Genomic DNA, 144,179 nt, shown 5'->3' on the forward strand with positions numbered 1-144,179 from the left:
CGAAGGAATGACGACGGCGGTGGCACGAGACGGTGGCTGGACGGAGTTGAGCTCGATGAGATTGAGGAGCCCTCCCCCTGACTGAGTGTGTGTGCGAGACTGAGAGGACTGAGGAGCTCGATTAGGGCTTGGCTGTGCGATGGAGTAATAGTTAGGGATTTTTGGGGATTGAAACGGCAACGTTTAGTTGCCTTCTCTAAAAACTGGTCGGGTCATGGTTCGGTTCGACCGACCGGTTTCCGTCCGGTTCACCAGTTCGATGGCGGTTTCAGAAATTTGCAGCTTTTCTTATTGCCCGAACCACTTTTCTCAACGGTTCACGGTTCAACCGGTTTTCAGAACCATGGTTATTTTCTTTCTAATTTGGATGTTTATTTCGTTTGGATTGAATTTAATATAATTTTGCCTGATTAGAAGAATTTGTTAAAAAATATTGTGAGTATGGTGCCTATTATAAACTGAAATTTTACTAACATGCTTTATCCTGTTTAAGTTAGTCATTTTCTTAGTGGTTTATATTGTTGATATTTATGTCATAGTACCATATGTCACTTAATTCCTTTGGTTAGTTTTTTTGTTTGTGTTCATTCGCAGGTCGTGGAAGTGACAGACATGACTGAGCTAGAAATTGATGAGACGGAACTTAGTCATATTGTAGAATTGAATTTAGTGTACCATTCACTGAATTCAAGTATGCTTGGAGTTGTTACACTTAAATATAAGTGATTAAGTTATAACAGGATTATGTGACATTTAGATTTGTAAAACAAATACTAAATTGTTTTTTTCTTTAGCCATTTAAACTATGTTCATTTTATTATAATTGCATATGATTCTTTCCATTCTAAAGTAGATGATTATTTTGGGTATATTATTTATCTTTTACTTGATTTCCTGCATTTTTTTTGCACATGTCCCACAAGTTTTTTTTATTATGTGGGTTGAATTAGATTTAGTTTAATTTGATTGAATTCAAGCTGTGTTTTAGTTATGACATTTAAACATGATGCACGAGTGATATTTTTGGTCAATTGCTTAGTTGTTTCTTATCAACTAATGTGGATATTCATTTTACTGTGTATGCGAATTGTTCCTTTCTTTTTAGAATGGATGTTTATTTTGGGTATACCGTTTGTCCTTTACTTAATTTTCTGGTTTTTGCATCTGCATGCTCCACGTGTTTCTTTTATTTTATGGTTTGGGAATTATAGATTAAAATACGATTCTTGAAAACATTGATATTAACTTGAAAAATAAATAAAGTATTATTTTGAAATTAAAAGAATTTTTTTATTACATAACATTTACACGAGTTATATAATTTATAGTTTAGAGAAATACTAGAAAGCTAACAGTTAGTCATCAATATTTAAAAGTTTGTTAACATAAGAAGTTAACATAAGAAAAATCTTCAAGAAATACTGCATCATGATGACAGTATTAAGCTCTCCAAGGCTAAGTTAAGGAAGCTTGTCAGGAGCACTCTGCTTGTAATTTTTCTCCAACATTTTGGCTGCTAGAGATTGTACCTGTGATCCTTCTTTCTCTTCCTTACTCTTCAATTTTGTAACCCTTGCGATAGTTGATGTGCACTAGAAAACAGGAATACAGCTCAATTTTCAGGCATATCAATTACTAGTGTGTAACAAGAACTCATTAACCGCAAGCTTTAGAAGATAATCAACAATCTATGGAAAAAAATCTTAACCTCAAAAAAGCATAACTAAATGATTAACTGAATAATTGCTTTCACTATAACCAATAAAATAGAGTCAAACTCAATTCTAACACAAAATAAAATGAACATATGCATACATAGTTAAATGAACATCCGCTTTAGTTGATAATAAACATCTGACAAATTAACCAAAATTTCATCCGTGCACCATGTTTAAATAGCCTAACTCAAATCCAACTTCAATTCAAGAAAATATAAACTAAGTCTAATCCAATTTTTCTCCATTACTCCGAAACCACTTAACAAAAGAAACTAGTGGAGCATGTACATGCAGAATTCAGCAAATCAAGCAAAAGATCAATACTATAAGTAAAATAAACATCCACTTTTCGAATAAATGAACCATCTGCATACATAGTAAAATGAAAATCCACTTTAGTTGATAATAAACATCTAACAAATTAAAAACTTTTATTCAAGGGTTAAGTTCGATTTTGGTCCCTAACGTAGAGGCCAAAGATTTGCTTCGTCCCCAAGTTTTTTTTCAAACAAAATTGTCCCCAAAGTTCATACTTCTTTTAAAATGGTCCTGTGGACAATTATGCCCCTGAGTTCGTTACTATATGTTATTGTTTTTAATGGAATAATAATAATAATAATAATAATAAAAGGGAACATTGTGGAAGAGGGAGGAGAGGATCGTGTTGTTGTCAAGGCTCAGAGGAACGAAGCTACACTAGGGTTCGACGAAGTGGAAGAAGGGGACGGAAACGCCGGTTCGATGGCTTCTTAGAGTTCCAGATTGGGTCGAATTCGATCACTTGCGAAGGAGTTGGTATGTGGGCATGGAGAGAGGCCGATTCTGCAAACCTCATTGACGAAGGACAACCCATGTTGACGATTTTGGGGTTGCATCTACTATGAGGTATTTTGTTGGGCTCTATTTTGTGTGATTGAGTTTCTCCATCTGGGTTTCCTTCATCTTATGAATTCTGGGTTGTGATAGGTTCAGGATGCCTGTGATTTCTTTAGGTGGGCAGACCCAGAAGCTGGAGGAGCGCAACATGATTCTGAAATTGCAAGAAGCAGGAAGAAAATTACAACGTTGAAGACAAGGTTGAAGGATGTCGAATGGAAGCTGAGGATTGTAGCAAGTATAGGGGTAGTCGGGTGGATTGGGTTTTTGTATTTGTTGCTGCATAATCCACACAAATTAAGGCAACCATATGGAATGCACTTAAATTGCAGATGATTAGAACATTAATTTTTTGGATTTTATTGTGTTCCTTTGGTTATTTGCAGATGATTAGAGCATTAATCTTTTGGTTAATGTTACAGTGATCTTTTGTGATGTATACTTTGTGAACAGGTTTGAATTTTGTCTCTATGAATGAAAGTGTTGTGCTGATTTCCAAGCATAAAGCAGAGGATATGTGTTGCAATACTCTAAAGTAGATATATGTGCACCTGGTAAGGACATAAAACACAGAACAATGAACCTTAAAAAACTGACATTTTATGTCATTCATAACACAATCCATAAGCCAAGAAGGTTAATTACAGAACTAAAGATGTCACTTAAACAAAAAACACAGACCAACAGTGTTCATAAACAAATGCAAAACCAGTTAACCACATACAACAAAATAACAAAATAACATTGTTTGAGGCCTAGTGAAATAGCCATAACAAAAAAATACAGACCAACAGTGTTCATAACTAATGATTTCTAAAGATTGCCCCATGCACTGGGAAGTAATTTAGCCATTAACTTCAGCTTCTGCAGTGGGATATGAGGTGCACCAGTCTGGATGACCGAAAAATGCCTCTTTCTGTCAGTTGGTTGACTGTGTGACTCCTTCCTGCTAGTGGAGGATGCTACTGTAACATTCCAGACCACCCGCTAGTACGATATTGTCCGCTTCGGCACACAAGGCCTCACGGTTTTACCTTTGACGATAGGGATGATAGCCGAAGCCCCCCACACTCACTCGTCAAAACGCGTCATGCTAGGGAGAGGTATCCGCACCCTTATAAGGCATGCTTCGTTCCCCTCCCCAACCGATGTGGGCCTTACAATCCACCCACCTAAGGGAGCCCAGCGCCCTCGCTGGCACATTGATCCGGGCTCCGGCTCTGATACCATCTGTAACAGCCCAGACCACCTGCTAGCACGATATTGTCCGCTTCGGCACACAAGGCCTCACGATTTTGCCTTTGACGATAGGGATGATAGCCGAAGCCCCCCACACTCACTCATCAAAATGCGTCATGCTAGGGAGAGGTATTCACACCCTTATAAGGCATGCTTCGTTCCCCTCCCCAACCGATGTGGGCCTTACAGCTGCTGCACTGTTCTTCTTAGGCAATGGTTGAGATGAAGGAGCTTTAGGGTTGGACTGAGGTGGTACAGGCCCTAGTTTTTTGGGCTGGTTCTTGGGCTGGGCTGGTACATCTCCTTAAAACATTAGTAACATTTTTAGGCCAATTTAATATATATAAAACTGAACCCTATAACAGTGAAGTACATACCTTCTTCTTAGGCTTTGTGCAACCTGACTTCTTGTGACCTAAAGCACCACAATTAGAGCATCTATGTATCTGGCCCTTACGGGAGATGTGAGTTTGGCTTCTGTTATTCTCATCCCCAGGTCCTCGCTTCCTCTTCTTAACTGGCCGGTGACTTGGCCTCCTATATGATGGTGGCATCACATCATCGTACTGGGATCTCTCCCACAGATCTGGCCCGTTCAGAGGATGTATCACTTCCTGGTAGCACCTCAGGTAAGCATCCTTTTTGTAATGGTCATCCATAAACAGCTCCAAGTCCAATCCCTTGAAGGTTATGCAGCTAATGGCGTGAGGACAGGGTAGTGCGCTCATCTGCCACCTCCTGCAGGAACACTCACCAGTAGACAGATCCACAACAAATTTGTCTAACCCACACATCACCTCATACTTACTAGCAGCTGACCAAAATGGCCTCCAATCCCTAGCATACTTAGCCCTTTTCTCTAACTTCTTCCTAATTGTTGGCATGATGTTACCCTGGTACAGTTGAATCCTGTCTCTATTGGCAGCCCATCTAGTAATTATATAGATCCTAATTTCCTCTAACATAGTGACAATTGGTTTTTCTCTAGCATCAACTATGACAGCATTAAAACTCTCACTCATGTTAACAAGAGAGTCACATTTTGAATGAAATGAAAAGCGAGAATGGGACCAGAACCTGGGTGGAATGCTGTTCAAGTGCTGAAATGCACCCTCACTCTTGAATCTCAGTGACTTCATCTCCTTCTCCTAATCTTTCCAGTGCGTTGACTTTGCACATCTCCACATTTGATTCTTCAGCTCCAATCCCGGGAATTTCTTCCTGAAATTGTTATAGAGATGCCTCACGCAGTATCGGTTGTCAACCCCTGGAATGATACATCATCCGCATTCTTTATGAACTGGAAACCTTTAACCCCCATGATCTGATACATCATTCGCATCATTCTCGGCATCATCATCATCCCCTTATCTCCACCAATCATATGGTCTATCTCCAACTCATCACTATCTGCTCCATCCTCATCACTAAACTGACTTATCCCACTCCCTTTTCCCTTGCCAGCAGTAGCTTCCTTAGGCTCAGAATTATCCTCGTCAAATCCACTATCACCCTTATACTCCTCCTCACTATCAGTGAAGTGAACATCTCCTACACTGTTCCCCTCCTCATCAGATGGCATATACTCAGGATTCACACTGTCTTCATCACTGGTTTCACTTCCATCTCCTCGCCCCTCATCCCCCTCATCAGCCCCCTCGGTTCCCTTATTAGGTTTCCCACTTGCCTCTGCTTCCTCTGCCCCGTGTCCTTCGAAAACAACCAAGCCAAACCCATCATCTGTTCCCTCTTCAGCAACACCCCCAACGTCAACGTAACCCACTTCTGGAAAGAGCTCCGCATCGCCCACATTGTGAACGACATACAACTCTACCAAGCCCCTTAACCCAGCAATATTGCACATTTCGATTGCGTCTGGGTCACCCTTCAGCATCTTCAAGCTTGTCTTCAAATCATCCAAGCTTGGATCTTTATACCACAATGCTGCAATGTTGGCCTGCAAGTACCCTAACTGCCTTAGCTCTTCATAGGCCTCAAACACAGACCAACGATCGCCGTCAATATCCTTGATAATTGTACTTTGACCATTCAAGTACTTAAATACCCCCTCTTCATATCCGAATGCACCCCATGATGCACCCTCATGTTTATGTACACCATCTTTTGCGCATTCAACCCTGTTATACAATAGAATACATTACTAAAACACATATATACAAACCTTAGCTATAGCAGCAGACTCAGAAACCTGCATTCAACCCCGAACTACTCAAACAGAGCAACATGGTGCTGAAATGCAAACCCCCAACATGCTGTAATCAGTTGACGTGATTGCTGGAGGGATGGAAAGTAATCGTACCTGGTCAATCACTTGTTGCAGCGATGAAGATCAGTCACTAATGTCAATGCACACCGATTTTGAAGCTTAAACCCTCCAAATGGCGACAACTCTTTCAGTACACTCTATTTGCAGCTATGTATGAGGGTTTCACACCAACGTTTCAGCTTTCAAGCCTCATAAGGAACATTAGGAGTTACTTGATGAGCAAGAGTACACTTCGCGGGAATGAAAATTAAGGGACACAAATTGCAAGGGAAAACTTGTCATTAAATTTTATTTTTGGTGCGAAAGGTTCATTTTAATAAAAGTATGAACTTCAGGGACGATTTTGCTTGAAAAAAAAACTTAGGGACGAAACAAATTTTTGGCCTCTATGTTAGGGACCAAAATTGAACTTAACCCTTTATTCAATTATTACATTGTTAATTAAAATTCAATGCCACCACCAACAGCACACATAGACAGCATATATGCTACTACATAAGGTCTTCTTTTGTTATTATATGCATGATATGTTGCTAGTAATTAGAAAGAAGCTAAGTCATAGTTGGATGCATGCTAAAAGACATGCAGAATACCACTTCTATGTTATGCCGCTTATTTTTTGTAAAAGTCTCTTCCCTCCTTGTTTTATTAATTAAAAAAAATATTTAAATTTCCAATATATGTAACTAATGCTGTATTTGTTCTAATTAGGAATTGAATCATACCCTCTCTATAAGATCATCAAACAAAAGCTCATAATATATATCAAGGTGAAAACAAAGTAAGGCCATAGCAATGTGTGACTTTTAAACTTTGAAAAACTGAAACAAAAGCTTGAAATAAAAATCAAAGCAAACTTGCAGCTATCCTACAAAAAATGGCGTATATTAAACAAATTATAGAAAACATGGCTTGCTGTTAATTGACTTGTTCCAATGGCCAGATCAACTTTCAGTTTTGTTTTTGAATAAAACTATATTTTACACGTGTTCTATAATTAGATAAACTAATTTAACACCAAATATAAGAAAATTAATCTCTTCATGTGATATGTTCATGATAAAATTAAACTAAGTCGTATGTGTGATAGTAAACATCTAACTTGAACTTCTTCAAACTAAATAAACAACTAATATAATTAGCATCATATATACATTGTGTTACCTAAAAAAAGAAGAGACCTATCAAACAATAACTCGTTCAAACAAGCTGACAATATTCTAAAATAAAAAAATCACAACAAATAGCACGATAAATAAGATTTACACAGCTCAAGAACATGGTATCCCCTCAAATCAACGTTTACAGCAACAAATAATTCAAACAAGTTGACAATATTCTGAAAACCACAACAAATAGCACGGTAAATTAGATTCACACAGCTCAAGAACATGGTATCCCCTCAAATCAACGTTTACAGCAACAAATAACCATCCCACTATATATTAAATTAATCAACTACAAAAAAAATTAAGTCAAGGAAGTAAAAGAACTACCATCAAAATCAAACATCTGATACCCTGCTAAAGTAACCATCCAATTAGGGTCAACTAAAGATCGAAATGGTCAGCTTGTTTACGTCACATTGCATGCAAAGGTCAACCAGGCGAGGAAAAAATATTCTGCTATTTAAACCAGATTACCTAATTTTTGCGATCTTTCCCGCACTATCGTTAAATCAATTCCAACCATCTCAGCCAACATCTTACTCAACATGTTCCAACATACTAAAATTGCATCTATTCAGTTTTTCACCATGTACAATCAAACATCTCAGCAGGATAAACTGTATCTAGAACAAGAAGAAATAGAAAGATGTATCGTGAAAAGAAGAAATTAACCCACTAACCTTAGATGGTTGATGACGGTCAGAGATGGGGGCCCTTAACACCAACGAGATCCTGGCCCGTCCAATGGTCACGGCATGAACTATCTGACGCAGGAGGCAGGATCGTTGCCGCAGGCTGACGCACAGATGACGCGCGGGAAGCAGGTTTGGGTGCTGCTGTTCGAGTCGGCGCCGATGACTGGTCCACGTCACGAGGCGACGCAAGGCTGGGATGTTCAGCCCAAAACGGTGCGACACAGTTGCTGCCAGTGACCGGGTACGGGTGCGGATGCTAGGCGCTGCAGAAGGGGTGGGTGGTGACGGATGTGGTAGCTCACGCGATAACACACCGGTCGGATGTTCAGCGCCGACGGTGCGAATCTGATGCTGCCAGCGAAAGAGGATGATTGCACAGACTAGTGGGCGATGCAATTCTCGTCGGAGGTGTGGCAGGTTGCGGGTGCAGGCAACGGCGTGATGGTGGGGGGAGGTTGAACAGCGACAGTCGGGAATTTTGGGGGTAGGGTTACCGACGGTCAATAAAGGTAAATGGGAGATAATTTGAAATTGGGGGTTTGAATTAAGGTAAATGAGGGTTTATTTTATTTTTTATTGTAAATGGGCCAAATAAACAGCCTACTGTACATATTGTATATTTTTTTTTATTTGATTCGTAAATGCTTAATTATAATAGGTATTACAAATATTACTATGACAAAATTAGAAAATACTTAGACCTAGTACTATACAATAGTTATATTTGAATTATTTGAGATTATATATGTTTTTTTATTCTAGTACTCATGGTTGGTACTAAAATTTTTAATCATACCAACTTTAAATTTATATATATAAAAAAGAACTTCATTCAAATTCAAGGGGCTATAATTAACCTCTTAAAATTAATTTCACCTACTCCTTAAACATATTAAATCACAACCATACTAAATAAAGAGATTAGATAGATTATATTCAATTAGATAGGTGTTCAATTGAAAAAAATAATTTATTGCTCTTTAATCAAGTATAAATATTAAATTAGAGTATATAGTCTATTACTCCTTAGTTCAATATTCTCTTTGTGAATTAATATATTTTTTAAAATATAATACAAGACTAGATCATATCTTTGCTAATATAGGATGCATTCATCAAACACTAGTTGAGTTTAAATAAGAATACAAAGAGTACATCATATCTTTAAATGTTGAGGTTAAATGTATATACAGTTCAATTAATGTGGTTCTTTTGAAAAAAATATCTCTAGTTTTATAATAGAATTAAATCTCATACAATTATCTATTATATTTAATTGGGTATTTGTATGGACAACACAAACAACATAAATTTTTAGATATTGTTCATATTAAATCAACACTTACTACAATTATATTTTACAAATTATTTATATAAAAAAAAACATAACTCAATAATTCAATACTTGCAGGATAAAGATACTAATTTTATCTATAATGACTTAAATATGAGAAGTAACGGCAATCTAATCAATCTCTGTGTTGATTCTAGATAAAAATATGAACAATAAAACTCTCAAAATTGTTGTCCAACATCTAATAAATTTCATCTTGAACATTAAATGATTTGATGACATGAACAGTTACGTATTTATTAAATAATTTTCATCATTTTTTTTGAAAGAGGAGCTCGACACATAGAGTGGAGCATAGAGAAAACACAACGGTAAGACAACTCAGACAAAGAGACAAACCCTGTAACCTACAATAATACATATCCTTTTGTTATCTCCGGCATTGCCATCAACAACAAAAGGGATCCACACCTAACCACTCCTTGTAGCTCAGAAAGAACATGTTGATAATCTCCTCAACTCCTTTTCCTTTGTTTTGGAATATCCTCCTGTTCCTTTCCAGCCATATGTTCCAGGTGATCGCACAAAAGCATACCATCAATTTCTTGCACTCCGCCTTCCTTTGTGATATCTCTGTCCAGCTTAAGAAATGCTCATTCAACATACCTGGGCAAGACCATTGTCTACCAACATATGATAACCATGCACACCAAACCTGGCAAGCAAAACTACAGCTAAGGAACAAGTGGTGACCAGACTCAATACTTTCGTTACATAAAACACACAATGTATCTTGTTGGTTAATAGCCCCAAACTGACTCAGTCTCTCCTTTGTACTGATCCTTCCAGTCAAAGCAAACCAAACAAACAACTCCACTCGTGGCGAGAGTAGTCCTTTCTAAATAGTTTTAGTAAAGCTGTAGCTTGTGATATCCTCTGGGACCATTTTCGCCTGCATTACCTGCACAAAGGAGTTAGTTGAATACATTCCATGTTTATCATATTTCCACACAATCCTATCCTCTCTGTCATGTGCAAGCCTGACCAACCTTAATGCATCGTGTAGCTGGTTCACTAGATCTATCTCCCATTGGAACAGTTGTTGTCTCTATTGGAAGTTCCATATCCACTCTAACCCATCCCAAAACCCAAAATCCCCTATCACTGATCCCTTTTGGTTTGAAACAGAGAAGAGTCTTGGAAAGTGATCTTTCAACGAACCTCCAAAAATCCAAGCATCTTCCCAAAAGCGAGTACCTCTCCCATCCCCCAACTCTATTGACAACCCAGTGATCATCTTTTGTCTCACTTCTGGATTCGTGCACTGTAACTGACAAATATCCCTCCACGGCCCCCCTCGAGCAGGTATTTCTTGGTTGGCCAGGGGCACATTTGGATCCCGGTTATTGCAGGAACAAACCACCTTCTTCCACAACGGACACTCCTCCTTCGAAAAGTGCCACCACCATTTAAACAGAAGAGCTGTGTTGCGGATCACAACATCTCCAACTCCCAATCCGCCTAGTCTTTTAGGAGCCTGTACCACTTCCCACTTAACCATATCCATACCATTCCTCCCATCCTCCTTACTCCAAAGAAATCTTCTCTGCAAGAAAATCAACTTCTCTGCAACAGCCTTGGGCATCTTATATAAGCTCAACTAATAAACTGGAAGGCTATTCAACACAGATTTGATAAGCACCAACTTGCCGGCTTTATTAAGGGTCTTGGCCTTCCAAAGGCTGAGCTTTTCCTCCACTTTGTCTATTTTTGGCTTCCAAGTCTTAACCAACCTCGGGTTAGCTCCAAGCAGGATACCCAGGTATTTTACTAGAAGAGTGGTATCCTTACAGTCCAGCACCCTACACATACGTTGTACCCACTGCTCGTTACAATTAATAGGAATCAAGCTAGACTTATCAAAATTAATACTTAAGCCTAACATCAACTCAAAGCATCGAAGCAGCCTCCTGTAATTCTTGACGGTCTCTTCCTCAGGTTGGCAGAACAACATCGTATCATCTGCAAACTGAAGGTGCGACAACTCTATATGATCTCTCCCTACCAATAACGGAGATATACGACCGTTCCTGATAGCCTCTCCAATCATCCTATGTAGCACGTCAACCACAAGTACAAATAAGAAAGGAGACAAAGGATCACCTTGTCGCAGTCCTCTTTCCATCTTGAAAGGCTTAGAAGGCGAGCCGTTAACCAACACTGACATAGAACACGTACTGACACATTCCATTATCCAACCCCTCCATCTATTTCCAAAACCCATCTTTTATAGTACAAGGTCCACAAAACTCCACTTAACTCTATCATATGCTTTCTGGAAATCCAATTTTATAATTGCCGCTTCCTTCTTCGTCAGCTTGAACCACTGGACAATTTCGCACGCGATAAAGGCCCCATCATGAATCTTTCGACCTTTGACAAAAGCACTCTGTGTCTCACCTACTAGCCCTGGCATAATTGCTCGCATTCTCCTCACCAGCAACTTCGAGATCACCTTATACACACACCCCACTGACAAATGAATTTTTGTCGGTATAGAAATTATCAAATGATCAATCGTAGTATAGTCTAAACCGACGCAAAATCCTTTATCAAACAAATCTACAATCTATATCCGAGAGTACTAGTCTCCCGAGTCGTTCTCCCTTGGAATTGCCAAAGTGTACATCTTATTGATTTAGTAAGCGTTGTTGGAATTCTTTGAAGGTTTTAGCAAGGTAATGAGAAACGAACAATCAATTATCAAAAGACTTGGCTTAGGGTTGGCATTGGAAATTCTATCCTTATAGTCCATTCAATGTTGATAACAATTAGGCCTTGCTTCATTTAGTTATCCCCTAGGTATAGAGGGAGGTCAAATGAAAGTAATCAACTTGAGTCACAAGTCCTAGCTTCTCCTTATGGGAATCTAGCTTTAGTGCACTCCAAGCCAACTAGCAATCCCTAATTCCAAATCAACTATTGACACAACTATTCAACTTCTTCCCAAGACCAAACCCTATGCCAAGTGTGAGAATTCTACTCCATAGCTAGTGTTGTCATTTTATCAAACATGTGATGAGCAAGAAGGAAAGTCATAGTAAAATGAGAAGAAAAGTCAAACTGAAAGTATTGCAACACAAAGATCTAATAACAAGTCTCAAGGAGTAGCAATGAAAATCCAAAATAGAGATGAAATCCAAAATTACAAAGTTGAATTCTAGATCTATGAGAATTGATCAATTGTATCTACTACTTGAAATTGGAGAAGAAAATCTATGACATGAACAAAGTGGAGTGAGAATTGTAATGGATCTCACCAAAAAGTCATTGAAAATTCAGAAATTTGATGAGGATGAACCCTAGTGAAGCTTGGAATCTCCCTCTTCTTCTCCCAAAAAGTGTAACTAACTCCCTCTTCTCCCAAAAAAAAAAAAAAAGAAAATATCTAGATCTAGAAGAAATGAACTCAAAGTGTCCCTAACCCTTGTTCCTTTGGTCTTCTTAAGCTTTTCCCGCCAAGGTGTTTCTCCAAGAGTGGGATCCTTAACTGCCTCCACGCCTAAGTCACGTGACTTCTTAAAAAATCATATTCGCAAATCGGCGCGCACGCGCAAGGCACGCGCACGCGCCGTTGAGACGTCTTGTAATGTGCGCGGAGGCGTGATGTACGCGTGCGCGCCCATGAAGCTCCTGGCTTAGCCGCTTCTCAAGCCGGCTCTTGGCTGTGGCTCCACGTTGCCCTATCCGCGCGGGCGCGCAAGGTGCGCGCACGCGCCCATGTGGAAATCTCCAAAGCTTAATCCTCATGCTTCCTTCCTTTGTACCCGTCTTCCTTCTTCTTTTTCGGTCCATTCCTACTCTATATCCTGAAACCACTTAACACACAAGTCACGGCATCGAATGGCATCAAGAGAAGATTAGAAATGTATCTATTTTAGTGCGAAATAAGCATGTTTTCATTCATGAGGCGCAACTAGGAAAGGAATGCAAAATCTTGTATTTCCCTATAGAAAGTGTGTGGAATCATTGATAAAATCCCTGAAATCAGCACAAGATAAATCCTCAAATTGGGGTTTGTCAACCTCCCCACACTTGGATTCTAGCATGTCCTCATGCTTAGAGAAATACAAAGAAACACAGAAGACCGAGGGATTGCAAAAGTATAAGACTCATGAAGTGCAACCTACTTATATGCATGCAACTATGACTAGTGCCACTATCCACTTGGTTGGGAACAAATTAGCCTTCTTAGGACATGTGCGAACACATGGGGTACAATGATGGTCAAAGCATAGGACTTGCCACTTTCTAAGCATCAAATGCAATATGTGCAACCTTGCATGAGGAATGCTCGCGAGAGCCGGGAATCAAAGGATTGAGCATCGAACCCTCGTCGGAAGTGTTTGCACTCTAATCACTCGGTGTTTGGGGTTTATTCTCTCAATTCTCCCCTAATCATGCTTTCCAAGATTTGTTTTTCATCTAACAATCAACAATTATTCAGTGCGTGCATACAATTATCATGAGGTCTTTTCCTAGGTTGTAATGGGGTTAGGGTCAAGGTAGGGTCGTATATGGCTAGTGGACTTAGGATTTGAATCTTTGATTAACTTGAACTTTTCCCACCTAACCTATATAATGACCTATACAATTAAGTGCTAACCTAACTACCCATTCCTCACTTTTCCACATACTCATGCATTTTCTTTTCGTTTCACTAAACTTATGCATTGATTCCTCTTGAGCTTCACTTTGGGGCATTTTGTCCCCTTTTCATTATTTTTCCTCTTTCTTTTTTTTTTCTTTCTTTTTTTTTCTATATTTTATTATTTTTTTTCATATTGTTTTTTCTCAATTTTTTTTTCTATATACAAGAACGTCAATGCATGAAGTTTTACATTTGATCAATACATGAGTATGTACCCAATTCCCAATAATTTCAATAATAATACAAAATACCCTCTTATTCACCCAATGTCCCAAGGTTCCTACACTTGAATGATACTCACACACACTAGCCTAAGCTAATCAAAGATCCAAATAAGGACTTTTATTGTTTTCTGCTTAAAGGCTTGTAATGTGCTAAATTAAGAACAAAGTGGGTTGATCGTAGGCTCAAGTTTGGCTAACAAAGGAAGATAGAAGGTAAGGCCGTTTGGGTGAGTGAGCTAATGAAATGATGGCCTCAATCATATAAATGCATGAATACACCAAATAATGGACATAAAGAGTCAAACAAATCAAATATCACAATCATAGAAGGAGAATAATGCACACAAGAAGGAAAAATAAGTGGTTATAAGATGTAACCACACCATTAGGCTCAAATCTCACAAGCTTGTGTTCTTAGCTCAACCATGTTCCAAAATATAATTCTTCATGCAACTTTGGCATCAAAGCATTTAAAATTTGCAATGCCATGGTTGCCCCAAAGTGTTGGTTTCCTAAGAGAGAATTTCATTGTTCCAACCAAGCAGACTTATCATGCGAATGGTGCCAACTAAGACCTAATCATGCAACCTATCCTACTAAAACCTAATCATGCAACCTATCCTAATTTCTTCAGATTTATTCAGATGTTACCTACGGAGATCGGTCGGCCGACCTCCCCACACTTAAAACTTAGCACGGTCCTCCGTGCTAGAGGTTAGGCGCGCTGGATGATTGAGCTCCGAGTGTGCCACATCTCCAATGCCATTGCTATCTCCGCTTGAAGTTGCGGTGGAGGTGGAGATATCGGGTTCCTCCATTGGTGGGGTGATCATGCTTAGAAGCCTCTTCACATGAGCATAGCGGCGTTGGTTACGCCTCTCATAACGGTCTAATTTGTTGTGAAGGTCTTCAAGGCGTTGGGCGGCCGATTTTTGTGATGTAGATGAAGTGGTAGCGTGGCCAGTTGGTGTGGGTAGTTCAATGTCCTTGGTGACTTCCGGAGGCTTGAGGCATCTCTTGGTCGGAATGATATCACCATCGACCGGTATTGAGGTTCACCTATCTTTAGTCTCCCGGTTGACGCCGGCTTTCGCAACTAATGCCGTCACTAAAGCGGGGAATGGTAGATTTCCCTTGGCATGAATGCGCCCCATGGATTGGCGGATGGCATGCGGAACGTTGACCGGTTTCTCGGTCAAGATGCACCATATCAATAAGGCAAGCTCGGCGGTGATGGATGACCCATGTGTGCTCGGGAGCACGTAGTGAGCTAGAATTTGGGCCCAAGCCGTGGCTTCTTGAGTGAGGTGGCGAACATCTAAACCCTTGGGTCTTCGCTATATGGTCCCCCGAATCCAAAATACGTCGGGTAAAGCAATGACGCGGAGGATCGCGCTCCAATCGAATGCGCGGTCAACGCATGTAGCCAAGACTTCTTGGTAGGCGTCATATGCATCCGTTGACGGTTCAATCCCAAGGACTTCTCGGATGGTTTCCACGGTGACCGACACTTGTTTCTGGCGCACAAATATTGATGTGAGATGGGGTGAGTGGAAGTTGGAGTAGAATTCCACCACCCATGAGAGATTGGCCTCCGTTGGTTGCCTCAAGAGGAATCTCCAATGCCTCCGGTCAATGTGTGGCATCACAATCGAACTGAGGTGAGCCGGTAAGACTAGGAGAGGTTCCGGATGGTAATTCCTTTCAATCATTCTGGAGTAAACAAGTTCGCAGTAACGGTTGGGAAACTTGTTTGAATCCTTAGGAGGGTTGTCCTTCTCTAGAACGTCAACGGGGCCCTTGGTCTTCTTCAGGAGGGGCCTGGCCGTTAGTTCTTGGCGCGCTTTATTGGAAGCTGGCTTCTTGGGGCCTTTCCCGTTGTCCTTTTTGATGACCATCCTGTGGAAGCAAGAAAGGAAAAATATCAAACCCAAAGAAGTGGAGATACATGAGCTCTATGTGATGAAAAGTAATGCCATAAAATATGGGTATCTTTGTTACATGACAGCTGCAACATGTAACTAGGATAATGTGTGAAGAGCAAGGCAAATAATTTTCATGTGGTGCAAGGGTAGTTTAAGCATGCAAGGAAGAGGCATGAGAAGCACACACCCTTAGGGACCATAAATGGGATGAATGGTTTGTGGAAAGTGGGGATGCACTCAAAAGTGATTGGTTGAGAGGCAAGGTAGTCACAATAAGTCCAAAATTTAAGTGTGCCTTTCATCGAACACTTGGTGTGCATCCCTCAAGTAATATGTGATTATGTGAAAATGAGAGCAATGTAACTTTCCACAATCCATTATTAATGATTATAATGCATATTGAGTGCAAGAAAAGTAAGCAACACTATTCATCTACTCATGTAAGTGAGTTTGGGGCCTAGATGCCCATGAAGAATGGGATTGAAAGAGAGGGGAGAGCAAAGACATCCCAAGGAAGTAACTAGAGAAAGAAGGAAGAAAGAAGAAAAAGAAGAAAGAAGCTACCTAAAAGGTGGTGCAAGTAAATGAGAGATTAATGGACTAAGAGGGGGCCTAGTATAATACCTTGGGAGATGGAGAAGGATATGGAAGAAGAAGAGAAGTGGAATGAGAATGAAGGGGTAAGTGTGGCCTTCTTAAAGGTGGCGTCGATCACCGGCGCGTGCGCGCGCGGTGCGCGCTCGCGCAGGGAGCAAGGTGACTAGGGGCGCACGCGCGCGCACATGTCGCGTGCGCGTCCATGCGCTTGAGCTGGGGGCACAGGAGAGGCACAGGGGTGGCATAACTCTCTGGACGAAGTACCAGAGATTGCTTTAGCGTGTGTTGGCGCGCGCGCGCACAGTGCGCGTACGCGTCCACGTGGTTGTGCCCCTGGCACGAGAGGGGCCTGGAGGGGGCTCAACTCTCTGTGAAATGGCCCAGAGAGGAGTGCAGAGTGAAAGGGCGCGTGCGCGGCTCTGGCGCGCGCGCGCATTCCGTGCTCGCGTTGTATGGACGCGTGCGCGCCAGGTGCGCGCACGCGGCAAAGGTGCTGGGCTGGTGGCTTAGTGTAGGCTTGAGAGAGGCTTAACTCTCTGTAGAATGTACTAGGGGGCAGCAAGGCAATCGGCGTGGACGCGCACAGTGCGCTTGCGCGCCGATTGGCAGATTTCGCCCATGTGCGCGGACGCGCCATGTGCGCGCACGCGCAGAGGGGTGGGTTTTTTCTAAATTTACAAGTGGTTACACCCTTTTTTTTTTTTTTGACATTTCAAACCCCCCCTCCATACAGCCACTTAAGCACTATAGCAAATGAAGTCAACAATTGAAGGGGAGTTGTCATTAAAATCTAGCTAACAATCATGAAGTCAAGTGTCTATGTACAAGTCTCAAAGGAAGATCTTACCATGGTGGGGTGTCTCCCACCTAGCACTTTTGTTTAACGTCCTTAAGTTGGACTTTCAGTAGCTTATAGTGTTTATTCAAGAGTTGCATCCCTCAAGAGGAACACTTCAAATTCCTTGGCGTTCTTTCTTTGCTCACCATGATACAATTTGAGACGGTGTCCGTTTACCTTGAAGATGTCCGGGCTTGATGGGTGGCGCAAGTGGTAGACTCCATAAGGTTCTACTTTCTCCACTTGGTAGGGCCCATCCCACCTTGATCTAAGCTTTCCGGGTAGTAATCTCAACCTTGAATTGTAGAGAAGGACTAGGTCACTGGGTCCGAATTCTCTTCTCCTAATGTTCTTGTCATGGATGGCTTTCAACTTTTCCTTATAAAGTCTAGAGTTGTCGTAAGCTTCCAATCTCAAACATTCTAATTCTGCCAATTGAAGCTTTCTCTCTACTCCGGCCCCACCCAAGCTCATATTACACTCCTTTACGGCCCAATAAGCTTTGTGTTCAATCTCTACCGGTAAGTGACATGCTTTACCATATACAAGCCGGAAGGGGCTCATGCCAATGGGTGTCTTGTAAGCCGTTCGATAGGCCCACAGTGCATCGGAGAGTTTAATGCTCCAATCTTTCCTATTCAGCTTTACAATCCTTTCTAACACATGCTTGATTTCCCGGTTAGAGACTTCGGCTTGGCCGTTTGTCTGAGGGTGGTAAGCCGTGGCAACTTTGTGGATGATGCCATATTTTCTCATGAGGCCGTCTATTCTTTTGTTGCAAAAGTGGGATCCTTGGTCACTTATGATTGCTCTTGGGGCGCCAAAGCGACAAATGATATTGTTCCTCACAAAAGAATACACAACATTAGCGTCATCCGTTCGGGTGGGGATTGCCTCCACCCATTTTGACACATAATCGACGGCTAACAAGATGTAGAGAAAGCCATTGGAATTTGGAAATGTCCCATGAAGTCGATTCCCCATACGTCAAAGATTTCGCAAAAAAGCATATTTTGTTGGGGAATTTTGTCCTTCTTGGAAATGTCTCCAAACCTAATACATTGGGGGACAAGATTTGCAATAGAGAGAGGCATCTTTGAGAAGAGTTGGCCACCAAAATCCGCAATCAAGGATTTTTCTTGCCGTTCTTTGGGGTCCGTAGTGACCACATCCTTCGGAAGCATGGCAAGCGTCCAAGATTGCTTGGAATTCGGTTTGAGGTATGCACCGTCGCACTATTTGGTCCGCTCCACACCTCCACAAATAGGGATCATCCCAAATATAGTATTTGGATTCGCTTCTCAGCTTATCCTTTTTGTGTTTGTTGAGATTGGGAGGAAAAGTGCGTGAAGCCAAATATTTTGCTATTGAGCCATACCAAGGAACCACTTCCGAGATTGCATGCAAAGCATCTAAAGGAAAGGAATCATTGATAGGAGTGGTGTCGCCTTTTGTGTGTTCGAGGCGACTTAAATGGTCCGCCACTAGGTTTTGGGCACCGCTCCTATCTTTGATTTCCAAGTCAAATTCTTGTAATAAGAGCACCCAACGAATTAATCTCGGCTTTGATTCCTTTTTTGCCAACAAGTACTTTAGTGCCGCGTGATCCGAATACACTACTACCTTGGAACCAAGAAGATAGGCTCGGAACTTGTCCAAAGCAAAAACAATAGCCAAGAGTTCCTTTTCGGTAGTAGTGTAGTTGGATTGGGCTCCGTCTAATGTTTTGGAAGCATAAGCTATGACATAGGGAGTCTTACCCTCGCGTTGGGCTAACGCGGCTCCTATCGCATAATTCGAAGCATCACACATGATTTCAAAGGGTTGAGTCCAATTGGGTCCTCGTACAATAGGGGCTTGTGTCAATGCTACCTTGAGTTTGTCATATGCTTCCATACACTCCTTGCTCATCTCAAATTCAATGTCTTTTTGTAGTAATCGAGAGAGAGGTAAGGCCACCTTGCTAAAGTCCTTGATGAATCTCCGGTAGAATCCTGCATGTCCAAGAAAAGAACGGACTTCCCTCTTGGAGGAGGGGTAGGGTAAACTAGATATGACATTTATCTTTGCCGGATCTACGGAGATGCCTTCCTTTGATACTATGTGTCCCAAAACAATGCCTTGTTTGACCATGAAATGACATTTTTCAAAATTTAGGACAAGGTTTGTTTTGGTGCATCTTTCTAAGACTTTTTCAAGGTTTCCTAAGCAATGCTCAAATGACTCACCATATACACTAAAATCGTCCATGAAAACTTCCATCGATTGCTCTAGAAAGTCCGCAAATAGACTCATCATGCATCTTTGAAACGTTGCCGGTGCATTGCATAGGCCAAATGGCATACGCTTGTAAGCATACGTTCCAAAGGGGCAAGTAAATGTGGTTTTTTCTTGGTCTTCTAGAGCAATATGAATTTGGAAGTATCCGGAGTAGCCATCAAGAAAACAATAATATGATTTACAGGCTAACCGATCAAGCATTTGATCGATAAATGGTAGTGGAAAGTGATCTTTTCTTGTGGCCGCATTCAATCTTCGGTAGTCTATGCATACTCTCCAAGAATTCTGCACTCTTGTTGCTATAAGTTCACCACTTTCGTTTTTGATTGTTGTCACTCCGGACTTCTTTGGCACTACTTGGACCGGGCTTACCCATTCACTATCCGAGATAGGATAGATGATGTCCGCTTCAAGTAGCTTAGTGACTTCTTTCTTCACCACCTCAAGAATGGTTGGGTTAAGTCTCCTTTGAGGTTGTCGGACCGGTCTTGCTCCTTCTTCAAGAAAGATGCGGTGCTCGCATACTTGGGGGCTTATTCCCACTAGATCCGCCAAACTCCACCCAATTGCCCTTTTGTTTTTCCTCAATACATTCAGCAATTTTTCTTCTTGTTGAGGAGTTAACTCTTGTGCAATTATCACGGGTAGCTTTTGGGCTTCATCAAGGTATGAATACCTTAAGTGAGGTGGTAGTGGCTTCAATTCCATCTTCTTGTCATTCCTTGAAGTTTGAGTTTCCGGATGGTTTGTATGGTGTGTGGTATTTAGTTCGCTCGACTCTTCATTTGCTTCTTTGACCATGCACTTCTCATCTAATTTTGCAAGATGCACTTCGGCTACTATGTTATCGATTGGGTCACACCGAAATAGAGAGTGGTTCTCCGGTGGATGCTTCATTGCTTCTTCTAGGCTAAAGCTTACAATTCTCCCATCTATTTCAAATGAGTAGTTCCCCGAGTAAGCATCAAGCTTAAATCTAGAAGTTCTCAAGAAGGGCCTTCCAAGTAGGATAGATGATGCTCTCTCGGTTTCGCTTGACGGCATTTCAAGGACATAGAAGTCAATCGGAAACACCAACCCTTTTATATTCACCAATACATCTTCCGCAACACCCGCTACTGTTATTATGCTTTTATCCGCTAGGACAAATCTTGCCGTCGACCTTTTTAGTGGGGGCAAGTTCAATACCCGATAAACGGAGAGCGGCATGATGCTAACACATGCTCCGAGGTCACACATACAATCTCTAAATTGAACTCCATTGACGGTGCAAGTGACCATACAAGGGCCCGGGTCATCACACTTCTCCGGTAATGTTCCCATCAAAGCGGAAATAGAACTCCCCAATGGGATGGTTTCCAATTCAAGAATTCTATCCTTGTTTATGCATAAATCCTTGAGGAATTTGGCATATCTAGGGACTTGATGGATGGCATCAAAGAGGGGGATGGTTACCTCAACTTTCTTGAACATTTCTACCATTTTGGGGTCGAGTTCCATGCGCTTTTTAGCTTTCTTTGCAAGTGTTGGAAAGGGAAGTGGTTGAGCAATTTCTTCTTCCAAGGTTCTTTTGGCCTTGGTTGTCTCCCTTGTTGGTTGGGCTTCATCCTCAACTATGGCTTGTGGTGTCTCCTCTTCCACTACCTCTTCTATCTCTATTCTCTCTTCCTCTTGGGCGGTTGTGATAGGACTTGGGTCCTTTGCTCCCTTTTCTTTTAGTTGTGTACCGGATCTAAGGGTGATGGCATTGATGCCCCCTTTTGGATTTGGTTGAGGTTGAGAGGGAATGACACTTTGGATTGGGGGTTGAGGAGTGGGGGTCGATGGTGTGTCCATACGTGCAAGAAGAGCTTGTAATGTAGAGGTGAGGCCGGTGAGGCCGGAAGCAAGTGTGTTTTGTAATTCCTTTTGGCCTTGGATAATGGTCCGGAGTGTTTCGTCTTGGTTGGAGGGGGTGGTTGCATATGTGAGTTGAGGAGTTTGTGATTGGTTGGGTGGTGGTCTTTGATGTGGTGGTTGATATGTTTGGTAGTTTCTTTGTGGGTTTTGTTGATTGTATGGTTGATTTTGTGAGTTGTATGGTCGATTTTGTGAGAAATTTTGCGAGTTGTTATTCCATCTTTGACCTCCTCCATTGTTGTTGTTGTCCCTATTCCCTTGTTGGTGATTGTCTTTCCAATTTTGATTATTGTGTCCACTTCCTTGGTTGTAGCCTCCTCCTTGATAAGGGTGTCCTTGGTTAGGATTACCTCCTTGGTAGTACCCTTGATTAGGGCGGTCATAGAAATTATGGGTGGCCGCCAAAGTGTTGTCTTCTTGGAGGTTTGGGCACTCATCCGTGTAGTGAGAGTAGCAAGAGCAAATGCCACATACTCTTTGAGGGACCAATTGTTGGTTGTGTTGTTGAGGTGGTGGAGGGTGTTGTTGATATGATTGAGGTTGTTGTGGTTGTTGTTGGTTCAATTGGAGTTGCCTCAAGACGGATGTCATTTCATTCAAGGATTGAGTTAGAGCGGTGGCTTCACTACTAGTTGATACTTTGTTCACGGTCCTTGGACGGTTGACTCTTCGCCTCATATGTTGATTGGATTCGGCTAAGTCAATAATAAGTTGCCATGCCTCCTCCGCGGTTTTATATTTGGACAAAGAACCATTGCTAGAAGTGTCCAAGAGGGTTCTATCTTGCTCTCGCATCCCTTGACATATGTATCCAAGCAATACTTGAGTGTCGAGCATGTGATTAGGGCATGCATCTAGTAGTTTGCGAAACCGTTCCCAATACTCATAGAGTGGTTCCGTCTCACCTTGCACAATACAAGACATTTCCTTCCTTAGCCTATCCATCTTTTCCGGGGGTAAGAATTTATCCAAGAACCCCCTTCTAAGTAGGTCCCAGTCGGAGGTAACTTCACTAGAGAGAAAGGGAAAGCAAACAACCATATAGCAACTTCATCGGACCCTTCCCGTCTAGTAGTCGAGCATATGCGATGGAAGTCCTTGAGATGTCGAATAGGGTCTTGTGCGGGAAGTCCGTGAAACTTGGGTAGGAGGTTGATCAAAGCGGTCTTCAATTCAAAGTTCGCATTCAAATTAGGGTGAGTTACATGAAGGGGTTGAAGGACATAATCCGGTGCACCCGCTTCCTTGATGGTAACTCTCCTTGGAGCGTCCATGGTATTAGTACCTAAAACAAAAGAAGAATTGTTAGTGAGTTTGGTAGGAGTATGATTAATGCCTTCTTTGAGTGACGGTTCAATGTTCACTTGTAGTAAGGTGGTTGAGGTGGTGAAAACCTCTTCACCTTTTCCAAATTAGCCGCCTCCGAGCTTGTCTAATATGAAACAAGGTTCGTTCTATTTCCGGATCAAAAGGGGCTAAGCTCGGATTCGGTTGTGAACGCGTCATGCAATGAAGGAGAAATGGAATTCATTGTAACGACGAGGAGTTAGTCAATTGAGCAATTTACAATGAAGTGCAACTATGTACATATATACATGCTTAATCCAAAACAATAACATGGCACACTAAGCAACTTCCCCGGCAACGGCGCCATTTTGACAAATGAATTTTTTTCGGTATAGAAATTATCAAATGATCAATCGTAGTATAGTCTAAACCGACGCAAAATCCTTTATCAAACAAATCTACAATCTATATCCGAGAGTACTAGTCTCCCGAGTCGTTCTCCCTTGGAATTGCCAAAGTGTACATCTTATTGATTTAGTAAGCGTTGTTGGAATTCTTTGAAGGTTTTAGCAAGGTAATGAGAAACGAACAATCAATTATCAAAAGACTTGGCTTAGGGTTGGCATTGGAAATTCTATCCTTATAGTCCATTCAATGTTGATAACAATTAGGCCTTGCTTCATTTAGTTATCCCCTAGGTATAGAGGGAGGTCAAATGAAAGTAATCAACTTGAGTCACAAGTCCTAGCTTCTCCTTATGGGAATCTAGCTTTAGTGCACTCCAAGCCAACTAGCAATCCCTAATTCCAAATCAACTATTGACACAACTATTCAACTTCTTCCCAAGACCAAACCCTATGCCAAGTGTGAGAATTCTACTCCATAGCTAGTGTTGTCATTTTATCAAACATGTGATGAGCAAGAAGGAAAGTCATAGTAAAATGAGAAGAAAAGTCAAATTGAAAGTATTGCAACACAAAGATCTAACAACAAGTCTCAAAGAGTAGCAATGAAAATCCAAAATAGAGATGAAATCCAAAATTACAAAGTTGAATTCTAGATCTATGAGAATTGATCAATTGTATCTACTACTTGAAATTGGAGAAGAAAATCTATGACATGAACAAAGTGGAGTGAGAATTGTAATGGATCTCACCAAAAAGTCATTGAAAATTCAGAAATTTGATGAGGATGAACCCTAGTGAAGCTTGGAATCTCCCTCTTCTTCTCCCAAAAAGTGTAACTAACTCCCTCTTCTCCCCAAAAAAAAAAAAAGAAAATATCTAGATCTAGAAGAAATGAACTCAAAGTGTCCCTAACCCTTGTTCCTTTGGTCTTCTTAAGCTTTTCCCGCCAAGGTGTTTCTCCAAGAGTGGGATCCTTAACTGCCTCCACGCCTAAGTCACGTGACTTCTTAAAAAATCATATTCGCAAATCGGCGCGCACGCGCCGTTGAGACGTCTTGTAATGTGCGCGGAGGCGTGATGTACGCGTGCGCGCCCATGAAGCTCCTGGCTTAGCCGCTTCTCAAGCCGGCTCTTGGCTGTGGCTCCACGTTGCCCTATTCGCGCGGGCACGCAAGGTGCGCGCACGCGCCCATGTGGAAATCTCCAAAGCTTAATCCTCATGCTTCCTTCCTTTGTACCCGTCTTCCTTCTTCTTTTTCGGTCCATTCCTACTCTATATCCTGAAACCACTTAACACACAAGTCACGGCATCGAATGGCATCAAGAGAAGATTAGAAATGTATCTATTTTAGTGCGAAATAAGCATGTTTTCATTCATGAGGCGCAACTAGGAAAGGAATGCAAAATCTTGTATTTTCCTATAGAAAGTGTGTGGAATCATTGATAAAACCCCTGAAATCAGCACAAGATAAATCCTCAAATTGGGGTTTGTCACCCACCATGCTAATTGGTCGCAGGTCTTTGATTTCCTTAGCACCAGTAAACTTGGGAGCTAGCGCCACCCACGTAACATTAGCATCTGCCGGTAGCTTTAAATGTTGGAAGAAATTCAATACTGCTGCCCTAAATTCATTGCCAATTTTACCCCAGCACTTCTTTATGAAGTTCATGTTGTAGCCATCGCATCCTGGAACCTTGGATGATTCACAATCCCACACTGCCTCTCTAACCTCCTGAGCTGTCAGTAGTACCTCTAAAGCCTTAGCATCCTCCTCACTGATCACATCCACCAGACCATCCCTGAATCCCACCAAAGGAGACTTCTCTTGATGATATAAATTTTTGTAGAACTCGTTGATGGCTATCTTGATCCTAACTTGATTCTTTATCAAACGTCCATTAATGACCAGAGCATTAATCCTATTATTCCTCCTTCTTGCAGAAGCTAAATTGTGGAAGTATCTTGTATTTTTATCCATGTCCCTCGCATGCCTAAACCTCGACATCTGCTTCCAATGTAAGTCTTTCCTCACATACCATTTCTCACAGCACACAACTAATGCTTTTCTTCTTGCCTCCACCGTTCCATCATAAACTCCGTTACCCACCATGTCATCTAACTTCTTGATCTCTTTCTCAAACTTCATAATTTTCTTGTCCATGTCCCCAAAATTAGCTCTATGCCATCTTCCCAAAAGACCCGTCAATGCCTTCAATTTCTCAGTGAATTGTATCTCTCCCAGTTTTCTCCATTCCTCTTTGACCATCCTCAGAAATCCTTCATGCGTGAACCGTGAATCTAGACTTCGAAACGGTCTCGAACCGTCCCTTGGCCTCTTATCCTCCAATATAATAGGACAGTGATCTGACAAGCCCGTGGCCCCCCTCTTAAGCGAGACTCAGGGAACGCCTCAAGCCATTCCAGACTAACCAGAGCTCTATCAATACGGCTACAAGATCGCCCTCTAAGCCATGTAAACCTACAGTCAGTCAGCGGCAGGTCCACCAGGCCTATGTCATGTATCCAATCCTTGAAGTCTTCTGCCGATAGAGGTAGCCTATCATTGCCTCGCCTTTCCTCCATCTGTAGAATCTCGTTAAAGTCCCCCAAGAAGCAACAGGGACCCTGACACGAACCGGCTATGTAGCTCAATTCCTCCCACACAATAAGTTTTTCATCACTTGAATGCGAGCCATAAACCAAGAAGAAAGCACAGTTAACACTATTTTCCAACAATATCCCTTCAACGCACAACCACCTCTCCCCTTTATAACCATTTCTCATATTAAAGAACCCATCATCCTATACTAACAACAATCCACCAGACGCACCATCAGACCCCACATATTCCCACCCCGCACCAATCTCCCAAATTTTTAAGACATCAAATCTGGTCACTATTTGTTTTTTAGTCTCTACCAGGCCTAACACATTCAACCTATATTTTCTCTTTAAGTCCTTCACCATCTTCAACTTCCCATCGCCCCTTAATCCCCTAACATTCCAAAAACTCAAAATCATTTCAAAATATTATTACACACCTTTTTGTGAATTTTGGGCCTACTCTGTCTTGCTTTAGCCTTCTGTTTTTTCAGTCTTCTCTTTTGAGCAGTTTCTTCATTCTGTTCTTGGAGGATAGCCATAATGTCATCTTCTTCATTATACAGCATGGCTTCTGATTCTTTGGCTAATTCCCATCCAGTCTTGGATACTCTGTGCTACTGCCGTCGTCATAATGGTCACGCTCTTCTTGTCGTCGGTGGTCCTGTCCGTCCCCAGCACCCTGACCATCATACTGATCCGAGGGCTTTCTGTCCCCCAAGGAGCCGATTCCAAGACCTTTATTAGCTAATTCTTCCTTATCTCCACAACGAATTCCAGAATTAGTACCATTATCTAGTTCGGTGTCCACCCCTTCATTCACAGCCTCAACCCTTAGTAGTCCTTCATCCCACATCTCAGGCCCAGCAGCCCTTGCTGCTTGTTTTTTACTTATTTTGTCTCCCGCTACCATCGCTTGGCTTCTGCTGTCATGTTTCCTGTCACCGACAGCTCCGATTTCCCACCGCCCACCAACAACCGACCGATGAATGGCTTCGTTAATAATTAAAGGCCGCTTCGAGCTGCCTCCATCGGCATGCGCAGGTCGAGCTTCTCCATGGGCTGCACGTACTCCCCGCGTCGAGACAGCATCCACCAAGCAGAGCCCCTGATGCGAGTCATCACTATTCAGTTGATCGTGTTGGCTGCCTCCAACGCAGAGGACCTCGCAAGCCGTAGCGCCATCGCCCCCCAATGCGCAAGGAATCCCTGGCAGCCGCGAGTCATTGCCAGACCCGGTTCCTTCCCTATATTGTCCGCTGACTCGACCCAGCACACGCAGATCCAACCCAGGAAAGACCTCAACAGCGCGCTCCTTCACCTTAGAACCAGTTCGAAGGCCCTCTTGGCCCATAGCACACCTACTATAGTTGTTAGCATTGCTGGCCCAACCCGCCTTATTATATATATCACATTTTAGCACCTTTCCCATCCCATTATGGTTACCATTATAGCTCCAAGGAATGGTAGTCTCTGAATCCACTTCGTTGCTGTAATCATATCTCGCCAAATCTGCCAAGTAATTATTATTACCATCATCAATTGGGTGATACGTTATCAGTTTCTGTTGATAGCGGCTTGAATTGTCATAACTCCACTCGTTCAAAATCGAGTCTGAATTTACGAATCTACCATCATCTTCAACCACCTCCCGTCGCACTTATGTAGCAATTATCGCTGCCTGATCACCATAGTCTACCAACTTTGTTGGCCCTGTAGACGTTGTAGCTTCACCGTCACATACCTTTGTAGTTTGATTCTTCAAGTGATTCCGTATAGCAATACCATCTGTCACATTATCCACATTACATTGCAAACTATAAACTTCTCGTCCCTCCTCTTTTACTAATACGTCAAATCCACTGGTACCTATAGTGATATGAACTCATTCATTGATCACATCCATAGCACAGGTATCAATAAGAACACGGCCTACACTGAACGAGGAGCACGATTCCGTCACTTTATCGCACCCAATCACCTCCCCCCATAGACCTCCTAACCTCTTGAACGTATCTACTGACCAAGCATGTAGCGGCACCCCAAAACACTCTAACCACACCCTGCGCGATTCACTTCTCTCTGATTCATCCCACCTCCATACACTGTGGAATATCTAGAGTAGGCTATTCATTTTAAACGTGTATGTCTCTTCAGCGTTTAACAAACTGTCGAACGTCAGAATAAAAACATTAATTAAAAAATACATTTGAAATAATAAATTTGATTAAGAAATATAAATAAGACGAACATACACACTTGAAAGTTTGATATCAGTTCTAAAAAATTAGAAGAGAACGAATTTTAAGAACAAAATGAAAAAGAAGAAGAGAGTAAAAGTAACTATTTGGTCTAATTTAAATTGATTTTTTTAATTAAACTATTTGTATAAAATAAACCAATCTTTTTCAAACCAAATGATAATACGTGTCAGCAATCCAAAAACAACTTCATATGAAGTCGACTGCAGGTGAATTTATGCTTTAAGGGAGTAAAGTGTTATTTTTAACTCTTCAATATTTTCTTTTTCATATTTTCTGTAAATCTCACTTATAAAACTAATAGTAAAAGATCATACTTTACTCCATTACTTATTAAAAAAAATTGAAAGAATTCATTCTATTGTCTATAAAGCCCATTACAGACACAATTACACCATATTCTCAATGCAAATGCATATTCTCAATGACACTATCAAAAACTCTACGTAGATGGCTTAGACTGCAAACTCATAGCAGTTACAAGAATTTAGGTAACTAAACATGATGAAAGCATAGAACTTGTGTTGCTAGTATCATCAAACCAGGCAACTTCATTTTTCAAAACAGCTGCAACCAGATTAGTAAAGGGAAGTTAAACAAAGTTTTAACCAATTATAACTAAAAAATATGGTTGATCTTTTTATATCTCAAGAGGAAAAATGTGTAGCACCTATATAAAGTAAACTGATCGCAATGCATCGTTTTAACTTAAAAAAAAAAAAAAAACTCAACAGTGACCCATCAATTTATAAACAATATTAATTACAGACTTTAATTTGAGCCTTAAAAATATGTTTGAGATTTACAGATTGGGCATGTATAACAAATTTCAGACCAGTCAGAAGATTAAAAGGAAACATTTCATCGAAGTATATATTGAATGAGAACATACAAGAAGTTGATCACAATAAGTACCAGAAAACATTGTTTCTCTGACACGCACGGAAGGTATAAAAACATGTTTCGAAAGAGATATTGAAGCAAAGACTTTTTACTAAATGTAAAAGATTCTTAGTCAATAAAAAAAATTATTAATTAATAATTTAATATATATTTTTTTACATAAAAGTCAGTTCTATTTTAAATTATCAAGTTATATAATAATATTGCATCTTTTTTATAATCCACTGGTAGGGTCGAATATCCACGGATTAAGAACGGATAGGTTAGGGTTGGGATATTCTCAATCCACGGATAAGATTAGAGTTGGCTCCAAACTTTACCCTACGTTCCTATCATACCCGCCCACCCCTGATAACATGATCATGTCGATTATGTTGTCTTTTTTATTTTTTAAGATATTAATATAATTATTAGATTAAAGTATTAAAATTGTTATTATATAAAGTGTAAAATTTGTTTTTATATATGATGATAATAATAATACTAATAAATACAAAAGCAACTACTATTTTTAATGTGACAATCGAAGAAAAATTATATACTCTATTATTTTTACTAATTTACTTAATTTAAATATTATCTTTTAAAATGTTTTTTTAACGAAGTAGTTCTATAATTAATAATTATAAATAAAATATTTGAGGTATTTTTCGAAAATTTATTTCACAATATTTTATTTTTAAAATCTGATGATATGTTAATCTCATCATGGAAATTTGTTACCATTTACCGTTAAACATTAAATAATTTATAATAAGAATGTATTCAAGAAAATTATTATCTTCTCTTTTTTTTTTTTTTTTGGGGTTAACAAAAATATTGGTCTAACATATAGAAAAATAAAAAAAGGAAATGGATTCTCATTTTCGCTCCGGTCAGTTTGGACCAATTCAAGAAAATTGGGCTGTTTCGGTCAGACCCAATGACAAAAAGAAAAAAAAATCCGGTTAGTGTAATCAATTCCTCACATGATTTTGAAAATCGGATTGGATCGTCGGTCAAATCGGTCCAACAGCGAACTGACAACATTAACGGTTTGGTTAGGTATGTAAAACTGTTAATAAAAAATTGGTGAAAACCGTTGAATCGGTTGAAAACCGGACGGTCGAACCCGGACCCGCCGGTTTACACATAAACGGAAGCTCCTTCATTTCTTTCTCCCTTTCTCCCTTCCTTTCTTTCATAACTCAGCCCAAAAACCATAGCACTGTAAGCCTACGCCACCGCTGCAAGGAGTGGCATACTGCCGCCGTCCGTCGCACTCAAAGTTCGCCGTCCGTCCGTCTATCTAGCTTCCCTCGTGCTCCAAGTCTTCAACCCCTGTTCGCTGTAACCGATCGCAGCTGCTTCCTCCAGCTCGGCGTCCGTCGTCTTTGTCTGCTCAACCGCGCTTCCGCCGCCATTTGTTTACCGTTCACGTTCGCGTCTTTGTTCAGCCGTCGTCTTCGTTCGCGTTCTTCGCCGTTCACGTTCGCTCGGCGTTCACCGTTCGCGTTCACTCGCCGTTCACCGTTCGGGATCGCATTCGCGTTCGTCTGGAAGCCACGTTGCTCTGCTTCAAACTCTGTGACCAACCCGCGCACTCCACCTAGCCGTTGAACTGCTCTCTTTTGTCGCCGTCGTGAGTTCCCTAAACTCGCCACCAGACAATACACTCACACAACACCAATACTCTGCTTCAAACTCTGCAACTTCTGATTTCTATTACAATAAGTAACTATTTGATTTGGTAGTGGTTTGGATTTTTTTTCAGACTGAATTAAAGTATACAATAGTTATGTTCTCTTCTCTATCACATTGATGTTAAATTTTGAATTCTCTTATTTCGTTTTAATTTTACGGCACTCAACATGTTTGATGAAATGCTTTAACCATATTTATGGTTGGTTTTATAATTTCTAGCTTTTAGAAACTTTGTAAGTTGATTGCATGTGAAATTAGAATAATTGGATCTTAGTAATTAGGAAATTTTAGCTGCACAAATAGCATCTTTGCAGAAAACTATTAGCATGATGATTCCACTTGCATTAGTGTTCTTCTAGTAAATTTTAACTGTTATTGTGAACTTGTTAATTTGCTAATTGTTCTTATGTTGTTGTTCAGTTGTTCTTCTGTTATTTTTATTTTTTTTTTTGTTTTTGTTGTGATTTTCTGTTCTTGAACTTGTTAAGTTGATAATTTGCTAAATTGTTGGGCTGCTGTTGTTTTAATTTGCTAAATTGTTAGGTTGCTAGGATTTAATTTGTTGGATTTTCTATTTAGGTCTTGTTCTTGTTTATTTGCTAAATTGTTGTTGTGTATTTAACTATTTATTGTTGTCTTTGAGATTATTGCTGGATATTGGTGATCATTGATTTATTATATGCTTCATGTTTTCATTGTTTTCTTCTTCTGAAGGAAAAAAATGTGTTTTCATTGTTTTCTTGATTGTTTGTTTTGTTTCAGAAATCAATTTTTTGGTGATCAATGCTCAAACTCTGAATGCTGTTCTGCTGGTTTTACTGTGTTTGTTTTGTTTTAGAAATCAATTTTTTGTGATCAATGTTCAAACTCTGAATGTTGTTCTGCTGTTTTTGTTTTGTTTCATTTCAGAAATCAATTTTTTGTGATCAATGCTCATACTCTAAATGTTGTTTTGTTTTGTTTTAAGGCTGTGTTTGGAAGAGGTGATTGACTTCTGAGTGCTGTTTTGTTTTTATTTTAAGGCTTTGTGTTGTGTTCAATTTGTAGGAAATTCTGAGGTATATAAGAATTAAGAAGGAGGACTATTTTAACGGTATTACTCTGTTGATTCTGGTCTGCTACAAGCTTGAACATAGAATTGAAGAGAGAAACCCTTTATTATTTCATCATTGGCCTATTTTTGGCATTGCATATCATTGTAGTTTGTTTATTCATAGAACTAGTTGTTTATGATCCCCTTTTGAAGTAACAAAATGCAGTAGAAGAGTGTTTAGAACTAGTTGCTTTATTCATTGAATTTTTATAGAATCAAGTGTTTATTATAAAACGGTTTTTTCGGTTGAACCAGGGTTGAACTGATTGAACCAGTGAACCAATAAATAAAGCGGTTCGATGAATTCCTCATCTTCTTCACTCTCCCATCTTCTTCCAAGGTACATGAAATTGGGATTTATGGATCTCAACTTCTTGCTTTGCTGCTTCTGCCCCTTCATTCGCCGATTTTGAGCAGCACTTCGTGACATCACTCTACAGCTCTGCTCTTGGCCCGTCGCTGCTTCGTGTACGTCTCCACTCTCCTTCTCCATCACATCTTTTTCAGTTCTCACAATTGAGTTACCCTGTTAGTCTGTTTGAATTGTTTATGGTTGTTACCAAGTTTGTTGTTAGTAACTTGATATTGTTGATGATTTTGGCTGTTAAATTAAGAATTTTAATTGTGGATGATTAGAGTTAAGTTAAGGATTTGAATGCATTTGTTGTAACCTGTACTACTATTTTAATTTACTATGTGCTTTGTGGTGAAATTGTTGATTTAGAATGCTTATATTCGACTAAATTTACTTAGACTTGTGACTATGACAAATGACAATATTACTAGAGAAAGTCATAGGTCCTTAAATCATGATTTCCTCCTCCTGAATTGCAATTATCAGAGACGTCTGTGGTGTGCCTCATTTTTCTTTGGACCTGCAAGTTGCCGTGCAGACTAGAGATGCTGCTTTGATGAACTTGAAATTGATGTGAGCATGTTGTCTCAGTTGTGGCCTCCCCATATTCACACAGCCTCCTTTCTCTTGCCTGAGCTTCACCTGCCTCATCATTTTCTTCTGCTGTCGAGCAATGCATGTAGACGTACACCTACTTTTCACTTTCGATTAGAAAGGAGAAGACGACCAGGGTCAAGACGAGGCAGCAGCATTTGTTGTTGTTGTGGTTCTGCCTCTGAGTGGGAACTTAAGGAAGCAGGTATAGCCGTGTCAACTTTCCTTCAAGGATTAGGGGTGTCAGAGGAGGAGTCCTTATCCATCGCATCCAAGTCACCCTCTTACTCCAACATGTTGGTGGAGAGTGTCAGAGATTTGGACCAACACTCCATGTGGAATTCTGATTCGGCCTCCTTGGGCTTCAAGGAAAAGCTTCTTCACATTGCCTCCCTCAAAGGTGACAATGGAAAACTCCCTTACTTTGAGAGTCTCGGCTTCACTCTTTCTTCATCTATCACTCTTGCTAGATATCTCTCCTCTCAGAACCTCCCATCCCTCATGCACAAGGTTGCATCCATCAAGGATCTCTTCTTTTCTCATCAAGCTGATCACCTCCTCATCAACAACATTCGTCGCATGATGCTCCACCTGTCCATTCCAATCGACGATGATCTACAGCATACTCTCTCCTTCTTTGAGAAGCTTGAAGCCAGGCGTGGAGGCTTAAATGTCTTGCTCTCTGACAAAGACACTGCCTTCCGCCATTTGATTGATTCCTTTCCTCGTTTACTTTCACTCTCACTTGATAACCACATCGTTCCTATCATCGATTTTCTCCACAATATTGGAGTCCCCAGAGTTCATATCACAACCATAATACTCTCTTTTCCGCCTATTCTGTTCTGGAATATTCAACTCCTTAAAGCTAGACTCCTCGCCTTGAAACAGGTATCCTCCCATCCATGTTGTTTATTCGTTCTTTCTCGAGTCTATTCCTTTCCTTCCATCCTCTTTTGGCACCATGACTACTTTCCACCAAGTTTTAATTGCTATAATATATGCTTTTACAGATTCATGTGGTGGATAAAGATTATATCAAGTTGTTGATCAGATATCCTTGGGTTCTATCTACAAGCATTCAAGAGAACTATGAGGAGGTTCATGGATTTTTTCTTTCTGAGAAGGTATCATTTTGTAACGCCAATGCTTCTCTGCCTATTGATATTATATGCATTGTGACTTTATCTTTTTGTAAGTTGAGCTAATATTACTCAAATCAAATAGGACTTTAGTTTGAAGTGGCGTTTCCCTAAACATACTCTATAGTCTATAGCGAGACAAAAAAATTTAAATTGAGTAAGATACCAAACTGAAATAAACCCGTTGCATTGTACTTTACAAGTTAAATATCCTTTCTTAGCATCATAAATCACAACCATGTCAATGCTGTCAAAATTCCTAGTTGGCATACACTCTAGTATGATGTGCTATTGGAGTGTTTTAGGTGAAAGTTTTAGGCATCAAGTTAACTAATATCTGACCTTTTAGGATTTTACAAGTTGCTGGTGGTATGATTAATTCAAGTAAATATGGTAAGAACTTTTTCAAAAACTAATTATAAAATTAATTAGTACTTACCAGATTTAATTTTGTGTAGTTGTTTCTTTAGGATCTTCATAATTATATCAGATTGTGTGGAGTTTTTTAGCAGTATGTCATATCCACATGATTTTGGCTGGTGCTTGATCCTTTTCATGCCTTACTATGAATTGAATTTGTTGAATGCCTATGTGCTTGTATCCATGGATGCTGGTGATACTTGTTTTATGGATGAGTTAGTAGGTACTTGAGGTGGATATATTTGATTAGAATGACTAGAAAAGTTATTTGTTGAAATACTAGACTAGTAACAAAAAGAATGCTTCACTAAAGGTTAGAAAGATATGTATTGACTCTTCAATCAGAGGCCAACCATACCTGTTGGGTTGTTCAACTGGCAAGCTGAAGTCGATGCTGGATCAGTTGGCTGATCTTGGAGTTAAGGGAAATAAGTTAGATAGGGTTATTGCTAGAAGCCCGCAGCTACTATTGCAGAAGCCCAGAGATTTTCTACAGGTATTTCTCTTTTTTCTACAGTCACGCATGCTATATGCATGTCACTGTTCTTTAGTTTTGTTTCTTACTGATTCAAAATGCTTCATTTTTTTTCCAGTTAAGAAGCTTGTGTTCCATGTTGTTTGCAGGTTGTTCTGTTCTTTGAAAATATGGGCTTGGATAGAGAAATTGTTGGGAGAATTCTTTCTCGCTGCCCAGAAATTTTCGCTGCCAGCATCAATAAAACTCTTAAGAAGAAGATTGAATTCCTTTCTGGGGTTGGCGTTTCGGAAGCATATCTTCCTGGGGTAATTAGAAAGTATCCGGAATTACTTGTAACGGACACTGATAAAACCATACTACATCGGTATTGTCCTCATCAATTTAGTCTTTTGTCGATTGTTGTTCCATTTTATGATCCGCATATAGTTGATCCTACCTAGTTGAAAAAAAATTAGTTGTTGCTCTCATTGTTTAATGTTGTTCTATAGTATCATAATTATATACCTCCCACATTCTCTATATTTTCATAAGTTCATCTGTGATGTTCTGCAGGCTGATGTACCTGATGAAGTTAGGACTTTCGGAGAAAGAGATTGGGTTTATGGTGCGCACGTTTTCTCCGCTCTTCGGGTACAGTATAGAGGAGGTTCTTAGGCCAAAAATAGAATTCTTAGTGAAGTCGATGGAGAGGCCGGTACGAGAAGTTGTTGATTACCCTCGGTATTTTAGCTATTCATTAGAAAAGAAGATAAAGCCAAGATACTTTGTACTCAAAGGAAAGCATATTGAATGTAGCTTAAAGGATATGCTGGGAAAAAATGATGAGGAATTCGCTGCAGAATTTATGGGTGTGGGTCTTGGAGGGATGCTTGACCCTCCTCTCTCTTCTGAGAATGTGTTGTAAGACCATCTCCAGGGAACTCATCTCAGTCCCTATTTATGGCCCACCTGTCATAAAAAGTAACTCCACATCAGCTTTTGCGTCATAAACGGTAAATAGGAACTCAAAGCATCTCTCTCTTCTCCATTAAGAGGAACTAACTTTAATCTCTGTTGTGGTCTCACTTAATTAATTAATTAAAATACTTAAAATTAATGTAATTAATTTTTTAATAATATTATTTAAATTTATAAATTTAAAAATAATTCACTATTAAAAGATATTAATATTAAATAAATTCATATATAATAATAATACACAATATATAATTCGGGATTACAGTAATTTATAGTTTTGTGTTTACAATTGCTAATTTTAATAATATCGTTAGTATTTTAAATTTTAAAAATAAAAATAACTCACTCAACTAAGAATTATTTTGTAAGGTGTAAAAATTAAATTTATTTTTTTTATAAGTAAATTTAATTAATTATAATTTAATATAATAATATAAATAATATTTAATATTAATTATGAAATAAATAATTAATATAAATCATTAATTAAATAAAAATTTAATTATTTAATCTAATTAATTATTTTTTAAATAATTAATATAAATTATTAATTAAATAAAATTATAATTATTTAATATAATTTTTATTATAATTATTACTAATTTAATTATTATTTCATTATTTAATATAATTATTTAATTATTTCAGATTTTATATTATTATTTTTTTAAAATAACTTGCCAAATGGCAAGTTATTATTGGTTAACTTGAGTCCCTGTTTAGAGGGACTCCCTCACCTTGAGACCCGTGCGGGAACTCATTTCTTCTCTCCTCCAATGGTTAGAGTTCCTATGTGTCAGAAAAAAGTGAAAGAGGAACTCACCATTGTAGGTGCTCTAAGTATCATACATCCTTCCCTAGTATTTTTTTTGGGAAATTCATCTCATTACAAATAGATTCTTTAAGGGGCATAAAATGTATATTCCACTAATTTTCAATTGCATAAAATATCACATTTGAGATTTTTAGAAGCAAAAAGTCTTAAGTTAGATATCAAAATTTGGTCGTCTTATATAATATCATGTTTAATTCAATGAAAGCAATATAGGTATAGAATCCACTGCTATGGTGCTTTTGCATTTGATCAAATATATTGGAATTAGTATTTTTTGCAACATCGGGTTTTTGTGGCGGTTTTGGTTGTGAACCTCTGTTTGGGCACAACGGTCAACATTCTTCTGCTTTGGCTGTGGCACCAAGCAGCAGCAGCAGCAATAATAACAATAACTATTTGAAGTTTCCTAGTATTTTTCTTTTGGAAGTACACAGAAGACTAATGTTTTGGTCTTTTGGATGGTGATGAATCAATATCATTAAGATAAAGGTTAAGTACTGAAATCGTCCCTAAGGTCTGGGGTGAAAATCAAAATCGTCCCCAACCTTTTTTTGTTATTAAAATCATCCCCAACGTTACAAAACGTTATAAAATCGTCCTTTTGTCCATAAATAAAATTTTTCGGACAATTTTACCCTTATACAAAAATTAAAAAATTTTTCCCCCTTCACCACTACCCTCTGTATTATCATCAACCCTCTTCATTATCATCATCATCACCATTGCTACACCATAACCACCAACAATCCACCAACACCAACAGCAACAATCAAAATCAAATCAACAAAAATTTCAAATTAAACAATTCATCAATCATTAACTATAATTTCAGATCCAAAATTAACAACAACATAAATTAAAAAATTTTAAAAAAGAAGTACAGGATGAACAAGAACCCACCACCACCACCACCACCATTATCATCATGGTCATCATCATCATCATCATCATCATCATCATCATCATCAGAACAACAAGAAACCAGAAACCACAAGAAACCACAAGAAATCAGAAACCAGAAACCACAAGAAACCAGAAACCAGAAACCGGCGAGGAGCAGCGGTGGCGGCGGCAGCGAAGAGCGGCGGCGTCCGTACGTGAAACCCTTCGCGTTCCCGAAACCTTTCCCCCTCTTCTTCCCGAAACCCTCCCTCCCCCCTCTTCTCCCTTCGCGTTCCCTTCCCCCTTTCCCCGAGGAGCAGAGCGGCGGCGGCAGCGAAGAGCGGCGGCGGTAATGAAGACCAGTGGCGGTGGCGAGGAGAGTTCCCCTTCCCCCTCTTCTTCCCGAAACCCTCCCTCCCCCCTCTTCTCCCTTCGCGTTCCCTTCCCCCTTTCTCCGAGAAGCAGAGCGGCGGCGGTAATGAAGACCGGTGGCGGCGGCGAGGAGATGATTATTCATCTGCTTCTCACGTTCCATGAATAGAAGAAGAAGAAGAAGAAGAAGAAGAAGAAGAAAGTGGTGGTGCAGGGCGGCAAGGCGGCGACAAGGCGGTGCGATGGTGCGGTGGTGGTGCGGTGGTGCCCTTCCCTTCCCCCTCCCCCCTGCTCCCTTTTTCTCCCCGCCCCCCCCCCCTTTTTTCTTTCTCTTCCCACCCCCAACCCCCCGTTCTCTGTGTCTCTATTCCTTTCTTTACTTTCTTTCTTTTTTATTTATTTTATTTTATAATTATATTTATTTTATTTTATAATTTTTTTAATGAGGGGTAGTTTGGTAATAAAAAAATAAAATTGGTAAAAAGAATGATTTTAAAGCGTTTTTGAACGTTGAGGATGATTTTAATAACGAAAAAAGGTCGGGGACGATTTTGATTTTGACCCCAGACCTTAGGGACGATTTCAGTACTTAACCCTTAAGATAATAAAGGTATTTATAGGTGAGCTATGTTAGGATACTATTAATAGAAATCTATTTTATTTAAAATTTATAAATTAAACCTATTTAATTTATAGTTGATATTTTTTTTATTTCTCAAGATGGGCTGCTTCCACCTTTTCAAAAGAAGAAAAATATGTTACTATCAAAAGCTTAAAATTATTTTCGAAAAATTATTTTTTTCATATAATTTTTTTATTTAAATTTCATGATATTTTAATTTGATGGATATTTCAGGTTGTTTACTCTTAAAAATGAGTAAACTATCATTTCTACCATAAAAGTTGAAAACGCTGACATATCTACCCATAGAAAATAAAAATTACCATTTGTACCCATAAAAATTGACTTTCGCAAGCAAAATTACCCAAACCCTAAATAATTACATAAAATTCCTAAACTACCCCCTTCTCTTCCCTCACGCACGCACCCATCTTCATTCATTATCTGCAGCACCTAAACCACCACTGCCGTAGCATCATCTCCCTTCCTACTCTCTCTTTCTCTCACTCTCACTCTCTCTCTCTCTCTCTCTCACTTTTCCTCTCTCACCCCTTGAACATCAACATAGCTCAGCCACTATCCTCTTCAAAATCACAAAAAAGAATAAACTCAGATCAAATTGAAGAATAGAACATGCATAGATTCAAAATAAAACCCTAATTTCTTAGAACCTTCACAAAAAATTGTCAATTTCTCATATTTAAGATCAAAACCTGTAATGAAGAACAAAGCAAAAGGAAATCAGGGGAGAGGTAGATATAACAACGGCAGGGATCAGGCATCGACGGTGGTGGTTCTACGACGCAGAAAGAGGTGAAGATGGTTGGCTACGGCGGCGATAAGGTAGCATGAAGAGGAGGGTTTCTGATGTAGTAGGCTCTGGTTCGAGGCCGATGGTGATGGTGACGAGGAGAAGCTGGCGCGGTGCTCCTGGGCTCGGCGTAGGTCTGCAACGTTGCTGGCGGAGAAGGGGATAAACAGTGATGAGGAGGGTGATACGGTGGTATGTGGTTGATGTTGGAATTGGGTAGCTGAGAACATTGAGAGAGAGAGAGAGAGAGAGAAAGGGGGAGGAGATGATAGTGGTGGAGAAAAGGGTAATTTAGGAATTTTATTTAATTTTTTAGGGATTGGATAATTTTGCTTGCAAAAGTCAATTTTTATGGGTACAAATGGTAATTTTTATCTTCTATAAATAGATATGTCAGCGTTTTCAACTTTCGTGGATAGAAATGGTAGTTTACTCCTTAAAAATTAAATAGTTTACAATAAGAATATCTTCTTCAACATATTAAATGATTTGATAGGTTTAATTGAATTATCTAACATTCATGATATTATCTTTACTTAAAAATATTTTCAATAGAAGTAATCAACGTAAAACCAACACATTTCAAAGTGACAACTCACAAGACATTGAGACTCGTGACTCAAAAATCTTTGTTCATTTCTGGATAAAGGGTAATAAAAGGGATTTCTAAGTACGATCAATAAGAAAAAATTTTTACATGAATAATTATTTTTTATATTATTACAAAATAACTAAAGAAAAAGAGAGAGTATATAATGAACTTTTTAAAAAATAATCGTAGAATGACTTAGAGAAAGGTTTTTTTTTTTTTTTTTGTGGGTAAATTATTAGAGAAAGGATTTTATTATGCTCTAAAATTAAAATAAAATCTCTCAGTGGTCAGAGCCCATTAAAGTATTAAACCCTTAACCCCTATTGGGGCGTTGACCAAATATCATTTGCTTTATTTCTTCCTATTAAATAAGAGTGATTATATGTTTACGAATTAAATATTACAAGGATTATCAAATCGATCGACGAATAAACAGATGTGTTTATCTCAAGTTCTGAAAATCGAACCAGTTATCGAATCGTTTTAACTATTGGTTTATTGGTTTATAGGTTCAATCGGTTCGACTGTAGTTGAACCGAAAAAATAATAAATAAAATATAAATAAACACATTAAAACATAATTATAGTCTAATATAAATCTTAAAATATCATCTCAATTAAAAGTGTTACATAAATCAGAATGTTATAATCTCATTTAAATACAAACTCAAAAGTCAAATAACAAAAACAACCAATCAAACATAAACATGTCAACATCCAACTGATTCAAGTTTGATAAAAATTTTCACTTACAATAGAAAGCATCAAAACTGTTGATGGTAATACAGCAGTTCCTCCAAGAACAGAAAGACCCACAGAATTAATACTTCTTGCAACTCGCTTGCATTGAACTCCCTGATATTTTCAGAAGACTCAAAATAAAAATATTGGTGTAACACCCCAAGAATGAACAAACACATAAGCATAATTACAAAATCAAAGGACTTGGCACAAACATAATGGTGAAAATCCATAAATCAGGGGCAGTAATGCACATCTGACTAGAACCAAAATAAATCTTCCACGTATTTTGTATTTAATCTTTCTAGGAATATCTAGCCTTTTTCAAATAAAGTTGGCAAGCAACAATTGTCATAAAAGAACACCACTTAACATATCGTTAAATAATTTATTTTCAACTGTTTAAAAAATTGACTTAATAAAACATGGATGATCCAAAGTAAGAATAAGAATTGGGATGACATACATACTTTCATGTTCTCAACAATTCTCTCAGGTGTCTTCTGAGCAGCATGGAATGCATATATATTGTTGTAGGCCACATCAAAAGCTTCCTTAATAGCTCCATCAAGCTGTACTCCCATAAAACAACATAAAGTTAAATAGCAGAAAAAGCTGACTCTTACTCAAACCAGAAAATTAGTTGCAGAATTTCAATTTCAATTCAAGAGAAATAAACAAACAAAACCTACCTATCAATTAGTTGCAGAATTTCAATTTCAATTTCAATTATTCAGTTGAAAAATCAGTTAAAACAGGCAAACAATTATTCAATCAATTATTCAATCACTATATTAGTTCACACTTCACAGTTCATAGAAAAACAATTATTCAATCACTATATCACCATATCAGTTTACAGTTGAATGACTTGAATCAGAGTTCACAAAACTTCACTATATCAGTAAACCACATAGAATCAAGCAATTATTCAATCATAAATTCATAGTTAAAAAAAATTACCAAGAGAATACACAAGAGAGAAGAGTGGTTGCAGAAGGGGACAGAGACACCGAGAGACAGAAACAAAGACACCGAGTGACCAAGAGAGACAGAGACACCGAGGGAGACAGAGCAGCAAACGGTGGCTTCGAAGGTCGCGATGGCTGCTGCCCGATGGAGGCTTCGAAGGTTGCGCTGACTGCTGCGCGATGGAGGCGAAGTGAGCGAGCACGAGGCGGTGGCTGTTCGAAGGAACGATGACGGCGGCAGCACGAGACGGTGGCTGGACGGAGGTGAGCTCGATGAGATTGAGGAGCCCTCCCCCTGCCTGAGTGTGTGTGCGAGACTGAGAGGACTGAGGAGCTCGATTAGGGCTTGGCTGTGCGATGGAGTAATAGTTAGGGATTTTTGGGGATTGAAACGGCAACGTTTAGTTGCCTTCTCTAAAAACCGGTCGGGTCACAGTTCGGTTCGACCGACCGATTCCTAATCAGTTCACTGGTTTGATAGCGGTTTCTAAAATTTGTGGTTTTATTTATTGTTCAAATCGCTTTTCTCAACGGTTTACGGTTCGACCGGTCCGACTGGCCGGTTCAAACCGGTTTTCAGAACCATGATTTTTCTATATGATAAATTAGTCATACAGTCCAAATTAGGGGCGGCTCCTCTTGATTAAGGGGTGTCATCACCTGATTATTATTGCTATTATTATTTTTTTATTTTTTATTTTTTACTTAACTAAATAGTGAAATACTACAAATAGTCAAATATTAATATGTTGAACATGTATATGTATGACTTTGGTAGTTTGGTATTTTGACTTTTGACTTTTGACTGTGCATGTTCGTTTTCTTGTAAATTTTATATCTTTATATGTATTTTTAAATAAAATTCAAAATTAAAATTTATTTTTTTAGCTGTTAAGCTTGGCTGCCCCCTTGAAACAGGAAAAATAATTTAAAGAAGCATAAAGTATTGTTTTTGTCCCACATGTTTGGGGTAAGTCTTGAAATTGTCCCTAACTTTAAATCGTTCTATTTAAGTTTCTAACGTTTTAAAATTGGCTCAATGTTGTCTATCATTAGGGATTTGTTAACAGAATTGACGGCGAGACAAAATTGAGACGATTTTGAAACGTTAGCGACTTAAATAAGACAAAAACATTGGGGACAAAAACGATACATAGAAATAAATTTTAATTTTATCCTTCAATAATATCAATTTTCTACGGTACATATTTATTCAATTATTTTTTAATTGCATCTAAGTAAATTACACTTAATCACATTACTTTTATTCTAAATAATTTATTTTTTTATAATTTTATTTTTAAAGATGTTTTATCATCATGAAATGTTTGTAGAATGACTAGTACATAAACTTGCGGAAAAGAAAAAAAATGATACATATACAATAAAGTATGAATTGTACCTTTTTGTTTCTAATGTATCGAAATTGTTTAATGTTTAATTTAGTTAAACTTTATTTTTAATTTTATTCTTCAATATATCAAATTTTTACGGTAGATAATTATTCAATTATTTTTTTAATTTTATTCTTAATCACATTATTTTTTTAAGTGAATTTATTTTTGATTAAGTGCAAAATTAAAAAATAAATTAAGTAATTATTTGTGGTAAAAAATTAAAATTATTGAAAAAAAGATTAAAATTATTAAAAATAAAGTTTAACTAAATTAAACATTAAAGAATTTCGATACATTAGAAATAAAAGGTACAATTTATACTTTATTATATATATATATATATATATATATATATATATATATATATCATTTTTTTCTTTTTCGCAAGTTTATGTACTAATCATTTATAAACATTTCATGATGAGTAAAAATTTGTAAGAGTAAAATTATAAAAAAATAAATTTATTTAGAATGAAAATAATGTGATTAAGTGTAATTTACTTAGATGTGATTAAAAAATAATTGAATAACTATATACCGTAAAAAATTAATATTATTAAAAGATAAAATTAAAGTATATTTCTATATATCGTTTTTGTCCCCAATATTTTTGTCTTATTTAAGTCCCTAACATTTTAAAATCCTCTCAATTTTGTCTTGTCGTTAATTTTGTTAACAAATTCCTAACGGTAAGATAACATTGAGCCAATTTTAAAATTTAGATACTTAAATAGGACGATTTAATCGTTAAAAATAACTTTGGGACTTACCCAAACATTAGAAATAAAAATAATACTTTACTCTAAAAAAACTATTTTTTTTTCTATTGGGTTAGTTGAGTGGGCTAAAATGTAGTCCCTGTATACCTTAGTTTAACTTTAAGCAAAAATAATAAAGCTAATACAGTTTTATACTCACTAGAATATTTGTGTCACCATTAATATTCATTGTATTTCAGGATATAATGGAATGAAAGTAAAACACAAAACCCTACATTATATTCATTAATAATTTAATTTTGATATATGGTCAATATAAAACTATTTTACACATATATCTAATCACATAACAGTTATATTAATAAAAATAATTATTTTTTATATTCATCATGTAAATAATCATTTAAAAAAATAGTTATAATTACACAAATGTATAAAATGTTTTACATTATTACTACATCAAAATTAAACTTATTTATTAATTCAAATATACAGAGAAAAGTTACAACTGCTCTACATATAGTTCTTAATTAATTAAATAAATGTAGGAATAACTGAGATTCTCGAACTTAATCAAATTTACACTTTAGCCCTCGTTGTTGATATGTGATTTGCTGTCTACGTAGTATTATTATGGGTTGTTATCTGTGTCATGTGTGTGGATATTATTAGTTTATTACAAACATATATAATATAGGAAGAATTTTAAGTATATCGAAAATATTAGTGTTTCAGTTATTTTAATTGTTGATCTAAATTATAAAAAGTATATATAATATATATTAATTAAATCAATAGTTAAAATAATTAGAACACCAGTATTTTCGGTACACTTGAAATTTTTCTTATAATATAATATACTTTAATAAAAAATCTAGGAATCAGTAATTTTATTAAATTCTGGCCAGCATGTAACTAACAAAGAAAAATAAATCATTAAATAAAATTTTACACCAATCTCACACTATTAAAATTATTATTAATGACTATTTAATGACTATAAATCATAAAAGAAGCTAGTCCTGGTATTTCTAGTACTTTAATTTGATAACTTTCTATATATAAAGTAACGTATTTCAATGTCAATTAACACATCTCTCACCTTATACTAAAGTCAACACCGTTTGACAACGAAAATGTCAGGTTCAAAACGTTGTGACTCAGTTTCACTAACTCCTTCTGAACTTCAAGGAAGAAGAAGAAGGACAACGTTCTTTGTCATCGTCCTTCTTCTTCCTGTGGTTATCGCTGCGGTTTTATTCCGGCTCGACCCGTTTGAGCCGGTTCTGTTACCAGCACACGAGATAAGCCGGCCCAACTTGGTGGCTGGCACGCTGGCTCGCAACGACAACATGCGACGAGGGTCTGAGGTTGTCGGAAATGGACGCGTGGCGGGGCCGGAAGATTTAGTTTACGACGTGGCAACGAACGTGGTTTACACGGGGTGTAGGGATGGTTGGATCAAGCGAGTCAAGTTGAGTGATGACTCAGTGAGTGGCTCGGAGGTGGTGGAAGATTGGGTCAACACCGGTGGAAGACCGCTTGGGGTAGCTTTGGATCACGGCGGTGCACTCATTGTTGGCGATGCCAATAAGGTACCCGTGTTAGATATTATAAAACTACAAAAATGTTATTTGTATATTAAAATTAGGCACTAAAATCAGCTACTAATATATCTGTGTATAAATACATGTGTGATTTAATTATTTTTAACGTGTATTTATATTTTAGCATATATTTTACACTAATAACTGACTTTGATGACTAATTTTAATATACACCTAGTATAACTCATAAAACTATTTATATTTTTATGGTGAAAATTTAGTCGTTATTTTTGTACGAAGATGCTAACCGAAAAATGTTAGATAATAATTTAATCAAATATATTAAATTATATTTAATAATTATCAACAAATAATTTTACATAAAAACAACTATTCGACAGTTCTACCTATTTTTATTTATGTGTTTTGGAAAGAATCTTTCTATTTAAAAATGAAGATGATATGATGGTTTTGTATATATAATTAGATCAAAGTTAGGTTTGATAAGGTATTTTGAAGAAGTGTAAGTATTTTTTAAAAGTATAAATATTTTTTTATTTGAAAATAAAAAATATAATTATATTATGCGTGAAAAAGGATAAATTTATTGAATTAGTTATTCATAAATAATACATATTAAAATAATATATATATATATATATATTAAAAATAAGTTAAATAATATATATATAATAATTATTTGGTGATTGATTTTTTGTAGGTATATAGTATTTTTTATATATTTACATTTATTATTAAAGTCTTTTAAAATTTTAAAAATTAAAATACTTTTATTTATTGAAAATAATTTTTAGTTTTATTTACTAAATATTTTTAGTTTATGTCTGTCATTGTTGTCTATTATATTATGGTGTTTTAGAAACTCATCTTTCTAAAGTTAAACTAGCTGTTATTAGATAATTAAATTAATATAGTAGGTATTTGAGTATGACAAAATTAAATCCTCTTCTTTTAATCTGTAATGATGAGTTTCATTTATTTATTTTGTATTATTGATGAATTAATATGGCATGAAAATTAACTCAACTAAATGAATGAATATATAAGTCCAGTTATGGATACAAAGATACTCAGACACCAGCTAGCAATATTTTTTGTTCTACAATATATATATATATATATAGTGCAGTAATATGTTTAGAAATTAAGATACAAATGAAACTTACTTTCTATTCTTATAAATAAATTATAACTAAGATACAACTTATTAGTAGCTAATATATATGTCAGATACATAATTTGCATAGAGAAATTATATTTGCATATAATATTGTCACTTGTTTCTTCTTTCCCTTACTTTACTAATGATAATTGACAAATTGGTGTAGAAGCTAACTACGGATTATTAATTATTAGTACTAATTAAGATATGACTATATATGACAAAAGGACGAATATAATACAGTTAAGCTTACATAAGATATGAACAAGCTGCCTGACATGAAGTAAGTATATTAATTAATTATATATCAGTAAGATAATATATAATACAAATTTTAAATTAAAAGAGCGAAACAATAACATGTAGTATACAAATCATTTTATTTTTAACTAAAAGTTAATATCCAATTAAGGATTATAAAATTTTAATTTATAAAAGCACAATAATAAAAAAATTAACGTGACGAATTTAACATACAATTAAGTTTAACTAAATATATATATAAAAAATCAATTATATAGTTAATTTTTCATTAAAATGTTAATTATATTAATATTGAAGTAAGAATATTCCTAAAAAATTATATAAAAAAAAGAAGCTATACATTATTATAAGACAAGATGAATCAATTAATAATAATTAAAATTGAGAAATAATGTAGTATGGCAATAATATGCACTTTCTAATCTATATTTTTTAAACACTGATCTGTACACTCGGAATTCAACTTAATTAATTTAATGATGTAGGGGTTGTTGAGAATTACAAAGGATAAGAAGGTAGAGCTTCTTACCGATGAGGTTGATGGATTGAAATTCAAATTAACGGATGGTGTTGATGTAGCAAAAGATGGTACCATTTATTTCACAGATGCTTCATACAAATACTCATTAAAGGAACACTTCTTAGACTTGTTGGAGGGTAAGCCTCATGGTAGATTCATGAGTTATGATCCAAAAACAAAGAAAACAAAAGTGCTTGTCCATAATCTCTACTTCCCCAATGGTGTTGCTGTCTCACCAGATCAGCAATTTATCATCTTCTGTGAAAGTGTTCTGTAAGTGTTACATTCTGTTAGAACATTCTATTATTAAAATGCTTAAGTAAAGGTATATAAAAATTATGATTTAATTTTGATATGTTAATTATTAATATAAAATAATTTTATACGTGCACTTAATTACATAGATATGTCAATAAAAATGACTAGTTTTATCATTGATCACATGAATAATCATTTAAAAAATTGAATATAATTGGATAACCGTATAAAATGTTTATTAAAATTAAACTCTTTAATTATTTTAGTTAAGTTTAGGTTTTTGTTTTTTTTTGTTTTTTTATGAAAAAGTATACAGAAACAAAAATAAGAAAATAGCGATGGATACCTTAGGTGTTTATGCCTTAATAACTTGCAATTATAATAGAATGAAAGAATTTTTTATTAGAATGAAAGAATTTTTTATTTTTAAGACAAATAATTTTTGTATTTAGATAAAGAATATTGATTATGTTACATATACATTAAAATCAGTCATCAAAGTCAATCATCAGTTATCAAAGTCAATTATCAGTATAAAATACATGTTAAAATATAAATATATATTAAAAATAAATTATATATATATATATATATATATATATATATTATACACAAATACATTAATAAATAATTTTAGTAACTAATTTTAATATACGAATAGTATTATTTTTGAAAGAATATTCATAGAGAGTTTTTGTATTGCACCATTATTGGCATTTGTTTATAGACTAAGTATATCCTTAATTGATTGTTAATAATCTTATAATGATCCTAATAATAATCTTAATGGGCTAATGGACTTTAGAGTGTATTATAAAGTTAGTTATTGACTCTAATACCAAAAAAAAAAAAAAAAAATCATATATATACACATCATTTAGAATTTTTTCCCTTCAAATTATAATTTCTAATTAAAACAATTATTAATCATACGCGTCAATTTCTTTTAATTTGAAGCTATAATCTCATGTAATATTATCTAAATCTCTCACTGTTAGACCACTTCTAGTAATTTAAATAAATGCATGAAAGGTACATTTTCAAAAGAAAATTGTGTAATTAATATTAGCGATGGGCAAATTAATAAGGCTTGTGCTCCATTGAAATTATATTGTATTAACCGTATATTGAGCATATATTTGAAGGTTCTATGATTATCTATCCAGGATGAAATGCAAGAAATATTACATAGAAGGCCCTAAGAAAGGAAGTGTTGAAAAATTTTGTGATAACCTACCTGGCTACCCTGATAACATTCATTATGATGAACAAGGCCAATATTGGATTGGATTAGGCTCGGTAAAACAATTCTCATCAATTTCAATAAAATTACTTTTACTTTTTATTATTAATTATATTTACCTTCAATAATTATAATTATAATTATATTATGTATGGTGTTTTTATTGGTAATGAGTAAGTTGGTAAAGTAAAAGAAAATAAAGATCTAGTAATCATATTTAAAATAATAAAACTCGTACATAATAAAAATTATAAATTTAATAGTAATTATCATCTTATTTTATTATTTTATTAATCTTTTATTTTAAAAAATATTTTTTCTATATAAATATATATCATTTGTATGGTAAATAATGGAACTTCTATATATTTATGTAAATAAGGGGGAAATCTCCTTCTATGCTAATAATTTTTATTCATACCAAAAAGAGTAGTATCCCGCCAACCTTTTCCTTGACCTCCATGTTTTATGGTTTAATTAATCTGAAATTTCTTATAATTTTAATTATCATTATTAGCTTCTAATGATTTAAAATTTTATAACTAAATTTTCGTATCATATATATAATAAGTTTAATTTTGACTATATATTTTGTTAGAATATAATTACGATCAATTAAAATAAGTTAGCATCATTTATATTTATATAACATATCTATATATTTATTGTAGGATTCTACGTTTTTATTGTTTTAATTCTTCTAACACATATATATACCCTTGTATATTGTATCTTTAGCGACTTACTCAATAATACATCATACTTTTTTCAATTTACTCCCTTATTTTTAACATGGTATCAAGAACTTAGGTTTTTTTTTTTTTCCGATGAAAAATAGTTCAGAGCCTTTCATGTTTTCTTTTTTCGACAGTCTCTTTTCCTCTGTTTTCGATCACATTTTCGACGTTTTTCTCTGTCAGTGACCACATCATCCTCTTCGTCTCGTCGTTCTGAATCCAACGAGCCAAACCACGTCGCCAGAAACGCTCTGACGTGCCGCTGCAAGCTCTCTGCTGCCATAATCTTTTCTTCCTTCCAGAACGCTTCAGAACCATCGATGTGTCGCGAACCCGCGGCTTCCTTCGACCCGTGTTCAGCCCGCGTGCAGGCGCAATCCGACCCGTGGCCGGATGCCCCCGGATCTGCAAACCAGGTCATTGACGCGTCATCGTTGACGTGGCTTCATCCTCCGCTCCTGCAACAACACGTGTCTTCCATCCGTTGATGTGGCACTGACATAGCATACTGTGGGACTCATCCTAAGATTTTTTGGTGAACTCTTTCCAATTTTGCACCCCGTTTTCTCAATTTCTGTCCTGCAGTTTCTTCTCTCTTTCACCTTTGTTTTTACTATTATGAAAAAATCGGATGTCTTTGCTACCATAGACAGAAAGGATAAATTCTGTCGAAATTGTAATTGTTTTGGGCACCTCTTCTTATCCTTGTATTGATTGTCAGAAACGCAGGCAGAAAGGTCACATTAGCTACAATTGTCCAACAATGTTCCACCATTATTGCAAGCTTTTAGGACACTTGATTACTGCCTGTCCTACTCGCGCACCACATCCTAATCAGACCAAGTATTATTGCTGTCCCAACTTCTACAAGAATGTTGCCTGCTTTTGCTGCTGCTACTGAATCTACCAACTCCGTTTCTCTATACCCGTCTCCTGTTTCTCTATCCGATATTGAGTCCCTTCTTAAGCAACTTCTTTCTTTTTTTGGTAATACTCCTGCTGCTTTTTCAATTCCTCCCGTTAATTCTGAATGGTATTTTGATTCCGGTTGCCTTCATCACATGTCTCCTTTGCGTCATCTTTTCTCGTCTTTATCTCCCACTACAAATGCACCTTCTGTCAATACTGTTGATGATTCTCTCTTGCATGCAACACATAAGGATTTTATTTCACAATCAAATTTTAATCTTCCTGATACTTATTATATTCCAAAATTAAACTTTAATCTTATTTTTGTTGGTCAACTTGTTGATCTTGATTTTGATGTCAATTTTTCTATTTCTAGTTGTCGTGTACAGGATCGTCGGACGGAATAAATCATCAGGACTAGACGTAAGGTCAGAAGGTTATTTGAACTCGAGAATCTTCATATTCCTCCTGTGTCAAATCTCTGTATTGTTTCTTCTCCATCTATCCTTTACTTGTGGCATCACTGTCTTGCCCACAGCTCATTAGAAAAATTGCGTCCTCTTGTGTCTAAGGGTGTTTTGGATCAGGTTAATAATGAGTCTTTTGATTGCATTTCTTATCAAACTGATAAACAATCTGCTTTATCTTTTCACAATAATTCATCTTTTACTTGCTCTCCTTTTGATCTTTTCCACTCTGATGTTTGGGCCCCGTCCCACTGCTTCTATGCGAGGGGCTCGATACTTTATAGTTTTCATTGATGATTATTCACACTTTACTTGGGTTTATTTGATGACTAATCACCATGAGTTATCTCATATTTATATTAATTTTTCCACTATCATTAAAACTCATTTTTCAAAGTCATTAAAGATTTTCAACACGATAATACTATGGAATACTGTGACTTCAAACTTTTAAATTTTCTTGCTGAATAGGGTACCTTCTCTGAGATTTTTTACCCTGGTACGTCTCAACAAAATGGACGAACTAAACACAAACACTGTCACATTCTTGACTCTGTTCGTGCAATGCGTATTTCTTCTTCGTGTCTTGAGCGTACTTGGGGTGAAGCCATTCTTACTACTGTCCATATTATCAATAGACTTCCTTCTTTTGTCCTTGGTAACATTACTCCCTTTGAGCGTCTTTATCTTACTTCTTTAGATTACAGTTCTCTTCGAGTTTTTGCTTATGTCTGTTTTGTTCTTATTCAGCCTCATGAACATAGTAAGCTTGAACATCGAGCTCGCATATGTTATTTTCTTGGTTATGACACTGAACACAAGGATTATCGTTGTTAGGATCCTCTTTCTAGATGTATCTGTATATCTCATCATGTTGTATTATGAGAGCATCACATGTTTTCTAAGTTCTCCCCATTTGAGTTTATTCCTTCTCAATCACCATTTTTTACTAACCCCAATATTTATCTTTTTCCTAGTGATGATTCTACAGGTTCTACCTCCAGTCAACCTCTCGAGCTTCCTACTCTTCTGCCTTCTTCATCTCCTGATGATTCCAGACCGCACGATGATCCTGCTCCTGCTGTCATACCTCTTCCCTCTAATCGTTCTTCTAAGGTAAAAAATCCACCTCTTTTGCTCTTGTTGCTCGTCTCACATCTGTTCACGCTCTCCTGGCCATTACTGCCGTAAAAAAATGATCTCTCAGTCAGATGGATGTGAATAATGCATTTCTTAATGGGGAATTGAAAAAGAGGGTTTGTATGAAACCACCCCAGGATATCCTTGTCCTCCTAGCAAAGTCTGTCTCTTCGTAAGGCTTTTTATGGTCTTAAGCAAGCTCTTTGTGAATGGTTTGAAAAGTTCAGAACCACTATATGCAATCTCGGTTTCACTTGCAGCCCTCATGAGAATGCTCTCTTTATTCGTAAAAGTGAACATGGGGTTGTTCTTTTACTCTTATATGTTGATGACATGATCATTACTGGAAATGATGTTGATGGTATCTCTGATCTTAAAGCATCTCTTCACCACACTTTTGAGATGAAAGATCTTGGTTCTCTCAGTTATTTTCTTGGCCTATAAGTCATATCCATAGATGACGGTATCTATCTCTCTCAAGCTAAGTATGCTTCAAATCTTCTTTCTTGAGCTATAATTACAGATTGTCGCACTGAGTCTACTCCTCTTGAGCCTAATGTTCGATTTACTCCTATGGATGACACTGTTTTGGATAATCCTACCCTTTATCGACAGTTAATTGGAGGTATTATCTACTTGACTGTCACACGACTAGACATCGCCTATCCAGTTCTTGTCAGCTCCTCGTATTACTCACTATATATGCAGCAGTTCTTCTCATTCTTCAATAATCAAAGGCACTATGTTTCATGGCCTTCATTTTTCTACCCATTCATCTATAACCCTTTAGGTGTACTCAGATGCTGATTGGGCTGGTGATCCCACTGATTGTCGCTCTACTACTGGTTATTGTTTATTTCTTGGTGACTCTCTCATTTCCTCAATTGTCCCCAACTGATATTTTTTGCGACAACCACAATACTATTCAGATTGCCCATAATGATGTTTTTCATTAGCGCACCAAACACATTGAGATTGATTGTCACTTTATCTGGCAACGTTTCCTTATTGATGTTGTTCGTCTCATACCTGTTGGAACCCTATATCAGACTGCTGATAAATTCACGAAGGCTCATCATCCAATTCGTTTTCGGACTCTAGTATCCAAACTCAAGATGGTATCTTTAGCTCCTACTTGAGTTTGAGGGGGGATGTTAAGATATAATTAGGATCAATTAAGATCAATTAGCATCATTTATATTTATATAGCATATCTGTCTATTTACAGTAGAATTATACGTTTTTATTACTTTGATTCTTCTAACTCCTATATATACTTTTATATATTGTATCTTTCACGACTCACTCAATAATAATACATCATACTTTCTTTAGTTTAGTCTCTTTTTGTTTCTAACATATTTCATATTTTTTTAAGGTTTAATTACGCTGTTTATCCCTATATTTTTTTTCTTTTTAATTGGATTCCTGTACCAAATTTTTTTTTCAATTAAGTCCCTCTTAGTAGTAATTGGCTTAATTTTATAGGGATCCAGCTAAAAAAAAAGAATTGGTACAGGGACCTAAATAAAAAGAAAAAAAAAAAGTGTAGGGACCCAATTAAAAAAAATTTTTGGTGCAAAAATTCAATTAAAAGAAAAAAAAGTATAAAGATCTAATTAAAAATTTTGCGAAATTATAGGATCAGCAGCAGAGTAATTAAACTTTTTTTAACTTTAAATCACTATATGTTGCAAACATTATTTTTCAATCAAATGTCTATAGTTTAAAATTTTGGTAATCAATGCCTATAAGAAGTAATAACACGTTATAATGTTTTTTTTTTTTTTTTTTTTTTGTGCTTTTGAATTAACGCAGGGATCAACCTCAGAACTGGATATAATATTCAAATATCCCTTGATTCGGAAGGCTTTAGGAATGTTCGCAAAGTATGTAGTGAATCCAAGTATAGCGAAAAATGGAGGAGTTATATCTGTGGATTTGGATGGAAAACCAATTGCTCACTATTCTGATCCCAAATTAGCATTAGCAAGTGGAATTAAAATTGGTGATCACATTTATTGTGGTTCCCTTTTTTATCCCTTTATACTACGTCTTGATGTGAAGCAATATCCTGCTATCAACTCATCATCTTCAAAAAAATAAAAATAAAAAATAATATAAGTTATATATATTATGCACGTTATTCAACTGTTTAGTTCTATATAGACTATATACTACTTCCGCGGTGTTGTATGTTGTGTACACTTTAATCTTATATCTGTATTGTTAAACTATTCTATGGTTTGATTTTAATCAGATTTTTGTTATTAGTTGTATTACAAATTCGACCCAAATAAAAAAAAAATGAGATAATTTATATGTGTGAATATGAGTTAATCACTTTTTATATTAAGTATGTACAATATAAAATAAGTTGCGATTGATTTATCAGAATTAGTCTTATTTATATAATATTATTTAAATTTATTATAAATTATTTCTCTAACTCCTATATTCGATGGGTATTTACAAATTATTTAAATATATATAAATTAATAATTAATATATATAAAACATGTATTCGGTATTCAGTTTTTAAAAACATATATTATATTTTAAATTATTTTACATATTTTTTAAATAATATATTGTATAATATATTAATATATTTAAACAATATATTTAAATATGTTTATTTCATAAACCAAAAATACAGCTAAATAATAATTGCATCTAACACTAACTAGCTAGCTAATAAATACAAAACTTAATACCTATACTACTAACTAACACAAACTCATTTTAAAACAATAACCTAAAGGTAAATTATTTAAATTCAAAATATATTTGATTTAAACGTATATCATATTTTAAATTATTTTAAATATTTTTAAATAGGATAAAGTGCTAAATTGATCTTCCTACGTTTAGGTGTAATTCTGTTTTAGTCCTTAAGGTTTAAAGTGTTTTATTTAAATCTAAAAAAGTTTCATTTAGATTCAATGTAGTCCCATTGTGAGGTCAAAGTTAAATAATTAACGGAATGTCCTACGTGATAGCAGTACAAGAACAAGATCAATAATATGGAGAACAAGTACAAGCTCCATAGGCACAAAATCAACCGTCAATGCATCAATATATTTATTTATCATTCTCCATACAATTTAAATAAAATATTTTCTATAGAACAAAGGAGAATGATAAATAAATATATTGATGCATTCATTGTTGATTTTGTACCATTGGAGCTTGTACTTATTTTCTAGATTATCAATCTTGTTCTTGCACTGCTGTCACGTAGGACATTCCGTTAATTATTTAACTTTGACCTTAGGGTGACACTTTAATTTAAACCTTAAGGATCAAAACAGGTGTTGAGTTAAGAAATTAACTTAATTAATTAGTGATAACAAACATTATTTTTGGCAAAATAAATAATTAGATTTGTTTAATTAATAAGTATATGTTGCTAATTATTTATTTTGTGTTGCAGGCTGATGGGAAAATAATCAAGCTCAGCCCAAAAGAAACAAAGCCAAAGGATCTTATGGGCCATCCGGGTTGCCTTATAGAAATTCAATCCAAACCCATATCCATCTCACAAGGCTTCTTTTGTAAGATTGAAGTCTTCTCCCTCTTGAAGTGCAACGTTTCTTCTACTTTCTGACCAAGTAAAATCAACTTCACAAAAAGTAAGAAAGAGAAGAAAAGCTTCCTCCATAAGCCAGTAACCAAAGAAGCAAGAAAGAGAAAATCTAAGCTTGAAGCACAGAAGCTAAAGCAGAAAATCTAATCCAAATCAAGCTTAGGTTAAAGGTAATCCATCTCATCTTGCATGCATCAGATCTTCATCCCCTCTTTCCAACTCTCTGCACTATCCGAAAATGGCATTCAAGGGAAAGTTGATATCTGTTCTTCACTGCTACAAATCCACGGTCACAAGAGATTCTTGGGGACCAAGTTGCATTTCTATGGTTCAGATTTGGTTGACCATGAGAAGATTTCTATGCTTACTATTTTGTGGCTTTCGGTCAAGATGAGGAAGTCAGAGGGAAAGTTTCTTCTCTGAGGATTAAGGTGAAAAAGTGAACTTGTGGGTTGGTGAAGCTCAAGGCTCAAGGTGTTGACCTTGGAGGAAGAACCAAGCAACATGCAAGGAGATAAAAGAAGCTTGCTGTTCATTCAGAAAGCAAGGAGAGAAAACCAGTGAATAAAGGTTTTGTTCTGAGAGAGCTCTTTGAAGAAGTTCAACTAACTGGACAGTGTAACCTAATCAAAGGTGCATTCCGCCAGTATGAAGAACTAAATCAGAGGCTTGCTAATCTGGTTTTTCGCATAGCACAGAGGCTGTTGATGAAATCAATCTCCTTCATGTTTTACTGATTGTAATGTAATTTTCTATGTTTATCTTTCTGTAATTTCTTGTGAGAAAAGGCATTGTGAGAAAGCTCAAGTAAAAGCCATGAGTGGAAAAAGGCTTAGTGATACACTTGAGAGAAAAGCCTAGAGTTATTTTCAGATTTCTTTAGGTGTGTTTATGTCTTGTATCTTGTACCTGTGAGGTATCCCTTTCTTAGTTGGGTTAGCACTAAGAGTGAATAGTTAGGTATTAGCATAGCCAATGTCAAGTTAGGTTAGAACTTGAGTGTGAAAGGATTGGGTCAATCCTGTGTTATTGGTGTATGTAATACTGTTAACTATAGTGAAATTCTTCCATAGTTGCGGAGGAGACTGGATGTAGGTTGCATAGCACAAGGCAACTGAACCAGGATACATGCTGGTGTTAGCTTTTCTCTTCTCTGCTGTGTTCTATTTTCTGATATTCATGAGACAAAAATAAATTGTCTCATAAATTTCCGCTGCTAAGTTAAAACAGAATCAGAATTGTAAATCTGTTTTAAAAAGGGTAACAACAGCAATTAAAGGAAGGCATAGATTCAACCCCCCTTCTCTAAGCCAACCACAACCTTCAATTGGTATCTGGAGCTAAGGTCTCAAGAATCAAGCTTAACCGCTTGGAGCAAAGATCCAATGGCGAACAATCTGGGCACAACCACAGTTGCCTACACCCTCACTGAAGGCCAGTCAAACAACAGGCCACCTTTCTTTAACGGAAAGAACTATTCCTACTGGAAAGAAAGGATAAGGATCTTCATCCAATCCATTGACTACAACTTATGGAAGATCATTGTGAGTGGTCCCAAGATCCCAACAAAAACAAGTGCTGATGGAGTGGTGACTCCGAAAGAAGAAGCTGAATGGAATGAAGATGACAAAAAGAAGATAGAGCTGAATGCTAAAGCAACCAACCTTCTTCATTGTGCTATCAGCTTTGAAGAGTACCGGAAGGTGTCTAGATGCAAGACAGCCAAAGAAATCTGGGAAAAACTCCAGGTTACACATGAAGGCACCAAACAAGTAAAAGAAACGAGGATTGATATGCTGCGAAAAGAGTACGAGATGTTTAGCATGAAGGATGGAGAAAGCATTGATGAAGCATTTGAGAGATTCTCAATCATAATCAACAACCTTGATGCTATGGGTACAAACTATGCAGAACAAACCTTGGTGAGAAAACTCCTTAGAAGCCTCACAAAAGAGTGGGAAAACACTGCCACTGTCCTAACCGAGAGTAACAACATAAGTCCCATAACCTATGATGAGCTGAGAGGAAAACTCCTTGCCTATGAAGCCACACACACAAACACAGACTCAAAGAAAAAGGGAATAGCCCTCAAGTCACAAATAGAACCGAAAGAGAGTGAGTCTAGTGATGGTATTTCAGATGACGAGCTTTTGTTTTTTGCTAGGAGATTTAGAAGGATGATGAAAAGCAAGGACAAATACAAGGGTTCAAGTTCAAAGGAGCAAAAGATAGACTTGAGCAAGGTGACGTGTCATCATTGCAAGGAGGCTGGGCACTTCAAGTCAAACTGTCCAAAGCTCAAAAAGGAGGACAAAGGCAAGAAGGAAAGGAAGAGAGTACTCATGGCAGCTTGGGAAGATCTTGAGAATGACTCAAATGAAGAAGAAGAATCTGAAGGAGATGACAAAGACTGCTTCATGGCTGGAAACAACAATCTTGATGAGGTAAACTACTATGATTTAACCATTGAGGACTTGCATGTTATTATTGATGATCTCACTTTAAACACATCAAAACTGCTTGATAAATACAATGAGTGCAGATCTGAAAGAAATGTGTTAAGAGCTGAAAATGATTTTTTAAAAGAAAAAGTGAAGGAAACTGAATGTGCTTTAGACATCATTGAAGAAAACAGATTTCTAAAATCTGAACTTGAAAAATTAAAAGGAAAGCACATTGCAGATCCTTCTCATGAGTTAATTGCTGAAAATAAAAGATTAAATGATATGATTAAAAGGCTGAATGGTGACTTAGCAAAATTTGCTCAAGGTTCTAGCAACTTGGACAAATTACTTGCAAGTCAAAGACCATTATTTGAAAAATCTGGTTTAGGCTACATAGCCAAGGAAGATGTAGTTTCTAACACTTCCTCTATAAAATTTGTGGCCTCTTCATCAAATACCTAATCCATACCAAACAAATCAGGTATCGGATATATTTCAACATGTGAAGAAAAATCTGATGAAGAATACACAATTGAAACTGAGCCTTCACCAAAAACTGAACCGAGTTCAAACCGGGCAGGTTTGGGTTATATTTCGAAAAATGAGGCTGCTTTCAAGAAACCAACTTTTTACAACAAAACCTCATTTTTGAAAGGCAAAAATATTCAAAAAAATTCTGGTGAAAATGCTTTTGTAAAGAGGAATAACTTTATTAAAAAACAGTTTGTCAAAAGAAATGCATCTCCTCCAAGAACCAGAAAATTTCAAAGCTTTAATCATTTCAAGCAATATAACTCACATCAGTTTCAGCAACACACACCAGAAAATCATTGTGTTAATTGCAAGAAATTTGGTCACTCATATGCACAATGCTTCATTGAAAAGAGAGTTGTAGGAAACAAAGTCTACAATGTTGTTTGTGATTTCAATGCACTTGGGCAACCAAGATGGATTAACTTCAAAGGATCCAAATTAATTTGGATACCTAAGGCTACTTGAAACTCATCATGCAAATTTGCCTAGCATCCAAGAACAAAAAGGACATGTGGTACATGGATAGTGGATGTTCAAGGCACATGACTGGAAGGTCAACCTACTTCATCAAACTAAATAAGTATGATGGAGGTTTTGTGACCTTTGGAGATGATGGTAAAGGTAAAATCATTGCTGTTGGAAAAGTAGGTAATGAGCAATCTACTTTCATTGATGATGTGCTTTTGGTTTGTGGTTTAAAGCACAATCTTTTGAGTATAAGTCAGCTGTGCGATTTAGGATATTAATATTCAATTTGTTAAATCAGAGGAGCAATTAGCTGATATTTTTACAAAACCATTAGCTGATGATAGATTCTGCATGCTTAGGACTTGTCTAGGAATCTTGAGTTATGATTCTTTGTTTGAAAAATGCTGATGTATTTGCTGGAGCTTTTTTGTCTCATAAACAGGCATGAGACAATTCTGGGCAGGTGATGAACGTTTCCATCAAGTCAGCATGTTCTGGGCTTATTTCAAATGAACCTCAATCTGGGCCAACCTCAATATTCAGATCAAGAGTGGTCCAAATGTGTTTCATTAATCTCATATCACTTCAAGGCCCAAACATGAATGTTACAATCTTGTTTGATTTTTGATGACTTGTGTGTTTCACAAAAGGTTTTCAAGAGGATTTAATTTTGGCCCAAAAAAGTGTTTCAGGTTAATTTTGTTGTTTTTCTCAAATTTTAAAATTAACTTCCCTTTTATCTTTTAAAATCAAATAAAATCTTTCTTGAATGAGGTCATGTCTTTTCAAGTCTTTTCAAATGGTGATGCAGTTGCATGGTTTTGGAAATCCATTTTTTGGGTACGGTTACCAACACTCCCTCTCTTCCCTCCATAACTTCTCCACACACTCTTCGGTTTCTTCCCACTCACTTTACTGCTTCTCTTCCCTCAAAAGACTGAAACTAACCAAATGAGGAAGAAAACCATTCCTAAAAGGCCTCCTCGTGAAAAGATTTACAAGCTACCCACAAAGCCTTCCACTCGCTCTCAAGACCGGACCTTTACCCCTTCTCCTTCTCCTCCTACCTCTCCTCCTCGCTGTGACCCCATGGCTCGGACCAAGAACACTCCAAGGTTCCCTGCCTCTGCCAAGCCAACGCCACCACCGAAAGTCACACCATCCAAGCCAGGTTCATCGAAACCGAGTTCATCCAAAGGGAAGCGTCCTGCAGCACCAGAACCTCCACCTGAGTCCACACAACCAAAGTCTAGGTCTGTTCCATCACGTTCTCAAAGAGGTAAAACTCGAGTTCCTCTCACATCTGTTAGAGAACCAGACATTGATCCTTTTGCTCACAAATCACACTATATGACATCTCACTCAGACTTTAACCCCCATCGTTTCAAATCTGCCATGAACCACGATTTCTATGAGGGAGTCATTCAGTATCGTACTCTATGTCCATCTTTTCTGGCTGATTTACCTGATTTGAAAAAGAAAGGTTTTCCTTTTGTTGAAAATTTGGAATTTTTAGACTGGAATCACCTTTTCAAAATCAAAAAACCTGTATATCCTCAGTTGGTCAAAGAATTTTATGCAAACTTGACTTACCATGAAGGAAGTGTGCATTCGTATGTTAAGGGTCGAGACATATTTCTAAATAATGAAACTATCAGTGATGCTTTGAAGTATACTGATGTTGGGCCTTGTGCCTACACTTCGGTTAAGTGGGATGAAGGTGTTGGAATTTCCTATCATAATGCATTGGCTCACATCTGTGAACATGTTTCTCTAATTGATGGTATTACACCCACTCACAAAGCCCTAGGATATGAGCGTGTTCAATTGCACCGAATGGTTAATCATGTTATTCTGCCTCAAAGCAGCTCATATCAAAGGGTTTCCTACACTGATACTCTTGTTTTATATGCCCTTCTCACCAAAACTGAAATTTCATTTGCATACTTGATGGTTAGATATATGTTTGACTCTGTTAGGAGTGAAAAGGACAAAGCACTCCCTTATGGCATGTTTCTAACTTGCATATTTGAACATTTTGGTGTTGACTTGACCAATGAGAAATATGAAAATAGACATTCATACCTAAAGGGGGGTGGTTCAGTGAAACAGAACAAAGGACCCACTAGATCTGAAAGAGTCGTCCTAGATGATGAAGATGAGGACTTTGTCCCTGAGGATTCTCCTGCTCCTTCCACCGAGGGTACTTCCATTTCCACTGGGAAGAAATCCACTTTGCTTAATGTGGTCAAGGATGTTGCTCAAGAGTTTGTCTCCCAATCGAATCACTTGATTGAATTGAGCAAAGAGCGAAGGAAGCTGGCGAGCAAACATGAGAACTTCCTGAAGAAATCAAGAGATAGAGTGGCTGTGCTCATGACCTTCATTGATAACCTTCAAAATGATGAAGACATTGCCACTGATGCTGAAGAGGAAGCTGCCTCGGAGGGGAATTGTTCTGATGCCTAGGATTTGTCTCATAAAATCTGCTGATGCTGCTCATTTTTTGTCTCATAAACTCTGTTTTATTTTGCTACTATTTGGTATACTCTTGTTGTCTTGGATAACTGTAATAACTTTGAACATTGATGCACTTTTGGTTATTTCGTTAGTTATCTTGGCTGTGCACTAACCTTTCTTGCAGGGTTTATAGTGCTGTTTTTGTTGATCTTGCATGTTATCCGCCCTTGATGACAAAAGGGGGAGTAATAACTATTAAAGGTTGTTTTTGATTTTTTGATTAGTCAGTTAATTGATGCTGAAAATTTATTGATGCTGCTAATTCTTTTCTGAACTTTGTTTCGGATTAGAACTGAACTTTGTTTTTGTAAATTGTTTTTGTTTTACAATATGCTTTGGCTGTTGTCATGATAAGAAATACTGGGCTGAATATGTGTTGCTGGTTATATAGAATCCCTTAGTCAAGTTACATCTTGAATAGCTCCTTTTTAAGCTTAATATAAACAGGAACAAAAAGGAAAGAGCATAGATTCAGGGGGAGCTATTGTTGAAAAGGAAAGGGGGAGCAACACATTAGCAAGCAACATCATTCAAAGGGAGTCTCTAAAACCTTACTCAAACTCATTTCCTTTTGATTGTTGCTTAAATCATGTTTGTCATCAAGGGGGAGATTGTTGAGTTAAGAAATTAACTTAATTAATTAGTGATGACAAACATTATTTTTGACAAAATAAATAATTAGATTTGTTTAATTAATAAGTATATGTTGCTAATTATTTATTTTGTGTTGCAGGCCAAATTCATTTTTAAGCAGCCCAAATGGTATAATAAAATTATAGCAAGGCTGATGGGAAAATAATCAAGCTCAGCCCAAAAGAAACAAAGCCAAAGGATCTTATGGGCCAACCGGGTTGCCTTATGGAAATTCAATCCAAACCCGTATCCATCTCACAAGGCTTCTTTTGTAAGATTGAAGTCTTCTCCCTCTTGAAGTGCAACGTTCTTCTACTTTCTGACCAAGTAAAATCAACTTCACAAAAAGTAAGAAAGAGAAGAAAAGCTTCCTCCATAAGCCAGTAACCAAAGAAGCAAGAAAGAGAAAATCTAAGCTTGAAGCACAGAAGCTAAAGCAGAAAATCTAATCCAAATCAAGCTTAGGTTAAAGGTAATCCATCTCATCTTGCATGCATCAGATCTTTATCCCCTCTTCCCAACTCTCTGCACTATCCGAAAATGGCATTCAAGGGAAAGTTGATATCTGTTCTTCACTGCTACAAATCCACGGTCACAAGAGATTCTTGGGGACCAAGTTGCATTTCTATGGTTCAGATTTGGTTGACCATGAGAAGATTTCCATGGTTACTGTTTTGTGGCTTTCGGTCAAGATGAGGAAGTCAGAGAGAAAGTTTCTTCTCTGAGGATTAAGGTGAAAAAGTGAACTTGTGGGTTGGTGAAGCTCAAGGCTCAAGGTGTTGACTTTGGAGGAAGAACCAAGCAACATGCAAGGAGATAAAAGAAGCTTGCTGTTCATTCAGAAAGCAAGGAGAGAAAACCAGTGAATAGATGTTTTGTTCTGAGAGAGCTCTTTGAAGAAGTTCAACTAACTGGACAGTGTAACCTAATCAAAGGTGCATTCCGCCAGTATGAAGAACTAAATCAGAGGCTTGCTAATCTGATTTTTCGCATAGCACAGAGGCTGTTGATGAAATCAATCTCCTTCATGTTTTACTGATTGTAATGTACTTTTCTATGTTTGTCTTTCTGTAATTTCTTGTGAGAAAAGGCATTGTGAGAAAGCTCAAGTAAAAGCTATGAGTGAAAAAAGGCTTAGTGATACACTTGAGAGAAAAGCCTAGAGTTATTTTCAGATTTTTTTAGGTGTGTTTATGTCTTGTATCTTGTACCTGTGAGGTATCCCTTTCTTAGTTGGGTTAGCACTAAGAGTGAATAGTTAGGTATTAGCATAGCCAATGTCAAGTTAGGTTAGAACTTGAGTGTGAAAGGATTGGGTCAATCCTGTGTTATTGGTATATGTAATACTGTTAACTATAGTGAAATTCTTCCATAGTTGTGGAGGAGACTGGATGTAGGTTGCATAGCACAAGGCAACTGAACCAGGGTATATGCTGGTGTTAGCTTTTCTCTTCTCTGCTGTGTTCTGTTTTCTGATATTCATGAGACAAAAATAAATTGTCTCATAAATTTCTGCTGCTAAGTTAAAACAGAATCAGAATTGCAAATCTGTTTTAAAAAGGGTAACAACAGCAATTAAAGGAAGGCATAGATTCAACCCCCCTTCTCTAAGCCTACCACAACCTTCAACAGGATTACACCCAAACGTAGGGATCAATTTAGTACTTTATCCTTTTAAATAATATATTATATAAAATATATTTAATATATTTTCAACAATATATTTAAAATGTTTATTTTTCATTAACTAAAAATATTGCTAAATAATAATTTCATCTAACACTAACTAACTAATACATACTAAAAGCTTAAGAGCCTCACTGCACATCCAAATAATTTTACATCCAAGTCATTTAGTTTACGCTGCGAGGCTTCGTCTTCTTCTTTTTCTTTTTCCTCCTCCTCCTCCTGTTGCTTCTTCTTCTTCTCCTTCTCTTTTTTCTTCATCTTTTTTTCATTATCGTCATTGTCACCACCACCATACCACCACGTCCATCTCTTCCTCCTCCTTCTCCTCCTCCTCTTGTTTCTTTTTTATTTGAATTTATTTGATCTCCTCCTTCCTTTTCTTCTTCCTCCTCCATCATCATTATCGTCATCACCAACAACACCAACATTTTGCTAACATCTTTATTGATTCTGATTCTCTGTGGTGATCGAATAAACCGAAAATATTATCAAAACAAAACCATTGTATACCAAATGAACAGAAAATGGTCCATTATATAAATTCGAATTCAGAAATACCTGCGTCTCGAATGAACCAAAAATATTATCAAAACGAAACCATTGTATAACACCAAATGAACAAAAAATTGTCCATTATATAATTCAAATTCAGAAACACTTGCGTCTCGAATGAATCGAAAATTAACTCAAAACAAAACTATTGTATAATATCAAATGAACCAAAAATTGTCCATTATATAAATTCAAATTCGATGATAACGATAACGTTGATATGTATTAGAAGAAGACAATGACGATGATGATGATGATAATGATGATGATGATGATGATGATGATGATGATGATGATGATGATGATGATGATGATGGAGGAGAAGGATGAAAAGGAAGGAGGAGACGAAATTCCAATAGGAGGAGGAGGAAGAGGAAGAGGAAGATGTGTTGTTGGTGACGACGGTAACAAAATTGAAAAGTAATAAAAAAGAAGAAAAAGAAGAAGAAGACGTAGAAATTGCTTGGACGGGGAGAATTACTCAAAACTTAATACCCGTTCTACTACTAATAATTAGCTAACTAACGCAAACTGATTTCAAAAACAATAACCTAAATAATATAAATTTTTTACATTAATTTCATATATAAATATACATTTAAACTAATATATTTAATATTTAAATTCAAAATATATTTAAACTAATACTAATTTTCTAATTAATAATAATATCACACATCTAAAATATAATACAAGTATATTATTATTATTATTATTATTATTATTATTATTATTATTCAGATTTAAAAAAAATAAACAACTAATCTGCTAATTATATTATTATCATTAAATAACTTACTTGTTCAGTGAGACAAAGAGAAATGTGCTTGAGTGGTAGGGCTAGAATGATGGAGCTGATAGTGCTAGTTGAACCAGAAAGCTTGATTAATGAAAGAAAGGAAGAGTTAGATTGAGCGTGAAGATTGAAGAAGACTAAAAATATGTGAGAGATGAAAGAGGGGTGTATTCACAGTCCGATTTGGAGAGAGAAGGAGAGTGTTGCACCTATTCACGGGCCTATAGCAATTGAATGTGTGTCCTGCATGCACGCATTACGCTTTTTACGTATTGTCAGTGCAATACGTGTTCTATGTATTGTGTTTGCACAGAACGGTGCTTTTAAAATGCTGTGAAACACCATTTTTTGTAATATCAACGTAAAATTTCATTTATTCTTCAATATTAGAATAAAAAATTGGTAAATTTCATCACAAGCCACAAGAAAATAAACACCCAATAACAAAATAGAAAAACATTGCGGAGAAAATCAATAATGCTAGACTACTATAAAACGTGTGAGGACCACTAACAAAATTTGAAATGAAATGTGAAATTGCGTTCTTCTGCCATACGCTACACTCAGCAGTGACCACTCTCTCTCCTCCATGCCCTTTGAACTTCGCACAACACTTCTTCTTCTTCTTCAAAATGTTACGTGGCTTCTTTAATTGAATCTTCTTTGATATTGAAGCTCTAATCCGCTGATTCCACTGGATTCTTCACACAAGTATATGATTACCTCCGTCCTTCGCCAATTTCAGCAAAAACATCAAGTCTTCCAAGTCCAAACCCGATCAAACCCTAATCTGCTCCCTCGCTAGGCGTTTTCTTCCATTCCTCAACAGCTCTCTCTCCATTCTCCCCAAACACCTTACTCTCATTTCCAAATTAGGTTCCTCCGACGACGTTGTTGTGCTCGAGCTATTCTAGGTTTTCAAGCTCTGCTTGGATTGCTTGGAATCTGTGGCTTCTCAATTGGAATCCAAGCCCTTTTTAGTTGAGTTCCTGAGAGTTCAAATGATGCAATGTCTCGAAGCTTGTGGTGGGTTGACGATGCAAAAGCTGAGGATTTTGGAAGTAAGCCGTGTTAGAATAAATTATTTTATAAATCCAGATCATTCATATTGAATTACCAAAAATTATATATCATAGTGCAGAAGCATACATTTACTCATAGAAATTAGAAATTAAAATTTAATGGAAAAGTTATCTCAGTCTTAGCTTCCTCAATCAAAACCTTCTGTATTCCTAATAGGACGGTTGAATTGCAACTCCTCTAATGGAAAAGAGTTGCTGATGTGACTTTGGTATGTTGGGAACCGAAATCCTGAAGTTACTATTTATATTGAGCATGGCACCCATTAAACCCTAAAACCCAAATAAAAATAGTATTTAAAGCCCAAAAGATAGTATTTGATTTTATTCTCATTTAATTCCAAATCAAAAATAATTATGACTTACTCAATTTAGCATTTATAATAATAAATGAGATCACCATTATGTAAGTCATTTAATTTGAAATAGCATAATTTATGATTACAATTAATATATGTATTGCCAACAAACAAATTAGGAAATTAAATGATTTCCCAACAATCTCCCACTTGGGCTATACATATATTCTTTCCTAAGACAGTCACATCTTATAAACTTTAAATGTGCATCTGAATGCTATTTTCTTATTACTTTAATAATTTGGTCCGTCTCATATATTAGTTATGAAATTACCGCAGTTTTTATCATATTAGTGTCATGACTAAACCACGATGATCACCATACTAATATATTTAACGACATAGATCAAATTTGGATGAGTAATATGAAAATTACATGCCAAGTGATCTTGTGCATGTCTATTTCCAGTTGGTCCAACTTTAAAACTTTATTGAGATCAAACATAAAACAAATATTGAAAAATAAACATTACATGAAATCAACCATCAACTTAATTCTTCAGAAAGATAATTCAATATCTGTCATATGACATATAGCATAAAATAAACTCCCACTAAACCAAGGCATCACAAATATTGACACCCATCTGAGCAGTGTGCTCATGAAAGACTTTAGGGATCAATCCCTTGGTTAATGAGTCTACTAACATATACTCTATTCCTATATGTTCTATGGAAATATATTCTTCTTAAACTTTCTCCTTGACAACTAAGAACTTGATGCCTATATGCTTCGATTTTGTCAAGCTCTTATTGTTATTGGAGTATAGTACTACTGACTTATTGTTACAAAATATATTCAATGGCTTTTCAATGTCATCTACTATACGAAGTTCAGTGACAAATTTCGCAACCATATGCTATATTTGGATGCCTCAAAGCAAGCAACATACTCAGCCTCCATTGTTGAAGAAGCTATAAGAATCTATTTATTAGACTTCTATGTAATAGCTCCTCCAGCCAACATGAAGACACAGCCTGAAGTAAAGCGTCTACTATCTTGGCATCCCGCAAAATCAGAATCAGAGTACCCAATAATCTCCAAATTTTCTTATCTTCGATAAGTAAGCATGTAGTCCTTTGTTCTCTTCAGATAACGCATTACGCGTTTAACAGCTATCCAATGATCTATACCCGGATTGCTCAAGTATCTACCAAACACTCCCACTATGAATGATATATCGGAACATGTGCAAACTTGAGCATTCATTAAACTCCCTAGTGCTGATGCATAAGATTTATCATACATTGTTGTCTTAATATCAGTTTTGGGGCATTGTTTGAGACTGAACTTGTATCTTTTAGCTATGGGTGTGTCCATTGGTTTACAACTTTTCATGCCATATCTACTTAAAAATCTTTTTGATATAGTTCTTTTGTGATAATCCAAGAAAACCTTGAGAGCAATCTCTTAGTATCTCAATTTCTAATAAAGAGACATCACCAAGATCTTTCATTTCAAATTTGTTCGATAGAAATTTCTTAGTTTCATGCAACAAGCCTATATCGTTACGGGCAAGTAGAATATTATCAACATATAAGACCAAAATTATGTATTTACTCCCACTGAACTTCCAGTATATACATTCATCTATGATATTTACCTCAAAATCATATGAGGTAATGACTTGATGAAACTTGTGATACCATTGACGGAAAACTTGTTTGAGACCATAGATGGATTTCTTTAACTTACAAACCATAGATTTTGAATTGCCTGATACAAAATTTTCTGGTTGTCCGTATATATCATTTTATCAATGTCACCGCTATCTTTACATCCATCTGATGTAGCTCCAAGTTAAAATGAGATATTAGTGTCATTATGGTTCTAAAAGAGTACTTCGATAATGTCGAAGAGAAAGTATCTTTATAGTCTATGCCTTCTTTTTGAGTAAAGCCTTTAGCGACTAGAGAGGTTTATATCTCTCGACATTACCCTTAGAATCCTTTTTGGTTTTAAATATCCATTTACAACCAATTGATTTCACACCTTCAGGTTATTCTACAAGATCCCAAATGTCATTGTCTTTCATAGACTTCATCTCTTCTTTCATGGCATCAATCCATTTTTCAGAGTTAGAACTTTGCATGGCTTAAAGAAAATTGATTAGGTCATTTTCTGTCAAACCAATGCCATTCTTATGTTTTTGGAGATAGACAACATATTCATCTGAAATTGCACTTCTCTTTACTCTGTTAGATCTTCTTAATGGTACTTCTTGAGGTTGTTAAGCTTGTTGTATGGGTTGGAGTTGAGGAGGATTCTCATTATTCTCCTATAATGTAGCAATATCTTGAGCAACAACAATATTCTCATTATTCTCTTGTGCTGTAATTGGATCTACAGTAGGATTCTCATTGTGCTCTTGTACTATAACTATATATTGAACAATAATAGATACAAAGAATTGATTATTATCAATTACAGAATCCTCATCAAAAGAAACATTCCTCACATTTTCTTCCCCCAAATTCAACATCCTCAAGAAATCTTGCATTTTTCGTTTCAAAAATAGACCTTAATGCAGGATTGTAAAACTTATACCCCCTTGAACACTCAACATAATCAACAAAGTAGCAACTAACTGTTCTTGAGTCCAATTTTTTCATGTAGCCTATAAGGTCGCACCTTAGCTGGACATCCCCAAATGTGCAAATACTTTATATGGGGGCTTTTCTCAGTCCAAATTTCATAAAGAGTTTTGTTAACTGCTTTGCTTGGCACCCTATTAAGAATGTACACTGCGGTCTTTAAGGCTTCTCTCCAGAGTGATTCAAGTAAGGAAGAATGACTAATCATACTTCTCACCATGTCCTTAAGAGTTCGGTTCCTTCGCTATGCAACACCATTCATGCTAGGTTTACCTGGCATGGTGTATTGCGGAACAATATCGCACTCCTCTAGGAAAAGAGAAAAAAGTCCGAGATGTTGCTCACCTAAACCATCATATCTTCTGTAGTATTCACTATCACGATCAGATTTGACAGCTTTAATTTTCTTCCTAAGTTGAAGTTCAACTTCAGCTTTGAAAGACTCGAAAACATCCAAGACTTGGGACTTTTCATGAATTAAATATAGATACCCATAACAAGAATAATCATCTATGAACGTAATAAAGTACCTTTGTCCATCCCAAGAGACAGTAAAAAATAGGCCACATATATCGGTATGTATAAGTTCTAAGACATCTTTAGCTCTCTCGGCACCTAATTTCCTTTCGTTTGTTCTTTTCTCCTCTATGCACGCAATGCAGACTTCAAAATCTACCAAATTTAGAGATCCAAGAATCTTATACGACATGATCCTCTGAATTCTCTGTTTAGAGATATGACCTAGGCGTTTGTACAATAATAATGTCGAATTCTCATTTAGTTTTTGTTTCGTATCTGTTTACAATAATGATGTCAAATTCTCATAATTATGTATCCTCACAAATTTTATCACCAATTCAACATCTAAAAATTTTATATTTGATCAAAAACTTTTTTTAGTTATAGCTTTTTCTATTATTTTTTATTAAATTTATTTAATTTTATCAATTTTTTTCATATTTTTTATTGGTTTTAACTAACTACATTGTCTATACTAACTAATTCTATTAAGAGATTGACTTTCATTATTTTCATGATCTATTAAAGTAAAAAATAATAATATTTAATATACAAATACAAATATTTAAATAATCGAAAAACATTACTTATTCGTAAGGTGTAGTTTAACTTTGCATATTATAAAATATGACAAATTTTTAACTTTGCAAATCAATTTGAGTTGGTTGAATGGTCCACTCATTTATCCATTTAAGCAATTATTGAGAGTTCAAATCCTGCCTGTTGTATGGAGTATACTATGAACAACCAAAAAAATTTTAACTTTGGAAGCTCTTTTGTTGTTTGTCTTTTGAATAACTCAATCATAATGTATAAACTCAATTTCATAATCACAATCATTCTAGTTTTTAAGTATGGTTAAACAAATTAAATAAAAATTAGAACTAAAGAAAAGAAAGCTTCAAAAAATAAACTATTTTTTATCTCAATAAATTAAAATATTACAATATTCAAAAATTTAAAAGATAGATATTTAACTCTATTATTAAACATTTTAGATTAAGTCTCTCTTTATATCACCAAGTCTTTTCAAATTACGTATATAAATAAGGTCAATAATATAAAAAATAAAGAATAAAAATAAATAAATTTTAATCACAATAGCACTTAAAAAATTAGTTCTAAATTTAATTAACTCAAAAGAAAAATAAAAACTATATATAATAGGATAAATAGCAAATGTTTTATAAATTGTATGAAGAATAACAAAAATGCAAAACAAAATTAAAAATGCAAAATATAAAAAAGAAAAAAATATTATTATTACCTTTTAATCAGAAGGATAAAGAATCTACAAAGGCTATAACATAAAAATACTAAATATAGTTTAGTATAATGAATAAAAATTAAAATTAGTATAAAAAAATTGAATAAAATATTTTAAACAATTTTATATAAATAGAATTCTTTTTTATTTTATAGGATTTTGATATTTTTGTAGGAGCAAAATATTAAATATTGATTAAAAACAAAAAATAAAATCATATCATCTTAAAGAATAATGTTAGAATATAAAAAAAATTATAAAATATAAAAAAATAAATAAAAAATAAAACACAAAATACTATTTGAATAGACTAAAGAGCGAAAGAAAACAGAAAAATTATCTAAAAAAATGAAAGACATGAAGAATATTAAATAGTAAAGGAGAACTTAGAATTATATCTAAGCAAATTAAAATCATGTATTTAATGTGATTTGTAGAGAAAAAAATTCACGTTATTTATTTGAATATCAATCATATCACATAATTGAAAAATCAAATCATAATGACAAATTAAGTTTAATATAGTAATAATAAAATTTTAAAACTAACGTGAAATATTATTATTTTTATGGAAAAAAAATTTGATGACTTAGATTAATGTTAGCATAGTAACAAAATCATCCGTAATTTTTTTTTATAGAAACTAGCTATTGAATAGAAAAATCGTTGATAGAAAAATAAGTTTTTTTTAGTATATATAATCTTTTGTGATGAAAAAATATAACTAAAAGGCATGAAATAATGTTGTGTATATTTAAGTTAATTTTAAATTTTTTTCAATAGTTAGATTTGTCAAAATGTAACTTTTAAACAATGATAATTGATATATAATGGATATGCTTCAAGTATAATATACATTTTATTATTTTGTACGGAATAATATTAGTTTTAATTTATATATTTATTATTATTAGATATTAAAAATAAATCGTGTTTGTATTATTATTAGTATTTTTCCTGATATTTTTCAATTTCAATCATGATTAGACCCAAAAGTTCACCCACCTCATTGAAACAAATATAATCTATCCCCTACCATCAGTTTTTTATCTGATATTGCTGTATATTGGCATAATTATAGGAGAATTAATTTTGACGAATTAATGATACAGTGTTTGGTCATCACAAGAGTATTTTTACACAGAGTTATCAATTAATTATGTATGCATTTTGATGAAAATGATATATTCAATATAGATGTTGTTTGTTAGGTAAAAGATAACAAATTAACAAAAAAAATTATTATAATAGATATATTTATTTTAATAAATATTCTTCTATCCAATACTGTAAAAAATACATTGGCTATCCTAAATTACTACAGGTCCAACTTTCATTGGCAATGGTAAAATGCCTAAATTGAGACATTTTCAAACTATAGCATTCGTTAAACAAAGAATCAATGAAACATTCATCCATGCCTTCTCATTTTGAGTACATTTATAGATAAAAGAAATTACACATAAAAAAAAAAAAAGAAAAGAAAAGAAGAGTAATAACAAGAGCAATAAAAATGATTATTCTTAAAATTTTGTTTGGTCATCTATATATAGAAGACTGTGATTATCTAACGAAATTAAGTTGTATTTATTTCATTCAATTTGAATAAGTAATAAATTATCTTATTTTAATTTAGTCCTTAATTCACATTATTTGAATTTGGTTCAATACATAAAATTTGATTTGATTTAATTATTAGTTGAAAATATCTCAATTGTCTATTTTATTCATAGATTAATTATTTTAATGACTAACAAATTAATCAAATCAATTAATTAATCCATATAATTAGTATAAGGTTGCTATACATCCAAGTATTTTTTTTCATCTAAGTATTTTTTCATCAAAGTTCATCTAAGTAGGTCCAACACTAACAAAAACCACTCTTATTAAAAGAGCGTGATCACACACGCGTTTCAATAATGCAACTTCTTCGTCTTCTCCTTCTCTATTTCCTCCTCCTCCTCCTCCTCCTTTTCCTCCTTCTCTTTCTTCTTCAAATTCGCGCACGTAGGTTCTTCTTCTTCCCTTCTTTTCTCTTTCGTTATCATCAATTTAGAAGAAGAAGAAGGAGCGCGTGATTTGAAAAGTTGTTATAACAACTTGGATAGACTTGGATAAGTATTTTGCTTGGATGTAGAGCTTTATTCTGTATTAATTAATTTGATTTAATAAATTAAAAAAATAAATTAAAAAATACTAACAAAATAAATTGATATAAATTATAATAAATTATGTGATATTTAAATATCTAATCAAATTAATTAATTGATATAATTAATTCATTATAATAAATTGTATTTAATGAATTAAAAAAAATAAATCGAAAAACATTCTCAAAAGTATGCCACATAAACTCTATCGTTAAATGCAGAAACTCAATTTTTATATAATAGAATAGATAGATAATTTCTTAGTGTTTTTAGGATCAAATGCATAGAAAAATCCCTGTCAAGTGTTTTAATAGAAAAGAAAGAATGTATTTATATGTTTTAATCTTGAGAGATGAATTTGTGGCTCATTTTTATAATATAAAAATATTGTTGGTATTTTTAATGAAAATAGAGACATTTGGTGTATTTGCAAATTAGTAGACGTGTCAGTATGGTCAGCTACAACTGTGGAGAGTGTGTTGACTCAGCACGTGGGGCGTGTTGCCTACATGTCACACTCTAATTTGTTGGTGATGCAATACGTGGTATGCATGTTGAGTGCTCTTTTTATATAAGACAAAATTTGGTACCATTTCATTGCAAAGAAGAGAGTTGTTTGAGTGTGTTTCTGGTGTGATGGAGGGTATCACAACGGTGAGATTATACAGAATATTCATGAGAGAGTGAGCTTTGCGTGTGAAAATCCATTTTCGTTTGTGGTTCCATGCACCATGACATTGATAAAGCTTCAGAATGACCTCTGTCAAAGCACGGAGAACAATATGTTGAGGAGAGTAAGCAATATTTTGTACTGGAATCCCGTTATAGTATTTGGTTGTCTAATATAGTTTGATATTATGCCGATCATTGATGAAACAAGTATGCAAAATATTTTTCATATTTACCGGCAGACTCAGGTGTGACAGCCAAAGATCGAGCTGTATGTTGAGTTTAAAAATATAAAGAACGATAGGATTCAACATGATTCAGATATAGAAGATGATAGAGTTGAAGTGTACGAAGGAATGAACAGTGATAGTGAAGAGGACTTCGAAGCTACTTATAAAGCCGGCGACGAAGACGAGGATGGCGATGTGGGAGGTAAGGCAACAGTAAAAAATGTAGTGGTTCCTTCCGCAATTAGCCAATTGATGGACGTTCCACCTTTTATCCGTAGCTTGGATCTTGACACCATGCATGTACTGAAATTTTTCGAATATGCAAACATAGGTACGTGAATAGTGAATAATGTGTTTTTCTTAATTTATATTTTGGATGAATAAATGAGTGACTATTTCTTTTTTGTGTAGGTGCTGCTGATCCTGAGAATGGAGAGTTCAGGATCAGAATGGAATATAGTTCTAGAAAGTCAGTCATTGCAATAATTAGAAGTTACACTATCTCTAAAGGAGTCGACTACAATGTTTATAAGTCCGAGCCATAAACGTTCTATGCAAAAAGCAAGATGTATGGTCCTGGGTGCGACTGACTTATCCGAGCCAGCTTGATAAGGAAAAAAGGTTGTTGGGAGACACAGAAATACAACGGTAGGCACACGTGCACCATGGGAATGATTTCACATGATCATTCCAAGTTAGACTCGGACACAGTTGTTGAGGCCACAAGGCCATTGGTTGAGACCGATCCATCCATGAAGGTATAAAAATTGCAGAAGTCCAGTCAAGGTAAAGTATACCATTAGTTACCGAAAGGCTTGGTTGGCAAAGCAGAAGTCCATAGCCAAAGTTTTCGATGGGTGGAAAGATTCTTACCAAGCTTTGCCATGGTGGTTCTCGATCATGGTTCAGAAGATGCCTGACTCAATTGCCAAATAGAAACACGACCCTATATAACGGGAGTGAGGAGGCAGACGGTGTCAGGATACTTCATCGCATACTTTGGAGTTTCAATCCATGCATTAGAGCGTTCAAATACTACAAGCCTCTAGTTCAGGTTGACGGCACACACTTTTACGAAAAATACAAAGGTGCACTTTTGGTTGCATTAGCCATGGATTCAGAGTGAAAGTGAAGAGGGTGAAGTTTAAGCTCTTTCTGGAAGGTTTGGGGATGGAGAGAGTGAGGAAAAATGAAGAAGCAGAAGAAGGGTGTAACGAAACCCATTTAACAGCTCAGCTAACTCTATTAATGGAATAGATTTTTATTTGCGGTCGAATATTTTTATAATATTTTCTAATATTTTAAGTGTATTTTTATCGTTAATAAAAGTAGAGGTTATTTTGATCAGCGTTCTGATAATTCGAAGACGAAATTGGTAATTTACTCCCCAAAAAAAAATCAAATTATAGACCGCTACTCCAATATAATATTTAGGGGTGATAATATGTACCTTACCCGCAGGTACTCAACCTGACCCCACCCGATCGGGTAGGGTTGTCAACCCGATCCGCAGTGGGTAGGGTAGGGTGCAGGTTGAGCCTCAACCCTACCTGACCAACTCACACTCTATATGTCTGCGTTTGTTTTTAGAGACAGGACAGAACATGACACTGAAACGGAGATAATAGGACGGAGACACTAAAAATTATCTTTTATGTATTGTGTTTGGATACGATGGATAAGACACTAATGTAATGTCTAGTATTATGTTTGGATACACATGGACAAGACTAAAATATTATATGAAATGACTAAAATAGCCTTGTGATTCCAAATTTTCTACATCAATACAAATTAATTTAATAAAAAATGAGAGTACGTAGGAGTACAGACAGAACTTGAAAAAAATATTTGAAGAGGCAAAAAATTTTAATAAAAAAATATATTAGTATTTATATTAAAATAAAATTTATAAATATAATTATTTTATTTTAAAATTTATTATTAATATGTAGGAATACATATGGTTAAGATTAACAAAAAAATAAATTTGAGTTTGATTAATAAAAAATTTTGTTTAAGTTAATAAGCCAAATTAATTTTAAATAAAAAATTAATTTTAAAAAAAAATCCATTTTTACATGAAAAGACAATTAGTTTTTGCATATAAAAATATATTTTTATTTAAAAAAACTAATTTTTTTTTATCTAAAAACTGATTTTTTTTATAAAAAACTGATTTTTCTTTAAATTATATAAAATCAATTACAATTTATAAATTATTTTTTAGCATTTTAAAAGATTAATTTTACTTTTGTTAATATTTATCTTTCAAAAGTTTTAAGATTAATTATTTTTGTTATTATTTTTATTACAAATCAAATAATATACTATAAGGTTAAAATGGTATTGAAGTAAAACGATAAAAAGAAAAGAATTATCTACCCCCAATAAAAAATTCTACAGAAAGGAGAGAGTATCTGGAAAAGAAAGAGATAGAGGAAGAACAGGAAGAAAAAAATATCTCTGAACAACGCAATAGGAAAAATAAGAAGGGGTAATAGTGGAAAAAAAGGAAAACAAATTTTATAAAATTGTCGTGTCCACTCTTCCAAATCCCGTGTCCATCATTGTCCTTCGTGAAAGAGTGGACACAAAAGTATAAAAAACTGTCTCGGAGACAATATGTCTACTGTCCATATCTCTGCTTCCAAACACTTTTTTAACAAGTGTTGTCCATGTCTCCGTGTCCTGCCCCCGAAAACAAACGCTACCTATATATTTATGTTATATACTTATATAAAAATATGTTTTAAGTGGATATTGAATCAAAAACATATCACTAAATGCAAAAGATTCTTAACCACTAAAAGAAAATCATTAATTGATAATTTAATATCTTTTTTACATAAAAATCAATTTTATTTTAAATTATCATCAAGTTAAATAATAATGTTGTATATTTTTTGTAACCCGCGGGTAGGGTCGAGTACCCACGGGTTAAGAGCGAGTAGGATTAGAGTTGAAATATTCTCAACCCGCGAATAAGATAAGGTTGAGTTTATATAAAAATCTCAACCCGTGGGTAGGGTAAGGTTAAGATTAGATTCAAACTCTACCTTACCCATTCCCACCCCTAACTATCCTTTTCTTTTTCTTCTACTTATTTTATAGTTTAATTTAATTACTCATGTCCTCTTCCAAACATTCTGCACATATTTGAGTTAACCCATTTTTAACTTTCCCTAATATTTAATGACATTATGCCGCTTGTTCTTTTGTATAAATTGTCTAATATTGTGACATTTTGCCTATTATTATTATTAGTAGTATTATTTGAAAAATCAAATTAAACTTGTAGCGTATGCATAGATATTAAATCTATATTATGTCTTATTTTCATTTAATTTATTTTCAAATTTGAAATGTGATCAAGAAACGGTTATTTGGATTTGTGACCTTAATATTACTACACTAATTAAACAAAGGCTTATTCAACAAAATATAATTACCTACATTTACAAGAAATTCTCAGAAACTAAGCCATTTCTAAATTTATAACTATAGCTTCTAATTTCTAAACTTCATCAACAGCAGAACTGATCACAAATTTTGCTGATAATTTCATCCCATGCATCTTGAAAATTTCTTCCTGTCCATGTGAAAAAAAAATTCAGTTATACCTATCTAAAGAAATCAAAAGGTATTGACATAATTCCTTCTTGGTCATTATGATTCACTTTCCTAATCTCTTAATTAAAAAAGTTGAGTGATGAATTATCAAGTCATATCCACTTAATTTACTGCTCCTGTTACTAAATGAATTTTGAATTTAACAAAAATAATCTCTAAATTATAAATCTAAACAAGCAAAGTCATAATCCTCAAAAAATAAAAGATGTTAACACAACTTCTAATTAACCTACTTGAATGGAGTTATTTTCCTGGTCGAGTTCCTTATTTTCCTTGTGAAGTCTAGTAAGTTCTTCATGGAGTAATTGGACTTCAGTTCTAAGCTTTGCCACGGATCCTTCGAGCTCTTGGAATGCTTCCTAATAAAATTAACAGTTTTGTTTATAAATTGAAATTCAAATTTCGAGATATATATCAATCAAGATAATGCACATTTTTATATTGTATTATGTACCTGTTCTCTCTTTCTCTTCCTCTGAGCACATTTTCTGTTGGCCTCTCTTTTTCTTTCTTTTCTTAACTCTTCCTGTAAAAAAATAATAATGCAATTAATCCCATAATATATATGTACACTTCCTAATTGATGGTCTCACTATGTTTGTGGGCCTTATGCTACCTTAAGGCAATGCATTATCATTGAACTGAATTATATTAACAAACAGCATACATAAAGATTCACAAAACTGAACAAATCGAATAATAGAAGAAAAAAGCAGCAAGAGACCTACAGAAAGAAAGGATCCAACTATGGAGGGTGCCAATCAGAATCATTAAAAACAGGACAAAACTAGTCTTTCAAACTCAAAACAAGGATTGTAAATAAGTGATGCACAAAACTTTTTTTTCCTGATTGTTTGATACAAACTTGACCCATATGTGGGGAGATACATTCATGAGGTGATCCATATTCAACTAATTAATCATTGTGGGAAGCTTAATTATCCTTGCTGCAATACGAATAGAGATTTATTAATTGACTCTTAAACTTTTCCTTCCCACTTCAAGTTGGAACTGAAACAGGACATCTCTAATGCTTGGCTTTAGTTTTATTTTATTTTGAGTTTCACAAAATGTCGTATAAATATTTGTGGGATCGTATATTATAAAATTTAATTTTAAATTTAATGTGAGATTTATGTTAGTTTTATTTCAATTTAATTTTTTAATTATTTTAAATAATCTTAATTAAATTATAAAAATTTAACTAAAATAAAAATATTGAATACAAAATTAATAATTATATCCCATATTTAAAAGATATTACAAACTAATGGAAAAACATTTGAAATAAAAACTGAGTAAGTGAGTATTTAAATTTTGGCTTATTGTATTTGAAGAAAAAATTGCAACAAAAAATTAGAATTTTGTAAATGTAAAGATTGAAAATTTTGTGCATTTAGATTGGGATAAAAATTAAAATTTTGTAAATAATTAAGAAAATAACCTATATTAAATTGATTTGGATCTATTTTTTACCAAATTGATAAAAAGATAATAAAAAAATAAGGTAATAAAATACAAGAATATAACCGTATACATCTAATTTATTTGGGTATATTTTGATTGAATCTTTGTTAGGGCAGTTACAATAACATTACAATATTCATTTAATGGGTTTAATGGATTATACAAGTGGCATTATTTCACAGATTTTTCTTCAAAATGATACTATCTATCTTTACTGATGTCAATATCATTTCAAAAATTATATTCAATGCAAATTTTAATTTTAAATCAGTTCAATTACTATAAAAGTCAAAAGTAATGTCCAAAATTAATTCCATTGCTCTAACGATCGAAAAAGAAATCATCCCTAAATCCAAATCATCCCTAAACCCATTCTAACCATTTGTTTGAATGAAATTGTAAGTAACAAGTTATACATAGTGAATAATAAAAGAAATATAAATAAATAATTGGGCAATTTACTTTAATAAACCAACTCTCTTTTAAAATTACGCAAATCTCCCAAATTCAAAAAGACTACGTGAAAGTCCCAAGTTGTATTTCTATATAAATAGAATTGATTAAATTCGAGACAAAACACCTCAATAAACCAAATGCACATCAATATTACCTGAATGTCTTGAATCAGAAAATGCAACGTCAAAGTCCCAAAGCACATTCCTATATAAATCGAATTGATTAAATTCGATTTAATGAAACACGTAGTAAATCGAATTTAATAGATTCGAATTAGGTGAAAAACGTTATTGAATGAAAATCGAATCAAGTGAATTCGAATTAAGTGCATAGTTAAAATGCTAATAAATCGAATAGATTGGCTTCGATTTACATGTTTGCTTCGTTTTCCATAATTCGAATCTAATGGATTCGATTTGCATGGACTTTCACTATAAAATTTTTGTTTTGAAAAAACATTTATTAAATTAGTTTTTAAAAGATAATTTTAAATAAACTTTTAGTATTTATTTTTGATAAATTAAAGTATTAAACTAAAAATAATTTTCAATAAGTACAACTAATAATAATTATATTTAATAAATAATTTTTTAATTTTAAAAATATTATAATAAATATAAATATATAAAAATTAAATAAATTTATATATTTATTAGTATATAAAATTATATTAAATTTTTTAATTTTAATAAAAACAAATTAATAACTTGCAAAAATATTTCTATAAGAGAGAGAAATAAAAATATATTATGCCCACTTTATTATAGACTTATTCATTCAACATACTCTAGTACTTTTTTCAAGTATTCTCAATAATTTTATTTTTATTATTATTATTATATATGATCAATTTTTTATTTACTTTGTCCAAAAAGGTCAACAATTCATACATAATAATCTTATTATTGAGAGTACCTAAAAAGAGTACTAAAATATATTATTTTATATGTTATAAATACTTATGAGATTTCTTTTTAGTACTCTTCTCAGGTACTCTCAATAATAAGATTATTATGTATGAATTGTTGACTTTTTTTTTTGGACAAAATAAATAAAAAATTGATAATAATAATAATAATAATAATAATAATAATAATAATAATAATAACTTTTCAAATACTAAAAGTTTATTTAAAAATTATTTTTTTAAAACTAATTTAATTAATTATTTTTCAAAACAAAAACTTTATAGCCAAAGTCCATGCAAATCCAATCCATTACATTCCAATTATGAGAGACGAAGCAAACATGTAAATCGAAACCAATCCATTCGATTTATTAGCATTTTAACCATGCACTTAATTTGAATCCACTTATTCTATTTTCATTCAATAATGTTTTTACGTGTTTCATTAAATCGAATTTAATCAATTCGATTTATATAGAAATGTGCTTTAGGACTTTGACGTTGCATTTTCTGGTTTGGGACATTCAGATAATATTGATGTGCATTTTGTTTATTGAAGTGTTTTGCCCTTAAATTCAATTTACCCTGGGATTCGAATTACATGCAAATTGAGTTCACCTGTAAATCGAAGTTAATAACTTCGAATTAGATTAATTTACTAAATGGAATCAAATTTCAATTGCTAAGTAAAGTAAATCAAATCCATTCAATTTGATTTTTGATGATACGTAGCCTTTTAGGTAAAACGAAGCCATTAGGGTCGATTTAACATGCACCATATGATTAAATCCTTGTGGGCAATGCAAACGACGAAGCAATGTATAAACTAGTTTAATAAAGTTTTTGTTTTGAAAATAATTTATTAAATTAATTTTTAAAAGAAATATAAATAAATAATTGATACCTTTGTTGGAGATCCATGGGGCTGCAAAAGTTTGGGTGGAGTATCCCGCATTAGGGAGGGAAAAGAAAACAAGAAGATAATAAGAATAAACATAATGTGAAAACATAATATTGTTAAGAGAGAAATTCTTAGGTAGCATGCTTTACTCACTTCTTTAGGCTTCGAAAGTTTCACACGTATAATGAACTGATTATTAGATACCTTTTCCTCCATTATCAAGTTCAAGAAAATATGTGAAACAAGTAATAAGTGACTACTTATGATGAGAAAAGAAAAGAAAGCGAAACTTGTTTTAAAAGAAAGCTAGACTTGTTTTATCACTTGTCTTGTGCTCTATATATATATATGCCAGAGACTAATACTCTTTGTTTAAAAACAGAAAGAGTTAGTTAATTAATGTTATTTAACAGGCAAAATTAAAGCAAGAAAAATGTGTTGAACACCTGGAATTTCTCATAATATTTATATAGAAAAATATAACGAACAACACTTAGTAGATAATAAAATGCAGCTTAAATTTTTACCAATAACATCCATTTTAGAGATATTATATCTTTTCTTTTTTCCTCTACTAATTTTTAGGGGTTAAAACAGGTTCAATTAGGCCAAACTAGACATTTCACTTAACGGGTCAGGCTTTATAAGTAGTTTGTTATAGACTTATTTTAAGTACTAATAAGTTTAGCATGTTATTAGATTTGATCTAACCTGAAATATGTCAAAAGGCCTTATAATTTTTTTAACAAGATAAAAAATATTTTTAACAAAAAATTAGTTATATGTTATATAATAAATTTAATGTTTATAAGAATATTTAAAATTTTAAAATATTAAAAATATGCAAAAATATTTATAATAAAATATTAAAATTATAAATTAATAGTTATTGTTAATTATGATAAGCCAACTCATTCTATCCAATAATTATTAGATATATCACAAGAGATAACTTATTCTTTATTTTGGAGAGGATTAGATAAAATTCACCTATTTTAAATATTTAATTATGTTTTAATCGACTCAGACTTGACAAGCCTAAAAGTCTATAAGACTAATTTGTAAGTTTGAATATAGACTATTAATAAATATAGGCTTTTAAACTAGCATGTATGTTGATCTCTTTATCATAAATTTTGAAGCCTCTCAAAGGGTGGGAAGGAAGTCCTAAGCAGAAGCAATTCCATCTTATATAATGGGGTGTTTCCAGCTTCCTAAAAGCCTATGTCAACAAATTGAGCGATTGATCAGCAGTTTCTACTTGATTCAATGGACAGAGCTTTGCAAAGCAAAAAGGGAAGGGGGTCTGGAGACTGGAGTTCAGGAACTTTGAGGCTTTTAACCAGGCATTATGAGGTAAAGAGGGCTTACCATCTAAATTCTAATCAGAACGCAGACGCAAGCAACTGCTGAGTCCAGTGAGCCCAATCCTATGCAAAATTTTCAATGCATTATGCCCGAAATGTTAATCACGCTGCAAATCAAACATTAAAGGACTGGATTAGCTGACTACTACATCGTTTCAACATACCTTGTGGTGGGATAGAAACCAGCAGGTGTGATCTGCCACATCTCCTGAGGCATCTTAGCTAGTAGTAGTTGTAAAGTGTGTTGTACCTTACAGTGGCAACTGAGTTAACTGTTAGACCCAGTGGCGGTGTCAAACAAAACCAAAGCAGAGCCATAAACTCAATCCCGCAACCAACCTTGGGAAACCTGGCTTCCATCTCTCTACTCCTTCGCTCCACCTTCCTCAAACCCCAACCCCAAACCCTAACCCAAATTCACCAGCGACAATTCTCCCCGAAACAGCACTGCATCGACCCGAACCACAACGTGCTCATACACATCACAGCCACCAACATACACGCTCCCATTCTTCAACTCACTCCGGTACCGATGGTTCATCCTTTCCGCAAACTCCAACCTTGCCGTGCTCTTCGACCCACTCTTCCCTCTTTACTTCCTTGATCCCTCTTACAAACCTTTTTTTTGTTAATATACAGAAATCCCTACTCCGCCACGCACTCACCAATTAGAAGAATCACGCAAGACACACCCAAATCCAGCTCTATCCTCCGCCAAGAAAACATTGTCGTAGTTGTTGAGCTTCAACCAGGCAAGATTGGGACGAGACCAAGAAGAGGAGAGAAGAGGTCCCCCTGTGCGAAGCTCGGCCAGGAATTAGGAGAGAAGAGGAGAAGAAGGGCTAAAAATATTTGAGGATGAGGGTTTTTAAAAGGGATCAAGGGACTAACTTGATAAAAAAAAAAATTACATTTGCCACATCAGTTAACTATTATGGTAATTGGTACCAGCACATTAGCAGTGTGCTTATGTCAATTTTTCAGTCAGTTTTATTGATGGAAGCTGGCTCAAGGACCAACTTATTCTTCGAGAGAAATTTTGGGAATCAAGTTGAATAATTTTAAAATTTAACTATCATTTTGAGATTTGAGTATAATTTTAAAGATTAAATTGATGTTTATGTCAATTTTTTAGTTATTTTTATTGACAAAAATTGGTTTAAAGATCAATTTGAGTTTTTTAGAATAATTTTAAGAACTAAATTGAATAATTTTAAAATTTAAGTATCACTTTAAAATTTGAATGTAATTTTAAGAATTAAATTGAGACTTAATTTTTTATTATTATTTTTTTATTATAGAATTATGATCTGAATGAACAAGTTGGTACAGACCGACAAAAAAAAGATTAGGAAATGTTATTTTAAAACTTTATTAAATAAGTATTTTTATGTTTATTTAGATATCAATATGACTATTTATTGTATTTGATGATAAATATATCGTTAGTGCTGCTAGACTAAAAAGGGGCGGGGGAGTTGAAAATTTTTTTTCAAAGCAAATGTTGACTAATAAAAGCTACTAAAAATGACAACCAAATAGAATATAATAATTTTACTATGATAAAATTAAAAGTTGATATATTATTGGAAACTGTATGAGATGTCTCTGATACGGGTTGAAAGGTGGATTGGGAACCTGTGAGTAAGGCTGAAACCGGATCGCTTGACTGGAGCAATGGGGGGTGGTACCTGCAAAGACACTCCGACGCTCAAGTCAGAATGGATCTGAGAGGTAGAAGGTGTGTGGAATGAATGAATACCTGGAGGGACCTGGGTCCTCTATTTATAGGCGATGATAGTTATCTTATCTTATCTTGGTTGGCTAAGATAAGAGAGGTGTTTGAATTCGAAAGTTGGTTAGGGGCTCTGAAAGGCCGGTTTTGGGCCTTTAGGTCGAAACGGGTTGTTCCCGAGTAACCGGGTATGAGGACTGCCCCGTGCACAGGATCCGTGGGTCGGATCCGTAACAGTTGCCCCCGCAGCGGGAGGGCGAGCGAGATCGGGCTGCCGCTGGTAGGCGTTTGTTTTCATTGTGGGCTTCGATTTTTTCTCGGGTGCCCGTCTGGTTCCTTCGAGATGAGGTCGGTGTCTTGGTTTCGTGTCGTGGAAGATTCGTCTGACCGTTTAGGTCTGATGTGACTCTTCCGTATCAGTCGCGGCCGTTGCGTTCTTCGAGGCGTTACTTTTTTCGATGGGGGTATTTATTGCGAGCCGCGTTTTTTCCTTTTTGCCCTCGCATTTGCTTTGCTTTCTGGGGGTATTTTCGTTCTTTCACTTATTTCGAAAACCGTTTTGGTTTTCCTTCTCCAGTGTTCCCTCGTTTTGCTTTATTTCTCTATTGCTTCTTCTTTTTTCGATCAGAGCATTTCCCATTCTTCACTTCGCCTTCTGTGGTTTCGATTGGTCTTCTTCTGTGGCATTTTTCCTTCGGGTTTACTTCCTCCGATTTATCAGGTTGGTATTTCTCTGTTTCTTTTTGCTTTTTCTGCTCTGTCTTCTGCTGCATTTTGTTTTGTTTTTGCTAAGCGTAGTTTTAGAGTAGTTTTATGGTGTTTGTATGGTGGTAGATAGCTCTGTTGGGTTCCGTAATGGGGGGGCGAGTGCCACCGTATAATTGGTGGTGTGCGGTGGCGGTGTTTGTTTTTGGTAACATCCGCCGTTTTCTGCCGTGAGGTTTGGCTGACGGTGGTGTTCGTCGATATTTTAGGTATGGCTCGCCGAAGGACGGAGGGTGTGAGGGCTCCAGTGGCCCCGGCGGGGGGTGTCCCTAGTCTTTTTTCTTGGGTCACTAGTGATGTCTGGGGGACGCCGTCGCGGATGACGGAGGCGGACCTCCAACGGCTCCGTGATGAAGGGGCTGTTTGTGGGGGTGGCGATGCTGAGCGCCACTATGAGCTTTCCCTTCCTGGGGTTGACGAGAGGGTTTGCTATACCAATCTCGACTCCCCGACCGTGCCGGATTGGATGTGGGTGTATGAGGCGATGTTTACCCGGCTCGGTGTTCGGCTTCCCTTTTCTCCGTTTGTCCAGCAGTTATTGAACCGGTGCTCCGTGGCGCCGTCCCAGCTACATCCGAACAGCTGGGCGGCGATACGGTCTTTCGAACTTGTTTGTGATTTTTTAGAGCTACCTGCCTCAGTAAACGTTTTTCTTTTCCTTTTCTTGTGTACTCTTCCGACTAAGGAGAGGAAGCACAAGAAGGGGTATGTGTCTTTCCGAGCTCAGCCCCACCGTCGGGTTTTCGGTTTGTATGAAGATTCCTTCCATGGTTTTAAGAGTGGTTATTTTAAAGTCTGTCCTGCGAGGGGGCATCATCCTTTTTGGTTGACGCTGGAGGGTGAACGTCGGTTCCCTACTTATTGGAAATTTAAGGCTGGTCCGTCCGTGTTTACTCGGGTTTCGAAGGAGTTCCTGTCCCCGGAGGAGCGGGATATCGCCCTTGTTCTGTGGCAGTTATTTGGAGAGCGTCCTCTTAATTCTCGGGACGTGATGGGTGATCCGGTTGCTTACCGGTCATATGTTGGTGTGTGTCGTGTGTGTCTGTTCTTTTCTTGGTTTTTTTGTTTCCCATTTTCGTAACTTGGGATTTTTGTTTCTTGTTTCCTTGCAGTTGAGATGGCTGGTGGCTTGACATCCTTGGCGCGTTTGAAGGCGGCGATGGCCCAGGAGGAGGGGTCGTCGTCCCCGGCTACTCCTGTTTCTAACCCTGCCGTGGATTCTCAGCCGGTTTCTCAGGAGGTGGTTTCCTAGGGTGCGCGGGCCGATGCTCAAGTTTCTCCTGGTCCTGCGAACTCTCCTGAAGTCGTCGTGGTGACGGCTGCTGAGGCTTCTCGGAAGAGAAAAAGGCCTGAGGACCCGAGCAGCGAGACTTTTGAGGATGAGGGTCTTGTGCCCAGCGTGATGGATCGACGCTTCGATGCCCCGGGGTTCATTGATCAACACTTGATGCCTGGAACGGAGCCGTTTTTTGATGGCTGCGATGTTTCGTTTCAGGCCAAGTCGGTGTATCGTGCTCTCCTCCGGTCTGCCGTTGTTGTTCGGAAGGCTGAGCCTGTGATGGCTCAGGTTGGTTTGCTGGATAAGAAGCTTCGTCATTCTCATGCTGAGGTAGCCAAGTTGAAGGGGGAACTTGAGGCTGCCGAAGCTGCGAGGGAGAGGGCGGTGAAGTCTTCTGAGGAGGCCGGGGCAGAGATTCTCCGACTTGCCGAGGTTCAAACTTTGCTTCTTTCTCAGTTGGCAGAGGAGCGGCAGCGGGCTTCAGATGCGGGTTCTCAAACTGCCGTCCTTCTCGCTGAGTCGGAGGCTCTGAAGGCCGAGGTTGCTGCCTTGAGGAGGGAGAAGACGGGGTTGTTGGCTGATGTGAAAGATGCGATTGCTGCTACCGAGGAGACAATGAAGGCACAGGCCCTGGTGCTGGCTCCGGACGTGGATGTGTCCGTGATGGGAGCGTTCAAGACCGTTCGGGACGGCCAGATTGTTGACCTCGAGTAGCCTTTTATCTTTGTAATTTTTATTTTGAACTGTTTGTTTTTGGATATTTTGGATGGCCAAGGGCCGTGACATTGGAAACCGTTTAATGGTATTTTCGGCCGTCCGGGCCTTTGTGTGTTCCGTATTTATGGTGTTTTCGGCCGTTCGGGCTTTTATATGTTTTGAGCTTTTCCGTTTGTTTTTTTGTTTCCCCGGATCGTCGTTTGGTCGGGTTTTTATGGATATCCGTGTGTTGGGCCTGGAGGGTGATCGGTCCCCCAGTCGTGGATGTGTCTTTTGTTCCGTATTCGGGACGCGTAGAAAGGTGGAAATAGCTTTTAATGGAATATTTATTGAATGGTTGGGCCTCGTTAAAACCCTCCGTTGACGGCGGGAAAGAGTACCCGAGATAAAAACTTAGATGGGAAATCCCTTTTAAAACCTTGGGAATCTGGGAGGAGAAGTACTAAAAATATAAATAAAGGATAAAATTAGAAAGAAAATAAAGGGGCGACCTATTTAGGGCGGTCTAGGCGTAGTATCGTCGCAAGTTGGCGGCGTTCCATGTCCTCGGAACTTCGTCGCCATTGAGCCGTTCGAGTTTGTATGCTCCTTTTCCGATTACAGCCTTGATTCTGTATGGTCCTTCCCATTTGGGGGCGAGCTTTCCTTCTCCTGGGGTTGGGGGACCGATATCGTTTCGTCGTAGGACGAGGTCGTCGGCCGCGAATTCTCGTCGGACGACGCCGTGATTATATCTTAAGCTGATTCTTTGTTTGAGTGCTAGCTCTTTGATGTGGGCTATGTTTCTTTCTTCGTTAATGAGGTCTCGTTCTGCTTCTTCGTCGTTACCTCCGACCGTTTTCCTGGGGCTTGGGTCTCCGATTTCTACTGGGACGACTGCTTCTACGCCGTATGTTAATCGGAAGGGTGTTTCCCCCGTGGTCGTTTGGGGTGTTGTTCGGTATGACCATAGGACCGATCCTAATTCGTTTGCCCACAGTCCTTTGGCTTCGTCGAGCCGTTTTTGAGTCCTTTGACGATTATTTTGTTTGCGGATTCCACCTGTCCGTTTGTTTGGGGGTGTTCCACCGAGCTGAAGCGATGGGATATGTGTAATCCTTCTAAGAACTCTCTGAACTTTTTATCGGTGAACTGGGTTCTGTTGTCTGAGATGACGACCTCGGGGATCCCAAAACGGGTGATGATCTGCCGCCAGACGAATTTCCGGCACTGGGTTGCCGTTATAGAGGCCAGAGGTTCGGCCTCGATCCATTTGGTGTAGTAATCTATGGCGACAATGAGGTATCTGAGTTGGCCGGGTGCTGTAGGGAAGGGACCGACGAGGTCGATTCCCCACGTGCCGAATGGCCGTTCTGCCGATATGGTGCTGAGTTGGTGTGGGGCGGCTTGGTAGATATTGGCGTGCCTCTGGCATTTGTCGCAGTTTTTTACTAACTGTATAGAGTCTCGAATAATTGTAGGCCAGAAGTATCCTGCCCTAATGACTTTTTGGGCTAATGTTTTGCCTCCGACATGGTGACCGCAGCAACCTTCGTGGATTTCGCGGAGTATATACTCCGTGTCCCCGGGTTCGATACATTTGAGTAGGGGTTGCGAGAATCCGCGTTTGTATAGTCGTCCTGCGACGATGGTGTAGTTGGCGACTTCCCTTTTTAGTCGTTTTCTGTCTTTCGGGTCTGGAGGCAAAACTCCGTCGAGGAAATACTGTAGGATAGGGTAGGTCCAAGACTCCTGGTTCGAGGATGTCAGGTGGGCGTTGGTTGTTGTTGATACGGAGGGCGACCTAACGACTTCCTGAATTAGCGATTTGTTACCGTGTCCTGGTTTGGTACTGGCTAGTTTGGAGAGTAGGTCTGCCCTAGCATTTCGTTCCCTGGGCACATGTTGTATGGTAACGTGCTCGAATCCTTCTTTTAGTTTGTTAACCTTGGTGAGGTATTGCTGGAGTAGGGATCTCGTGCCTGGTAGTCTCCGTTAACTTGGGAACTGACTACTTGTGAGTCAGTATTTATCTCTAGGACTTTTGCTCCGACTTCCCGGGCTAGGGTCAGTCCTGCCAAGAGGGCTTCGTATTCTGCTTAGTTATTTGATACTGGAAATTCGTATCGTACCGACTGTTCGATCGTGATCCCGTTTTGGTTTTCGAGTATGACCCCAGCGCCTCCGTAGGTGGAGTTCGACGACCCGTCGACGTGTAGTTTCCATGATTCGGGGGTGAGCTTACCCGGAGTCATCTTGGCGATGAAATCGGCCATGTCTTGTGCTTTGATTGCGTTTCGGGGTTCGAATTTAATCTGGAATTGAGATAGCTCGATGGACCAAGCTAGCATTCTTTCTGCTAGGTCGGGTTTCTGCAGAACCTGCTTGACCGCCTGGTCGGTTTGGACCGTCACGGGATGAGCTTGGAAGTATTGTCGTAGGCACCGGGAGGCCGTAAGGAGTGCGAAAGCTAGCTTTTCTAAGCGTGAGTAGCGGGCTTCTGCGTCTTGTAAGACTTTGCTTATGAAGTATACGGGTTTTTGCTCCTTTTTCTCGTCTTCGCGGATGAGTGCTGCTGCGAGTGCCTCTTCCGTTATGGAGAGGTACAGGTAAAGTGTTTCCCATGTTTGGGGTTTGGCGAGGATTGGTGGTCCCGCTAGGATCCTCTTGAAGTGTTGGAAAGCTTCTTCACATTCCGCCTCCCATTTAAAAGGGGCTCCTTTTTTCATTAATTTGAAGAAAGGAATCGCTTTTTGAGCCGATGCCCCGAGAAAGCGCGATAATGCTGTCAGTCGGCCGGTGAGTTTTTGGACGTCTTTAAGGTTTTTGGGGCTTGTCATCTTGAGGACGGCGCGCCATTTCTCCGGGTTTGCTTCAACTCCGCGTTGTGTAATCATGAAGCCGAGGAACTTCCCTGCCTCCATTCCGAAGGCGCATTTTGTCGGGTTGAGTCGCATTTGGTGCTTTCGTAGGGTGTTCATTATGACCTTGAGGTCGTCGGCTAGTTGTTCACCGGATTCGGTCTTGGCGAGCATGTCGTCTATGTAGACTTCTAATTTGTTTCCGGACAGGTCTCGAAATATCTTGTTAACAAGTCTTTGATAGGTGGCTCCAGCATTTTTCAAGCCGAAGGGCATTACTGTGTAGTAGTATGTCCCGTCCGGGGTGATGAACGCTGTTTTCTCTTCGTCTGGTCGGTGCATTGGAATCTGGTTGTAGCCGGAATATGCGTCCATGAAGCTGAGGTATCGGTGACCGGATGCAGACGACGCCAATGTACGAGATGTCTCTGATACGGGTTGAAAGGTGGATTGGGAACCTGCGAGCAAGGCTGAAACCGGATTGCTTGACTGGAGCAATGGGGGTGGTACCTGCAAAGACACTCCAACGCTCAAGTCAGAATGGATCTGAGAGGTAGAAGGTGTGTGGAATGAATGAATACCTGGAGGGACCTGGGTCCTCTATTTATAGGCGATGATAGTTATCTTATCTTATCTTGGTTGGCCAAGATAAGAGAGGTGTTTGAATTCGAAAGTTGGTTAGGGGCTCTGAAAGGCCAGTTTTGGGCCTTTAGGTCGAAACGGGTTGTTCCCGAGTAACCGGGTATGAGGACTGCCCCGTGCGCAGGATCCGTGGGTCGGATCCGTAACAGAAACAGTACTCTAATGTACTTTATTGGAGTACTGATATGCCATGTACTTTTAAGTTCTCAGTTATATTATTGTCTTGTAGTGCGTTAAAAGACTTTATTAACTTCTGAAAGTAATTTAAAATTATCCAAATGGTCCGCTAAAAATTCTTCACAGCTTACTTCTTGAATTTAAATGTTTGCAGCTTAAATAGCAAGATGCCAAAAAGCCTTATTGGCTTATAATGTTGCCTGAGTTGGAAGAATGAGATCGTTAACCATATTAGTGAGAGTTAAATCTCCTCGTCTCTCCTCTGCTGTCCGCCCTTGATACAGCGGATTCGAGGAGAGGTGTTCTGATCTATTGCTACAGCTGTTTGGGGTTCTTGGCCTTCTCGACCCTCTCCTTCATATCTAAGTGGTTGTTCTGCAGTTAATTTTTTCTCTGCAGTTGTGAGAAAAGTGGAAAGCATAATTCAGCAGATGGTAATATACGGGCTGCATAATTTTGCGCCATTGAAGGGCTTATCGAAAGGTATGTTCCTTATTTTTGGCAATAATTTTTGTAGCAGGTGAATTTTTTAGGGCTAGATTTAAGGTGTTGGAGCTGACCCAGGGAGATTAAATGTGTTGGCAATGTTATGTTGGATTATTGATATGGTGTGTACCTGGAAAAATTGGTTATGATCCTTTTAGATACACGAGTTGACTCACGTTAAAGGATTATACTGGTGTGCAGTGGAGGATGGACTTTGGCATGTAGTTAGAGTCATGGTCTGTAGAGAAGCAATGGTAGGAGTTTCTCAGTTATTCAGCAAATAAATGTAATTTTTTTTAATTATTTATAATTGTTTTATTTTTGTAAACTTAATTAAAGAGTTAGTTTATTTGTTTATTCAGCACATAATTTTTTTTAATTGCCAGACTGAGAAGATTAAGAATAGCTGCATGTGATTTTAATGGCATCAAGTTATTTACTATCCATCCGATTACCACTTTAAAAGAAAAAGTGTTAGTTTTTTTCTCTCCAAATTTCAATTCGAATTGGTTGGTTAATGTGCTTTACCAGTCTGCTGGTCTATTTGTTAATGGAAAATAGAGTTGTCTTGTTTTACATTTGTTATGGATTTTGCTACATCTCTATTTCTCAAGCCTTCATGCCAGTGTAGTTGTTTAAACTTACAAGATATTTTGGTTTCACAATCACTATGAGTAAAGTTGAAGTACTTTTTGACCTATTTAAGTGCATAAGCAATTTGGTTGTTCATAAAGGACTAATAAGCAATGAGAATATAGCAAATTTGTTTTCCTCCTAGTGGCAAACGTAGTTGTGTTTATGACATTTATTTTGTCATCTTCATTTTATTAAGATATATTAGGTGTGCTTTTTTATTTGTTGATATGAATGATCAAGGTGAGGTAGATATTTGTATAGGCTGGGTTTTTCCGATGATGATGTAGTGAGGGTAAAGTATTTCTGGAAGCATAGAAATTGGAGTAGAAGCTCAGCGTTTCCTATGTTAACATGTTACAATAAGTTGCTTTGTTAACAGGGCTGCATCAATTGGCCAGATTGTGACGGCAAGACTGGATATTATTGTTGGCTATGCAAATGTTGAACTTCTGAGGAACCACAAGTGAGGGGATCCTCTAGAAGAAGCAGCTACTGCATATTAGGAAACAGATGAAAAACATAAATCCAAGCCAATTTCGACATCAACCAATCATGAATCGGCGATGCCAGATCCGGAAGACGGGCTTTTGAATGAGGTATATGATAGTGGAGGAATTGCAGATTAGGATTATATTAACTTTTTGTCATTCTGAAGATGAATAGTATAAGTTAATGTAAAAGTGGGTGATCGTACCATTGTTAATTGCTGCAGGAGACACTTTTTGACATGAGCATGTTAGGGGACGAAGCAGGATTTCCAAATATGATGCAGACAGACATAGAGCCTCAAGCTGCTCAGGTACCAAGTCATGTCAGCATTGAAGATGTGCTGAAGATGGAGTTCTTCACCCCTGGGGAAGCAAGAGAATTCTACACAAGTTATAGTAGGCTAAAAGGTTTTGCAATAAGAAAGTGTAAGAGGGTAAAAAATGCCAAAGGAGAGATTGTTAGTTACACTTTTGTTTGCAACAGACAAGGGTTTAGGCACAAGAAGTGGTTAAATAAGCTGGATAGGAAAAGAGAGCACAAGCCTATAACGCGATACAGGTGAGTAGCAGAGATGAGGATAAAGAAGAATCATAGTAATGGAAAATGGTTTGTTTCGCAGTTTGTGGATGATCATAACCACACCCTACTCTCTCAAAGGTTTATTGGATATCTGCCTTCACACAGGAATATGTCTGATGTAGAAATTGCTCAAATGAATAGCATGAGGGAAGTTGGGATAAGCATTCCAAAGATATACCAGTCATTTGCGATGCAGGTTGGGGGCTTTAACTTAGTAAGATTTACTAAGCAAGATATGCACAACGAGGTTCGAAAGCAACGTGCTTTGCAGAACGAAGATGTAAATGCCGCACTGCGTTTTTTTTAAGGTGCTGCCAGAAACGATGAGAAACTGTTTTGGAGGTATGAGGTAGCGGCTGGTTCTCGTTTGTGTGACATTATATGGAGTGATGGTCGAAGCCAGGAAGATTATGAGGCATTCGGTGATGTCCTTGCCTTTGATGCGACCTATGGGAGGAACAAGTATAACCTTCCTGTCATTGTTTTGTCCAGGGTTAATCACCATAATCAGACATGCGTGTTTGCAGCAGCATTGGTTTCATATGAGTCACAGGATTCGTACAAATGGGTGCTGCAACGGTTTTTGGAATGCATGTGGGGAAAGGCCCCGAAGGCAGTCATAACTGATGGGGATCCTTCTATGAGGCTAGCTATTATGTATGTATTTTCAGATGCTCATCACAGACTTTGCACGTGGCACCTACTTAGGAATGCCACTGCTCATGTCTCACAACCATGTTTCACCCAATTATTCAAACAGTGCATGCTGGCTGACATAGAGGTTGATGAATTTGAAATACAGTGGGAGGCGATGGTTGATGAGTGTGGTGTTCGAGAGATTGAATGGGTGATGGACCTGTATAGAAAGAAGTTGTCATGGGCCACCGCATACATACGGGGCAGATTCTTTGCAGGTTTAAGGACAACCTCTCGGTGCGAGTCGTTGCATGCTAAGTTGGGTGGGTTTGTGGAGAGTAGATATGGGATATTGGACTTTTTTACAAACTTTCAAAGATGTGTTGATTTCCTTAGAGACAAGGAGGAGGAGCTTGACTTTCGTTCCTTTTATGGTACCCCGGTACTTCAAACACAATTCCCAGAGATTGAGAGGTCGGCGGCAACCCTGTATACCCGGGAAATTTTTTACAGGTTTCGAGAGTCCCTAAAGTGGGCTGGAAGATTTTACATTGCCGACCGCCAGGATTGTGAAAATGGATGTTGCTATGTGATACAGAAGTATCGCCGATCGGAGTCAACCTGGCAAGTCTTGCATCAGCCGCAAAATGGAACCTTTCAATGTAATTGCCGCAGGATAGAGTCATATGGATCCCTTGTGTTCACATAATTGTAGTTCTGGTTGGTAATGATATCGGTTCTTTGCCAGAGACTCTGGTCCTGAAGAGGTGGTGCAAAAACGCCAAGAACCATGTGACTTCCGTTAGACAAGTTACTGAAACGGGTGATGCTGCCTCCCGGTACCGTAGCAGAGTTGGTGTATTTCTTGACCAATGTAAGCGTTTTGCCAAGGTGGCTTGTCTAAGGGACGAGGACTACAAGGTCTTCAGTGAAAAAATGGCACGGGATACTATCATTTTGGAGGTCAAGAATGGGTTGTGTGTGGCCCTATATGTGAATCCACACCTTAACGGTGAGGGGGGTGGTGGGATACAGGATCCGGTCCGCGTCCGGACAAAAGGCACCGGCAGAGGAAATGTTTCTCAGGTATCAAAGGGCCCAAAGAAGAGAAAATGCAGTGCCTGCGGGAAACTGGGTCATCGCAGAACTCGTTGTCCCAGTGCGCCTGCCCCACAGCACAGATGTCGTGGATCGCAACCGGTTCCCGAGGGTTGCCAGGCTCAACCTCAGGTTAGAATCATATGCTTTGTTTCATTTATAATTCATGTGATTTTTAGGGTGGTCATGATATTATTGAAACTTTGAATGATCAATGATAACCTAAGTAGGATATGCCATATGTGAGTAGACCGCAAAACAGCTATCTGATAAAATGAAGTTGAACTTGATAAAATTGTTGAGTTTAGGTAGATCCACACAATTGTTCATAGAACAAATAGCAGCATTAGTTCATGAGGATGCTACATGTTAAACGAGGTTGAGGCATCATCAAAGTGTAAATAGAACATGATCCATTCACAAAGAGGGAGAAGCATTAATGTATAAATATATAAATGTCAATATAGGCAATTCAAGGTCTTAGGGGTAGAGGCATATATTTTCTGTGAAATCAATTAATCATCTTGGGAGAATTCATGAATATTAGGAGTGGTTTATTTTGTAACTTCTGGATCCACATAGAATTCAAATCTATTAAGAATTCAAATCCGTTAGATTTTAAGTTGAATACATTTTATTTCCAAGCCGACTTGCCTCTTTTTACTTTGTGCAGGCGACACCGTCCCAGACAACTCGACAAGAGCAGTCGACCTTTTGTGCCTCTGAAGTTACTACAGGTTATGTAAGTGCCAATATTGTCCCGTAATTATTTTTTGACTTATGCCACGCCTTTTGTTTAGATTTCCATCAGTGGCTTTGCTATTTGTGGGCAAGCACCCTAATCTTTACGAACATGAATGTAAATTGCAGCAGGAATTACAGATGGGTGTGGGCACAAAGAAGAGGAAAGTGAGGGTTGAACTTCCAAACACATTCCCGCAATTCATGTCAAAAGAGGATAGCATAGATAGATAGACTTGTAACGGCTTTAATTATTTCTCTAAGTGTAGTAGATTATTTTAAAAGTTTACCTAGTGAGTGGCACGCCACCAACCATGTTGTCTAATTGATACTATCACAAGAACACTTTATTTGAGTATATTTGGTTATTATGAAATATACTCTTTTGGTAGCAAGTTGTCTAACTGCTACTATCACAAGAACACTTTATTTGACTATCTTTGGTTGTTATGAAATATAGTCTTGTGACTATCTTTGGTTGTTATGAAATATACTCTTGTGGTAACAACTTCATTTTGTTGCATTGGCTTGTTAGCGTACTATGACATGTGAAGGAATTTACAGAATTATTTTTCAAAGCACCGTGTGTAACGATTATTATGTTGTCTTGTTAGGGGATGCATAGTTTGTTCCTGTAGAGCAGCAAGATAGGAAGAAATAAACAATGGAGTAGTGACAATATATGTTGACCAGTATATTGAGTGTCAACATATCCTAAGCAATGCACACTGTCTTTGGGGCAAAACCTGATTACAACACTCACCACACGTCCAACCTTAAACAAAAATTCGTTATGAAAAATGAAAAACTGATCATACTAGTTGACAAAGACAGATTCATACATAGGGAAACCATTTGCAACCGGAGTTCCACCCAGATAAAACAAGCTGAGTAGTTACACATTAAATATGGAATTAGCAATATATAACAGCAACAGCTAAGTTCAAAACATATGGACCTTGTTTATGGTTCCCACTTACATACTTCAACAAGTCATAATGCAAATTAACTACAATAGGCGCATACATAGTCAAACCATATGCAAACCCTAAAGGTGCATATCCAATGTCGACCACCGGGATAATACAAGTAGAATAAAAAAAACTAAAGTCTGGAATTAGCAATTTTTTAACAGCAACTAGTAATTTCAACATATTTGGGCCTTGTAAAGGGTTCCCAATTTCACTCATACATAAGCATGTAAATAGAATAGTCACTAGGAAAGGAACGGGAGACTACGCCACACCGTCTCCGCCTTGAGGTCCACAAGAGCCTTAAGCTCACTGTAGTCAGATGAGACAATTATGATTGCTGTTTTCATCCTCAATGTGGCCTCATTACCCTGAGATGTATATGCATAAATAGTTAGGTGGTAATATCATGAGTGCCAACTTAATAACCAGAAACATATAACGATGAAGGTGTTCTTACTAGGTTGCCTAGGATAGCTGGGGAGAATCGGCCGTTGTGAGACATCCACCAGATGCACCATATTCCAGATTCATCTCTATCCATATCCAATGAAAATTATCACAGAATTAAACGAGTGATATAAAAGCAGAGGTCCACAATAATTCAAATTCTGTTCCCAACACTTTGGCTTGTGTTGTGTGGTTTTGGATTGTATCAAGTCGGAAAAATTGTGTACAAACTAATTATGTGAGAGGAAAATTGCGGAGACATAATAGAATGACTTATGCGCCTAGCCTGCTAGGAATGCTCATGGGGTATTCAATGCGTCCCCAGGTGTTTGGATCTGGCAAAATGTGCTTAAAGTTGGGCAGATTTGGCTCAAGTTTGAAAATGTTCCCGAGGACAGCCATCTGCAGTTCCCATAACCATTGCAAGCATATAAAATTCATAAGAAAGAGTTGCACGAGAATTAACTTTACTGTCTACAAAATCCCTTGTGGGTTACGTACTATAAGGCGCATGTTGCGCTCACGCCTGGGAACGGACTCCATGCTTGTGCAAACATCAAGAGCATAAATAGAAGTTCTTTTCACATCCAACAACAGCATGTACCAAGTCTCAGGTGGCTCGCAAATGGGTATAAAGACCTGCTTAGGTGAGAAGCAAAATAAAACATCAATCAAAATATAGCCATATTGTTTGTGAATGCCGGATCTTTAAGGAGTTAATGACAAATTGTTAGAGTAATTATGGAGCGACGATAACTTGAATATTTCTTACATGCTCAAGTTCTTGAGTTGGTGGCATCCAACGTTTCGCATAGCTCTCTATTAAATGTTTCATCGGAGTTTGGAACAAGATCTCGGCGGCAAATGGTGACGGGAAGAACCAGCAACGCGGCACAGGGTTTGTCTTGGCTTGAAGAGACGAAAGCATTGCAACAGTGTTGACGACCTACATATTACAGGTGTCTTAGCTATACAGTGTGAAAATTTTAAATCAAATAGTGTTGTTATTTAGGGAAGAGTTTTCAGTCAAGTTCAAATGGTCTTACATCAAGTGCGGCGTGCAATCGGGCCTAAGGGATAAGAACTTTTCCTGAGACAGGGTTAGCTCGTAATGCTTAAATAAGTTCTCAGATTCCCTAGAAAGACAAGAAACATGAACAGAGATTAATTTAGACTCCTGGATATATACAATCAAACCGGAAATAACTGTTGAGTGTGTTCCAGTTTTGCATATTGTAACCTCATTTCTTCATTTTTGGCAAATATATACGTCCCAAGGCGGCACTCGTCCCTAATCAGAGTCATATCAGTAGTGGGCCTAAACCACATGGGAAAATTCTGCGTTGAAAACATTTGAAGTGATTAGCATGCAAACTAGAAAATGTATCTGAAACCCCAAAACACCTCAGGGTCATTACCAACATATTGAAACATAATTTCTACTTGAGCCCTTCACACCTCTTCGTATGCATCACATGGAGCAAATTTGTATCACACTACCTCCAGCCTACTGTTGCAGCAGCGCATTAAATGCTACGATTTGCCCCTTCAGGAGGGGCTTGCTGAATGTCATTCCTTCACCAAATGGAGTGATACAGTGGCGTGCTGAGGTTTTCTTTGAGAATTACCAACTGTCAACAATTCATCATTGCCACTGTCACGGGAGGCATACAGCTGACACGTGAGTCTAGCCTACGACAAGATGGTGCATTAATTAATCGTGTTCTACCACTAAAGCTACTAACCAACCTCTTTATGCATCAACCTTGGGCGAACTTGAAGAAACACTTCAGTTCCATACTAAAATCATGAACATCTCACTAACCGTCATTTAAATTACTCTCAAAGGGCCACCATTTATTAATGATTAGTATATGAAACTTGCGGCCTTTTTGTTTATTTTTTATAATCTACTTTCATTTACTTCATTTAGAGTTTAAAATTTGTTAAAATTTGTGAATTGAGATGTAGATTACTTTGTATAAAATAAAAGAGTCAATATGTAACATTGAGGAGGAAATATTTTCTTTTTTTTCAATTATTTATTATACTTCAATTGAATTTTTCCTACTTGACAGTTTTAGAAATTAGTTTTAAAGGCATATAATTTAATTTCATAGTCAAATAAGATAATATGAAAATTATATGTACTTTTTATAAGTATTTTGAACAACACAAAATACAGAAATAGAATTCAGATAATCAACAAAATTAGTGGCATAGCAGTAAGAGATATAAAAATACCATTAAATGCATAATCAAACAAAGAAATAGACAAAATTTAAATATGATAAAACAAGTAACGCTATTTTTCTCGGGAAAAATAAGGATAAATTTTTTCCTCGAAATAGACCTCATGCACATTTTATTACAGAAGTATGGAATAACATATTAAATAAGTAGGGTTACAAATATTACGAATGATTTTTATTCTTTTATGTGTTAATTTAGTCTTATTATGTAATTTAATTTTATAAAATATAAATATTATTTTTTTCGTTCTACCCAACAATATTTAGAAGTATTTTTTATATATACCTTTTAAAAAAAATTGTACATATTAAATATCTTTTTATTATAGAAATCTAACAAATTAACACGTTAAATTAGTAATCTCTAAAATGTCAATTCAAACTAAGTCTATAATAATTCTGAGTGACGTGCCCATAATTTACGTCAATGAGATGTGTTATTTATTTTATCTAATTGATTCGATTTAGTTATTTTTTTACAACAAATTCATTTACATATATTATATCTAATTGTGTTATACTATAGTATCTAAGCATGAAACTTACTAGTTGACACAAGGAGGACATCATAAATTATTTTAATCTTAGCAACTCCAACGTCTATAACGGATCAGACATATTAGACATGCATTTGGATTATTATTTACAAATAAGACTATTTATTTAATTGATTTTAGAAACTCAAATTTGATAAAAACTCAATTAGTGTTAAAGTTATTTATGTTTCATAATCGGTATAAAAATAAATTATAATAAAATGAATGTTATTTGAATTACAATATTTATAATTATATTAAAAATTATTATTAAAAATAGACATAAATCTATATCATTCAAAATTATATTATTCTAACACTCTTTTATTACAAGTTCTTTTGAAAAGAATTTAAACTTATTTGTTGAAATTTAGTATTCTTTAAGTTATAATTTTTTAGTACTCTTTTTTTAGTACTCTTTATGTATTTAAATATATCCTTTTTAATAAAATTTAAATTAAAAAAATAACATCTTATAAAAACATAGATATTAATAAAAAAAGATTAAAACATTTATATAAATAAGAAACATTAAAAAATATATCTAAATAAGCCCAGTAATACACGAGTGAATATTGAAAAAAGAAAAAGTCTAATTTATTATTTATGGTGAATGAGAGTTTAAATCTGACCTAATCTACGCGTTTAAAGAAAAATAATCAACTAGACAAAACAAAAAACTATGCCGTTCAAAAAAAAATTAACTGTGTTCTATATTCTTTTAACGCATTTGTCAAAAACGTTCTGATTCTACTTTTTCCAAACAATTTCACTCATCATTCAACTAAATTTTTTTAAAACCTCAACAAATAACTTTAAATTAAATAAAAATCTAAATTCACTCAACTCTAGAATCTTCCTGTAAAAGTCTCTTCACATCATGGCGTGACCCTCAGTAAACCTATCCTTCAAAAGCATAATCACATCTCTCACATACTCACCCAAACAACAACAAAGCACTCCATGTCCTTGTTCATTTAGACCAATCTCCTCCTAAACAACATTAGAACAACCAACCTGCTCGGGACCTAGACCGTAAAACACCTTGCCGAATCGCCAATAACCATGGAGGATGAATTGAGAAAATTCAACTCCGGTGGAAGCCATTGTGCTATGCCCCCTTCTTTTTCCAATGTTACCCACAATGGGTATTTTCACATAACTTTACTCTCCAACGTCCTAGCCGGTGGAAAGTGCAACATACACCCTCCTACCTTAATATTCACAATAGCCACCTTACCTAGGATCTAAACCATTCAAATATTTAACAATAAATCTGAATTTTAAAAAACACTGGAGAACTGAAACTCCAATAAAGTGCATTGCAGTACCTGAAACGTTTCCTATATTATTATTTATTTTGTTCTTCAATTAAATTATTTTTTTTGTATGATTATTACCAGATGAGAAGATCAATAAGTGGAAGAATTATTTTTATGAGTTATTTAATGAATGACAGAAGACTCTTTCGAGCCTTGATCAGTTATGTACAAGAAAAGAAGATCAAATTTTCGATTACTATAGAAGGATTTGAGACTTCGAGGTAAAAGATACTTTAAAGCAGATGAAAAATAGCAAGATAGTAGGACTCGATAATATTCTGATTGAAGTTTGGAAAGATCTTGGAGAAAAAGACATCAGCTGATTAACCAAAATTTTTAATGAGATTTTAAGGTAAAAAAAGATGGTAGATGAATGGAAAAAGAACATCTTGGTTCTTATCTACAAGAATAAAGAAGATATACAGAGTTGCGCAAACTATAGAGGGATCAAACTCATGAGCTATACCATGAAGTTATGGGAAAGGGTGATAGAACAGAGGATGAGACAAGAGACACAAATAATAGAGAACTAATTTGGTTTTATGCCAAGCAGATCCACCACTGAAGCTACATACCTGTTAAGAAGGATGATGGAGAGGTATCGTAGTAATAGAAGGAATCTATATATGGTGTTTATTGATTTGGAAAAAGCATACGATAGGGTACCAAGGGAGGTTTTATGGAAGGTTTTTGAAAGGTAAAGATCACATATATTCGTGCAAAACTAAAGACATGTATGATGGGGTTAAAACTAGTATGAAGACTCAAAGAGGTGGTGTGACAAAGAAATTTTCTATTGGTGTATGATTACACCAAAGATCATCCTTAAGTCCATACTCACAGAGCATATCCAAGAGCCTGTGTTATAGTACATGCTTTTTGCCAATAATATTGTTCTTATAGGAGAGTCAAGGGAATACCTAAATAAGAAATTTGATTTATGGAGAGAAGTTCTAAAAGTCTATGGTCTGCGCATAAGCCGTAGCAAGACGGAATATATGGAATGTAAGTTTGGCCGCCAAAGGAAAAACCCTAATATAAAGGTGAAGATTGGAGAAAATATCCTACGAAAAGTTAAAAGTTTTAAATATCTTGAGTACATCATACAGGATAATGGAGAGATTTAAATCATAGGATCCATGCAAGTTAGTCAAAATGGCAGAGTACGTCTAGTTTTATATGTGACAAAAAAGTGCATTTAAAACTTAAAGGTAAATTCTATCGCACTGCTATCAAATCAACTATGTGTTATGGTACAGAGTGTTGGGCGGCTAAATGGGAGCACAAACATAAGTTAAGTGTGACAGAGATGAAGATGTTGAGATGAATGAGTGATCATACGCGATTAGATAGAATAAGGAACGAATATATAAGAAAAAGAGTTGAAATAACACCCATTGTGGAAAAGATGATAGAATCGCGTCTCAAGTGGTTTGTACATGTGAGAAGAAGACCCACATAGTACCCAGTCAGGAGGGTGGATGAGATGAAAGATGGATAAAAGGTGAAAGGTAGAGAAAGATCTACCATCCATGAGATGGTCAAATGAGATCTAGATATAAACGATTTTTCTGTAGATATAATAGAGTTCAATGGTATCGTTTTATTTATGTAATCGACCCCACTTAGTGGACAAAACTTTGTTGTTATTGTTGTTAATTAATTATGAGATGAAAAATCTATTAATTTAATGTCTTAAAATTTTAAATTAGTTATGATGTGTTGATTTTGAGTTTATAAGATTAATTATTTGGTGCTTTAAAGAATTTACAATAGCCAAATTTTCTTATGCAATTGAAGTTTAATTTTATACAAAATATTATATACATTAATAACAACTCATATATTGTTAATATTAATTTTCTAAACACTATTAATTAACTACTTACATATGATGTAATTTTTAGATTCGGAAATAATTATTATTAGTAACAAATACTTTTAATAAAATAAAAATTAAAAATAAAAGACCAAATGATAATACTAATAAATAGAAAATATTAGGAAAAGATATTTTGAGTGTAGCAATAAGAAGAGTTAATTAATACTGATTTAACTGTGAAATAAAAAATAAAGAAAAAATTGTGAACACTTAGAATTTCTCATAATAAATTCCATCAATATCAATTAATAAAGTTATAAATTCTATTATTGTTAACAAAATTATATTTGTAGACTTTAGAAAACACAAGTTAATATTACATTATTACCACACTAATTAAACAAAAACTTACTGAACTAAAATATAACTACCTATATTTTTTAGAAATTTCCATAAATTAAGCAATTTTTAAATTTATAACCGTAGTTTTTAACTTCTAAACTTTATTAATATCAGAACTTATTATAAATTTTGCTGATAATTCCATCTCATGCATCTTGAAAATTTCTTCTTGTCCATGTAAAAAGAAAAATTCAGTTATACTCAACTAAAGAAATAAAAAAATATTGACATAGTTCTTTCTTAGTCATTATGATTCACTTTCCTAATCTCTTAATTAAGAAATTAAGTGATGAATTATTAAGTCATATTCACGTAGTTTATTGTTACTGTTACCAAATGTATTTTGAATTGAACAAAAAATAATTTTAAATTATAAATCTAAACAAACAAAGTCATAATCCTCAAAAAATAAAAGATATTAACACAAGTTTTAATTAACCTACTTGAATGAAGTTATTTTCCTAGTTGAGTTCCTTATTTTTCTTGTGAAGTCTAGTAAATTCTTCATGGATTAATTTAACTTCAGTTCTAAGTTTTGCCACGGATTTTTGGAGCTCTTCACATTCTTCCTAATAACAATAATCCGACACACACAAAATAAAATTAAGAGTGGTATTTATTATTTAAAATATAATTCAAATTTTGAGATATATATAAAAATAATAAAAATATTTTTTTAATTATTTATTTGATCATAGTATAAAAATATATTCTAAAAATATAAATTAATAATAAAAGTATAAACTAACGTAAAAAGTGAACACATCAACTAAAACTAAGTGTGTTTAGATTTCATAATATGAAATTACATTTGCATTAAAAAAATATAACCAAACAAAAAATTAAAATATTCAAATAACTTAGATGTACTTTTCATAATTTAAACGCTAAACCAAATACACCCAATGTTAATTCAATGTGTCTGTGTCTTCTTTTATGAGAAGGATACGTAACAAATTATGTAAAACAAATTCTTGTTTATATTGCCCATCAAAGATAAAACTATAAACTATATACAAAACAAATAACATACAATAAAATAAAAATTGTTCTATACTTCTATTACGCTTATTACTTGAGGTACTTTCAACTTTTTCAACGTAAATCAGCACTCCTTTTTAGTCATCTCATCCGATTGCCTTTTTGGATTACAACTCTTTTCACTCATTTTAATTGTCTAAATTTTGAAAATTATGCTTAACACTAAAGATTTTGTTTCTCAAAAATAAAAAAACTCTCTACTCCCAGGTTTCTAAAAAAAAAGTGAGGCTTATTTTTATCACTTGTACTATAAGTGGAAAATATTTATAGATTCTTATTCTAGTGTACAGACTAATTTATATGTATTAATAGAATTAAAAAAAGAGTAAAATTTATTACATAAATTATATTCTTTCAATTAGCATTTTTTTTTGAAAAATATTATATCAATACGTAATTATATAGATTAAAATATTCTTATAAATAATTATAAAATAGATATATTCTTATAATTATTTTTTGTATCATGTTTTTTATAACTAGTTTTATTAAAAAGTAAATAATTATATTTTATTATTGTGACACAAAAATATTAAAAGAAAAAAATTCAATAATTTAAAAAATAACAAATTTAAAATTAAAGAATCAAAAAATAAATAATGAGTTTAATGGATTATACAAGAACTTTTTTTGGAATAAAATAAAAAGATATATTTTCACAAAAAAATCATTCTTGGATTATATTCCCCGAATCTAATTTTTTTTGTCGGAAGAAGTTCACAAAAAAAAGTATGGCGAAATTTAAAGTTTCTGTGCCTCCAATTTGAAAAAAACATATTCTATGATTAAAATTCTTAATTCTGAACAAACTTAGTTTTGTTTAGGTGAGAAGAAAAGTTGGAGAGTTGAATATTGGATACACAACAAGTATGACTATTATTGAAGAATACTTACTATTAAAAATTTTTAAAATATTATTTGTACATCAAAATCAGCCACCAATATATTTGTATATAAATACACGTATGGTTTAATTTATTTTCATTGTGTATTTGTATTTCAACACGTATTTTATACTGATAGCTAATTTTAGTGGCTGATTTTGGTGTACACATAGCATAACTCTAAAAATTTATTGAAAAAATGAGATGAAATTATATGTTCAAGTTATTATTTGTTTAATCGTGTATGATATATGCACATGCAAGAGCAATGGTGTAGCAGAAATAGTGCTCTCCAACACTAAGAACGAAACAATTGTGAAGTTGAAGCATTTGAACTTCGCCAAAGGGCACAATAAATTTGACAAGGTTCATCTAAAAACATGGTAAACTTCTTGTCCCCCACCAAAAAAATGGATCAGAATGATTTTTTCATGAAAATAATTTTTTTATTTTGTTCTAAAAAATGTATATAAATAAATAATTTATATATTTATTGGAGATCCAAGTTGTTGTAAAAATTTGGGTAGAACATCCCGCATTAGGGAAGAAAAAAAAAAAAGAAGATAATAAGAATACATATGTACAATGTGAAACATAACATTATCAAGAGAGAAATTCTTATGTAACATATTTTACTCATTTCTTTAAGTTTAGGAATTTTAAGACATAGTATACTGGACTTGGCTATTGAATCTCTTTTCTTCTATCATCAACTTCAAAAGAATATGTGAAACAAGTAATATCAGAAAAAAAAAAGAAAGCGAGACTTATTTTATCACTTGTGCTATAATAATAATAATAATAATAATAATAATAATAATAATAATAATAATAATAATAATAATAATAATAATAATAATGAGAGATATTAGGTAGCGTTTGGTAGAGAGACAGAGACGAAAAAAATGAGACTAAGAGACAGAGACTAAGAGACAGGGATTGAAATAAATCTTAATATTCTGTTTGGTGCAAAATGGGAGACAGGAATTGAAACAAGAATAAAACTCTAATTTAATTTGTACAAAAGGTAAAATTGGAATTAATTAATTAAAATGAAAGTATTTTAGGTATAAAATATTATTAAAGTTTCAGTCTCCATCTCTAAAAATTTCAGTCCCCTGTATCCCTACTTTTTGGAGGTACTGAAATATTAAAATTTTAGAGATAGAGACAAAAATTTTAGTACCAGTCTCTAAACTAACAAACACAATACTGAGTTTCAATCTCTCAGTCTCTGTCTCAATACCTCAAAACAAATGCTACCTTAGAGATCAATGTTCTTCGGTTAAAAACAGAAAGAGTTAGTTGTCTAGACGAAATTAAAGCAAGAAAAATGCGTTGAACTCTTAAAATTTTTCACAATATTTATTTAGAAAAATATTACGTGTATAAGAAGTTTGTGTCAATTAAATACTTTTTGTTGATTTCAAAATAAAATAAAATTTTGTCGTCTTTTTTCCATTAATCTGAGTCGAGAAAGATTAGATTTAAATGAATAAATAAAACAAATCTTGAAACGGTAAAAAAAAAAAAAAAAGAAACATATATTTTCAAGTTATCCTAATTGATTTCGGTCATTCAGAATATCCTCTAAAATAAGGATACCAATCATATAAAAATAATAAAATATTTTTTTAAATTATTTATTTGGTCACAATATAAAAATATATTCTAAAAATATAAATTAATAATAAAAGTATAGACTAACGTAAAAAATGAATGCATAAACTAAAACTAAATGTGTTTAGACTTCATAATATAAAATTACATTTGCATTAAAAAAATATAACCAAACCAAAAATTAAAATATTCACAAAACTTAGATGTACTTTTCATAATCTAAATGTTAAACCAAATATACCCAATGTTAATTCAATGCGTCTGTGTGTCTTTTTTTATGGGAAGGGTAAGTAACAAATTATATAAAACAAATCCTTGTTTATATTGTCCATCAAAAAATAAAATTATAAACTATATACAAAACAAATAACATGCAATAAAATAGAAATTGTTCTGTACTTCTATTTCTTGTTTATATTGCCCTTCAAAGATAAAACTACAAATTATATACAAAACAAACAACATACAATAAAATAGAAATTGTTCTATACTTCTATTACACTTGTTACCTAACGTTTCAACCTTTTCAACGTAAATCAACACTTTTTTTTAGCCACCTCGTTCAATTGCCTTCTTGGATTACAGTCCTTTGCTCCCACTAGTACTCTAATTGTCTAAATTCTAGAAATTATGTTTAACACTAAAGATTTTGTTTCTCAAAAATAAAAAAATTCTCTATTCCCAGATTTCTAAAAAAGAAATGAGGCTTGTTTTTATCACTTGTGTTATAAAAGGACAATGTTTATAGGTTTTTATTCTAATGTACCGACTAATTTATATGTATTAATAGGATTAAGAAAAGATTAAAATTTATCACATAAATTATATTTTTTCAATTAGCATAATTGTTTTTTGAAAAATATTATATCAATACGTAATTATGTAGATTAAAATATTCTTGTAAATAATTATAAAATAGACATATTCTTATAATATTTTTTGTAGCATGTTTTTATAATTATTTTTATTAAAAAATAAATAATTATATTTTATTATTGTGATATAAAACTATTAAAAAAATTAATTCAATAATTTAAAAAATAACAAATTTAAAATCAAAGAATCAAAGAAGAAATCTCCAATTATTCATCTAGAAAATAAATTCCAATTGCTTTATTGCTCTCCATTAACTGCACGATGGCTCGTGCAACTGCTGCGACCGTCGTCTCCATGTAATGTCCCCTCCTCGGTCGATGCATAGGTAACTCTCGCGGTCTACTGGGTATCGGTCTTTGAAGGACGGTTATTGGAGGAGGCTTTTTCTTTCCATCGGTGCCTGGCACTCCAGCAACAACATACTTAACGTGGTGGTCAGAGAATCTGAATTTGACAGCCACTGGAGGTCTGCAGCAGTTATCTATTTGCGACGATAATGATGGCGGATAGAGATGGAATGGGTGGAAGGAGCGGCCAAGGGAAGGAGGTTTTAGGGTGTCCATTTGATTTTATTTTTTTATTGTAAAAAAATATTTTGATCATAATAATAAAAAAGAATTATTTTTTAATAAAATAAATAATGATAAAAATATATTTATCTTTTTATAATTATTTATATATAAGAATATTTTAATATATATATATATATATTGATATAATAGCTTCTTAAAAAAATAAAAATAAATACTAATTGTGAAAATATAATTTATAACTTTTTTATTCGTCTATTTTTTTATCGTACCAGTAAATTGGTTACTCTATCGAAATAAGCACCGTGTTTTTAGTATAAAAAAATTAACAAAAAATAATTTTTAGTATAAAAAGTTGAAAGATTTAATTGATTAATGTTGATAAAGATATCAAACAAAAATAAAAAAATAAAATAAAATTAAAAAATTATAATTTAAATAACATAATTTTTTTATTATATAAAAAAATATTTTTTTATTATATAAAAAAAATATTTTTTTTTTGTCTTTGGACTAAGTCCAACTATAACCAACAGCTTGAGTAACTTATTATAAACATATACTTAGACAACCAAAAAAAATATCTTAACCATATATCAATAATATCCATCGTTAAGAAATATTATCCTTTTTTTTTCTTCTACTTATTTTATAGTTGGGAGCTATTCAAATGAAGATGTCAAAAACATCTTTTTATGAAGATACTTTGTATAAAAGTGTAATTTATTTATTTGGCTATATTTTAAATAAAAATAACATTTTCATAACATATCAAAATCTAATCTTACAATTCATCATCCAAAAGTCAAAATTAAAAAAAGAATTTTCACATGAAGACAATTATAAAATCTTCATTGGAGTATCCACTTTTATAGTTTTGCCTAATATTTCGTGACATTTTGCCTATTATTATTACTAGTAGTATATATTATTTGAAAAATTAAATTAAACTTGTAGCATATGCATAGATATTAAATCTATATTATGTTTGATTTTCATTTAATTTATTTTCAAAATTGAAATGGAATTAAGAAACGGTTATTTAGATTTGTGACACTTAGAAAACACAACTTAATATTACTACACTAATTAAATAAAGGCTTATTGAAGTAAAATATAATTACCTACATTTACAAGAAATTTCCAAAAATTAAGCCATTTCTAAATTTATACATATAACTTCTAATTTTTAAACTTCATCAACAGCAGAACTGATCACAAATTTTGTTGATAATTCCATCCCAGGTTTCTTAAAATTTCTTTTTGTCCATGTGAAAAAAAAAATTTACTTATACCTATCTAAAGAAATCAAAAGGTATTGACATAATTTTTTTTGTCATTATGATTTACTTTTTAATCTCTTAATTAAAAAAGTTGAATGATGAATTATGAAGTCATATCCACGTTGTTTACTGTTACTGTTACCAAATGAATTTTGAATGATTTGAAAAAAAACTAGGGTAAAGAACAAATAGGTTCCTGAGCTTTAAATTTGTGGACTTTTAACTCCTTCAAGAATGAAAAATACAAAACGATCTCTGACCTCTCAAAACACCATACAAATGGGTCCTTTCTTTCAATTTGCTTCACAACACGTTACAGGTTCAGGTTACCTGGCGCCTATGTGGCATAGCAATGGGTACGTGTCTCTAGGATGGTGTGAACGGGGCTGACGTGGTCAACTACAAAAAAATTATGGGACATTGTGGTCCTTGGGCCCTAAGACGACGTCGTTTCAGAAAACATTTTGCAATGGTTCTTATGACTTATGAAATATGCCAATGCTGCCCATATCAGTCACAAACAATTACAGGAAGCCCTAGCACTATTAACCTTTTCCCTCCATAAAATACAACGCTTCGTCTCCGTGTTGTCGTTGTTGCTGTTCCGTGAAGCAGTTCCATATTGAAACTTTGTGGTTATACCTGCATCTGCCGTGGAGAGTGGTAAGTACATTGATGTTCAAATTTGTTTTGCTTATACCCATTATTTTTTATCAATGTTGTAGGATGGGACTGATAGGGACTGTAAGTGATTGTCGTAGGTGATTAGTTGTGGGGTTAGTCATTTGTCATGTATTGTTTAGATAGATTTTGGAGATTTTGATAATAAGGATTGGTTTTGGGTTGTGTTGTGGATTGAAAAATTTGCAGATGGTTGATATATTCGGTGTTCCCGTGTTCCATCATGGGGGTAACTTGTCAAGGACACCTATCGGTGAGTTAGTCTATCTGCATGGTCAAGTTGAGAAGTTTTCACTGATGGACTTGGATTTTGTCAATTTCGGAGATCTGGTCACGATGTTCAAAGGACTGGGATATCAATCGTATAACGAGGCTTACTGATATGGTCCAAAAAGCAAAGATATGGAGTCAGGGTTGCATGTACTAAGGGGGATGCAGGGATCGACCAAATGCGTCAGGCTAAGTTGAGGAACAAAGATACTAAAGAGTTTTACATTATTTTACCATCATGTTGACCAACCTGAGATCGCAGATGATGATTGTGAGAAAAATGATGAGGTTGAGGAAGAAGTCGATCCAAATGACTTGGAGAAGTTGGATGACTCGTCTACTGACGTTGATAGCGATGGCAGTGAGGAAGATGAGCTGTATAAACCACCACCAGCTAGTTATGAAAGTGGGAGTGAGAGTGGTGAAGATGATAAGGGCAGAAGGGTTAGAGCTGCCAAAGGGAAGAGGAAAGGGGTTGATCCCAAGGAGAAGCCAAAAAAACAAACAACACATGAGTTTAAAAGGCAGAGATTTAAAGCAAGAAGGGTGGGCTCAACTGGTGAAGGTTCCTCAAGGTCTACTGGGCTTGCTAAATAGCCCAGCACAAGCAGGCCAAGAAGACAACCCAATAGATCTAGGCCTGCTAGGGAGCCCAGCATGAGGCTAACCATTGCAGAGTATTTTAGTGATGCAGACACAGGTCATGAGGATATTGTGTTTGAGTACGAGTCTGAAGAGCTACATACCCCTGTCTCATTGGAGGATGAAGGGAACAAACCACACTGGCCTGAGTTTGATAAACAGTATGGCTTTGGAGAAGGCAAATTTGAGCTAGGCACAAAATTTGCTACAATAGAGAGGTTCAAGAAGGTTGTGAAGGATTTATTTATTACTAAGGGGAGGGAGTTAGTCTGGATTAAAAATGATAAGGAAAGGATTAGAGTTGGCTGCAAGAGTGAGGATTGTCCCTGAATTGCTCATCTCTCATACAATAAATAGCTGCAGTGTTTCCAAGTGAAAACCTATAGGAGTGAACATACATGCGCAAGAGATCTGAGAAGCAATGCAACTGACCAACACTGGATCAGCAAAAAAGTGGAGAAAAGGATGACCACCAATCCCCACATGAGGCTATTGATTTTTTAAGAGAAGAGTTTGATCTAGTTCTACAACCTAAAATGGTTTACAGAGCTGTGAGGGAAGCCAAAGACAGGATCATGGGCAATGAGATAGAATAGTATGGAAATCTGAGGGACTATCTAATGGAGATACAAAGAAGCAATCCAAGGTCTACTGCTTTGCTAGACGTTATTCCCCAGCCACAAGCACCCGCAACATTCAACAAAATGTATATATGTTTCGATGCCTGCAAGATGGGATTTAAGAGTGGATGCAAGCCGTTGATTCATTTGAATGGAGCATTCCTCAAGACCTATCATGGGGGCCAATTGCTGTCTGCTGTGGCACAAGACGCTTATAATCAGTTTTATATGATTGCCTATACTGTGGCAAGGTCTGAATCAAAAGAGTCATGGAAGTGGTTTCTGACCTACTACAAAAGGACATTGGAGATGTGCAACAACATGGTTGGAATTTTATGTTCGACCAGCAAAAGGTTAGTAAGTGACTTTCTCTACCTAATTTAAATACTTATCACGTAATTTGATGAAAGTCCTTCTTGAATCAATCTGTGTTAGGGACTGATGCCTGTATTAAAAGAGATAATGCTGAATGCACAGGTGCAGAATTGTGTCATGTACATGTGGAAGAATTTCATCAATCGTTTCAAGGACTTATACATCAGAAAAATTGTGTGGGACTGTGCAAAATGCATGACTGTGCATGAGTTCAAGGCAACAATGGAGAGGCTAAAGGAAGTTAATCAAGATGCCTAGTCATACCTGATGAAATTTGAACCTACAACATGGGTAAGGGCCTACTTCAGTCATGGTCCAAAAGTGGACAATCTGACTAACAATATGTCCGAGTCTTTCAACTCCAAGATCACCAAGTACAGGTGCAAGCCTATACTCATAATGTGCGAAGAAGTGCACTGCTACCTCATGAGGCGTATGGTTCAACACAGGAGACTGATAGACTGCCATCACGGAAAGCTTGCACCGGTTCAAGAGAAAAGGTTGAAGCGGCTTGTCAAGCCAAGTAACAAATGGACTGCGGAGTGGATTAGTGATAACAAGCGTAAGCGATTTGAGGTCACATACAAGGGATCTAAGTTGGATGTGGACCTGATTAAACATACATGTACATGTAACAGATGGCAACTAACCGGTCAGTGTGTAATTGTATTTCTCTACTTGTTTTTTGTTGTCTTTGCCTGCTTGCTGGTATTATTATAAATTGAAGTTGTATATGTCTAATGGTATTTGTCTAATGGTTATCCTTGCTTGCATGCATGTTACCAATTTGTTGGATTTTTTGGAAAAGGAATGTCGTGCACTCATGCAGTTGCAGAAATCAGAAAAAGATATGACAATATGGAAGATTATGTGCATCCATAGTTATGCATGGAATTGCTGAAGAAGACTTACGAGCACTTCATACAACCTGTTACTAGTGAAGAGTTCTGGACACAGTCTGATCAGACTAGGCCTACTGCACCTGTCATTAAGCGGCCAATCGGTCGTCCAAAGGTCCATAACAGGCAGAAGGACCCATCAGAAACTGTTATCGAAGGTGAAAAATTGAAGAGAAGTTTCTACGTGACTTGCAACAAGTGTGATCAAATAGGGCACAACTATAAGATTTGCAAGGGTACGCCATCTAACCCAAATTGGAAACCTAAGACCAGAAAACTAAAGAAGAAGACCCAAGACAACCTTTCTCTTGTGGTTCTATCACTGTCACAATCAGCACCTGAGACAGAGGTACTTGACTAGATGAAGGATCTTTATGTCCCCCGATAAAATATTGAAAGATTTAGTTGTCCATTTTAAAAGTGTTAAAGGACCTATTTGTATTTTTTAAATTTGTTTGATGGTTTTATTGTCTTTCTTCATTTCAGGGTGACGAGCATAACTCAGCTATTCCAACCAACCAAAACCATTCTGCAGCTACCACAACTCCAGATGCTGGATCTGCGACCATTTCTGCAGCCCTTGCAAGGCAAAGCCAGGTACCATTCAAACCTCCACCCAAACTTCCAGCAAGGTCATCCAACAGAATCTTGAGACCAAAAACAACCAATTAGAAGGAAGGTTGATGGCAAACAACATGTTCAAGGATCACAGCAGCCAAGTGTAGAAGCAACTAAAGGATCATCTGATGAGACTTTGGCTGCAGCAAGCACTGGAACTAAAAGAATGTTTCGGTTCATCGCCACCCCAGGAGTCAACAATTCCAAGAAATGATATTGATATTTAGGAAGCTGATGTAAAAATATGGACGAACTTATTTTCATTTGTTATGCATTCTACTATCTTTTTGGTAAAATTATGATGCTTAGGTTGTGATCTGTTATGAGGGAATTTATCATATTTTGTTAGGATTATAATCCTTTGAACTAATCTTATGGTTCAATGTTTAAAGATCTAAATTATTTAATGACTTTTACATACCCAGACCATCAACATGATATTATATATAGCCATCTAAACACAAGATGTTACAACAACAGTATATTATCATTCATCAAAGGATAAACATAAGTACATTATGTCAATTGTTCCTCACTTTGCTGGATATAGCATAATTTAATACAACACTTTTGTTAAAAAAAACATACAACTCTTGGGAATTCATCCTATACCACATTACATCATTTTTTAAAACCACTTTTCAGCCAAGTTTGGCAATAACGGAGGCAAAAATTACACTAATCACTATAAGAATAATCAAATACAAATTAACATTTTTCTTCCTCTTTAGATGCAACACCTTCTTCTCCAAATCAGTCAGTCTCTGTTTTACTACCTTCTTCCCAAGATACACTTTCAGATCATCAATCTCGTTCTTAATAATAAACTTGTCAAGGACTCTTATTGTTGAAACATGGTCATCCAGCCATAAGAAGAACTTGTAGTGACTGGAATTCTTCAAGTGCATGTTCATCATTCCAAAACAAAAAATACATAAACAAACCCACTAAAATAAAATCACCAACTTACCTTAAAGAATGGACATCCAAAGAACAATCTATTGGGGTTCATCGTCGTTCTCGATTTGTACAATATGGCGTAGACTCCACATTTACACGTCGGAGCAATCTCGTCTTTCTCCTCTGCAGCTTCCACACATTTCACGGTTGATGGTAGTGGGATGCGTTGTGGGCTGGATGAAGCTCCATCGCTGGTCATTTAATACTGCACAATACCACCACCTTCAACCTCTCACAGAAATGATAACGGCAATGGCGACTGCGTTCCATTTGAAGATATAGGGCACATAAGTAAAAATGATGTCATCTTAGAGTCCAAGGACCATAATGTCCCATAATCTTTTTGCAGTTGTCCACGTCAGCCCCGTTCACACCATCCTGGAGACACGTACCCATTGCTATGCCACATAGGCACCAGGTAACCTGAATCCGTAACGTGTTGGCGTGTTGCGAAGCAAATTGAACGAAATGACCCGTTTGTACGGTGTTTTGAGAGGTCGGGGATTGTTTTGTATTTTCCATTCTTGAGGAATTTAAAAGTCCACGAATTAAAAGTTCAAGGACCTATTTGTCCTTTACCCTATAAATTAATATAATATATTTTCTTATTTGAGTTTGTATAAATAAATTAATAAAATTTATTTATTAAAAATAATTTAATATTTATACTGATCAAATAATAATAAAAAAATATTAAAAATTGTTGTCTCTAATAATCTTTCGTAAATTAAACAGTAGATGGTTCTCTCTAGAGCTGGCAATACATACCCTACCCGCGGGTACCATACCCGGCCCAACCCGTTTGGGTAGGGTAGACTATCCAACCCGCTGCGGGTAGGGTAGAGTGCGGTTTGGGTAGGCCTACGGGTCGGGTAGGGTACGGGTTTAGGGTGTACCCTACCCTACCCTACCCGTACCCCCCATATATAACATGTTTTTAAAAATTTATATGCATAGTGAAGGAGGTGAGAGTTGAACCCTCAACCTCCTTCATGTGTAGCAAGTAAGTAACCACTAAGTTAGTTACTTACTTTGATAATATATTGCATTTGTATATTTATAAAGTTATCATAAAATAAAAATTAAACAAAAATAAAAATCATATATATAATTCAAGATTCAGAAATCACTCATTAGAAACCCTAAGACTAAGGGGGAGGCTGGTACTCTGGTAGCGCTGTTTCTTCCCAAGTTTCTTCCCAAGCCATAAGTCTCAGACCTCAGTGCTCCATTGCCCCAACTCTCCTTCCTCGTTCCTCGTTCCTCCATTGTTGCCACTCTTCTTCCTCCTCTGTGCTCTCCTCGTAACACTGCTGATTCGTGACCTTCTCTCCTCTCTATGCTGTTGCTCTGTTTTCTTCTTGGTATGTACTTTACGTTTGAATATGTAAAAATTGGGACTTTACTGGTGGTGAATCATAAGTCTTTCATGCTAGAGTTTGATTAGATGATGTGATTGGTAGCTGTAGGGAAGTAGTTATACCAAAAATAAGAGAGAAAAAAAAAATCAAGTTCATGTAATTATTCGGTCCTACTATTACAGTTTATGCAATATCCATGTGTATATATATGCCTTTGCATTACACCATAATTATCTGTATTATTTAGTTTTATTCAATGCTTGTTGTGCCCAACTAGCTTAGTTTTGTTTTCTTAGAATGTAAATGCTTGAATTGATCAAATTTGTTGCTTCAGATTTACAGTTGATGTGAATGCAATATATATTGGAAAATTGTATTCTTAAATATTATCCTAAAAAAGATTTAATTTTACGATGAGAAAAAAATAAGACCCTCAAATAAGTTGAGGTCAAAACTTGGCAAAATTTTGCAATATGAAGTCAGGTCATAAAAGAAATTTCCAATTTTTATAAAAGGATATTATTTTTTTTAAGGACAGAAACTTGTAATTGAAAGAAAGAGCGAAAGGATATTATTTTTTATAATAATTTTCAGCTTTACTTATGTTCCTGCTCCTCATTCAAGTGAAGTTCTCTCTAATGCATTAATGAAAGTTTTGTTGGAGTGGAACTTAGATAGAAAATTATCAACTATTACATTGGATAATTATTCTACAAATGATGCTATGATTGATGTGTTGTTAGGACGTTTAGACTCAAATTATTTGTTGTTAGGGGGTAAGTTATTGCATATGCGTTGCTGTGCTCATATTTTAAACCTAATTGTGAAGGATGGTTTCAATTTAGTTAAAGAAAATGTGGAGAAAATTCGTAATAGTATGGTGTATTGGACTTCAACTAGTAAAAGATATGAAACCTTTGTGAGTTGGTGTAGTAAGTCAGGTGTTCCCTTTACCAAAAAATTATCTCTTGATTGTATGACTAGATGGAATTCCACTTATGTGATGTTAGAAACTGCATGGTTGTACAGAGATGTCTTTGCTCGACTAAAACAAAAAGACCCCAATTATAAAAGTGTGCCAAGTAATGAGGAATGGGAACTTGCAAAAGAAATTTGTGGTAAATTAAAACTTTTTTATGATGTGACTCAGTTGTTTTCTGGAACTCAAGTTTCAACTGCCAACATTTACTTTAATAAAGTATGTGAGATACATATTGGATTAGAAAAATAGGCTGTTTCTCCTAACCCAGTTATTAGTAGCATGGCATGTATGACGAAGAGAAAGTTTGATAAGTATTGGGAAGAAATTCATGGCATTATGGGTGTTGCTGCAATTCTAGATCCTAGGTATAAGCTTGATGGGTTTGAATATAAGTTTGCTAGGGTATATGAAGTACTTTTGCTCCTTTATCAACAAAATTTATATGAAAACTAAACTAAAATCCAGTGAAAACGCATAGAAAAACAAGCAAGGATGCCTTGGCATCACAACACCAAACTTAAATCTTGCTTGTCCCCAAGCAAGAAGAGAATTATGCAGTAAAGTTTGACAATCCAAGGTAAGAAGAATAGCAGTGTAATGTTCATGGTTAGCTAGTTTTCTATGCATGCAACAATCACAAAAAGAGATTCACATAATTGATGCCTCTATCTAGCTCATTTTATGAAATCTTTTTCCTTAAGTTTCTTCCTTGAACAAGCTTTTCATTCTGTTTATGGCTTATTTCTTTCGGGTGCTTTGCATCATGAGTTACAAGTAAAGCTACGACTCTAAATGCTTTGTTTTCAAGTATTACCACTTGATACATAAGCACCACAAGCATTTAATTAGAGGAATCTTTTAGCTCATTTTGTTTCTTATCTTTTTGACTCTCTAATCATTGATGCTCAGAGCCTTGAGCTTTGAGGGAGTGCCTTGCACTTGAGCCTAACCTTGACTCTAAGTGTTTTGTTTTCAAGTTTTTTGCTTGATACATAAACACCACGAGTACTTAACAATTGACTTGTCATTTGTACTCAGAGCCTTCAGCTTTCTCATTATTTTCCTTTTCTTTTCTTGCCTTATTTGTAATTTGCTTCTTCAAGGTTTTCATGATTTCAAAAATTTTATAAAATGTCCAAGATGAAAACTTCAATTCACAAATTCAAATGCAATTGAGCAACAATAGTCATGCTAGCTTCTCAATACTTATAAGCTCATGCTAACTTCTTCTTTAAGGACCTTGGTTGTTTATGATCATGAAACTAAATTACTTTGGACTCACCAAATTCAAGGTGACAATCATAATATCACAGCAACATGTTACAAGTCAAACAATCAAACTATGCTTATTCACAAGGAGCAATCACACATACATACAAAGAAAATAGTAGACAATCATGCAATTGAACATACTGGGAACAAATAAGAGGGAAAAAAGAATTTTACCACCTTGTAGTTCATCTTCATTATTGTTGTCCTTTTCCTCCTATACTTCCCCTTCCCATACCAACTTAGGATGATTGCTTTGTGATGGCAAGTCATCTTATGCTAGTTTCACAAGTATTTTTCATTTGTTTCATTAGGTTTTATGCACTTTCTTGCACAATAAGTTATTGGAGTGGAATTTTATGTTTATCTTAATTCAATCAAACATCACTAACTTTATACAAAATCATGAGATTTATGCAATAATTAGGTGATTATTATGAATGATGCAAAAACCTGGTGATTTTGGTGAGACTTTGATTGCTTGTTTGGTTGATTTTAGGTGAGAAAATAAAGAGAAAGAAAGGCACTGCAGAATAACGCTGCGCTCAAAGAGAGAACGCCACGCTCAGTAGCGACGCGCACGCGTACAGGACGCTTACACGTCAGGGACTATTTTCGAAGACCCACGCGTACGCGTGCAGGACGCGTACGCGTGGAAGTGATTGGCGCTCGTTTCAAAGAGAGCGCTACATTCATTAAGTGAGCATTTTCGAGAAAAATCAAATTTGGAATTGAAGTCTCGCAGCCGACGGGCACGCGTACAAGATGCGCACGCATCGATGGAGAATCTGGAATGAAGCACGCGAACGCGTGGATGGTGCTGAAACCTGGAATTGATATCTTACTACCCACGCGCACGCGTAGAGGATGCGCACGCGTGGGCAGCGTTGTTGGTGCGAACATAGCGCTCAATAAGAAAACGCTATCGAAGATGCGTACGCGTGAATGGGACACGCAGCATAGCTGAGGCTGAAGTTGGCAGCGACGCGCACGCATATGTGGCGCGTACGCGTCGATGGACAAAAACACAAAAGGACGCTTGTGCGTAAAGCACGCGTACGCTTGGGTGAATGAACGCTGCGCCCACTTTGAGAATGCAACATTCCCCTAGAAGTTGCAATCAAGTGCCATCCCGACCCACTGCAACAAAGGCCAAAAAGCCCACTCCAAGTACTTGATGAGAGAATTAGAAAGTGTATAAATAGGAGAAAATTGATTTCCTCAAGATATTGTCGAGCTCAAAAAACCCAATCATCTATCCCATCGCCTTCAAACATTGGCTCGGCCATTTTTACCTTAATGTTATGGGCCCAGTTCACTTCGGGTCTGCCTCCCCCAGAGTTGTGGCTAGTGTCACCCATCGGCGAGTTACCCCTTGGTTCGCCAGAATCTTCTACTTTCTGCTTCAACTTCATAGTATCTCGTAACAACTTCTCAATCGACCGCAAGGACAAGTCTAAGGATGTAAGTTGCTACTGCGTTTCGGTTGCCCTCTCGTTAGCCTCGGCGAGTCCGCGACTTAGGGTCAAGATTTCTTGCTTGTTGGAGAGCGTCAGCTCCTCCAATCGGGTAAGGTGAGTTCCATCCGTTATCTCCGGTAACTCTCAAAGAAAGCACCAATTGATGAGTCGCTGCAATATAACAGTCACCGTAACACTCCAACTAGAATTAACACACAATCAAGCATATGAGAATAATAGGAAAGTGAAGATTAAGAGAATGTATATAGCAGACAAGGAACAAATAACAATAAATTCTCTATTCGAGTCAGGGAAGAAGACTTTACCAAATTACTAGAAAAAATGAATCATTGCCTCTCACTCACTCTACTCTCTCTATACATACCACTCACTCTGTTACGTAACTAACTATGACAATTATTCTTCTGCTGCACGCTTTTGTCAAGTATAGTAGTCCTTCATCCAAATTGGAGGCCTTCTCACTCTTTTGTTTTGGATCTTTTCTGATTGCTCGGCCCAATTCCTTCCTCAGTCTCAAGTTCTTGGTTCAGGCCACTTTGATTTGGTCCATGGATTGTATCAAACAACCATCCTTTTTCTAGTAAAAGGAACATTCATCCCTTTTATATGTAAAATAAAATATAATAATGAATTTGCAACAATAACAACCATTCATTTTGTATGTAAAATGAACATCTGCATGCAAATAAAACCTCAAATAAATACCTTGTCGAAAATTTGCACCTCCACAGTATTGTCGTCTGAGTATAATGATTACTGATCTAAGGAAGATAGGGCTGTAGAACCTTCTTCACCGATTGAGGAATCCATTAACGGAACAAAAATTAGCATATACAAACCTAAACAACGACGGCGATGAGTGGGGTTGCTCTTTACGGCTCTGTCTGCATGGGCTGCGGACGGACGGTGGCGCGCAGTCAAGCTGCAGCGGTATCGGCGTGGGGACAGCGGCGCGGGGTAAGGTTGTGGCAGCGTGCAGGAGCAGACATGTTTTGACTGCGTCTGAACGGCGTTAGGAGGAACGGTGGCGTTATGATGCGTCGGAACGACTGTCTTTGGCACCGACGTCAAATTTTGGGCATGGACCGGAGATCGATGTTGGCGAATTTCAGGCGTGGACCGGAGATTGAAAGAATATGGTGAAATTGGAAGTAACCGTATGTACTGTGAATGTGTTTAATTACTAATCTAATTTTTATTTTTTAATTATTATTTACAATCATTATTGTTTTTCTATACTTTCTCTTATTCATTTATCATGTGACTAGATTCAGTTAATGGTTAAAAATTGATGTTAAATGTTTATAAAAAGAATCACAGCGGGGCAAAATTTCAAAACAAGATTCAAACTACTTTTCTCTATCAAAAGAAAAAGTTTCATGTTAAGTTGAAAGCAAGCTATAGTTACGAAAGAAGACAACTTTAATGGTTCCAATAGGGGGTTTCAAGTTATATTATCCTATAATTTTCAATAAAACATTCACATTTGTTAAAGCTTTAAAGTGATACTGTAATAGACAAATTAATCCAAATACTTTAATTAGTTTCTTTATATATGGTTAATTAATTCTCTATGGACCGTTTTTTCGATACTCAATAAATAGCACATATGAATAGATGATATATTTTTGAAATAAAGAAAAGTTCATTTAGAAAAAGGAAGAACGTCTAACAAAGCCAGATTCTGGACATGGCTTGGGGCATCTTCCATCCACATGCAACTTGGATTGGTAAGAGCTAAAGTTGCTAACTCATGAGCTCTAAAATTTCTAATAAGTGAAATAGCATTAGTGATAAAGGTTCCAAAACAAGAAGTAAAACACCTTCTCTGTTTGAGATCATCCATTACCTTCATGTTATCACTTGCTAGAATCAACTTTGAGAAACAGTAGTCGTTTGCAAAATTCAATCCCAAAATGCTGCATATGCTTCCGCTTCATGTGCTTCAAGCAGATAAGGTATTTCCTTGGTTGCTAATGCCATTATGATTCCCATCTCATCCCTAATTACAACACCAACTCCTCCATTAATGTCGTGTGGGACCACTGCATCTACATTAATCTTCATTATGTTGGTTGGTGGGCATTTCCACTTTTGGTTCACTGAGATTTGGGGCTTCTCTATTGGGCGTTTTATTTTTTCTATCATCTGAGCTTTCCAAAATTCATCAAAGCACATGCAAGATTTTTGTACTTCTTCCTCGGTCGGTGCCGATTTTTCCTCAAAGACGAGGGAATTTTTCGCTCTCCACAGTTGCTGTAACAAGGTACAAAACAGACCCCTCTTTTCACTCTGAATATTTTCCATCATTTCTTTGACCCATTCTTTTACATCTGGAAATATTTCTATTCCTGTTTCTGATCTCAGGATGAATGGAGATACAAACCAGAATTTTCTAGCAAACCAACATTCCCTGGATATGTGTTCTTTAGATTCAGTATCTTCCCAGCATCTCGGACACAAAGGAGAGAAATTTATCCCCCTCTTATTCAAGTTCTTTTTTTTAAGGAGAGACTTGTGGAGAAGTCTCCAGAGGAAATTCACAGCTCTGGGTGGTGTCCTTATTCTCCAAACATCTTTCCAGGTTTGTTCTTCACTTTGTTCTCTTTTAGAAATCTCTGATTGTGATCTGGTTTGGACTCTTAGTTTATGGTAGGCTAATTTTACTCTGAATTCACCATCTCTAGCTTTTTTCCAATAGAAGCAGTCCACTTGATCAAATCTAGGAATAGGAATGTGTAGCTGGGCCTCAAAGGGTAGAAAGATCTGGTTGATTAGATATGTGTTCCACTCCTTTTCTTCTTCTAGCATTAGTTCTGCTACTCTTGCGTTTGGGTTCAATGTTGTTCGGGTCGACCATGGTTTTGATCCGTTTTGTTTAGGGAGCCAAGGGTCTTTCCAAATCTTCACTGTTTCACCATTTCCAATTCTCCAGCATCCCCCTTTTTTTTCAGCACACCCCTTGCTTGCCATATGCTTCTCCATGTGAAACTTGGGGAGAAACCCATGTCTAAGCTCAGAAAATCTTTTCTATTGTAATATCTGCTACTGAGGGTCTTGGCTGCCAGCGACTCAGGGTTCTTCATTAACCTCCACCCTTGCTTTGATAACAGGGCCATATTGAAAGCCTCCATATCTCGAAAGCCCAATCCCCCATTTTATTTTGACTGACAAAGTTTATCCCATTTTATCCAGTGTATTTTCCTTTCACCGTCTTTTGATCCCAATAGAATTTATTGGTCATTGATACAATGTGGTTGCAAAGTCCTGTTGGTAATCGAAAGCAACCCATTATATAAGTGAGTATTGATTGGATCACCGCTTTGATTAGCTCCTTTTTCCCAACTCTTAAGAGGAGTTTTTCCTTCCAACCCTTTAATTTCTTCCACACTCTATCCTGGACGAATTCACAAACTTGTTTCTTGGATCTTCCAACAAAGGTTGGGAGTCCAAGGTACTTCGAGTGTCCTTCCACAGCCTTTATCCCCATCCGCTCTTGTATAAGAATTTGTTTGTTTGTTGGCACATTTCGGCTAAAAGCCATCTCCGACTTGTTCAAGTTTATGCGTTGTCCTGAAGCAAGTTGGTAAGAAATCAGGGCTTCTTTTACTGCTTGTATCTCCCGATCCGAGGTTCTTGTAAAGAGGATGTTGTCATCAGGAAAGAATAAGTGGTTGGTCTCCGATCCATTACGTGTTATCTTAATCCCTTGTATCAACCTGCTGTTTTGTGCTTTTACAAGAATTCCTGACAAAACTTCAGCGCATAGAATGAAGATGTAGGGGGATAAGGGGTCCCCCTGTCGTAATCCTCTCGAGAGCTGAAAGGTTTTGGTGGGGGGTACCATTGAGTAGGATAGAGAAGGAGGTTGAGCTCACATAGTTTCATACGGTCTGAATCCATCTTTCCGGAAATCCCATAGCCGTTAGGATAGCCCTCAAGAAGTCCCATTCCACCCTATTATATGCTTTATCCATGTCTAGCTTCATTCCTACATAGCCTTTGTTCCCTAAGGTCTTCTTCTTCTTCATGTAGTGGAAGATTTCAAAGGCTATTAATCCATTGTCCGTTATAAGTCTGTTCGGGACAAAAGCGCTTTGATTCTCCCCTATTATCTGAGGGAGGATAATCTTTAACTTATTCGCCATTGTTTCGGTAGCCAGCTTGAGGATCACATTGCAGAACAAAATTGGTCTAAAATCCCTCGTGTGTCTTGGCTTCTCCACTTTAGGAATCATGCAAATGTAGGTGTGATTTATCTCCTTTGGATCAGCTCCCTCATTTAGGATTTTTAGAACTGTTTCGGTTACTTTGTTTCCCACAAACTTCCACATTTTTTGGTATAATAGGGCTGACATTTCATCCGACCCCGGGGCTTTCGTTGGATTCATATGTTGTAACGCTTGGTATACTTCATCTTTGGTAAAATCAACATTGAGAATGTTGAACCTTTCTGCATTTATACGGCCTCTAACCACTTTCACTGTTTCTTCCACTTCAAAGGTTTCCTCGGCTGTGAACAACTTTTCAAAAAAACTCCTCATTACCCCTTCTATTTGTTCTTCATTTTCGTATTTGATTCCTGTATCATCCACTATAGCTTGCACCCAATTCTTTCTCTTTCGTTGTGAGGCTTTATGGTGGTAAAATTTGGTGTTTTTATCCCCATATTTTAGCCAGTTTGCTCTCGACCTTTGGCTCCACCATATTTCTTCCATCCTTATAAGATCATCCAGCTCTTCTTCTTCCATCTTTGTTCTTCTCAGTGTTTCTTCATCTTGAGGTAGGCTATTCAGCTGTTCTAGAGCCTTTTCGGCCTTCTTAATTCTCTTTGGAATGTCACCAAAAATCCTTTGACCCCAGCTGTCCAATCTCTCACCACAAAGCTCTATTTTTTTCTTTTGTGTTTCCTGGTCTCTCCTTCCAAGCTTCTTCCACGACTTGATCGTAATCTTTGCTGGTCAGCCACAACTCTTCGAATCTAAACCTATGTTGGCTCTTTTTCCTTCTCTTAGTTTCCCCGTACAAGTTAAGAAAGATTGGGCAGTGATCTGATTTGTACCTTGTTAGGTGTTGGATTGTCATTTTTGGAAAGGCTTCTTTCCAGTCAAGAGTTGCCATTGCTTGGTCCAAATGCTCTTGAATGTTGTTGTTTCCCGCTTACCCATTTGACCATGTAAAAGAGTGTCCTACGAAGCCGAGGTCAAGAAGTTTGCTTGTTTGGACAACTTCTTGAAATCCCTTTACCTGAGCATATGTGATTGGACTTCCCCCTAATTTTTCTTGTTGGTTCAACACTTGGTTAAAATCACCGAAGACCACCCATGGCATTGATGATGCTTGTCCAAGAGATCTCAATAGGTCCCAGCTCGCTTGCTTATTTTGGTTTTCTGGCCATCCATAAAATCTGGTTGCTCTACATTTGTGGTTGCTGCCCTTTACTTATATCTCCATGTCGATGTGGTTTTTTGACATGGAGGTTATGTTGACTTCAATCTCTCTGTTCCATAGCACTGCCAGCCCATCCCCTCTCTGTCTTCCATCTCCATTTCAGTCCATTCCAACTATATTCTGCATTCTACCCTTAAGCCTTAGCCTCATAATTTCTTCTGACTTCTTCCTTGTCTCCATGAGAAAAACAAGGTTGGGAGCTTTTTGTTTAATGAGCTTATTTAGAGCTCTAATTGTCCATGGGTTCCCAAGCCCACGGCAATTCTAGCTTAGTATTTTCATTGTTGTTGGCAGGGCTACCCAGCAGCCTCCGCCGTTTTTGATGTTGGGTCCCTTGTCTGCTTCTTTGATTGTGTTGCTTCTCCATCTATGTCCATGTCCTCTGTTTGGTTTGCCTTCTTCTTTGGGCTTTTGTTTTCCTTTCCTATCTTCGATTTGGGGCTAGTAGGGGCTTCTCTTGCTTGTCTTTTTCATCTCCTCCCTATTGTTTGTTCTTTGTTTGAATTTTGATTTGTGATTTCTTTAAGGACTGATTCTCCTACTCCAATCAGATTTTCTTGGAAATTTTTGTTTTTTTTTTCATATTTCCTTCCAATTTACAGTTCTGTTCTTTTGGACTATTGCTCTCTTTCTTTTTCCTTGTTTCTTCTTTTGCATCTTCACTTTGTGTTGTTTCTTCATCTGAAAGTTTTTGGATTTCTATCCCCTTTTTGTTAACTTCTTCCAGGTCCTTTCGTTGAGAGAAGGTTCCTGGTAGAGTTATCGCAGGGGCCTGGCTTGTCCCTTCTCTAACGTCAGTCTCTATTGAGTCCGACATTGACAGGGTGGCCAGTTTTTCCATCAGCTTAACAGTGAGTTTCTTTCTTTGATGTTCCTCTCTTTTGCCTTTGTTTGGTTCAGTTTTTCCTTCTTCTTCAGCTTTTTTCTCCACTTTGCTTCCTACTATTTCAGCTTTTAACCAGGGGCCTAAGTTCTTGGATTTTTTCTTTCCCTCAGTTTCATCTTTTTCTGCCTTGCCACAAGTGTTTTCCTCATGGCCAGTTCTGCCACAATAATAGCATATGGTTGGAGGTTTTTCGAACTTGAAACTGACCTAGGTGAGGCCGTCCTTCTTGCTTCCTACATTTGTGCCTTTCATGAAAGGTGTGTCTTTTTTCATCTTTACCGTAGCCTTTATAAACCTCTCTTGGTCCTTTCCTACTTCAAATAGCTCACACTCTTTGACCTTTCCCATGCAAGCAGTGATCTTTCTACCAAGTTTTAGCATTTTGTATAGGAGATCCCAGATTTGCATTTTTATGTCCACATGTTCAAGCTCTTGTTCCTATTTTTCTACATCCCTGTCCCATTTATTTATTATAAGCCAGATATTTCTAAAGGTTCAAGGGTTACCTCTTATAACTCTATTTCGATCTGCCTCATTCTTGAAGAAGAACTGGTAAGTTTTGGGTTTGACTTCAGTGACTCTGAATCCTTTTGGTTTCTTCCATATATTGTACATAGCTGATTGGATTCATGCCATGTTGATGTTTTTGTTTGTGACTAGTCTTCCAATAATGCTTATCAGACATTCTTTGATTCTTTCGCTTATGTCTTCTTCGCCATACACTATAAGAGATTCTTCATCCTCTGCTTTATGTTCTACAAGATCTACGTGTACTGTTTTATTCTCTATTTTGTTTGTTTCAGGACATCGCCAAGAAAAATTCATTCCACTATTAGTGCTAGTGGGACCGGAATACGATAAAACGGATGTTTGTACGCTACTCTTCTCAAACCTTAGAAGAGGTTCCTAAAAGAGAGAGAAGAGAGGATTCATTTTAGTTAAAAAGTAAAGAAAAATAAATAGATTATATAGATTCAACGAAAATTGGCTTTCGTCAGGTAAAGATTTTAATAAAAATAAATCTTTTTATTTTTTAATATATTTAACAAAATTTTAATAATAAAAACATTAACTTTTAAAAATTATAATTTTTATATTTTTTATTTTTTATTTAAAAAGATATTTTTAATATTATAAATAAATAATTTTTTATATTATCGTATCCAAAAATAATTATTAAATAAAAAAATATTTTTACTTGGTGGTCTCATATTATAATTATCATTAATAGTTTAGAAAGAAAGCGATTCCTACAAGGAAAGAACTACGCGGCGTCCGCCAGTTCTCTTTGTTCAACTATGTGAAACGGTGTAACAAATCGTTACACTCATTCGAAGAGGTACGTAGTAAAATATTTAAATATAAAATTATTTTTATTTTTTAAAATTTTTTTGAAAAAATCACTTAAAATTATAGTTATCAAATCTGGCTCGACCCGACTGGTTCGACTGGAAATTTGGTCACCCGATTATTTGGTCGGGCCGAGTCACTCGTCGAACCAATTATGCATGGAACGCAGTGGAATCCGGTTCGACTTGACGGATTTTCGTTAAAACTGGTAATCCGACCGGTTAATTCAACCCGGTTCAGGTTGTACTTTTAAAAAAAAAAAAAAACAAATGGAAACGGCGTCATTTGGTTTTCAGACCCCTCCCCTTTAGGGCTGGCAATGGATAGGATAGCGTAGGGTTTGGACCCTACCCTAACCCTACCTGCGAGTAGAAAATCTCAATAAAACTCTACCCTACCCTACCCGCGGGTTGAGAATCTCTCAACCCGTACCCTACCCGCACCCTAAATTACAAAACCCTACCCTACCCGCAGAAATATTAATTTTTTTTAAAAATAAATATAAAACTCAATCATTCTAAATTTCATACATATTAATAAAATAAAAAATAAACAACTAAATTCAAATTAAAATAAAAGACAATAAAATCTTAAATAAATTCAACATAAAATTACAAACATACATATTGTTATATTAATAAAATAAAAAACTAAATTTAAATTAAAATTAAACACAATAAAGTTCTAAACAAATCGAACATAAAATTACAAATAGCATAATTATCAAGTTCTTAATAAAATTAAAATAACATAAACAAAGATAAATGTCTTCAAACATTTCTTTTAATTCCAAGTTCTTGCAACATTATTCTTCCGTCAGTTCAGAAAATGCATCATCATCTTCATTAGCAGTTTGATAATCAGATTTTCCACCTAAAAATCAAATACAACAATTTTATTATATATAATTTTAACATAATTATAATTTCTAAACAAATTACAAAACTTGAAAACATAAATAACCTCTTTTATAATATTCTACCCACAACCAATTTTGATTGCACATAAGAGCTTCTACCGTATCTTCATGAAGACTACCACGATGAGTAGCAATTATACGACCACTTGTGCTAAAAGAAGACTCAGAAGCAACAGTAGACACAGGAATAGTGGTGCGTGACAGAAGTTAGGCCAATTAAGAGATTTTCAAATAAGAGAGCAGCGTTGCAAGTATAGCTCTTAACCAGCTAAAATTCGCCTCACCAATTTAGAAAGGGTGTCACAAAAATTTTAGAATAAAAATACTAGGAGTATGAATCCCAGGTCGTCTCCCAATGAGTTGCGAGAAAGTATGCTATTTTATTAATTAGGAATTTTTCGAGAGTTTTGAGAGTTGAATAATGAGCAATCAAATAATTGTAAATTGAAGCAATAAAAATAAACTAAGAATAATTATTGATATTCTAATTAAAAAGCCTTGACTGGGGGAATGATTAACTGGAAGTTCTATCCTTGTTGGGATCTCTTAGGTGTAGTATTAAAGAGGTGGTTATTTTCACTTAGTTAACCCTTACTAAATAAAGGAAAGTCAAGTGATTAAGCTAACCCTTATTCGCAAATCCTAGTCCTCTCCCTTAGGAAGGTCTAGCGTTAGTAAATACAGAACTAGCCAACAACGTACAGATTAATCAACACGTAAGCCTTCCAACTCAAGTGTCTCCTTTTAAACAACCCCCATGTCAAGTATGGAATCTACTCCATTGACATGAATGTAACGCTCATAAAAATATAAGAAGCCATGATGAAATTAAATAAAATAAGGATTTAAAATTAATAAAAAGGAAAAGTAATTCTCTGCACTAACAATTCATGAAAATAATCCAATTATAACTCTTAAATAAAGTAAATAAGGATATGGAAGAGTAAGGGACAGAGTAAACAAATTAGAATGATATCTTCAACGGAAGTAATGACTTCTTCAATATCTAAAAGCATAAAACTAATTAACTATAAATGTAGAGAAAACCTTAAAACTATCCTAATAAGAATGTATCTTAATGTGTGTTGATACTTTCTGAGTTTTTGCACATTCTCTGGCTTTATTATGTGTTTTTGGACCAAAAATTGGGTTAGAACGTGGCCCGAAATCGCCCCCAGCATTTTCTGTTAATTCTGCAGATCGCGCAGGTCACGCGTATGCGTCGTCCATGCATTCGCATCATTTAGCGATTTTCCTTGTCACGCGAGCGCGTCGTTCACGCGTTCGCGTCATTCGTGCAGACTCCTATCCACGCGTACGCGTCAGGCACGCGTTCACGTCGCTGCGATTTTCTCTATTCCGCGCGTTCGCGTGAGCCATGCGCACGCGTTAGTGTTCGCTGGTCATCTCCTTAGTTTCTTGTGTTTCTTCCATTTTTGCAAGCTTGCTCTCCATTCTCTAAGCCATTCCTGCCCTATAAAGCCTGAAACACTTAACACACGGATCACGGCATCGAATGGTATAAAGGAGAATTAAAATATATAAATTAAAGATCTCTAGGTAGCAAGTTTTCAACCATAGAATAATATTAGGAAGGAATTATAAAATCATGCAATTAGTATGAATAAGTGGGTGAAGACTTGGTGAAACCACTCAATTAGACACAAGATAAACCATAAAATAATGGTTTATCAAATAGCAAATATGTCTCTTGAAATTTTCTGAAGAGTTGGAAACCTAACTCCATTTATCTTCCACCAGGCTAATATATCAAAATCAGGAGTTAAAGGATGAACATCTTCCTCTACATAGTGATCAAATTCCGTCTTCACAAATGAACCTTTTTCCTTCTTCTTTTGTCTAATATACAATTGATAACCAACATCATCATCTTCATCTGCATTAACCCTAAGCTCTTGTGTAGATTCCATTGACATATTGCTTGAATTAGATGTATTCTTTTGATATTCATGAAGTAACTCATAACATGCTTGTTTGATTCTCTCAACTTTCCTTGTGCATTCATTAGGATCTTCACATACCCTAGCAAACTTATATTCAAACCCATCAAGCTTATACCTAGGATCTAGAATTGCAGCAACACCCATAATGCCATGAATTTCTTCTCAATACTTATCAAACTTTCTCTTCATCATACATGCCATGCTACTAATAACTAGGTTAGGAGAAACAACCTATTTTTCCAATCCAACATGTATCTCACATACTTTATTAAAGTAAATGTTGGCAGTTGGAACTTGAGTTCCAGAAAACAACTGAGTCACATCATAAAAAAGTTTTAATTTACCACAAATTTCTTTTGCAAGTTCCCATTCCTCATTACTTGGCACACTTTTATAATTGGGGTCTTTTTGTTTTAGTCGAGCAAAGACATCTATGTACAACCATGCAGTTTCTAACCTCACATAAGTGGAATTCCATCTAGTCATATAATCAAGAGATAATTTTTTGGTAAAGGAAACACCTGACTTACTACACCAACTCACAAAGGTTTCATGTCTTTTACTAGTTGAAGTCCAATACACCACACTATTACGAATTTTCTCCACATTTTCTTTAACTAATTGAAACCATCCTTCACAATTAAGTTTAAAATATGAGTACAGCAACGCATATGCAATAACTTACCCCCTAACAACAAATAATTTGAATCTAAACGTCCCAACAACACATCAATCATAGTATCATTTGTAGAACAATTATCCAATGTAATAGTTGATAATTTTCTATCTAAGTTCCACTCCAACAAAACTTTCATTAATGCATTAGAGAAAACTTCACTTGAATGAGGAGCAGGAACATAAGTAAAGCTGAAAATTATTATAAAAAATAATATCCTTTCGCTTTTTCTTTCAATTACAAGTTTCTGTCCTTAAAAAAAATAATATCCTTTTATAAAAATTGAAAATTTCTTTTATGACCTGACTTCATATTGAAAAATTTTGCCAAGTTCTGACCCCAACTTATTTGAGGGCCTTATTTTTTTATCATCGTAAAATTAAATTTTTTTTAGGATAATATTTAAGAATACAATTTTTCAATATATATTGCATTCACATCAACTGTAAATCTGAAGCAACAAATTTGATCAATTCAAGTATTTACATTCCAAGAAAACAAAACTAAGCTAGTTGGACACAGCAAGTATTGAATAAAACTAAATAATACAGATAATTATGGTGTAATGCTAAGGCATATATATACACATGGATATTGCATAAACTGTAATAGTAGGACCGAATAATTACATGAACTTGGTTTTTATTTTTTCTCTCTCTCTTATTTTTGGTATAGCTACTTCCCTACAGCTACCAATCACATCATCTAATCAAACTCTAGCATGAAAGACTTATGATTCACCACCAGTAAAGCCCCAATTTTCACAGATTCAAACGTAAAGTACATGCCAAGAAGAAAACAGAGCAGCAGCATAGAGAGGAGAGAAGGTCACGAATCAGCAGCATTACGAGGAGAGCACAAAGGAGGAAGAAGAGTGGCGACAATGGAGGAACGAGGAACGAAGAAGGAGAGTTGGGGAAATGGAGCACCGAGGTCTGAGGCTTTTGGCTTGGGAAGAAACTTGGAAAGAAATGGCGCTACCAGAGTACCAGCCTCCCACATAGTCTTAGGGTTTCTAATGAGTGATTTCTGAATCTTGAATTATATATATGATTTTTATTTTTGTTTAAATTTTATTTTATGGTAACTTTATAAATATACAAATGCAATATATTATCAAAGTAAGTAACTAACTTAGTGGTTACTTACTTGCTACACATGAAGGAGGTTGAGGGTTTAACTCTCACCTCCTTCACTATGCATATAAATTTTTAAAAACATGTTATATATGGGGGGTACGGATAGGGTAGGGTAGGGTACACCCTAACCCTACCCTACCCTACCCGTAGGCCTTCCCGAACCGCACTCTACCCTACCCGAACGGATTGGGCCGGGTAGGGTAGGGTATGTATTGCCAGCCCTACTCCCCTTTCAACGAAACCCTAATGCTATTCCCCCCCCCCTCACCCCATAGATTCAAATATGAGAATTGAGAAATCAATCTGATTCCAGGGGAAGTGTGGAACCCCCCAGCCTCGTCTCTCTGCTCCTTCGTCGTCGGCACTCGGCAGTCGCTCACCCTCGCCCTCACCTCGTCTCTCCATCGTGTCTCCCCTCATCTCGTCACTTCATCACCTCTCCACTCACCTCGTCACTATCGGTCTCTCTCGGTCACGGCCTCACGCCCTCACCCTGTCGCTCTATCAGTCTCTCACCTCGTCGTCGTCGCGGTCCCGTGCTCCTGCCCTGTGTTCACTTCGTCAGCGGCAGAAAGCTCACGGAAGACAGAAATCAGGCAGCATCTCTGGCTCTGCATCTGCTCCCTCGGGTCAGTCGGGTGGTGGTGGTCATCTTCTTGGTCGCAGTCTAGGAACCAGTTATCCAGGTGAGCTCCCTTCAAGTTTTTGACCCTGGTCTTTCACTGGAATTGTTGAATACTGAACCTGGTGTTGCTGTTGACTGTTGTAAATTTGTAATTGAATTTTAGAGTTGTTGAAGCTGAGCATATTTTAGTTAGTATTGTTATTGAATCTAGTGGTTATTACTATTGTATTTGATTTTTTAGAGTTGTTATTGAATCTGGTGGTTATTACTTTAGTTAGAATTATTGTTGAACTTGAATCTGGTGGCTGCTGATGTTGCATTTTGTTTTTTAGTGTTGTTGTTTGTTGCTGGTTGCTGTGTTTTAGAGTTGCTGTGTTTTTTAGAGCTGCTATTGTTTGTTGCTGGTGCTTTTTTTGAATTGCTGTTTGTTCACTTTGTTGAATCACAAAGTCAGTGAACTTTGGTGGAATGGTGGTGGTTGCTGTGTTGCTTAAAAACTGATTTAATTTAGTGCTTGTTTGGGCGCCATTATTCTGTTCAAAAAAGATCTTTTTTTCAATGAAAAAATATCTTTTTTTTATTTTTTAGCGTGTTTGGCAAATTTCTAGTAGTAAAAGTAAAAGCACTAGAAAAATAAAAAAAATATCTTTTTTGAGAAGCTGTAATTTACATCTTTTTTTAAAAGATATTTTTTATCTTAAAAAAAAAGATGTTTTTCATGTAATAAATAAACAAAAAAGTACTTTTATATTGTTATACCCAAACATAATTGATAGATAAAAAGATCTTTTTGTATGAGATATCAAAATATAAAATTACTTTTACTTCTCCATTTCTCCATAAGATCTTTTAAAAAAAGATAACTCGAAAAAAGATCTTTTCTTAGAAGCTCACCCAAACAAGCCCTTAATCTTTTGTTGCTGAAAACATTTTTGGTTTCTTTTGCTAGAATTTTAAAAATGTCTTCATCTCAAACCCCATCAGAAACGCCAGCCTCATCAGTGATTGTGTTATCTTTTACTTGTTCTTGTTGATTTAAATTGAGAGGATATTTTGTACTAGAGACTAGTTTATTATCTATTTTTTAGATTATTAGTTACGTTTAAGACTTTATATTAAATTATTAATGTTTGTAAAGACTTGCATTTTAAGTTTTAAGACATTATTTTAATTTTATTTATGTAATTTTATATTTTTTTAATTATGATTAAGTTAATCAGGTGAATCAATGACCCACCGATTGAACCAATAACCCAGTGACCCAATCATATAACCCGGTTGATTAACGGTTCGATTATGATAACTATGCTTGAAACAAATCTTTTGATAAAAGTTTAGCCAAGCAAGCCCAAAAACCTAAGAAAGTAAGAAACATGGCTTCCAATTCCACTCCCATTTCCCAGGTCACAATTCACACAGTTTGGGAATTTGGACACTAGAGCTCTGGTGACTGAGGATTTTTGTGGCTGCTGTGATCTGAAGAAGTAACAACTGCACTGATTTGATGAACATGATGCTGGCTTCGTTCCCTGTATACCCAAAGCCCTTTGCAAGCGTTAGAGCAGAATTCCGCACACAGCAATCTTCTTTTCTCAAGTTCGCACCTCATTCCTATCCTCTTGCAAGCAAAATCCTTGTTAAGAGTAATCATCTCATCTCTCTCTCTCTCTCTGCTATGTTATGCTATTTGTTTTAGCTGTTCATGTGCCTTGCATGCCCTTCTCTCTCTCTCTTGTTGATTGAGTCTTTTTCGGCTTTCACACGCTTCAGAACAAGCAAATCTTTTTATCCTTTTTCTTTGCAAAGTAGCGATTTTTATGCGAAGGCTTGTTAGAAATTCTCCACCCCATAGGATGCAATGCAGTTTTTTTATGTGGGTAGCACAAAAGTGTACGCCCAATGCAATTTCGAGGGATTTTATATTACAAAAATGTATAGGCAGCTGAAACTTAGTCATTTGAAGGAGTATTATTAATGTGGTGGATATCTTGCCTAAATTGTTGGAGTGGTTTTTGATTGGCCCCTGATAAATTTGTGAGTGTTTGCTGACATTAAATCATAGTGGGCAAACAGATGTAACTGCTGATGGATTTGTATGCATGATGTTAGGAATTGAATTGGTGATAATTACATGCAAACTTCCAATCTTTTCTTTAAGCTTGTTAGAGTGATCTGTATGCAAGGTTGTGGGATCTCTGTTTTTCACATTTGTACCCTTCCTTTTAATAAATCATTTTATCTTATATGCTTTCAACTTCTAGACAGATGGGCTTCCAGTAACACAGTGAAACATTGTTATCAAATTCTAAGCTTCTGTTTAGGTTTAATCTACATAATTCTGAGGGATTATTTGGTGGAGTCTTCTGTAATCTTTTTGTATGCCTTAAGTAATTTTTTTCCTTGTGATATCTACATGCTTGAGCACTTTGTTTCTTTTGGAGCTTTAAATGTACTTTATAGTAACTTCAATTTGTAATTATTTGGAGGCAGATTTGCCATATACTACTGGTGAGACTACTTTGCAAAAGGAATTTTCGAATTTTGGCAAGATAGCTGAAGGTAAGTGCATTTCTCAATATCCATATTGTTGTCTCTAATAATCTTTCGTAAATTAAACACTACATGGTTCTCTCCAAGTCTTCATACAAATTCTTTATTGTGGATTTTTCTTCTTATTATAACATGAATTTAATTTTAATACACTGTGATAAAATAATTTTATATGTATATCATATTAAAATATTTTTTATAATATACTTAAGCAATGTTCTTAGAACACAGGATAACAAAACTCTTTTTTTATAAGTATTTTTTTAATAATTAAAATAATTAAAATACAAATATAGAACACTTTTGGCCTGGAACATTATTATGTGCTCTCTGGGGTTTGTTGTTGAAGATTATGGGGGGAATTGGAAAGAAGAGGAAGAGAGAGAAGCAACGACCTACCATTCACCCAGACAACAAGTACGCTGAGACCCCACCAGACTTCGCTCACTTGGCTTCTCTCTACCCTTCCTTCCGTCGCTACGTCAACTATTCCACACACGGCGGCGCCGCCCGGCCTTTCCTCGACTGGACCGACTTCAACGCCACCCGCGAACTCACCCGCGTCCTCCTCCTTCACGACCACTCCCTCCACTGGCAGATCCCTGACGGCCACCTCTGCCCTACTGTCCCCAACAGGTCCAACTACATCCACTGGCTCAACGACCTTCTCTCTTCTCACATCATTCCAACCAACCTCATTTCTTCTCAGCAAGGGAAGGTTAGGGGTTTTGATATTGGCACTGGCGCCAATTGCATTTACCCGCTTCTTGGCGCTTCCCTTTTTGGTTGGACCTTTGTTGGATCAGGTATCTTGTCTTTTATCTGTTTATGCACATTATGTGTTTGATGAAATGAAAATGCATTTTGTAACGCAACTTTGTTTATATGAAGATGTGACTGATGTCGCAATTGAGTGGGCCACCAGGAATGTTAACAGTAATCCACATATTGCCGAGTCGATTGAGATTAGAAAAGTTGAAGACAACGAAAAGGCTCCGTGTCTTGAAGGGTTCCATGATGGTGGAACCAGGATAGATATTTGCCAAGAGGTAGGGCCGTCTTTGTCTTCATTACCTCTTCATTCAAATGTCCATGAGAATAAGAACTATGATGGACCCCCATACTTCTTGGAGTAGTCAGGGATGATGAGAAATTTGATTTCTGCATGTGTAATCCACCCTTCTTTGAAAGCTTGGAGGAAGCAGGACTTAATCCAAAAACTTCTTGCGGTGGCACTTCCAAGGAAATGGTTTGTCCTGGCGGTGAGAAGGCCTTCGTTGCTCGAATTATTGAAGACAGTGTTGTGCTGAAGCATCAGTTTCGGTATTACTTTTTCACATAAGAAATATCATTCTGTCGATGTTGTTTTACCTGTAATAAAATCATGCTCATTTATTTTGATGTGGTCATAGGTGGTTCACTTCAATGGTAGGCAGAAAATCAAGTCTCAAGTCCCTTGTTTCAAAACTTTGGGAGGTTGGTGTCACCATAGTGAAGACGACTGAATTTGTCCAGGGCAGAACATCCAGATGGGGGCTTGCTTGGTCTTTCTTGCCACCCATACAGAAGCCATCGATTTCTTTGCCTCAGAAGAACATGTCCTTCATGCTTGAGGTATGGTATATTCTTTTTCAGTCTGGCAACTGTATAATTATTACAGTGACAAAACTAAAGAAATTTTCCACTTGTGTTTCGTCTCTGGCAGATGTCTTCCTTTATTTGAAATAGATGCAAAGTTGTCTTCAAATGCTTATCAGTTGAGCCTATACCATATATTGTTGCATGTCTTACACATTTTGCGTTGCACCTAATTTTAGATTACATGAATCAAATTTATTTTTCAGGGTCTTCCGCGCCAACATGGTGCCATTAATGTATTGGAAGCTGTAAAATCTTACTTCTCTATGCATGGCCTGTCATGTACACTGAATACCTCTGCTTTCACAGTGGATGTAAGACTACTTCCTCTAAGTCTCAGATTTTGATTTGGTTTCCTTGTGATGGCTGTGCCTGTTAAGCATGATTGCATTTCAATAGGTTGTAGCATCCAAAGATGAATGTGATTCAGTCTTGAAGAATCATTCACCTGTTATCAATAAATCCATCAGTTTTCAACCTACAGGAGAGACTTCAAATGGACCAAGATCTTCTGATAGGTGGAGCCTTCGTATTTTGGTAAGATTGCTTGTTCACTGGCTTTAAAAATGATTTGATTGGAAGAAGTGACATTAACCTTACATTATTTGATCCGTCTAATAGGTTTTTCAGCAGATCCCTGGGACATTGTTAGTGAAGGGTTCATTGCAGGATAGAAGTAGCCCATTATCAGGTTTTTTCACTGGTCTTAGTTTCCAATTCGTATTGTTCTAAATAAATTTCTCGTTGTTTTAGTGGTATTAGTCTCTAGCCGACTCTATAAATGACTTTGGAGTTATGCGTTATTTCCCTCTCTTGCTGAAAAGCCAGTGGTCAATTGAAAGGATAAATTTTATGAATGAGTGCTTCCTCTGAATTATATAAACACGTTCAATATTATTATTTTTCCGTGCCTTCAATGGATTTATCATCTTTTATTCTTGTGCGAGTCGGCTCCTCACATGATTTGCAGTGTTGCAGCCTTTTACATTGACTCCTGCAGTTTTAACTGTTGCAGCCTTCCTATGGGTTGAGTGAATAAAAATTATTTAGCCTTGTGGTGTGCTCTTTGCAGGGATGTTTGCAGCTATATTCCAAAAACTGGAGGAAGCTTTGCGCCATGAATTTTGTACGAAATCAGCATAGGAGTTTTATTGCTTGCCTAGCTTATTATATGGGATGGTTTTATTGGATATGATGATAAATTGTGGGATGATGGAAAAAAGTTAATGAATGCTAATTTCTATAGTTCAAGGAAACAAGCGATGGTGCTGTTTGGGTGTAAAAAGGAAATAGAGAGACAATCATTAAGGATTTTGTTTAATCATCTTTATATGTATTTTGTGCACCAAACCCAACAAGAACACTATCCACTTGGTTTACAAGGATCCTATAATTTTCAAGTTATATTATCCTATAATTTTCAATAAAACATTCACATTTTTTTTGGTGACTAAACATTCACATTTGTTAAAGCTTTAAAGTAGTAATAGACAAATTAATCCAAATACTTTAATGTCACCAAAAAAAAAAAATCCAAATACTTTAATTGGTTTCTTTATATATGGTTAATTAATTGTCTATGGACCGTGTTTTCGACTTTTCGGTACTCAATAAATAGCACATATGAACAGATGATATAGATCCAACGAGAATTGGCTTTCGTCAGATAAAGATTTTAGTAATTTTTATATTATCCAGGAAACAAATTAGCACAATTTGAATGTCATTGAGTTGTTACAAAAAAAATTATTAAAAATAAATCTTTTTATTTTTTAATATATTTAACAAAATTTTAATAATAAAAATACTATTTTTTTAGAAATTATATTAAATTTTTTATATTATTGTATCTAAAGATAATGGTTAAATAAAAAGATATTTTTATATAAAATTATTTATATTTTTAATTTTTTTTTGAAAAAATCACTTAAAACAAATCTTTTGATAAAAGTTTAACCAAGCAAGACCAAAAACCTAAGAAAGTAAGAAAACATGGCTTCCACTTCCACTCCCAGTTCCCAGGTCACAATTCACAGAGTTTGGGAATTTGGACACTAGAGCTCTGGTGACTGAGGATTTTTGTGGCTGCTGTGGTCTGAAGAAGTAACAACTGCACTGATTTGATGAACATGATGCTGGCTTCGTTCCCTGTATACCCAAAACCCTTTGCAAGCGTTAGAGCAGAATTCCACACACAGCAATCTTCTTTTCTCAAGTTCGCACCTCATTCCTATCCTCTTGCAAGCAAAATCCTTGTTAAGAGTAATCATCTCATCTCTCTCTCTCTCTCTGCTATGTTATGCTATTTGTTTTAGCTGTTCATGTGCCTTGCATGCCCTTCTCTCTCTCTTGTTGATTGAGTCTTTTTCGGCTTTCACACGCTTCAGAACAAGCAAATCTTTTTATCCTTTTTCTTTGCAAAGTAGCGATTTTTATGCGAAGGCTTGTTAGAAATTCTCCACCCCATAGGATGCAATGCAGTTTTTTTATGGGGATGTATAGCACAAAAATGTATAGGCGGCTGAAACTTAGTCATTTGAAGGAGTATTATTAATGTGGTGGATATCTTGCCTAAATTGTTGGAGTGGTTTTTGATTGGCCCCTGATAAATTTGTGAGTGTTTGCTGACATTAAATCATAGTGGGCAAACAGATGTAACGGCTGATGGATTTGTATTCATGATGTTAGGAATTGAATTGGTGATAATTACATGCAAACTTCTAATCTTTTCTTTAAGCTTGTTAGAGTGATCTGTATGCAAGGTTGTGAGATCTCTGTCTTTCACATTTGTACCCTTCCTTTTAATAAATCATTTTATCTTATATGCTTTCAACTTCTAGACAGATGGGCTTCCAGTAACACAGTGAAACATTATGTTATCAAGTTCTAAGCTTCTGTTAGGGTTAATCTACATAATTCTGAGGGATTATTTGGTGGAGTCTTCTTTAGTCTTTTCGTATGCCTAAAGTAAATTTTTTCCTTGTGATATCTACATGCTTGAGCACTTTGTTTCTTTTGGAGCCTTAAATGTACTTTATAGTAACTTCAATTTGTACTTATTTGGAGGCAGATTTGCCATATACTACTGGTGAGACTACTTTGCAAAAGGAATTTTCGAATTTTGGCAAGATAGCTGAAGGTAAGTGCATTTCTCAAAATCCATATTGTAGGATTTGGAATTGAGCTCGGTACTTACCTCGACTCTTGTATGCACTGCAGTTAAGGTTGCTAAAGATGTAAAAACGAAAAGATCAAAAGGATATGCTTTTATTCAATACATGTGTCAAGATGACGCCATGCTTGCGCTAGAAACAATGGATCAGAAGGTTCAAAATTTTACAACGTGCCTCGTCCTAAGATTATAGACAATGGCACCAGAATGTGCTTGTCTAATTTATTTATTGTCGGTTGTCTACAGGATTTTTATGGTAGGACGATTCATGTAGAAATCGCAAAGCTTGGCTGGGATGATTATGGTGCACGGCCAAGGACCTCAGGGCCCCAAAAGAAATGGACTTTGCCAGAGCCAGAGCAAGAGGAGGTGGTAGATTGCTGGTACTGAACTAAATTTTCTGAATCAGTGAAGTTTCTGAAGATTGAAGAAGCTCAAATGTTGGAAGTTGTAGTATGCTAGGAGGATGGCTGTTGATGCAACAATTTCAGTTCATTACCGATCATCTTGGCATAAAATAAATGCTATATCTTTGAAGTTATTGAAGATCATTTGCATTAACTAAATTTTGTATAAAACCATTTAAGGAGTAGGATATGTGACATGTTACAAAATGGGTGTGCTTTTCAATAACACCTTAGCTTTTTTATGTAAGGACTAAGGAGATTATTTGAGATCAAAACAACTTATGTTAGGTTTACTCAGCCCTTTCTTTTGTATATTATGAGCCTCTTCAAACACTCTTTTATTAAGTAAAGAGGATTGTATTTTTTGTTAATTAAACAAATCTTAATTTTTTATTTATTATATTTTATATCAATGGTTCAAACTTATGGATTTAGGGTAGTATATTCTTTAGGTATAAGGCTTAAAATATAGGATTTGTTGTATTTTATATATTTTTTTTTCATTTTTAATAACAAGTTAATTTTCAATAAGTCTTGTACTCTATTTTTTTTAGAATGCTTAGCATTTGACTATGTTATGTTTGACTTATACCATGATCACTAATTCATTATTATTTCGGACATAAGTTAGTCTAGTATGGCTATAAAAAACCAGTATACCAATCATTTTTCTAATAGAAAACTCTTGCATCATTTGAGCTAACCTTTAATTGTTAGCCTTTTTCCAACCTAAGACTATTGGTCATTGATATAATTACCTAACACTGGGTATTACAACGATGATGATGGATACAATGCAACATACACACATTTATGTAAGACAAACACTAATAATTAATTAAATACAATTATATGGTATGAAATTAAATTCATAATATCCATAAAATGATCCAACTACTGACCTTAATATCACATAACATGCAAATGAAGTTTGAGAGCTTCACGGAACACTAGAGCTTTTGAGTAACTTAAACAAAATAACTAATGTTTTCATTAATATTGCATTCTCTTGATCAAATTAAGAAATGACAAAACAATTAACACTGTCTACAGTACTTTCATTGTCCATCAATAAAATCATTTAATTTGTCAATATTATACATGTGAATGTACTTGATTGAATTGGAACAGGAGCCTGTTAAGATGGAACACCTAGCACTATTTTTTTTTTAAATTGGTCCAGCCAATTCTGGTTAGTTGCAATGTTTAGTGTTTAATTAGACCCATATTAACACACATGCATCCAAGATTAGACTTAAAATAATGGGATTATTTGAACAATATGTTCAGTGCATAAGACACCATAATGCTCTGCTTATACACTTGTCCACATCACATGAAATGAAATCAAGCCAACAATTATATTAACCTTGATTAATTTAAATTAAATCCTACCCTAACATATATATATATATATATATATATATATATATATATATATATATATATATATATATAGCCCGTGACATGCACAAGAAGAAGAAGACGCCAGCACGTGAAAGATGGGTTTTAAACTTTTAAGCCATTATTTGTGAGATCATGAGTTTCAGTAAAATGATATGCTTAGGAGTTGCATGTGATAATATAACAGTGTTGGAAGTTGGAACCGTATTACTAGTATATCATTCAAAGAATCTTTCATGGATTAAAAGAACCACTATCTAGGCGCGTGTGGCGCGTGCAACTGACCCTTTGCCACGTGGCTTCACGGTCAACCCCACACTCTCACCCCACACTGTGTTTGTCAGGTCTAAAAAAAAGTACTCCCCAGAATCTCTTTGATCACAAAACTGAAAACTTCTCTTCCTCTCCCTTATTAAGCTTTCTAGTTCCTATTTTTTAGTTTTCTTTATAAAAAATTTTAGGTTTAATTATTTTGATCATCCTTGTAATTTTATTAAATTTATAATTAAAATTTTATATTTTTTAATTAGATTTTTATATTACTTTTAATTTTATAATTAAATTATTTTTAATATAAAAAATATTAAAATTAACTAAATATTTTTCACAAATTTAATATATTTATAATTAAAAATCTAATTAGATCTTTGATTGTATTTATTTTAAAAAAATATTCTTAACTTGCAGCCATATATTTCACATGCATTATATCTTATCCTATTTATATAATATTATTGCCCTCTTTCAGGGGTAAAATACACCTCATTGAATCAACTTATACTAAAAATTAAATACCACCTTTTATAATCATTTTAGTAGTTAGTTACCTTAACAAAACAAAAAATGTTTACTGTCTTTTGAAGGGTCTAATGTGTATTTTTCTCTATAAATATGTAAATTTATTTTCTTATCGCTATTCTGCTATATATGTATACTTTTCACGTCCACTTTAATTAGTTACTTCATGATAAGTGACTAATGATTCAAATTCAGCTTATACCTATATAAAATTAAATCCTTTTTTTTTTGCTTTGAGAATTTAATTCTGACACTTTTAATATATGTTGGGAGTGTGTAGGTCATAGCAGTAGAAAATTGTTCGGTGTGCAACATAAAATTCAGAAACTGTGAGCAAATAATGGCCAAGGGAATGGAAAGTGTAAGAAGAGAAGAACCAAGGCATCACATTCTGGACCACAATAATTCAACACTTTAAAGAAAAATAATTGCCTTGAGGGAAAAAAATAGTTAAAATGAAAAATAAAATAAAGACTACAAGCTTACAACTAGAGTTGTTTAAAGTTTAAACATTAAACATGGGTTTAGAAGGGTCCAATATTTTCCATGACACACTATACTTTCAATCAACATGGACTTGAGACGTAGCAACTCCATGCTTGATAATTTATTTTTTCATAAGAAAACATACATGTATGTTTCTGAGTATATAAATAAGACATGATCCTTGCTTGCTAGGCCACTCTACTTCTACTTACAAATCAGATTCTACCTTAACCGTTCATCCTCCTTCAATTTTCATTCTCATTATCCTCTGCATTCTTTTTTTTAACTTAAGCTCAAGAACTTCCTTTTGTCTACATACAGAGGGGAAAAAGGAAAAAACAACTTAGCACCATTTTGTGGTTCCACATTGGCTCATACACATTTGTGAGAAATGGAAACCATTCACTGGTTTTTTATGCTATGGATTAATATGATTCTACCCTTCAACCATAACAACATTGGAAATGTGGAAGGAAGATACCATCATCACACAAATAATCGTAAGATAAATTCCCCTGTTTCTTCTTCCCCTGTCTCTCCTTCCCCTGTTCCTACTAAGCCCCCTGCTTCTGATTACTCCTCCGTTCCTTCAACACCTTCCACATTTGAGGTCGTTCGGAGCAGTTGGTGATGGCTTAGCAGATGACACAGCAGCATTCAAGGCAGCATGGAAAGCTGCTTGTGCTGTTGAGTCTGGTGTTGTTCTTTTGCTCCAGAGAATTACTCTTTTAAGGTCACTTCAAGTATTCTCTCAGGTCCATGCAAACCAGGACTAG

General features: G+C 35.7%; 8 protein-coding genes and 3 pseudogenes across 20 annotated transcripts; 7 read left to right on the top strand and 4 right to left on the bottom strand.

The window, feature by feature from the left end:
* Positions 1-1,460: 1,460 nt before the first annotated feature.
* Positions 1,461-4,855, bottom strand: LOC148575767 (uncharacterized). The gene is made up of 2 exons (XM_088502540.1): positions 4,211-4,855; positions 1,461-1,592 (listed from the first exon to the last, which is right to left on the bottom strand). Exons 1-2 carry the CDS (start codon positions 4,853-4,855, stop codon positions 1,461-1,463), a joined length of 777 nt encoding a protein of 258 aa, XP_088358666.1.
* Positions 4,856-30,334: 25,479 nt separating this feature from the next.
* LOC107625311 (uncharacterized) lies at positions 30,335-36,912 on the top strand. 12 transcript variants are annotated; one of them, XM_088501044.1, is made up of 9 exons: positions 30,378-30,925; positions 31,943-31,988; positions 32,329-32,456; positions 32,830-33,828; positions 33,951-34,064; positions 34,813-34,995; positions 35,124-35,341; positions 35,530-35,872; positions 36,766-36,912. In XM_088501044.1, the coding sequence occupies exons 4-9, from the start codon at positions 32,923-32,925 to the stop codon at positions 36,772-36,774; spliced, it is 1,773 nt and encodes a 590-aa protein (XP_088357170.1). In that variant the 5' UTR covers positions 30,378-30,925; positions 31,943-31,988; positions 32,329-32,456; positions 32,830-32,922; the 3' UTR covers positions 36,775-36,912. The 12 variants fall into 12 exon arrangements, with proteins under 12 accessions (XP_088357169.1, XP_088357170.1, XP_088357168.1 ...); XM_088501042.1 differs by having other exon boundaries at positions 30,378-30,833; XM_088501049.1 differs by having other exon boundaries at positions 30,386-30,833; positions 32,871-33,828.
* An 8,078-nt stretch (positions 36,913-44,990) lies between these two features.
* On the top strand, positions 44,991-54,276 carry LOC110265340 (protein STRICTOSIDINE SYNTHASE-LIKE 7). Its single transcript, XM_088502394.1, has 4 exons — positions 44,991-45,471; positions 47,356-47,663; positions 48,815-48,947; positions 53,963-54,276. Exons 1-4 carry the CDS (start codon positions 45,013-45,015, stop codon positions 54,248-54,250), a joined length of 1,188 nt encoding a protein of 395 aa, XP_088358520.1. The 5' UTR covers positions 44,991-45,012; the 3' UTR covers positions 54,251-54,276.
* A 5,680-nt stretch (positions 54,277-59,956) lies between these two features.
* On the top strand, positions 59,957-61,648 carry LOC148575768 (uncharacterized; annotated as a pseudogene).
* Positions 61,649-77,551: 15,903 nt separating this feature from the next.
* On the bottom strand, positions 77,552-81,965 carry LOC107625334 (uncharacterized). The gene is made up of 4 exons (XM_016327961.3): positions 81,608-81,965; positions 78,328-78,399; positions 78,107-78,232; positions 77,552-77,832 (listed from the first exon to the last, which is right to left on the bottom strand). The coding sequence occupies exons 1-4, from the start codon at positions 81,818-81,820 to the stop codon at positions 77,758-77,760; spliced, it is 486 nt and encodes a 161-aa protein (XP_016183447.2). The 5' UTR covers positions 81,821-81,965; the 3' UTR covers positions 77,552-77,757.
* A 10,846-nt stretch (positions 81,966-92,811) lies between these two features.
* On the top strand, positions 92,812-96,025 carry LOC107646658 (protein FAR1-RELATED SEQUENCE 5-like). Its single transcript, XM_088502542.1, has 7 exons — positions 92,812-92,844; positions 92,961-93,295; positions 93,422-93,576; positions 93,625-94,580; positions 94,628-95,182; positions 95,724-95,792; positions 95,921-96,025. Exons 1-7 carry the CDS (start codon positions 92,812-92,814, stop codon positions 96,023-96,025), a joined length of 2,208 nt encoding a protein of 735 aa, XP_088358668.1.
* A 14,625-nt stretch (positions 96,026-110,650) lies between these two features.
* Positions 110,651-111,703, top strand: LOC148575769 (uncharacterized; annotated as a pseudogene).
* A 10,140-nt stretch (positions 111,704-121,843) lies between these two features.
* Positions 121,844-122,749, bottom strand: LOC107646667 (uncharacterized). Its single transcript, XM_016350837.1, has one exon. The coding sequence runs from the start codon at positions 122,747-122,749 to the stop codon at positions 121,844-121,846; it is 906 nt and encodes a 301-aa protein (XP_016206323.1).
* Positions 122,750-130,235: 7,486 nt separating this feature from the next.
* Positions 130,236-130,652, bottom strand: LOC148575770 (zinc finger BED domain-containing protein RICESLEEPER 3-like). Its single transcript, XM_088502543.1, has one exon. It carries the CDS (start codon positions 130,650-130,652, stop codon positions 130,236-130,238), a length of 417 nt encoding a protein of 138 aa, XP_088358669.1.
* A 3,802-nt stretch (positions 130,653-134,454) lies between these two features.
* LOC107646691 (uncharacterized) lies at positions 134,455-138,481 on the top strand (annotated as a pseudogene). The gene is made up of 9 exons (XR_015902235.1): positions 134,455-134,591; positions 135,439-135,507; positions 135,848-136,304; positions 136,390-136,821; positions 136,911-137,112; positions 137,343-137,450; positions 137,536-137,673; positions 137,758-137,827; positions 138,209-138,481. The product of XR_015902235.1 is annotated as an uncharacterized LOC107646691 (transcript).
* A 613-nt stretch (positions 138,482-139,094) lies between these two features.
* On the top strand, positions 139,095-141,086 carry LOC107625354 (glycine-rich RNA-binding protein 4, mitochondrial). The gene is made up of 4 exons (XM_016327973.3): positions 139,095-139,398; positions 140,207-140,275; positions 140,356-140,462; positions 140,555-141,086. Exons 1-4 carry the CDS (start codon positions 139,260-139,262, stop codon positions 140,696-140,698), a joined length of 459 nt encoding a protein of 152 aa, XP_016183459.1. The 5' UTR covers positions 139,095-139,259; the 3' UTR covers positions 140,699-141,086.
* Positions 141,087-144,179: the final 3,093 nt, after the last annotated feature.

This window comes from Arachis ipaensis, chromosome B1, assembly GCF_059453495.1.
Source record: "Arachis ipaensis isolate K30076 ecotype BB chromosome B1, ASM5945349v1, whole genome shotgun sequence".
Classification (NCBI taxonomy): Eukaryota; Viridiplantae; Streptophyta; class Magnoliopsida; order Fabales; family Fabaceae; genus Arachis; species Arachis ipaensis.

Excerpts from the sequence above, each read along its gene's own strand:
- LOC107646667 (XM_016350837.1), bottom strand. The coding sequence starts at position 122,749 with ATGCTAGAAGAAGAAAAGGAGTGGAACACATATCTAATCAACCAGATC.
- LOC148575770 (XM_088502543.1), bottom strand. The coding sequence starts at position 130,652 with ATGGGTGTTGCTGCAATTCTAGATCCTAGGTATAAGCTTGATGGGTTT.
- LOC107625354 (XM_016327973.3), top strand. The coding sequence starts at position 139,260 with ATGAACATGATGCTGGCTTCGTTCCCTGTATACCCAAAACCCTTTGCA. Across the intron at positions 139,399-140,206 it reads AAGCAAAATCCTTGTTAAGA|ATTTGCCATATACTACTGGT; the intron begins GTAATCATCTCA and ends ATTTGGAGGCAG. Across the intron at positions 140,276-140,355 it reads TTTTGGCAAGATAGCTGAAG|TTAAGGTTGCTAAAGATGTA; the intron begins GTAAGTGCATTT and ends TATGCACTGCAG.
- LOC107625311 (XM_088501043.1), top strand. The coding sequence starts at position 32,923 with ATGTTGTCTCAGTTGTGGCCTCCCCATATTCACACAGCCTCCTTTCTC. Across the intron at positions 33,829-33,950 it reads GACTCCTCGCCTTGAAACAG|ATTCATGTGGTGGATAAAGA; the intron begins GTATCCTCCCAT and ends ATGCTTTTACAG. Across the intron at positions 34,996-35,123 it reads AGCCCAGAGATTTTCTACAG|GTTGTTCTGTTCTTTGAAAA; the intron begins GTATTTCTCTTT and ends TGTTGTTTGCAG.
- LOC107646658 (XM_088502542.1), top strand. The coding sequence starts at position 92,812 with ATGCCAGATCCGGAAGACGGGCTTTTGAATGAG. Across the intron at positions 92,845-92,960 it reads AAGACGGGCTTTTGAATGAG|GAGACACTTTTTGACATGAG; the intron begins GTATATGATAGT and ends TAATTGCTGCAG. Across the intron at positions 95,183-95,723 it reads GTTGCCAGGCTCAACCTCAG|GCGACACCGTCCCAGACAAC; the intron begins GTTAGAATCATA and ends TACTTTGTGCAG.
- LOC110265340 (XM_088502394.1), top strand. The coding sequence starts at position 45,013 with ATGTCAGGTTCAAAACGTTGTGACTCAGTTTCACTAACTCCTTCTGAA. Across the intron at positions 45,472-47,355 it reads TTGTTGGCGATGCCAATAAG|GGGTTGTTGAGAATTACAAA; the intron begins GTACCCGTGTTA and ends TTAATGATGTAG. Across the intron at positions 47,664-48,814 it reads ATCTTCTGTGAAAGTGTTCT|GATGAAATGCAAGAAATATT; the intron begins GTAAGTGTTACA and ends TTATCTATCCAG.
- LOC148575767 (XM_088502540.1), bottom strand. The coding sequence starts at position 4,855 with ATGAGTGAGAGTTTTAATGCTGTCATAGTTGATGCTAGAGAAAAACCA. Across the intron at positions 1,593-4,210 it reads GCACAAAGCCTAAGAAGAAG|TGCACATCAACTATCGCAAG; the intron begins GTATGTACTTCA and ends CCTGTTTTCTAG.
- LOC107625334 (XM_016327961.3), bottom strand. The coding sequence starts at position 81,820 with ATGGAGGAAAAGGTATCTAATAATCAGTTCATTATACGTGTGAAACTT. Across the intron at positions 78,233-78,327 it reads GGAAGAGAAAGAGAGAACAG|GAAGCATTCCAAGAGCTCGA; the intron begins GTACATAATACA and ends TAATTTTATTAG. Across the intron at positions 77,833-78,106 it reads AGGAAAATAACTCCATTCAA|GAAGAAATTTTCAAGATGCA; the intron begins GTAGGTTAATTA and ends TCACATGGACAG.